The sequence below is a fragment of the Onychostoma macrolepis genome, chromosome 22 (genome assembly GCF_012432095.1).
Source record: "Onychostoma macrolepis isolate SWU-2019 chromosome 22, ASM1243209v1, whole genome shotgun sequence".
Lineage (NCBI taxonomy): Eukaryota > Metazoa > Chordata > Actinopteri > Cypriniformes > Cyprinidae > Onychostoma > Onychostoma macrolepis.
The window spans coordinates 25,873,435-26,005,203 of NC_081176.1; the positions used below are offsets into that span (position 1 = coordinate 25,873,435).

At 36.0% G+C, this 131,769-nt stretch overlaps 3 protein-coding genes across 7 annotated transcripts in view; 1 reads left to right on the plus strand and 2 right to left on the minus strand.

Annotated features, from left to right (window-relative positions):
* The window catches only part of LOC131529668 (leukotriene B4 receptor 1-like), a 10,183-nt gene extending 6,551 nt beyond the window's left edge, over positions 1–3,632 (minus strand). The window contains exons 1-6 of one of the 3 annotated variants that reach the window (XM_058759478.1): positions 3,503–3,616; positions 2,097–2,163; positions 1,663–1,989; positions 1,433–1,585; positions 1,265–1,359; positions 964–1,135 (exon numbers count right to left, since the gene is read on the minus strand). In XM_058759478.1, the coding sequence (XP_058615461.1) occupies positions 1,049–1,135; positions 1,265–1,359; positions 1,433–1,585; positions 1,663–1,989; positions 2,097–2,145 (711 nt within the window). In that variant the 5' untranslated portion in view covers positions 2,146–2,163; positions 3,503–3,616 and the 3' untranslated portion in view covers positions 964–1,048. Of the gene's footprint in view, positions 1–963; positions 1,136–1,264; positions 1,360–1,432; positions 1,586–1,662; positions 1,990–2,096; positions 2,232–3,502 lie in introns of those variants that run through there. The other 2 variants (XM_058759477.1, XM_058759480.1) reach the window with 2 other exon arrangements.
* Positions 3,633–10,781: 7,149 nt separating this feature from the next.
* Positions 10,782–15,770, minus strand: si:dkey-222p3.1 (uncharacterized protein LOC100007529 homolog). The gene is made up of 4 exons (XM_058760464.1): positions 15,579–15,770; positions 14,642–14,682; positions 14,223–14,543; positions 10,782–11,926 (listed from the first exon to the last, which is right to left on the minus strand). The coding sequence occupies exons 1-4, from the start codon at positions 15,587–15,589 to the stop codon at positions 11,799–11,801; spliced, it is 501 nt and encodes a 166-aa protein (XP_058616447.1). The 5' UTR covers positions 15,590–15,770; the 3' UTR covers positions 10,782–11,798.
* Positions 15,771–16,189: 419 nt separating this feature from the next.
* On the plus strand, positions 16,190–64,114 carry senp7b (SUMO specific peptidase 7b). 3 transcript variants are annotated; one of them, XM_058760461.1, is made up of 22 exons: positions 16,190–16,410; positions 17,992–18,096; positions 18,205–18,305; positions 19,585–19,848; positions 19,953–20,044; positions 23,669–23,850; positions 25,497–25,797; positions 28,429–28,526; positions 33,605–33,745; positions 36,753–36,786; positions 41,554–41,763; positions 44,227–44,459; positions 51,480–51,574; positions 54,614–54,730; positions 54,812–54,931; positions 55,325–55,417; positions 57,328–57,464; positions 60,599–60,663; positions 60,814–60,857; positions 61,027–61,095; positions 61,221–61,371; positions 63,805–64,114. In XM_058760461.1, exons 1-22 carry the CDS (start codon positions 16,369–16,371, stop codon positions 63,949–63,951), a joined length of 2,841 nt encoding a protein of 946 aa, XP_058616444.1. In that variant the 5' UTR covers positions 16,190–16,368; the 3' UTR covers positions 63,952–64,114. The 3 variants fall into 3 exon arrangements, with proteins under 3 accessions (XP_058616444.1, XP_058616446.1, XP_058616445.1); XM_058760463.1 differs by having other exon boundaries at positions 16,190–16,401; XM_058760462.1 differs by having other exon boundaries at positions 16,192–16,410; positions 51,483–51,574.
* Positions 64,115–131,769: the final 67,655 nt, after the last annotated feature.

Below are 131,769 nucleotides of genomic sequence, written 5' to 3' on the forward strand. Positions count from 1 at the left end.
GTATTGTGTTTTAGTAGAGGAATCAAAGTTTGAAAGAAGTTTAATAAAATGGCCAAAACATATATGTGTTCAAAATTATTTAGAGTGTACTACTGTAGCATTCTAGCTGGCTCTTGGCATTCAAAATGGCCAAAATGTGGTTCGTGTTCAGTCTGACTTCCTGTAAGTGGTGTGGTTTTGTTGTGTGAAGGACAGCAACATGAGGATGTTGTAGCTTCATTTCTGAAACTTTTTATGTCATCTCATACGCTTTGTAGAAAAATAATAAATATCTTCACATTCTATGTTGTGCAAAATTGTGTTGGACATTTCAGATTGTTGGATGTTTGATTGTTTGTGTTCACATGAAGCAGACGCTTATTGCATCTCCTAAATAAAAGAGCAGCATGGTTTAGCTCAAGTAAAGTGTTAAACTAGGCTCAATACTTAAACCATCAGTTCCACTGAGTTGGTCACCTGACAAAAAGAAATTACTCATAAGGTCTCTTCTTTGTCTAAACAGGTGGTTTACCCTTGAACAGAGTTCCCATCTGCTTTAGAGATATCGTCATCACATGATTTTTTTAACCTCAAATGGAAAAAGAATAGCAGTGCAGTCAGCAAGGCTTTAGAAGTTTGAAAGAATGATTGTTGTCATTTCTACATGATTGTTTACATTTCTACATATATAAACACACACACATACTGTATGTATGTACATATACTGTATATATATATATATATATATATATACACACACAAAACAAAAAAGCTTCATACTGTTAAAGGTTAAACCACCTGGCTTTGCAGTTCACTGGTGATCAGGTGACCATCTGTGGAAAAGTTTACTGAGCTTGTCTGGCCAAGGCCAACCACAATGCCTACATTTGATCTGCTCAGAAGCGTTTGGCTGGCCATCATCTAGTAGGTGGATGATTCCATTGTGTATTTAAAAAAGAGAGAGAAGCTCATTTTTGATGTCTATTTCTTAGTTATGTTTTATTCATTAAGTATATTTTATGAAAATTTATATTTACAACAAAGGTATAATAAACACACTGATACAAGGTCAGGAACAAGCTTTCCTGTTTACGATTTGGGCTGCAGCTGAAAAGCACTGGTTTTGTTCCATCTGGGAAAAGACCACCTCGGTATACTGAAAGAGCAACAAGGCGGCAGCCGGTATTAGCATTTAGAAATGTATGTAAAGTATCTGTTTCATGATCTAAACAGTGATAAATAATCTTAAAAGTAATAATTAAATAAATTGTTTTGCATAATTTACCATTGTGTTTGGCTTCTTAATTTGTTTGTGAAGAGTTTTCTCTAAATCTGCTTCTTGGTGTTTGAAGTTTTCTCTAGAGTAGCAACATACAAAACCTGCAAGAGAAGAGAATCATTGTCCTATTTTACAGATAGATTAAATGAGATTGCATTAATGAACAGAACTCACCAATCACCACAAAGACCAGAACACCATGCATCAAACCAGATACGATGATAACAATCACCCATGGTCTCTGGTCAGTATCATTCAGCATGGTATGATTCTGCTCAATATACTTCACCACAGTGTGATTCTGACACTCCGGTAATTTAGTTGGTTCTGTAAAAAATAGCTTTACATTCAAATAACCAAAGCACTGAACATCCATGTGGCCTGATTACTGAATGCTCACTCACCAGTGATGTGAAGTCTGGTGCCGCTGCTGAATTTTGGAGGTGCCTCTGTGGTCATGCAGTAATAAACGCCTAACTCATCCGTAGTGACATTTTTTATGAATAGATGATGTTTAGGTTGCACTGAATATTTGAGTCTGAATCTTACATCGTAGTAAAAAGGAGTTGGTGAAGTTGAAAATAACCGCAGTATCATAACTGGACGATTTGGTAGTTTTAGTAGCATCCAATAAATCTCTTTTTCGTCAAGATCACAGTTTATAGACACATTTTGTCCCAAATGTGTTAGTTCTGTTAACGTTTCTACAGCTTGACACCATACTAGTAGACCTGCAAGACAAAAATAAAATACACACAGTACGAAAAAAATAGGATTCTTACGAAACAGAATACTTGTTCAGCAATAAATTAATCAGGTTACTCCATAAAATGCTTACAGATAAGATGCTGGATGATCTTTGTGTCATTTCCGCCATTAAAATTCATTGAGATGATTAATTCTGGCTGCTTTCAAAAATGGAAATGTAATTCAGAGCTTTGAAACCAAGAAGAGGGCGATTCTCTACCAACCACTGAAAGGAAGTCACACTCACAAACTGTACCTGACAGTTTTTAAAGGAACAGTTCACCCGAAAATTAAAATAGCCATCCAAGATGTAGACGAGTTTGTGTCTTCATGGGAACAGATTTGGAGAAATGTATCATTAACTCGCTTGCTCACAATGGATCATCTGCAGTGAATGGGTGCCGTCAGAATCAGAGTCCAAACAGCTGATAAAAACATCACAATAATCCAGTAGACCTATTTTCATCTTCTGTAGTGAAAAACTGTGTGTTTGTAATAAACAAATTCATCATTAGGACATTTTAACTTTAAACCACCACTTCTGGCAAACTGATGGAATACAGAACTCGTGTTTTTGTCGGAAGCAATGGTTTGAAGTTAAAAAATGTCTTTATGAATTTGTTTCCTGTTTTTTGTTTCACAAGATGTTAATTGATGGACTGGAGTGGTGTGGATTACTTGTGGATGATGTTTTAATAAGCTGTTTGGACTCTTATTCTGATGGCACCCATTCACAGAGGATCCACTGGTGAGCAGATGAGTTAATGATACATTTTTCCTTTAACAGCTCATAGTAAGTTCATCATTATTATACAGTGTGTGATGTTGGCGTCATTGCTTTAGGGATTTTGTTACACTACATAAACAGCATGTCAAATATTGGCTGAAGCTTAAGGTTAATATTGGTCTGCCAATGCAAAGGCTGTAGATTTAAACAAAAGACCACTGACCCAAAACCCTTTAAGTTATTTTTTCTAAGCCACCTATCCAAATAACCAAATAAAATGAGGCAAATAAAATGGAGAGATTGTGATTCTGATCAGTCAAGATAACAATTATCTTGAAAATTAAAATACATAAAAATCACAAAAATCCATTATTGTAACTATATTATACACCACTGAATAGACTGGACATTACGTGGTACTGAAAGTATCACGTGCCATTTCCATTGTTTATTACCACAGGAACTAAGCCTTACACACTTCTCTCTCGCGGTCTCTCTTCATTAAAATCTAGCTTTGATGAAACTTGCCTTTCTACAAAGTAGCAGAAGTACGTAAAATACCTTTTTAGGATTTGGATTCGTATTGTAAACAACTGACTGCCAGTCAGGGTAAACAATCAATGACAGCGATTTACTGTGACAAAGCAACCGGAAATCGTTCATTGTGAACGAGACCTGTTTATTTTAACTCTGAGCTGAGCTGCAGTTCATTCAAATAGACAGCTACACGATACAGACAGACTTATAGGCTACATCGGATATTTATCCACCTGCAGTTTCCCGGGCTGAGTTTCACGTCCTGGCACAGCTGGATACGTAAATAATGTTTAAGTAAATCATCTCCTAGAAGCAGTCATGGTGGGTAGTACCTCGCTGTAGTGATGAGAAGGAAAAAAAAAAAACTTTGAAAAAAAATGATAAAAGTGTTTCTAAGCGCTCAAAACTCCGCTCGCTGAGAACATCTGCTGGCCAAAGCGGGTAACTGCAATTCATAGCTTTCAGTCACGTGAAATCTGTCAATAAATAGTGTTTGCGTTTTCTAATTAGAATCTTAATATTAAATTATACAGATTAACTGTATGATACAAAGTCTTTTATTAATTTTAGCACTAATTTTGTATCAACAATATAATAGCATAGGCCTATATAAGAACTTAATCTAAAGTTATGCATCACCGTAAACTATAAAACTGACTAGAGATCAGTTAAAGTCGTACATTTAATACTGCTTCATGGGTTCACTTGAGATTAACGCATCCAACCATTGATATTTAAAACGTTCCAAACAGCATGAGGTAACGTCGCCCTGTTTGATGAAATCACATGTCTTAGTCAGGTAGATATGCACTCTGATCTCACAGACATGAATTTCAAATCAATAGCTCCAAAATCCTGCTCCACATAAATACAACACATCAAATGATGTGAAATGATTTACTAGTGAAATTTTTACTTTCAATGCAGAAAGACAATGGAAACTTGTGACAAATAAATAAATAAATAAATGGTTTCCACAACAAAGACCATTACAAACAATCAACTTTTAACCATTAAAACCATTAAAAAATGGTTTTCTGTAGTGCGTTTTGGGACATATTCCATTAGGATTTATTGGTTTTAACAAGTCACCAATAGAAGGCGACCAATTACCAGTAGATACCCACAGGGTCCATTTCCATTAAAACCAATAGGCTACAAGTCCCATTATAACCAGTAAAACCATTACAAAATTTGTGATGGTGTCTATGGTTTTGTTTTTTTTTTCCCAGCAGGGCTGACAGGGACAAGTGACATGTTTTGCATTTCTGTCATTTACATTATACATCTTTAAATCTGAAATCGTATTTAAAGCAGTTTGTTTACTGAACTGCAGTTGGGTTTTCAGCTTTGACTTCTTGTTCAACACCATAATGAGTTTCCTCTATGGAAGTCTTAAACTTTTTGTGTTGTTTTGAAGGTTTTTAGGCCTATTTCAATTGATTTAAAGCATTTAAACTAAAAGTCAGGCGTTTCTCTTTAATATTCAGCCAGTTCTTACATTTGGATCATAATGCCAATGACAGATCACACAGCACCCCCTTTCAATAAACTGGTGTTTTAAATACAAGAATCTGTACTTGTATATAACTGCCAATGACTTGACTTTCCAGTAGTTTTCTTTAGCTGTCGTCAAGGCAATTCTGCTCCTCCCATCACAACAAAGCTCTGTGTTTACTCATCACCTGCACAGTCTCTCAGACCACCGGCAGAAGTAAACACTTCTTTAACACAGAAGACAAGAAAGAAAGAGGCAGGTCACTTTAAGACTAATCTTTTTAGACTTTGGCAAAAGGTAAGTTACCTTAAAGTAAGTTGTATCTCGCTGATGTTTTACTGAGGGCAGCAATTAATTTGGCATCTTCTGTTTGTATTTCTTTTGTCTTTATGCTTGTTACGTCCCAGATGTAAGGGTCTAGGGTAAGGGAGTAACAGATAAAAGTAAACATAAAGTCTGTTGTGCTTGGCAGGGGATTGGTACTCACCCACCCCAACCAATTTTAAGTGATTTTAAGTTCCAAAATCAAGTATTTTAAAATCAAGTACCGAGAGACATGTAGCAACAACAACGCTAATTACTTATTCGGAAGGCTACAATAAGCCGTAACTTGAGTAAGTTTTACTCAGTATCAGTATCTCTGACAAAACTACAAGAACACTACAAGGCAGGCGAGAGTACAGCACTCTGGAAGTCGAGTTCCCCTTATTGTTTAATTTTCTCATAATTATTTTAAATCTTCACAGGTCACTATGAGGAGCTTGAAGAACAACACTGGAGACTCCTAAACTGGACATTTTAAATTCCTACAATGCTTTTTTGAAAGGAAAGGGGACAAAAAAAAAGAAACAATGTTGTATTTTAAGGCAAGATTTCACCTTAGGAAAAGGACTACATGAAACTGCAAAGTCAACCTAAACTTACACTGAAACAAACAATATTTCCCTTTCAAAATCAACTCAAGTATCAAGAGGGATGTATTCAGTTTCCATTAATCAAGGACAAGACCTACAGCTTTTTCTCAAAGGTGTGTAATATTTTGTCAGATCAAACTGTATTCTATTTGCTCAATATAATTCACTAATACCAGTCACAAACCTATAGGCATGATAAAATAATAATAATAATTATAATAATAATATAAACCTAGAAATGCAATGCTAGACATTTGCTCATGCCATGTGCTGTCATTCACGTGTCGGATATGAGATGGTCACGTGCTGGACATGTCTACTTTGCCACGTTTACAACGTATGTAGTTAGTCGTTGCATGCATTTAAGAATTGGTTTTAACTTCTAGATAGTTACATTTTTACTAGTGCTGGGCAACGATTAATTGCGATTAATCACATCCAAAATAAATGTTTTTGTGTACATAATATATGTGTGTGTATTGTGTGTATTTATTATGTATATATTAATACACACCCATGTATGTATATATTTAAGAAAAATGTGTTATGATTATATATTAAATATATTTATATATCATATAAATTATATTAATAAATATATACATGTAAATACATGTAAATCTTTTCAAAATATATACTGTATGTGTGTGTCTTTATATACACATAATAAATATACACAGTACACACAGATATATTATATAAACAAAAACTTTTATTTTGGATGCGATTAATCGCGATTAATCGTTGCCCAGCACTAGTTTTTACATTTTAATTTGAGTTGTTACTAAAACCATAATACCATGGGACACAGGTATGTTTTAGTAAATTTTGAAGAATACATTTTCTATCGTCAAAGCCATGTGCTCTTGTGAAGAATGGAATCTAATTGCTGTAATGTTTGTAAAATATAAATTTGTTCCCCTAAAGTGGCATTAATTATGTTCATTACGGATATATATGTGATTATTATCGATTCCAAGTGGATCTGTATACCATAAAAATAAAAATGGTTAGGAGACTTGAATGGAGTTGAGGCATGTTGAGACAGGCCCAAGAGAGAACGATCTAGTAAGGTCTGGGTGGATCAAATAAATTTGCTCTTGATGTTTTCCACTAAAGAACATTTCACAAAGATATTTATTTCTAATTTCTCATTAATTCTGAAAATTGTACTTTTAAAGTAACAGGCCCCCCGCCAGAAGAAAAAAAAAAAAAACCCAAGTAAAATGTACTTGGTTGAGATTTTCTGTCAGGACATTATCCACACTGTAAAAAATTTAAAAAAAAATTGAGCCAACTTAAAATGAGCAAACAGCTTCAGCAAAAAATAAAATAAAAAATGAAAAAAAAAAAAAATAAAAAAATAAAATAATAATAATAAATAAATAGCTGGCTTTTACATATTATATTTTTAATTTCCATGTCATATTTAAGGCAATTTTGGGGACTGAACTACAAGTGGATTTCTAGCTTTGACTTATTTTGTCTCACTTTTCTTGTCCAGGACTTACAGAAGTCTTTTTTTTGTTTGTTTCTCTCTCTCTCTCTCTGCCTTACTCTTGGATTATAGTCTTTAAAAACAATGTTAATGACATATCAGAAAGTACCCAATAAACTGGTATTTAAAAATCAAGTAGTATATAATGTACTGTATGTAGAATGGTCACATGTAATGTCAGGTGGATTCTGCTCCTCCCAACAACAAGATCAATTATTTGTGTTTACTCATCAGCTGTACAGTCTGTCAAACCTCTGGCAGGAACACACGAGAGAGAAAGACGCAGGACACTAAAAAAGTCAATTACCTCAAGGTAAGCTACAGATCTCACAGTTTTTGCTTTATTTTTTGCTTAGTAGGAAGAGAGCAGCAAGTCTTTTAGCATATTCTTTTTGTATTTCTGTTGCTGTCATCTGTGTTTATGCTGGTAATAAACAGTTTGAAGGCAAATTTAAACTGTAAAATAAAATAAATAAACAAACAGTATCCTAAGTTCTGTCTAAGTCTTTATTTTATTTCATTTTCTCTTCATTATTTGCAGATCACTATGAGGAACTTGAAGAACAAGACTGAACGCTCCCTTAATGGAATCTTTAAATGGAATTCCTATGATGCTTTCTTCAAGAACAAAAAATGTGGTAATGCAAGCCAAGATTTTGCCTGAGGAAAATGACTATGTGAACCTGATTACATGAAACCTAAACTTACCATAAAACAAACAATATTTCCCCTTCAAAATCAAGTGAAGAATCAAGAAGGATGTGTTCCATCTTCACCAGTCGAGCACATGTATTCATCAAAGGTGTGTAAACATCGGCAAAGTTTCAGTTGTACTGTATTGCATTTGTTCAGTCTTTAAACTGGTGGGTGGCTTCTGTGAGCAGTGATATTGATAAGTTATTCTGCCTTGTTTGTAAAATTTGATTAGCCAATATTATAACAATATTGTATAATAATCAAATAAAATATCGGTAACACTTTAGAATAGGGAACACTTATTCACTATTAACTATGACTTTTCCCTCAATAAATTCCTAATTTTCTGCTTATTAATAGTCAGTAACGTAGTTGAAAAGTTTAGGTTTTGGGTAGGATTCGGGATGTAGAATAAGGTCATGTAGAATAAGACATTAATATGTGCTTAATTACTACTAATAAATGGCTAATATTCTAGTATTATATATATATATATATATATATATAAACAATAGGCAGATTAAATGAACTGATACTTCTGTCTTTAGTCACCTGTAAAACGTCACATCCGTACGCATGCGCATGAGCATCCGGCGTCATTCGTTCCGAAGCCACTTTGACTCAGCAACCATTTTTGTAAACTTAGTCATTGTTAGCTTCCATTAAGAAATTGTTTGCATTTTTTTAAATTGTTCAAGTGCCACATTTACACTAGCTTGCTTTGTCTGATAAACAAAACAAAACTAAATACCATGGAACAAAGGTATGTTTCTAAGAATTTAGAAAAAAAGACGTCAACGCCATGCATCGTTAAGAGTAGCATGAAAGCTAACAGCTACATTGTTTGTTAACATATCATTTATTGTCTATTAAGTAGCATGAATTCCATTCATTACAGATAAATGTATTAATATCATTGTCATTCATTGGTACACCGGTTCTTAGAAAACTGATTGGTTAGAAGGCTTGAATGTAGATCGGTTGTTTGGTCGAGCTTTACAGTAGCTGGTTAGGCAGGTCAAAGACAGAACGGTGTAAGGTGTGTGGATCAAATTAATTGTTACTTTTTGTTGTTATTCCTAGTGTATACTGTTATTAATAATAATACTTTTTGATTAGTTTTGGACATTTTTAGTAAAAAGCTCATTTTGGGTCCCCTGCTGGTCCACGTTTTATTCAAACTATAGTTCTATTAATCAACATTGGTGCTGTAACTTAATAGTAAATTTAAATCTTTTATGCATATTAATTAAAATACAAAGGTATGTACAGTATTACTATTTAGAATGACATAGACGTTATTGAATGGCAGGAAGAACATGATTCAGATCCAGTTAGATCCAGTTCTTTTGCAATAAGTGTGAATATTGGTGGGATATGGAGGCTAAAAGTAGGTTATCTCCTCTTTCTACAGTTGGTACGTCATCACCTCTTTGCTTCTGCTGTATATCACAGGTGAGAATTAAACATTTGAAATGAAACTTCATGTCACATGCAGAATAATAAACGGTTTGCTGTTTTTTAGGTTCTTTCTCTGATCCTGTGAAGGTTGAGGGTTTTGTTGGAGACTCAGCTGACTTTTCTTGTTCAATCCCTGAGAGTGAGATTCAAAGCAAAATAGAAGAATTCAGCGTACACTGGAGAGACAATGAAGAGAAGAGCGTGTGTGACTTCATTGGCGGCAACAGAACATGTAAAGATCAAGCTCCAGAGTACAAGGACAGAGTCGAAACGTTCCCTGAGGAGTATAAGAAGGGCAACTTCTCCATCAAACTCAACCATCTTCAAAAAACTGATGCAAGGAAGTATGTCTGTCATATCACAGGACCATCTCAGAATTACACCACCACAGAGCTTCAAGTCAAAGGTGTGTATAATCTGAAGACTTTCACTGAAAAACCGTGATTGTGGTTTCAAATTCTGAATGTTAGTCTGCAGTTGTTAGTGACTGATCAAACTAATGTTACAAAGTTTGCCATTGTCGTTTTGTCCCACAGATAAATCAGAAGGAAAAGGAAACCATGGAGAACTATCATTGACTGTGTTGTTCAGTTGTCTTTTGACCAGCATTCTGCTGTTTATCTGAACAATTATTTGTTTAGTTCTTTAAGTATTGCCATTTTGGCTAAATTTTACTCTACATTTCAGAAAATAACAAATTGATCCCTAGTTTTTCAAACATTACAGTGTTTATACTAAAGATATAACCATTTCAGTCATTGTCATTTCAAGTCATGTGTGCAATTAAAAATGAAAAATAAAATCTTTTACGTATCTGACTAAGCCTCGTTTTACTGGTGTTGCATGTAAGTTACGAAATTTAAGTTATGAACCATTTGCATTACAAATAAAATAAATGTTTACTGAAATAACATATCAAAAATGTTTTATTACAGCTAGTTGCCAGAGCAACATTTCTCATTTTAATTTGAACTTGTACATATATGAAAAAATTAAAACCATTATAAGTGACAAACACATAATACTAAAACTATGAAAACTGAACATTTAAAAAACTAAAAATATGTATAAATATTCAAAATATTAATACAACTAATTAATAATAGTATACCAGTGATACTTAAATGACACTGAATATTTGTCAAAAAAAATTGCTACATAGCACTTCATCAAATACTGATATATGTTGACCCATATAGAGAAGGTGCACCAAGAAAAGAGTAGTTCTGACAAATATTTTAAAACGTAAAATAATGTACGCTATTATAAGATGTAAGTGGCGTAGAAAAACTGCTTTACTACAAGAGAGGTTGCCCAATGGAGGCTGCCATGTTGAGATCACATGACCAGATGAACTTAGGTTTATCTCAGTAACCCCTCCTATGATTGGACAGTTTCAGTTGTAAGGTAGAAGGATAAAATGAAAGGAGGAGCAAGGACTACTCTTAACACAAGACATGAAAGATTTTATTTAAAAATGTATGCAGATACAGAGCTTCCATCTAGACATGAGAGTATTACTGCGGCACTATTCAATTATCCTCAGCAGCCCATAAGATACATATTTTAGGTTTAGATGTCGGTAAGACAACCTCTTCCTGAATAAGTAGTTGGTATTTAGCCAAAATATCACTCATAATTCCACTGATTTTTTTTGTTGTTGTTTTTTTGACATGCTTAGTGCAAAATGTACCTTTACGCATCTCATTTAATCAAAACATCAAGCAAATGTTTCCCAGAACAAATTTATTTGCACTATTCCAGGCAGCACAGCACTGAGTTAATACAACAGTTAAATCAATTCAACACACAAAACAAAATATATTAAATAAATAAAATTTTGTAACTCAAATATGACATTAAATTAAATACAATTATTTTAAATAAATAAATAAATAAATACATAAATAAAGCTAATGCATACATTTTAGTGCAACTGATTTTCTTGATGCAGGAGAGGTATTTATAACTAGTAAACAGATTAGTAAACATCAAACTTTCAAGATTACTGAAAAAAACTTAAGTTTTAGAACATGTCAGGGTATACGCAACTTTTTACTTGATGTGTTTAATGCAAATTCAAAAGAGGTTGTGTCTTAATTAATGCCATTTTACATTTACAGTTTTTGTCCATTGGAAATTATCTGGAAAGACGCATTTGCAATGTTTCGCAAGCTGAATAACTGAATCTAAAGTCTGAATCCAATTCAAATCCTCTACAGTAGAGTCCAGTGAACAGACTGTACTTATGGCATCTACCCTGAATATAACAGGCCTGATATGTAATGTGTGTGTGTGAGTGTGTCCAAATGTTTGTCATAAATTATATTTAGATGCAAGACACAATGCAGTGTAATTCTGTGGTTTCTACTGTGTAAGTAAGGAGTAGAAAATAATAATATTGCAAAGTCAAAGCTCACTGCAATTAAAGCACACGCTGCTGAACTATATGCAGTCAACACTCACACACAGAGCTGAAGAGTTACAGAGAAGAGAGGGATTAACAGAGATGTGATCCTCCCTGCTGTGGTTTCACCTCCACTGTTTGAGTCTGGCTTTTGGATTCCTCTTGGTTTCTCTAAAACTAAAACTAAAAAAAAAGAATGAAAGAAGAATGAAAAAGAGTAGCTTGTAGGCTAGTACACACTCACTGCATTTTACAGTGAAATGTAATTTCTGTGCCACAAATGATATCAAATGGAAGTGCAAGAATAATTATTTGTTTCCAAACAGGTTTCCCAAACACTCAATCCGCTCCACTCCTTCTGTCTTCCACCTACACAATTGCTTTTTGAGTTTTAGTTCAGACTTAGTTTTGATTGGTTACTGTTATGGCAATTATTTTGTTTGTGAAACATTTTACTTTGTTTGCCAGATTCATGTTTCTTCAGAATCTGTTATTTTGTTTTTCAGATCTGTTATTTTTAAAACTGTATTTAGTTAGACTTGCCATTTTGTTTTAAAAATTATTTTGTTTGTTAGACCTGTTATTTTGTTCATCAGAATTGTTTTAGAATTTATTTTGTTTGTTAGATCGTTATTTTTTATTTATTTATTTTTAATAATCTGTTATTTTTTTTTTTTATAATCTGTTATTTTGTTTGTCAGACTGCTTATTTTGTATTCAAATTAATTTAGCCAGATTTGTTATTTTGTTTGTCAGACTGCTTATTTTGTCTTAGAATTGATATTGTTTGTCAAACTGGTGTGTTTCCCAAAAGCAACTACAGTATGGTCTTAAGTTCTGTCGTTACCAACAGAGTTCAATGAAACTAACGGCCATATAGCTAATGATGCTTTTGGGAAACGCATCTCTGGTTATTTTGTTTTAATATTTATTTTTGTTTTATTAGAATTTGATATTTTGCTTGTGTGTTATTTTATTTGTCAGGCTGGTTATTTTGTTTTAAAATGTTCCCAGATTTGCTATTTGGTTTGTTCATTATTACCGGTAGTATTTTTTGTTTGTTTGTTTGTTTTTTTCCTACAACATGTTTATTATAGAGGTTTGTTGTGTTTTTGAGCTTAATTTAGTTTTAGCATTTTTATCTTTGGGTCTCGTTCAAAACTTGCTGTTTTGAATTTCTCCATCACAGTACACTTGTTCACTAAACGGCTTACTACAGGTAGCCCCGCCTCCAATCCACGCTATTGGTCGAGGCAGAAATGATATGCAGGACTACTTGAACAAACAACTGAAAGTGTCAGGCAGCACCAGTGTTTACATTCAGTACATCAACCTATGAAAAGCTTACTGTGCAGTTGCCTTTGAACATTAAACTGAGTTAAGAGAAAATATTTTAACTTTTGGGTGTTACGTCCCTTGGGACGTTTTGAGTATTTTTGGTTATTGCTTGTTTTCTGTGTGGGGTTTTTCTTTTCTCTTGCACTGTCCCTTTAACAGGCCGTGTGCTGGTTGGCTGCCTGACCTGTCAATCCTTCCTGAGGACGTGATTGGCTGATCTGCTGTGTGGGCGCGTTCTTCCAAACAGCCTGATGCTCTACACCTGGTGAACACGCTACTTAAGGGACATGGGGCTGCAAAGCGGGAGACTGACTGCCTGTTCTGAATCTGACCTGGTTTTGTATGCTTGTTTCTTTTTGTTTCTGAGTTTGTGTTTTTTAGCATTTTGTATTGTCATGTGTATCCTGCCTTTTTGGGGCTACCCTTGTAAACTTCTCAGTTGGGAGGTTGGAACTCTTTTGAGTAACTTTCAAAGTTGAGCTCACCTGGTTGGAGGCGAAGGGATTAGGTAGGATGTCACGTGACATACATAATGCACACTTAGGTTAATTTTGTTTTGTCTAGATACACTAGGTTAGGGGTTTGTGCCACATTTTGTATTTTTGGTTTTGATAGTGAGAGTAGGGAAGTTACGACGTCATGGACGTTGAAGACTTTTCCTTTAATCTTTTCTTTTTAGTCTAGGATTAGTTTGAAATGATTTAGTAAGACTCGTTTTGATTATATTACTTTCTTTTGTTTGGCACGATCCAGTTTTCCCTTCGTTCTCCCCCTCAGAACCTATTTGTGACTTGTGTTAATTTTTCCTTTGGTATATTTAGTGTGGGGTTGTTCATTTGTGGGTTAATATTTGATTCTGAATTATTAGTGTACATCTTACTTTATATTAATTAAATTATTGTTTTCACTTGACGTTTCGTGTTTTGTCTTATTCTCAATTGCTACACAGTGGTCACTAACGACAGGAAAAGGAACTGTTAAAATGTTCCCCTTCTCACTCCCTAGATGATCAACAGCCTGGAAGGGTCGTAACAGGGAAAAAAACTAAACAAAACAAAAAAAACACTTCCACCTTACTTCACCACACTTAATACTATTCATAGATTTTTAGGAGCAAATTATAGAAACTATTTCATCACACCTTTGACTTGAAGATTTACGCATTCATTGAGACCAAACTCAGTGATGAAGCAGCAGTACGACCCTTCATCACTTTTCTTAAGATTCGTAAGCCTAAGTGTGAAGTTTCCTTTCGAATACTCTTCAGGAAATGTTTCCGTTCTGCTCTCATACTCTGGGTCCTGCTCCTTAGTCGTCCCTTTGCCACCTAGTATGTCGTAAAGATTCTTCCTGTCCTCATATCTCCAGTGTACAGTGATGTCTGTAGGTTGCCTGTCCCCAGGATGGCACGGCAAAACTGCAGAATCTCCAATAAAACCCTGAACTACTTCCTGCACAGATGCTGAAACAAACGCAAAAACAGACCAGGGACATGTGAAAGACAGTCGATATTGACTTCACATTCGATTCAAATAAATATCTGCAATTTCATGTGCTTACCTTCATACAAAAGTAGTTTAAAGAAACAGATGAGCAACACACTGTAAAAAACAAACACAAAAATGGTCAGACAGACATAATAAACTGTGATAAACTTCTATTCCCAATATTAAAGATATGCCTCAGGAGTTACTGTTTATTAAAAACAGCTTTTCCTGAGGGGACTGACAGACTTCAACAACAGGTACTGCAGCGACACAGAGGTCAACAAAACGTCATTTATGATGACAAAAGTGGGTGATGAAACCTACAGTAGTGAAGTATATATGAAGAATAATGAACAAGAGGACTTTATAGAAGTGTGAAGATACAGAAGACTTTTGTTAAATTCTGGGTCGCTTTAAATGAGCTTGACATTTATTTACATTTACACCAATGGTAATGGACAATGGTGTATTTGGATTATTAAAAATGTCGTTTAAACCAAATTCTTGAATTATATAGTATGATTTTATATATATATATACATATATGATGAATTCGTGTAAAATTAACTGCAGCAGGTGCAGTTTGACATCAGATAATAATTATACAAACACATAAACTATATCAGTTCGTCGTATAATTCAGGTTATATCAAATAGGCATAAATATACGCAGTAACACTCAATTTACTTTATTTTCCATTAATTCGAATTTTGTTTACTTTTAACTAACGTTAGCCTGGCAGTTACGTTAGACGCAAAACGGGAACTAACTGCGCAACCAGACGGACAATTTTTAAACGGATGCATTAGAAATTACATTTCTCTGTTGCTGGTAATATTTAAGACACGTTATCACTGTAAATGTATCGATATTGATAGATATATAGTGACTGAAGCTTAGCTAGCACAAAGCCTCTAGCTAAGTTAACGTTACACTACAGATGCGTCTTTGTCCTCGAGGCCTGAGAATAAAAGATGTCTACTGCTATTCGACGACAGACACAACGTACCTTTTAACCATGATGTACCAATTTATAATAACGCAAACGGGTAGTTATTGGGAAAATTAAGCTGACAGCTCAGCTAAAATATAATAGTTACGCTGCCCCTCATAATTTGCTCTTCAACGCTGGACATGCGCAGGTTGCCTTACTCACGGGTCTTTGTTGTTATTTTCTTCATTTTAAATGGTTTTATGTATAAATACATATATATATCGTCGTGTAAAATACATAATACAAATTATATGAATAAAAATAAATAAACACCAGGTTTTTTATTAAACCGTTTGTGTTGCATGTTAATCATGTTTCATGCTGCAAGTTTCATTTCGAATAAGCTATAACGTTACCTACATATGCCTACCTTCATCTAAAATAATAATAAAATTGCATACATTCATTAAAATAAATAAATAAATAAAAAGAACACACGAACACAACAATTTAAAACGATTTTTAAAAAACGCCAATACTAACCTATTTCCTCTATTTAATTTAGTTTTGGTACTACTTAATTTTGTTATGAACTATGAGTGATATTATATACACTATTAATGACAGATAACATCTTTGTTTTTTTGCGTGAAGTGGTCAGAAGCTAAACCAGATGGCGCTGTAACGATTCCGATTATTTACCCGCCAACCGCCAAGCGCAGAAGAAGAAGAAGAAGAAGAAGAAGAAGAAGAATTGGGAAGAACGTCGCACATAAACAGAAAGAGGGATGCTCACTTCTTAGTGCACTTATTGCTATTCTGCTGACCAGAATGATTTAGCAGTGCCTTCACCCGTTCATAGCCCATGCCTGATATTTATAGAGCGAGTCTCAGACAGGTGTGTGCTGTAAGTATGCCGTTTATGAAGCTAATATCAGCTCAGATGTCTAATATTAATGGCCCAGGAGTGCAGCAGCCAATGCTACATGTTTAAACTGATTAACATTAATCTCATTCATCAGCTCTAGAGCTTCTTAGACACTCATATTGTAATTGTTATTTCTAATATATAAGATTATAGCTCGTGCATGGTGTTTTGTATGGAAATCTGTGTGTTTGATTATTGAGCAGTGAGATTGTAGCAGTTTTGATGGTCAGATGGGCATATAAACATTTTTAAATAGTCTTACAAAGATAACAGCCTTATGTGAATGAGGTATTTGAGGACGTTTAAGGTTACTGGATTATTCTGAAGTATTTCACAGCTGCTGTTCACTTACAATGAATTAAATTACTATTGCAAGAATAGTAATTGTGGAAGACAGATTTCCATGCTGAGTTGCTTGGAAATAATTAATTTCTGCATGTGAAATTGGTTTATAAAAATAAATTATGAATTAAAAATATTTGGGTTGCCAATATTGCAATGCAATTTTTCTTCTTATTAGTATTATTTTGTAATTAGAACACTCTGTGTCTTATTAAAGATCAAACCGCAAAGAAGTATGTGTAAATTGTAGCAGAAAATATCTGTATATTTCTATTGATTTATTTATGAAACCATAATCTTAATTTTATTTTCAATGCAATTATGTTTTATTTTGAAGGCGATTCATTAATTATCATTAATCATAATGTTTTGCTTGATATGTAACAATATCAAGTATAATTTGAGTTCAGTGAAAAAAAAGCAGGACTTATCAAGGACTAAAAAAAGTAAAAATGTCATAATTTGCACAAGTTAAGGCATTAAAAAGGTCTTAAATTTTAGCAGAAAGTCTTACATTCATAGTCATGGCACTAAATGTCGCATGCACTGCAAAAATGAATATCTTCTTCGGTGTTTTTGTCATGTTTTCCTGTACAAATATCTAAACATTCTTAAATCAAGATACGTTTTCTTGAAAATGGAGATAAGAAGTCTTGTTTCCTGAGAAACTGAACAAAATGAAGTGAGTTTCTCTTTAAAACAAGAACAAATATCTGTCATTGTTGTTTTGAATTGTATTGACATATTTGTTGTTTTAAGCATAAACTTGCTTCATTTTGATCAATTCCTCAGAAAACAAGACACTTCATATCTTTATTTTGCATTTCAAGTAAATGTATGCTTTGCAGGTACAGTAAAAGTTATTATTTCCATAGTTTAGTGGAATATTTATTTATTTACTTATTTAAAATTAATACAAAAAAAAAAAAAGTAATGTATATCTGTTGGAAATACGACCCTATACTGATGTATTAATGTTTGGTTTTCGTTATATCCTTCCATTTATTCCTTAATTGTTCTTTACTTGGTCTTATACATTTTTAAATTGACCTTCGTAAACCCTGAAGAAACCCTGTCTATACAAATTATAAGTCTTTAGATTTCCAAACAAAAACACACACTGTTTTCTATAGTGTATTAAGCTGATTTATCATGGTGTAAAAGTGAATCGATTAACAGATAAGTTGAATATCCTAACAATTATCATGTGTGGTGTAGATGGCAGTTCCGTTCAGGATCCCCAAAAAGAAGCAGTTGTCAGATTCATGCGGTCTTGACATGCAATCTCCACTGTCTCGACTGCAGGACAGCAACTCACACAAGGTAATAATACCATCATCTACTGTCCATATAATCAGCCAATACAAATGTTATCCGTCTCATTTCAGTCTTTTTATGTAAAGCAACTCTTTCTTGTTTCTTGTTCCACAGAGGCAGTGGGGTTCAGTCACTCTTAATGGAAGAATGCCTCATAAAAGCAGTTCTAATGGAAATATTCTGTCAAAAGAAGGTCAGAGGAGTGAATCGGTGAGGTAAGATTTCAGTATACGATGCTTTGAAAGTTTGGAAAGCGTCACTAGATGGAGCTGTTTATTCACTTTCTAAGCGGTGTGTGTTAAGAAGACCAGCTTCACTGTTAGACCACTGCTCAAAAGTTAGGAGTAATTATGATGCTCTCCAAGGCTGCATTTATTTGACTTGAAATACAGTAAAAATGCTAATATTGTGAAATGTTCTTAGAATTTAAAACAACTGTTTTCTATTTGAATATATTTTATTTCTGCGATGCAATGCTGAATTTTCAGCCTCATTACGCAAGTCTTCAGTGTCGCATGATCCTTCAGAAATTATTTTAATATGCTCAATTATTATTGACATGTAATTATTAATGTTTTTGCTGCTTGATATTTTTTTACATTTTTTTTTTGGAAAACTATAATACATTTTTTCAAGATTCTGTAATTAGTAGAAAATTCAAAAGAACAGCATTTATTTGAAATAAAAATATTTTTCATTATAAATATCTTTACTTTCACTTTTAATGAACTTAATATGTCCTTGCATTTTTCCCCCTTACTTTATACTTTTGAATTGCAATGTTTTCCCAAAACATAATTTAAAAATAACATAATTAATTATTAATGATAATAAGAAGATTTAATATTGTATATTTAAATATTTAATATTAATATGGGGTCTGTATTTTTATTTTAGTTTTAGTTTTTTGGAAGAAATTCATATTTTTATTCAAAATCCATGCATGAAATTGATCAATAGTGACCGAGAAGACATGCATAATGTTTTAACAAAATAAAATTCATTAAAGAATGCTAAAAAATTTACATAAAATAATTAAGCAGCACAACTGATTTTAACATTGATAGTACTAAGCAATATTTCTTGAGCATAAAATCAGCGTATTAGAATGATTTTTGAAGGATCATGTGACACTGAAGACTGAATGATTCTGAAAATTCAGCTTTGATCCAAGCTATCAATTACATATGAAAATATATTCAAAAAAAATATATATATACCGGTATATTTTAAATTGTAATACTATTTCACAATATTACTGTTTTTTTTACTGTATTTATGATCAAATAAATGCAGCCTTGGTGAGCAAAAGAGACTTCTTTCTAAAACATTAACAAATCTTAATTATTCCAAACAAATTCCTGACCCTAAGTATTAAAGTGTGCAAATTTTGGGCAAACAAATCTATATATTTACATTGTAACAAGTATCAGAGCCACATTTAGAGAGTAAACCATCATTAACAATTGCATAACAGCACATTTTCTATTGCAGACTCGTCAGGCCGTCTCTCAGCGGTGACCGACGGGATCTTTCACCGGACTCACGCACATCAGGCCGCGTCACACGCACCTGCTCGGATAACATTCCCAAAGGACCCACACGTGGCTCAGTTTTCAGTTTTAAAATGAACAAACAACCCATAAAAATCAGCCCTGTTCAGGTGAACAGGACACCCAATAAGGTGTCCGAGACGCCCGGTTTCAGAGCACAGTGTCAAACTCCAACCACTGGGAGAGACTTCACAGGAAATAACAGGTGAGAAGCTGAACCATGGTATGGCGGTTAGTGCACGTGGTTCAGAGCAGGAGATTTCAGTATGATCTAGTGGGTTTTATATCATATATGTTTATTTGTTTCAGATGGAGACCCAAAAGAGCATCAGATACTCTTCTCTGCCATGATGAGAACCATACGGGGGCGTCTCAAAGCTCTTCGTTCAAGATTCATCGAGGTACATCCCTGTCTTATTTATATATAAGTATCATTACTGTAGTATTTTATAAAGAAACTTAATCATATTTAATTAGCTTTATTTATTTTGTTTTCCGATTACATTTTAATTTTAGTTTAATTTTAAGATTTATTTATATATTTACTTATTTATTTATTAGTTTTAGTGATTTTAGTACTTAAAAGAAAGTTAGAAATGTAGCTTCAGAAATGTTTACTGAAATTTTAACAGAAACGTTTATTTCAATATATTAAAAGTTAACTGAAATAAAATAATTAACTTTTTATACTAATTATTATTATTATTATTTACATTTTTTTCAGTAATTTTAGTACTTCAACTAAAAGGAAGTTAGAAATGTAGCTTCGGAAGTGTTTACTGACAGTATATATTTATTTTAATATTTTATTTTGTTTCAGTTAACATTTATTTCAGTTAACGTAAATGTTTTTAATAGTTTTAGTTAACACCTGTCAGGTTAATTCGTTTTCACTCTTCTCTTGTGTGTGTGTGTGTGTGTGTGTGTGATGCCAAACAGGAAATAATTATATAAAATCTGATTATATAAATGTAAATTGTGTGTGTGTGTAAGTAAATCTGACTGTACAGGTGCTGGTCATATAATTAGAATATCATCAAAAAGTTGATTTATTTAATTTAAAGGCCTTTGCAGGTGTTTTGAGTTAATTAGCTGATTAGAGTGTGGCACCAGGTGTCTTCAATATTGAACCTTTTCACAATATTCTAATTTTCTAATAAATCTGAATACATGGTTAAGTCTAAATATATAAATTAAATTGTGAATATGTAGTTATAATTCTGAATATAGAAACATAAATCATGAATATACGTATAGAAGTAAATATCAATATATAATTAAAAGTCTGAATAAATAGAATCAAATCCGAAAATATATTTGTAAAGTTTGAATATATAAATGTAAATTATATATTCAGATTTACATCTGTATATTCAAATTTACTTCTACATATTCAGACATGTAACGAAATATTCAGATTTACTTCTATATATTCAGACATAACTATATGTTCACACAATTTACATTTATATATTCAGATTTACTTCTATATATTCACAGTTCACATTTATATATTCACATTTTTGTATAATTATTTTCTGTTTGGCACCTTATATACAGTGAGGAAAATAAGTATTTGAACACCCTGCTATTTTGCAAGTTCTCCCACTTAGAAATCATGGAGGGGTCTGAAATTGTCATCGAGGTGCATGTCCACTGTGAGAGACATAATCTAAAAAAAAATCCAGAAATCACAATGTATGATTTTTAACTATTTATTTGTATGATACAGCTGCAAATAAGTATTTGAACACCTGAGAAAATCAATGTTAATATTTGGTACAGTAGCCTTTGTTTGCAATTACAGAGGTCAAACGTTTCCTGTAGTTTTTCACCAGGTTTGCACACACTGCAGGAGGGATTTTGGCCCACTCCTCCACACAGATCTTCTCTAGATCAGTCAGGTTTCTGGCCTGTCGCTGAGAAACACGGAGTTTGAGCTCCCTCAAAGATTCTCTATTGGGTTTAGGTCTGGAGACTGGCTAGGCCACGCCAGAACCTTGATATGCTTCTTACAGAGCCACTCCTTGGTTATCCTGGCTGTGTGCTTGGTCATTGTCATGTTGGAAGACCCAGCCTCGACCCATCTTCAATGCTCTAACTGAGGGAAGGAGGTTGTTCCCCAAAATCTTGCAATACATGGCCCCGGTCATCCTCTCCTTAATACAGTGCAGTCGCCCTGTCCCATGTGCAGAAAAACACCCCAAAGCATGATGCTACCACCCCATGCTTCACAGTAGGGATGGTGTTCTTGGGATGGTACTCATCATTCTTCTTCCTCCAAACACGTTTAGTGGAATTATGACCAAAAGTTATATTTTGGTCTCATCTGACCACATGACTTTCTCCCATGACTCCTCTGGATCATCCAAATGGTCATTGGCAAACTTAAGTCGGGCCTGGACATGTGCTGGTTTAAGCAGGGGAACCTTCCGTGCCATGCATGATTTCAAACCATGACGTCTTAGTGTATTACCAACAGTAACCTTGGAAGCGGTGGTCCCAGCTCTTTTCAGGTCATTGACCAGCTCCTCCCGTGTAGTTCTGGGCTGATTTCTCACCTTTCTTAGGATCATTGAGACCCCACGGTGAGATCTTGCATGGAGCCCCAGTCCGAGGGAGATTGACAGTCATGTTTAGCTTCTTCCATTTTCTAATGATTGCTCCAACAGTGGACCTTTTTCACCAAGCTGCTTGGAAATTTCCCGTAGCCCTTTCCAGCCTTGTGGAGGTGTACAATTTTGTCTCTAGTGTCTTTGGACAGCTCTTTGGTCTTGGCCATGTTAGTAGTTGGATTCTTACTGATTGTATGGGGTGGACAGGTGTCTTTATGCAGCTAACGACCTCAAACAGGTGCATCTAATTTAGGATAATAAATGGAGTGGAGGTGGACATTTTAAAGGCAGACTAACAGGTCTTTGAGGGTCAGAATTCTAGCTGATAGACAGGTGTTCAAATACTTATTTGCAGCTGTATCATACAAATAAATAGTTAAAAAATCATACATTGTGATTTCTGGATTTTTTTTTTTTAGATTATGTCTCTCACAGTGGACATGCACCTACGATGACAATTTCAGACCCCTCCATGATTTCTAAGTGGGAGAACTTGCAAAATAGCAGGGTGTTCAAATACTTATTTTCCTCACTGTATAATTTTATTCATTTTTAAAAATATTCTATTACATTTTTTTTTTTTTTTTACTTGGCAACCATTTTAGAACTGTGGAGTATTGCATACACACACCACTCACATTTTCTTCAGAAAACATAAAACTATAGAATAAAATCAACCATAAATCTAAAATAAAATTGACTTCATACTGGTTCTTGCCAAAAACGCAAACACAGTATAGCATGACTATTCCCGCATAATTCAGAAAGTGACTTGGTTTTTCCCTAATGAGTTGGATCATTAAACAAAATAAGCAGTTAAAGCAAACTGTAAACTTTGGCTGATATATCTGCTGTAGATTATCAAGAAGCTAATGAGGGAAAATGCCCTTATTTTGGGGCTTTACTAAGTCTCTGCATCTCTAAGTACCTTAATGATCAGCTTTGTCTCTCTGCTCTTTCCCTCCATTGTGCTTCAGGCAGTATGTTTAACATCTCGCAGCTGTCTCCTTTCCTTTGACTCTCCTTCACTCCCTGCTCTACATAATATTGGACGGCATCAGAGTTTTCCTGGCTTGGGATCGCTGATAAATAAACAAATGCTTAACTTTATGGATCTGTTAAAATGGTCCTGCTGCTCTCCTTCTCGCTGGCTTTCTCTCTTATATTCTGTCTAGTTCCACGTCTCTGGGGAATTGGGCGATTTAGCCCCGTTTCATGGCTGATGTGACCTCCACCAAGGTGGAGGAATGATATTTGGTCAATAAGTCCGTTTTATATGTACTGGGGACTGCATAAAGAGAAAAAACAGTTGTTAGGAGAAGGTTATGTGCTGCTTGTAAAATCCTGGAGTTTTCTTCTCTTTTTTTTTTTTTTTATTTCACTAAGTTCTCCATCATTCCATCTTGTTAGGCCTGGATCCGGGGGAACTGGAGGCATGTGGGCTTTTCCATGAGGAAGAAGAAACTGAAGGGACACAAGGCCACTCTCAGGTGAAAGAGACACAGAGGTCGTCCACTTCAGAGGACACGGCACACGTTTCACAGGAAGACCACAAATTAAAGTCCCGAGGTTCTGTTTGTGACGTCTCTAAGGTGAGATGGTGTTGAGGTCTGTCATTAAAAGACATTCAAGAATATGTAGTGCCCACTCAGTTTTTCAAAATTATGAATCTTTCTACTTTAAAGCTCTAGATCATCAATATTAATTACATTCTTGCATTGTTATCTGGAAAGTCTAAGTTCATGAATTCACAATAGTAGGGCTTGTATCGAGGAAGGATTTGATGCAATGTCACTTTGACGTAATTTATATTTATGCCAAAGCTTAGTATAATGTTGAAATATGGCAAAGTTTTAGCTCATGAATATTAATTAGGGCTTTCTTATTATGTCATGTTCAATCATTTCGACTTGTATCGATAATGTCCTAAATAGAAATTATCACACTTATGTTGCTTCATAACCTTTGCAAACAATGCAGTTGTGTTATCTAATTAATATTCATTAATCAAACCTTCACCATAGTAGGACTGATAAATGTTAATTTGTTCATAGCAATGCTGTTCCAAAGGCATGGCTCATAAATATAAATTAGGTTATTCTGATGTTGGCTCATAACCTTTCACAAGTCATGTTCATTAATATTCATGATCTGAGCCTTCATAGTAGAGCTCATAAACATTTATTTGATCATAATGTCAAAGCAAGTTTTTATGATTCCTACTATGGCAAAGTCTTGGATAATAAATATTAATTGAATCTGACATTGGTTTATAACGGTCCTAGAGTGAATCAAATAATGTCTTGGCTCATAAATATAAATAAGGTCACACTTGCCAACTAGTCATGCTACCTAATTAATATTCATGAGGCAAACCTTTCTCATCATTGGTACACTAGTGGTGATATTACAAATCTTAGTATGGCGAAGTGTTTGATCATAAATGCTTATTAAGTCTGATTTTGCTTTATTATCACTCTGGGACGTCCATCTAATTAATATTCTCAAGTAGAAGTTTCACCAGGATTCATACTCATAAATCTGGTCATACTGATGTTGGTAAAGAGGTTGTGAAATTCAATTCCTTCCTACATGGCAAATGTGTAGATCATAACTATTATGTATTTATGGTTATGTTGGATCATACCACCTTGAATGATGTCTTGGCTCATAAATATAAATGAGGTCACACTGACCAACCAGTCATGCTACCTAATTAATATTCATAAAGCAAAGTTTCACCATAGGACGACTTGTAGTCTTGGCTCATAAATATAAAATAAGTTATACTGACATCGCCTCAAAACCCTTCAGGAGCTTTCATTCATGTTACTTAATATTCATGAATTGAGCCTTCACCATAGTAGGACTCATAAATATTAATTAGATCATACTGTCATTGGTAGACTTGTGGTGATCTTACAAATCCTACTATGATAAAGTGTTGCTATTATGCCTAGAGCATGCATAGTCACCGTAATATGAGTTGTACCTATTAATTCAGTCATACTGATGTTGATACTTAGTAGAAAATGTAAGATTCTAACTATGTCTAAGTGTTAGGTCATGAATATTAAGTACTTCATGCTAAGGTTGCTTTGTAGCTAAGTGTTCGGTATTGTTACGTAATTAATATTAAAGAGCTGAACCTTTGCCAGTTTTGGACAGGGTATTGTCTCACTCAGCTAGAGTTATCTGTAACCTATTTGTTCTTTGTTCTTGTCCCTTCTGACTCCAGAGCACAGTAAGCAAAAACAAGAATGGAACTGTGTTGAATAAAGAATCTGTTTCCAAACCGTCCAATCATGAACCCAGCCTCTGCTCAGGCCGCTCTCTTCAGGAGGCTCCAGATAGGTATCTGAGGACCTCTGGAGAAAGAGCTGCCACCTCTGTGCCTGTTAGAAAAGATCCGCTGACTTTCCTTCCAGAGGCCAAGAGCAAAGACCCTTTTGGGTCGTCTTACTGCAACAGATTGAGGAGGAAGCCCCAGGTTTTCTGCAAGACCTACAAGAGATCCAAGCCTAGCTCCACAGAGCCAAGTTCGTGTGACTGTCTTTTTTTCTTTCTTTCATATTATTATTTCCATCACTTTTCAAACATTGGTTTAAGTGCAAACTTGCCTTATTTAAACTTTCTTACCCTTCAGGGAGGTGGGTATTGCGTTTAACAGCTTTTGCAGGCTGTGTATGCCAGCTTACCCCATAAATGCTTGGAAAAAAGTGAACGTGCTGCCTTTGTCTTTAATGGAAGACGTATTTCTTAAAAGCACTGATTGGCAGAGGCACCAGACCTTGTTCTTCGAAATGGTCAGAAGGTCAAGATAACTCCAACCTATTAGAGGTTTGTTAAAATCAATAAATAAATAAATAAATAAAGATGCATCAATATTACAATACAATAAGTTGATAATTATTTGTGTTTTGGCTGATAAAAATAAAATATTTTAAATTATAAAAATGAATTTATGCATCACAGCATTATAACAAACATTTATGTACATTATGAAAAACATATTCATTTTGAGATTTGCTAAAGATTACGTTTAACAGTGTTAAATTATTAGTGTTTCTAAAGATTAACTTGAAGTGATTGTTAGATGATGGCGAAGGTAATTAAAATGTACAAATAGGGAAGATGAGCATTTACAAATATATTTCCAATATCATTGTATATCGCTAAATGAAAAAAAAAAAAAAAAAACTGGATTGAGAAATTGAGTGTGAACATAAAAAGAGAGTGAAACCAAATTAACCCAAGAGGTAAAAAAATATATATAAATAAATAAATAATTTTGTATTTTTTGTCTTTTTTTCTGATAACTGCTATGGTACAGATCCCTAAAAGAAATAGTACACTTTCACCAATGAACAAGGAATCTAGAGAATCTCAATCTAGGTATCTAGATTGAGAAATGCAGATTGAGTGTGAACATAAAAAGAGAGTAAACCTGAATTAACTTAACGGGTAAAAAAATGTACTTTTTCCAATAACTGTTATACACTTTGCATGCCTAAATAAAATAATAAACTTCCACCAATGGACGAAGTGGAATCTGGATTTAAAAATGCAAACTGAATGTGAATGAAAAAAAAAGAGAGAGAAACCTAATTAACCTAACAGGTAAAAAGAAAAAAAAGAAAGAAACCTTTTCCAATAACTCTTATGGTACAGACATACATCCTTAAATAAAATAGTAAACTTTCACCAGTAGACAAAGTGGAATCTGAATTGACAAATGCAAACTGAGTGTGAACATAAAAAGAGAATGAAACCAAATTAATCCATCTGACAAAAAGCAACCTTTTCCATGACTACATGACGGTCCTATTGTTATGGAGGCGGCATTTGTTCTGAGCTGTCATTGGATGAAGGATGTCCTCATAAAGATTAATGTCTTTAAGTGTGTGGTGTGCAGAATAGCAACATTCACTCTCACAATCTAGATTACTGCAATCCTGACCTCAAGGTCTGGGTAAAGCCCATTACACCTCTGTCTGCTAGAGAGGAACGCAGATGTACATCCTCCTCCTCATGATCAGCTGGGACTACTTCATCCTAAACACCTTATCTCCCATTATGGTTGCCGTTAAAGGAATCCTTGGGTCATTGGTCACCCAAAAATTGATTACGCACATTCACATTGTCTTCAGAAGTCATATGATAATGTGAAAAACAAACTAAAACTTTGTTCATCACTGATTATCTTCTGTCCCAGTCTGGATCATTACGTCAGTGAGTTCATTCAGGCTGGTTTTGTGAATCAGATGAATTGAAAATGATTCATTTTGCTCTTTTTCTGATAAAAAGCTATCTTGTGGTGTTTTTCAAATGTTTTCCGTCTTTAAAAGCTTCAGTTCCCTTTTGTTATCAATTTTTCCTTTAGTTACAATCTAAAAAAGAAGATTTAAACAGATTGTTTCGAACAAACGTCTGCTTAGTTTGCAAATCTGTCCAATTCAAACCACTTTTAATGTAGCAAAAACAGATGGGCAGTATTGAATTTGTTATTGTTTTCTGATGGATTGGTGGACAGGAAGAGGAAGGGAAGGATGTGAAGGATGAAAAAAAAGAGAGAGGATTACCCATGTCCCTGTTTCTCTCTCAAAGCCCATTATAGGACCCAGCCAAAGAGAAGCTTCTGCTGCAGAGAAGAAGGGAAAAAGATAAATACGTGGTCAGAAATGAACACTCATCAATCGCCAAATGCAAGAAAAGTCGGCTGATAGTTTTATTAGAAACATAATATTCAACTGTAAGAACACAATGTTGGAATGACCATCTGACCCTCGATGGTGTTAATCATGTGAACTTTTCAAATACACACACAAACTGTTTACTGAAGCAAACATCTGTCAAGACTCGCGTTTACCTCATTGGAAAATGTAGCATCAGAAGTTTATCTAGGAGGCCTCAAGTTTGTTTTTCCTCCAGAACGTTTAGACACGTGCGGTGTGGTCCAGAAGTCTGAGACCACTGGTGAAAAGGCTTCTATTCTTCATTTGTTCCTAATTTAATATAAAAAAAATTCAGCGCAAATTATATTATAATGCACAACCTGATGATTTTTGCCCCAAAGAACATCCTGTGTGCTTCCATGGAAGAAAGAACATCTGACCTTTTGCACGAAGGCATTTCTGATTGGTTAATACACATCTGTCTCTCTCCTTCAGTCGTGCTGTCCAGCGATGATGAAGGAGCCGATGAGATGAATGACGTGTCTGGGAGTTTGCAAGAGCAGCGGATCTCTGAGGGGATCAGGGACGCTCAGGTAACGGGTAACGAATGGGTGTAGATTTAGAATATATGCCCCTACTGACTGCATGTCATAAACATTTACATTTATTCATTTAACACTTGCTTTTATCCAACGCAAATTACGAATGATAAATGTTTAATGCTGTTTGTGGTTATGCACTCGCAGAAGTCACTTAATAATTTATTCATAAGTCAAACTCAGATGGGATGCTAAACTAAAATCATTTATATTGACATTTATTAATTATTAAAAGATCACCTACATGTCAAAAACTGGTGAAATACTGATTTTCAGGCTAGTGGAAAAAACGTGTGAAATCAAGTCCGCAAAGTGTGGGTGAAGTTGTTTTATTATTGAATTATTGAGTTTTTACTTTTCCTGCGCTTTGGCGTAAATGTAGAATATATAATTTGTGTTCTGAATTAAATGTCACATTTTAGTTTTCTCAAAATGGAACTGAATACATTTACATTAGAATATAAAAATTAAGTAAAAATAAAAAATAAAATAAAAAAGATAAACCATGATTATTAAAATATTTTAATTAGTGCTGTCAAACGATTAATTGCGATTAATCACATCCAAAATAAAAGTTTTTATTTTGAAAATATTTACATGTAATTTATATTATATATAAATATATTTAATATATAAATGTAACATATTTTTCTTAAATATATACATGCATGGTTGTGTGAACAGACTTTTATTTTGGATGTGATTAATCGTTTGACAGCACTAATTTTAATCATGTGGTAGTCCAAGTGATACGTGTTGTTTGTTTGTTTTTTATTATTAAAATAAAATCATTATACTAACATGCAGATATGTTTATATTTCAACACCTTAACACATTAAAATTGCAAATAAATAAATTAAATAAAAAAATAAGAGTTTTTGCACTGTATGAAATAAACAAGGGCTATATACAAATCAGATTTTTTTTTTTTTTTTTTAGATGTTTTTATTATGTGTCCCAAAGGTAGACAAGAACAAGGACTCACCAAGGCTGCATTTATTTGATCATAAATACAGTAATATTGTGAAATATTGTTACAATTTAAAATAACTGCTTTCTATCTTAAAATATTTTCAAATATAATTTATTCCTGTTATGCAAAGCATCATTACTCCAGTTTCCATGTCACATGATCCTTCAGAAATTATTCTAATATGCTGATTTGCTGCTCAAGAAACATTTATTATTATTATCAATGTTGAAAACAGTTGTGCGGCTTATTTTTTTGGTGGAAACCATGATACTTTTAAGATTCAAATAGAAAGAAAAGATAATTTATTTGAAACGGAAATCTTTTTTTAACATTATAAATGTCTTTACTGTCACTGTTTATTAATTTAATGCATCCTTTCTGAATAAAATAATTAAGTTCTTATTGACCTCAAATGTTTTTTTTTTGTGATCAACTTTTTTTTTTTTTTTTTTTCAAATCAACAAAACAACATCCACTCAAACAAACAACAGGGAGGGGGGAACAACAGACACACTATCAACAATTTCAATTTCAATCTGTAGTAAAAAGGACAAAACAGAATTCCATTGACAACAATTGGACATTCCCAAAACATGTGGAGAAAAGTACCTGCTGATACAGTGTTACAGATATGACAGTTATAGGTTGATTGCAGTTTCATTTTAAACTTCTTGTAAGGAGTTATGTATGCTCAATGGATGACTTTGAAATGGATAAGATGATGAGCCAAGTTTTTAGAAGTTAAGATTAGATTAGATCACACCCTCTCCCAGTCGACCGATAAATCAAAATCTGTTAATTCACGATTTCAGAAAGATTTAATAGAAAGAGACTTTGCAGTGTGATCATTAAGCTTACTATATATTAAAGAAATGGATGGCTGACCAGAGGGTGGTGCGATCCAATCCTATATAGGATGAGAGGAAATTGGGGATGCCCAGGGAACTCCATAGGCTTTGAGAGCAGAACGTAACTGAAAAAAGACAAAACATGATGATGCTGGTAAACAAAACTTAGTTCTTAGTTCTTGAAGTGAGCAGAGTCCCCTGGTTATCATGTAAGTCACTGCATGTGTTTCTGCCCAATGGGCTGGACAAATGGCAGATTTCAACATAAAAAATTTGTTAAAAAACATTTAAAAAAGTTGTGCCATAAGGGTGTGTTGTTACAAAATTTGAAAGGTGCTCCAATCAGACGTTCCACCCTTTTTAGAAAAAAAAAAGTGAAGTCCTTAGATGTAGTATTCTGGATTCTCCAAAGATCGGTTACATTAAGTTCAGTGATAAATTTATTCAATAACTTAGAGGATGGATTAGCTGTAGTATCAGGGTGAGATTTATCCAACCCCAAATTTTTGAAAGGTAGTGTATAAATATTTTTTCTCCTAATCAATGTGGAATGGAAAACTGTTACATCTTTGACTGATCTTCAAATGTCCTTATCATTATTAAAATCCAACTCGCGCCATTTGGATAAAGCTTTTGTGTCCTCGAGAATCAGTCTCGTTTGAAGAAGCTTTGAAACTTTGCCGAAGGACTATGCTAAACAAATGTTGACTCATTTCAACTTATCTTCATGCACAGCTGTCTTTTGAAGCCTAGATTTGATCAGTATGTCTGTGGAGTTTTGGGTTCGCCCTTGTTTACAACTATTCATCAAATCCTTTCAACGAATTTACTTTGTCAGAATCGTTAGTTTTGTTTGTCCAAGCTGGACACATCTTCAATTTGCGTTATTTTTTTGTGACCGTAGAACAAATTCAATATGGCACCCTGGTATGAGAGGCTTCTAGCTTTGGTATGCAGCGTTTTGGATTTGCTCTCTATTCTGAAGTAGAAACGTCTTTGAGAGAAGCGTTCGGGCTCTTGATCACAGGGTTGGGATGTTTGAGGATGATAATAGCAATGCGACTCAGGTGTTTCTTAATATCAGTTGGTGTGTGTTCACTTTCAGCCTGGCATGCAAACGAAATGAGAAACATGTTTATAAAAAGTGTATTCTGTTGGTTTTCATTACGTCCAAGAAAAACGAAGACCAAAAATTCAATATTGTATATTAAAAGCATTGATTATTATTACATAATTGTGTCGATGCATGAACGTGATCAAAAGTGACACATGTATAATGTTAAAAAATTAAATAAATGTTTTTCTTTTGAGCCTTCTGTTCATTAAAGAAAGCTGAAAAAAATTGCATATTAAGCAGCACAACTGATTTTAACTTTGATAATAAGCAATGATTCTTGAGCATAAAATCAGAATATTAGAATGACTTCTAAAGGATCATGTATATTACTGTTTTTACTGTAGTTTTGATCAAATAGGCTGTGTATTTAAGAAAAAAAATGTTAGAAATTCATGTTTTTATAATAATTTGACCAAATTATAGTTATTTACTTATTAAAATTAAATTATTAATGTTTGAGTAAATTGTGGTAATTTACAAACAAACACAAATAAAAAAAAACTAATGTTACTATATATTGAGGAACATGTTTTGTCCCTAGAATGAGTCAAATAATAATAAAATAATAATTATACAATTTTCCCAAACCATTATGTTGTCACCTCTATTTACTCATGTTCTATGTATTTTTCTTTAAAGTTTTTAAAATCCTGAGGCATATTTCTGCTCAAATATTTGTATATATACTGTTGCTGTCAAAATTAGCGCGCTAATGCAGGCAATTAATTTTTCCAGTTTAAAAATATTTAACGCAGTTAACGCAGGTGCAGAGCTAGTGTTGGCCACCGCACGCACAAATACAGTGGCGTGCTGTAGCCTGTATCATTTCATATTTAAGTGCCCCTATTATGGGTAATGAAATGTTCATATTTTGGTTTTGGGAGTCCCCAACAACAGGTTGACATGCATGCAAGGTCAAAAAACAATTTCATTGTCTTATAATATGCATTTATTTTTACGTTACTTGCTCAACGACTCCCAAACGATTCGCTCAACGACTAATTTTTCCAAACCCCTCCTTTGTGTGACGCTAATCTGCTGTGGTTGGTCCGATTGGTCTCATTTTCGTTTCATCATGCCTGTAATGCCTGATAAAGCAGCGTTTGTGAGCGCAGTGCTGCTTTGTGTACAGCTTTACCGGGGAAACAGCTATTTTACCGCTTTAAAAGCGGCACCTAGTGGTAAAGAATGAATTTGCATTTTCATTCAGACCAAGGTGAAAAGACCAACAAGTGGGCGGGCAATATGAAACGGCTTGGGATTCGCTTTAAAAATGACTCATTTCTATGATTCCGAGTCGACTCTTTCTTTTGAGAGACAATAACTTTATACACGGTGCATTTTCAGATTTAAAACTTTGCAGGATGTTTTCATTCACTTAGAGCTGTGTTGCATACTGCATGAAAGGTAATTTTAAAAAATCCATAATAGGGGCACTTTAGAGCGTAAGTGAAACTACGAGCATGCATGTCCGATCCGCATCACATTCAGCAGCGGCAGCTCTTAAAGTAATAGCAGCCAAATAACCTAATAACACAGCAACAACAAAGAACAAATGAAAAGAGGAAATCAATAACTTTTGTAGCTTTAAGGGTTCATCTATATTTAATTTAGAATTTAGTGTTTGATAACTTGATTCAATATCTGTATATTTCCTACTTGCTGAAGGGTACAGCTAAATATGACATGTATTATAATGGGTTTATATGAAGATTGTTTTAAGTTCACCTAAATTAGAAGTTGTTATTCTTAAAGTCTAATAAATGATAAAATTGATGGCTCTCAATTATACTGTAATGTTAGTATAGTCAGTAGTTAAATATTAGGGGGGAGGGGGAACAATTTTATAGAGAAATCAGTAGTATTGGTATCAGTGAGATAAAAAAATTGCCTTCATTCATAAAGATATTATTAAACAAATATTAAAAATACTGTCTTATATTGTTTCTACATTAATTTGAAGACTGAATATAAGATTATTGCAATATAAAAGTATATTTAACAACTTTAATGTTAGGTGGGATTAATCCTGATTATTTCAGAAAAAAATGTGTGATTTAATAAGTACATTTTTTTTAAATGTAAAATTTTTCAAGTTAATTGACAGCACAACTTCTCTTCTTCATGCTTCAGTCAGGGAACCAAAAGAGCCCAAAGACAAACGCAGGAGGTGAAAGATCAGCGACCAAAGTAGAAGTGCCTTCCATCATAGAACTGGACTTCAGCAGGCTCCATTACGACACAATTGAGGTGCAGGCCAACGGGACAATTGTGGTAAGAGAAGCTTATGCTGAAAATATTATTTATAGTTGTATTAAATTATAAAAGTGGTTCAGCAGTGGCCTCAAACCCACTAGATTTTACATCAGTCTGAAGATCTCTTATCTGGTCACATTGAATTAGGCCTCTCGGTTCCATCTTCCAGATCTGGCCGGATGAGTTTCCAACACATGGTTCCAGCTCTTTCATTCAGCCAATCACGCAGTTTGATTTTTGTTGTTGTTTGTATAATGAAGGACATCTGTTATTCCAGTATTTTAATTGGCCGTTCCTGCTACAAACCACAATGCAACAGCTAGCCGACATTGGGCTGCAGATGTGATTAAGAGACCAACGAAAGTTTGTTTGCCAGAAAATTCCGAAAGTTAAAGCCGAAACACTGCGGAGCAGCTGAAAGCCGTGTTTATTAGAACAACAACGATGGCTATAACCTAAACTGGCCCTGACACGGAGTACAGCACAGCTTATCACTGTTTGTCCAGCAATGCTTCAAAAGCACATAACAGGGGCTTTTCTGCTCTCTTTTTACGAGCCGTTAAGCAAGAGTTCTGCTCTCCTGGAGGGGGCTGCTCATTTAGGATGTGTTTAATGAGCGTAGCTGGGGGGGGGCACGTGTGTAACGTGTGGATGTGATTAAAAGGTCAGTATCTCCTGTTCCAAAACCTCTTTTAAAGGGATAGTTGACCCAAAAATGAAAATTTGATGTTTATCTGCTTACCCCCAGGGCATCCAAGATGTAGGTGACTTTGTTTCTTCAGTAGAATACAAACGAAGATTTTTAACTCAAATCGTTGCAGTCTGTTAGTCCTATAATGCCCATAAATGGGCACACAATCTTTGAGAGAAAAAAAAAAAACATACACACACACACATCCAAATTAAACCTTGCAGCTCGTGACGATACATTGATGTCCTAAGACACGAAACGATCGGTTTGTGCGAGAAACTGAGCAGTATTTATATAATTTTTTTACCTCGGATACACCACAATGTCCAACCATTCTAAGCTCATCCACAACATCGGGCGTGCGACGCGTCAACGGCTCTGGAACATAGATATATATACATGGATATATACGTAGATCCTTACGTATCACGGCCCATAGAAACTGTCACTAATGAGGCATGTATATATATCTATGTGCCAGAGCAGGTTGACGAGTCACATGCTGAATGTTGTGACAGTCGGACATTGAGGTTTATCAGAGGTAAAAAATGATATAAATACTGTTCAGTTTCTTGCACAAACCGATCGTTTCGTGTCTTAGGACATCAATGTATCGTCACGAGCTGCAAGGTTTCATTTGAATTTGTCTGTGCATGTTTTTTTTTTTTCTCTCAGAGATTCTGTGCCCATTGAGTGGCATTATATGACTGACAGACTGCAACGGTTTGAGTTAAAAACCTTCGTTTGTGTTCTACTGAAGAAACAAAGTCACCTACATCTTGAATGCCCTGGGGGTAAGCAGATAAACATCAAATATTCATTTTTGGGTGAACTATCCCTTTAACCTTGTAAAGCAAATGATCTCTAAAGAACCTTGTTTTCTATTTTCTCTTTTTATATATATGAAATTATTTTTTTTTTTTCATAAATATAATTGTATACATGAATATTAATAAATACTGTAGTATATTAAAAAAAGTATGTACATTATTGTGAAAAACAATCTTTTCAGTTTTTTTAATGCCAAAATAAAAATAGTTTTAATGCAAAAACAGTTTCAGTGCGAAAACAGAGTGAAACAATGTTGTAAATAAATAATATAAATATAATTGTGTGCATGTATATTAAATATGTATAATAAATATTCTAATATATGAAAATAAAGATTTACTTTGTTAAAGGAACAATTATTTATTTATTTTTCAAGTTTTAATGCCAAAATAAAAATAGTTTTAATGCAAAAATAGTTTCAGTGCGAACAGGGTGCAACAATGTTGGAAATATATACATACAATTGAATGCATGTTTATTAAATATGTATTATAAATAATCTAATTATATATATTTTTAAAATAAAGAAAATAACAAATACACTACTGTGAATAATAATAATAATAATAATAATATTATTATACATAAAAATCATGAAGAAAAATATGGTGGACAAAATGATAATTATTTTATTTACAGAATTTTATTTTTTTTAATTTTTTTTTAGTGTAAAATATAATACAAGCATTCAATATTTATATGTGTGATTATTTTGCTTGATGGCTGGTCAATTGATTCATGATTCAATGGTTTTCAATGCACAAGCGATTTGTTTTTTTTTTTTTTTTTTTTTTTTTGCAAATTTAAAATGATTCAGTACAATACACAATTCTTTGTTCTCATCAGTTTGCACATTGATTTTCATCTAAATTATATCATCACTTGAATTTTGTACACTAACAATTCAATTCTTTTGCATTTTAACTTCATTAATGGCAGACACAAACTTTCAAGATTTAAAAGTCATATTTCAAGATTGATACATAAGGCTGGTAGGATTTTTAATCAAGAAAATGAGCACTATTTTGCAAGTCTCTATTATAAATTGTATGCTATACAATAATATTCATATTGCATAGATATTTATCACGCTTACTGTGGTATGTTTTGTGTATTTCCTGTCTATGTAGACCGTTCCAAATCAGTCTCTTATGGGGTTGGTTTCAGTAAGTATGCTGCCTTTGAAAAAACTGCCAATGTAGACAGCAAGAACGCTGATTTTTGGAACAGAGAGGAAGTGTCAAGCGTTTGTTGTCTTTATCAGAACGAATCCCAGCAGGAACATCCTCTGTTCTGGTTTGGGTTCATTGACCACTGTGACTGTGTTCTTTTCTGCTTTTCCATCTGTGGCAGAAAGACTCTTTTATATCTTCAATCTGTTAAATATCTGGTGGTGAACAGACTTTGTCGTCAGCAGTTTAAGAGACTGCCAACCCTTTGTTATCCCATCCATGTTTGGCTTTTGTCTTAATGTGATGTTTTCTTTCTCTTTTTCTTTTATAGATCACAGATGAAGGCATCTCTGTACCACTGAAAGGTATTTACAACTAATAATCTATTTTTCTCCTTTTTTCTTTTAAACAATAAATATTGGGGTTTGAGAAATAAGGAAAGAGAATGAACCTAGAAAGTCATCTGACCAATAAAGTGGACCATAAATCTTTCTTTTTTTTTTTTTTTTTTGTTCTCCCCATCTGAGTTCTGTTATATCAGGGCTCAACAATAAGAACTAGCTTTATATTTAATTATTTGAAAACATATTTACATCTTATTACATATATATGTTTGTGTATATATATATATATGTATATATCAGTGGCGGGCCGTACATTTCACACCTTGGCCTTCAGTGGCATCCTACATGAATTAATACACCTCTTAATACCATCATAATGATGCCACGGCTATAGAAACCATAAATATTACACACAAATGCAGGTATCTTATGTAGCGAGAATGAATGCTATTACTAAAGCAAGAAACACAATTAACACAATTCAACTAATGTTAGTTGTCGCAACTGCGCAATGCATCATCTCTAGCTGAGGCATTAATCTGACAAAATGAAACAAATATAGTCCACCCGATGCTCTTACAGACATGTATTAACTCAAACGTATTTATACCTTACAGATAACATTGGTATAAAACAAATAAGGCAATTACATGTGTTTTAAAGTTGACCTAACAATTTAACGTCGCTCTGCCTGTGGGCTGCGGGAGGAAAATACTAGTTTGCACAGCTTTACTGGGAAAGCGAGCAAGTAACATTAAAAAAATTCATACAAGACGATGAAGAAAAGCGTATACATGTGTTTTAACGTACCCCTGTGACTCTCATCTTCACGCCGAGTCTCCCCGTCGGTCTGCCGGAGGAAGAGACCAGTTAATGCAGCTCGACATGGGAAACTGAGATATTCTTACGGAAACTTAAACCTCGCTTTATATCTCGCAAATAACATCAGAATACAACTCATAAAGCAATAAAAAGTCAAAAATGAAATATAACCTACCATATTCTAGTAGTTTTTCATCTTCACAAGTCTTCACAGCGCCGGTGCTGAGGAGGTGTGTGGTTGTTTTTCGCGGTCAGTTAGTACTTTAATATTTAGATTTACAGAAGGCGAATATTTTTCAGAATGCACTGAAAATATACAATAACGCACTGTACACAGCATATACGGTAATAAACCTGAGAAACAGTAATAATATTGTCAAAACAAAAATGGTTTCAGTGATGCTGTTTGCTAGCTTTGACTAGTACACTCTCTGAGCATCCAATCAAAGGACGAGAAAATGCTGACGCTATCGTAAGCCTGCTAGATGGCCCTGGTGCTGCCAACTTAAAATCTGATTGGTTAAAACAACAGTTTCATTGCCATTGATTTTAAGATGCAGACGCCTGCACTGTTGATTCTGAAGGCCTTAGGCAGATTTCTTTGACCCTGGCAACACGATTGCTGAAATATGATTGAATAAAAGCTCTAATATAAACATACACTATTGGAAGCAGCACAACCAAGAGAAAAGCTATGAAATGAAGAGAATAGACTATTGGAAATAATTTAATACACATACATGGAAAAAAAAATATTAAAACTAAGTCAGTGATTCTGATAATGTTTAGGCCAGCAGAGAAGGCTTTGCTGGCCCTGACGGCCCACCACGGTAGGTGTGTGTGTGTGTGTGTGTATATATATATATATATATATATATATATATATATATATATATATATATATATATATATATATATATTTATTTGTGTGCATACTATAATTGTATACATACATTAAAATAATTGTAAAAATATATTTTTCAATTTTGTGTGTCTGTGCATTTAATTATACAAGATTTTAAAACTTATATTTTTAGAATTAAAGAAAAACGACAAGTTTAATTATAAATGTCCATAAAAGGATTTAATAGTATGAAATATTATATTTAATAATTAACTAATAAATAATATTTCTATCTAAATATGTAAATAATAACAATTTTAAAATAAATATAAAACATACATCTAATAAAGTAAACTGTAAATATTATAAATGTGCCAAATTGAATAATATATTACATCTAATTATACAGAATTAAAAATAAAATTGTTATAATAATAATAATAAAACATTAGTTTAAAAATTACAAATGTAGATAAACATCTATAATAACTTATTTTATACTAGATTTAATAATTATCTAATTATACATAAATAAATAAAATAATATTTTGTTTTACATATTTTTTAAATAAAATGAAATTTTAGTTAAAAATTGTGTAAATATAAAATAATTTCATACAATATTTTAGTAATATATTTAATAATATATTTACATTTGATTATATTAGTTTATAAAGCCAGAATAATATGCGGGCATTAAATGTGAAATGTGGTCAATTTGGTTTACTACTTTTGAGAAAGTTTGTGTGTGAGACCATTAAAGGATTAATTTATTCAGTCTGGTGCTCATGCTGGGAAGAGCAGTGAAAAACTAGACTCGTTTAAACAGGTGTTGTGTGTTATATTAAAATCCGGACACCCAGTGAGCAAATCTGATCGCTAATACAAAGTTTATGTATAAAAACACCAATGTCTTGCTGCCCTGTGTGGTGAAGAAGTATAATTACACCGATTGGCTCATTGGATGGGCGTCCAGCAGAGTCCTTTGACCCTTCACCCTGTTTTGTCTCTCTTCAACTGTCTGTGACCCTCTGTCTCTCCCTCCTCGCTCTTAGTTTCACCGCTAAGACGGCTCAGATTAAGACTCTATTTATGTGTGTGAGACAGAGGAAGAGCAGAGAACTTGTTTGCGTGACTTCAGTCATCCCCGTATTACTGAATGCATTCAATAGAGCACCTGTGTGTGTATAAGATGCTTATGAGGGTTTCAGACAAGTGCGTCTCTATTCTTAGCTTTCTAGGGTCTTTGTGCGTAAGCTACCCACTCGAGAGACATTAAAACAAATCATTTTAACAAGGCCATCCTGTTTCGGAAGCCAAAGAGAGCATTTTATCAAGCCTTTGTGATGAATTTGTGACAGTTAGCTACTAGTGTTGACGTATATGCTAGTGTGTGCCTAAAAGTTAATCGATGTCAGTTGCTGTTTGAAATCCCTTTTACTTGCATAATGTGACATATTTCTGAGTGAAAGAAGATATTTGTCAAGAAGAAAAATGTGGTGGGACATTGTGTGATGGGATCGTGATAAATGGGGGCTAAATATCAGAACGTACCAATGCTAGTTCACATTGTATTCATTTAAACGAGTCTGTCCTGTTTCAAGAGCCAAAGAGAGCATTTTATCAAGTTTGTGACACAGTTAGCTACTAGCATTGACGTACGTACGCAAGTGTGCACCTAAAAGTTAGTCAACCTAATGTCAGCTGCTGTTTGAAACCCATTTTATATGAATAATGTGGAAAAAAAAAATTCTGAGTGAAAGAGGATATTTGGCAAGGAAAAAAATGTGGTTGGACTTTTCTAGTGGTTGTTAGCTATTGTGCACCTAAAAGACAAGTCAGTGTCAGTTGTTGTTTGAAACCCATTTTACTTGCAGAATGTGACGTATCTCTGAGGGAAAGAGGTTATTTGACAAGAAAAATTATTTGGCGGGACAGTACATCGTGACAAATAGGCACTAAAGAGCAGAATGTACCAATGCTAGTTGGTAATTATTTGAATGAGACCATCCTGTTTCAAGAGCCAAAGACAGCATTTTATCAAGCCTTTGATGAGTTCAGATTGTGCCATGGCTAGTTCATTAAAACAGTGGCTACTTAGCTACTTGGCTATTAGTTAGCATTAACCATTAGCATGCACATTATGAAGACCGAGGACAATAGCTACAGTATAACAAAGATAAAGTTTAAAAAATTGGTCTAATTCAGTAAGAATAAGGAAGTCCACACTACAACTATAACGATAACGACAAAGGAACGATATTGTTGGAATCGCTTTCAGAACTTTTTTCCAGCTGATAAATGATAAAAACCTTGACAGCCAATCAGAATCCACCTGACTTTAAAGAATTTGAGAATTTGAAGCAGCAGATGAAAAAACAGCAGCTTGTGATTCTAATTGCAATTTGTCCATTGGTTAAATTTAACGATACTATAGCTATCATTAAATTTAACGTAACCCTGCATCTGAAAATGTCTGCTTTATATAGTAGGTGAAAAACAGTATGTGAAAAGAGTAGAACATCCAAATTTGTAGTATTTATAATGTCATTGACAAAAAGTTCTCAAATGACCTACTGCTTCTGACAAAATTTCGAAGTGCGCAACTGATGGACACTTTACTATGCCATGAAGCCTTAGGAGAGGAGTTGTGAATGTGCAAGTCACATGACGATGACAACATTTTTAAGTATGCCAATTTTGATTTTATGTCAAATTTTAGCTACATATTTCAAATCAAGAAAACAGACCACAAATGAATTGAGAGATTTGTTCAATACAATGCTGTCTAAAATGAAAACGTTATTCTCTGTTTGTCACTAGACTAGTAATGGTGGTGATTTTGATTCATCTCATCAATTTAAATCTTTTTGAGCAAAGATTTGTTCAGTGACTCTGGTTTTGCCAGTAGTTTTGGTATCTTTTTGCCTGTTTTGAGTAAATCATTAAATCATGTACTCAACAGTTTTGTTTTTACTAGGGATGTCAGTTTGGTTTGTTTGTTTGAACGACTCTTTGAAAAGAAGAACATTAAGATTGTACTTCGCCAAAGCTTCATCATGCTGTATTTAAAATATATGTGACTAAAGTCGAATAATCCTGCTTGTTTCTTGTATTTGTAGGTGCTGATGGGGAGGGTGAGGTAGCCGTTAGCGTGTCGTGCTCTCAGCTGCTCTTGTATGGCGTGTGGGACGGCGGACTGGCCCGTGACGGCAGTTTGTTATCAAGCACAGAGGAGCCCGCACCTTCACTCCTCTTCCTCATGGTGTCAGATGCTCAAGCCAGGCTGTTCCAGAAAGAGCTGCCTGTGCTGCACACCGTACACACTTCAGGTGAGGCCTGCACTGGAGCATTATGGGTAGGGATCCATTTGAGCTGAAAGTTATGCTTTTCTGTATGGAAATCAAAGTTATTTTTGTCGTCTTGTGTAATGAAGAAACACGTTTCACAAATGACAATTAATACAGACCATAATACAGACAATCAGAAATGTAGCTGTAGTTATTGCGCTTTTGTAGATCACAAGGCACTGTTATAAATTATAAAGCTGCTCTAAATTCTGACTGGATGAAGCATATATGTACAGTAAATACAAACAAATAAAATATCTGTAATTTTTAAACATAAAAAAAAAATAATAATAATTGTAAACACACACCATACACATCAGTTGAATATTTCAAAATATTAAAAAATTTATCTTATATCAATGTGCCAAGTTGCAACATTACTTGGGAACTTTAAACTAGAACTGCATGATATTTTATCTTTTTCTTAAATGCTTTTATTTATTTATTTTTCATTTTATTGTGAAATATTCCAAAAAAAAATAAAAAACATTCTTTAATGTAAAAGTAACAATAAAAATAATAATAATAATTATTATTATTATTGCAATGCATTTTGAATTGTATGGAGCCCTTTAAGGGACATGGTGGTGGAAAAAATTTGGGTGGGAGGAAAAAATGTTTTTCAAGATATTTGCGTTCTCTCGCAAAACCATTTGAATTCAGACAAACTCTTCCTGTTTACTTTACAGATTGCAGTGGTTACAGCTGGTATGTTCACAATGAAGCGGTTCATAGTGTTTTATTTTGAACTTGGACTCAAATAAATTAATACATCAATGCTTAGTTCAAGGCACGGTTTTGGGACATAATAAAAAGCTTAATGTTTTTTAAAAAATCTGATATTATTATCGAAAGGACCAAATTTGATGATAATAAAAGTTGATAAAAATATTAGGCTAATATTAATAACCTTATTAATAATATTACTATTACTACCAGCTGTAACCACTGCAAGCTGTAAAGTAAACAGGAAGAGTTTGTCCGGACTCAAATGGTTTTGCGAGAGAACGCAAAACATTTGAAAAATATTTTGGTAACACTTTATTTTGATAGTCCACTTTAGACATTCTACTAACAGTAAGTAACTTTGCAACTACATGTCAACTAGCAGTCGTTAGAGTATTAGTAGACTGTATGCTTAATATCTTCTAACACTTTATTTTGATGGGTCCACAACATACTGACTATGAGAAACTTTGCAAGTATATGTCAACTTATTCTACTAACCCTAAACCTACCCTACTGAGAGTTAGTAGACATATAGTTGCTAATTAATGAGAATTAGTTGACATGTAGTTGACACGTAGTTACAAAGTTACTTATGGTTAGTAGAATGTCTAATCTGGACTATCGAAATAAAGTGTAACCAATATTTTTTCCTCCCACCCTGAATTATTTCCACTCACCCCGAATTTTTCCCACCACCATGTCCCTTAAAGGGCGCCGTAGAATTGCAATTTTATCAAAAATATTTGATTAGATTTTCCCCAAATTAATATTATTGTTAATAATAATAATAATAATAATAATAATAATAATAATAATAAATGTATTATTATTATTTAAAAGTGCAATAATATTACTACTAATAATAATTGTATTTTATATTATTTTATTATTAAAAATGTAAATGTTTATTATTAATAATTTTAAAGCAAGAAACAATTGATTGTTAAATTTTATTTAAATTTTATTTGATTTTATTATAATAATATTATTTTATTATTTAAAAAAAATCAAATGAAAATCACAATATTTATCAGAAAAATTGTGGCTTATTATCAATAACAATTTTAATAAATAACATTTATTAAAATTAAAAAAAAAACTTAATACATTTAATAATGATAATAATAACATAGAACAACGGTCCAAAATCCTGCTTCTCATAACTTTATAGTAAACATTTAACCATATTTGCTCATTGGCTGTGATTATCACCTAACATTCAGTTTGTACAGACAAATTTATCAAGCTCTGCTTAGTACACACACACACACACACACACACACACACACACACACCCTTGATCTATGTAATGAGAATGCTGCTGGCATGGTGAACCAGTCTTAATGGCACCATGCGGTTATCGCAGCAGTCGGTGCTCATGTGACGAGCCGTCAACCATTGAGTATTAAGGCATTCCCTGCAGTATGTGTGTGAACCGCAAACAGGTGTGTGTGTGTGTGTGTGTGATTGAAGCGGCCGCCATTAAAAGATTAATTAATTCAGTCTGGTGCTCATGTGCTTGGCATTCTAGCAAGAAAGAAAGCTATTTTTATTTTTTTAATTCCTTTTTATTAATTTTGGCCAACCAGTGAGAATTTCTGGATGGATCTTCAAGCATCTGAGCCGAGTTATGTACTGCAGATAAACAAATAAAACAAAGTAAATTAATAAAAAGAAATTAAGAATGTGGTTTCTATTTTTCTATTCTGTTTCCAGGACAGGCCTGTCCGTTCGTCCTGCTGGTGTTGACTGGCCAGTTGGAGGATCTTCAGGCGGCTCTGTTGGCATCTCTCATGGATGTGATTGGCCTGCGACACGGTCAGAGCGATTTGAGTAACTCTCTGTCCTGGTCGGACGGACTGAATCGGCTTCATTGCCACGCACGGGGCGAACATCTCCTGTCCCTGCTGGGACAAAACGTGAAGGACGCTGGACAGGACACGGCAAAGGTCAGTTCATCTGTCTATCCATCTATTGATTCATGCATTCCTTTGTCGGTCGTCCATCTAATCTGCTCCATCCACCCATTGATTTCATTGTTCGTCCATCTATCTATTCTTTTGTACAACCCGAATTCCGGAAATGTTGGGACGTTTTTTTAGATTTGAATAAAATGAAAACTAAAAGACTTTCAAATCACATGAGCCAATATTTTATTCACAATAGAACATAGATAGCATAACAAATGTTTAAACTGAGAAATTTTACGATTTTATGCACAAAATAAGCTCATTTCAAATTTGATGCCTGCTACAGGTCACAAAATAGTTGGGATGGGCGCATGTTTACCATGGTGTAGTATCTCCATTTCTTTTCAAAACAGTTTGAAGACGTCTGCACTGTTTCCCACAGGATTTTGTGACACTTGTGGCGGCAGGTGACGTCACATATTCATTTGCATATTTATGATGTCATTGCGTCAAGTTTGCGTTTTGGCACTTCAGATTTTCTACTCCACGAACTATCACATACTGTAATACAACTGAATGCCCAATAAAGCTGTTCACATTTACATATTTTCTGTTGTCATACATAAAACAGATATAAATAGTGACTAATCACGACCCATTAATACTACATGTTAACCAGAAATCACTCTCACTATACTCCTTAAATCCTGATTTATAATCGCGACATCGCCTGATTAAAATCAACATACATCTACACTAAAAAGCGACTATATGCGGTGGTTTTGGCAATATTACCATTTTGTCTTATTCAGCGCACTGCCTACGTCCAGAGATGGACAAAGTACACAACTCCATTACTTGAGTGAAAGTACAGATACTGCTGGTCAAATATTACTCCATTCCAAGTAAAAGTTGTAAAGACAGATTTTTACTTAAGTAAAAGTACAGAAGTACTTGCTTTTAAAAGTACTTAAGTACCAAAAATAAATTTCCTTTTTTATGTCAATGCACTGTTTTATTATTGTTGTACGTAATACTTGCAATACCTCTGAAGCAACTTACAACACATTACACCTACTGAATACACTGACTAGCTTGTAGTATCTTTGGAATAGAGAGCTTTTAGAATTTTAAAACAAAACAAACAAAAAAACAAAATTATTATTTAACACCCCTTCCCACCCCCACAAAAGCAGGATGGTAGTGATCTCACACAGCTCTTACAGTGTGTGCACACATCTATGTGTAGCCATTCATCCACATTTGAACAGAGTGGACAGTGAAATCCTGTAAATACAGAGTGATAAGGAAGAAGAAGAAAAAAATCACACCTGCTTTAAAACCCAGCAACACAACTGTAGCTGTATAACTTTACAACAGCAACACTGCTTTAACAAAAAAGCAAAACAGCAAGACTTATTTGACATCAAAACAAAAAAATAATCTCTCTCACGGTACTTTGATGTCACACACAGAACGGTCTGCAGTGCTGCTTCAAGTCCAACACCTGTGTTTTATTAGGAGACACACAACAGTTCTTCTGTGGCTTTATAGGTAATATTTACACGTACACAATTTAGCAAAATCAGACAATATTGTGTCTAAAATATACCACATTATTAACTTTTTTATTATTGAATTGTTGTAAATGAATATCACATTTGCATCTGGTCAGTGTTCAAAAAAATGCTGGGAAATCACTTCATGTAGCCCTACAAGAGTGATTGCTGATAAAAAGAAAGTCAAGTTTTGGAGAAGAAAAAAAACACCCACTGACTTTCAGAGCTGCTACTTAGTAATGATTTTCTACTTCGAGGACCTTGATAGAAATGTAGTGGAGTGAAAAATACAATATTTGTCTTTCAAATGTAGTGAAGTTAAAGTCATAAGTTTCCAGAAAAAATAATACTCAAGTAAAGTACAGGTACTCAAAAAGTGTACTTAAGTACAATACTCAAGTAAATGTACTTAGTTACTGTCCGCCTCTGCCTACGTCTGAGTAACAAACTGAGTATTTTAACAGACGAATTACGTTCAAATTTAACAGTCCAAACAGTCAGTAAGCGACAGGTGCTTGGAAATGCTGTTTTGTACTCATTTACTGACAAGTCTGCTGCGGTACAGCCAACTGAATGCGCTGCTCCTCTGCCGCTCGCTGCACAGAACAGACGCCAAGAGAAGCGACACTGCGCCGGGAGAGTCAGACCTCGCACTCGCGGGGCAGTACTGGCAACATCTTCCAACTGAATGAAAGCTACATTTTTTTTTCAAAAAAGTCGCTAGGTTTGTCAGTGTGTACCTTTTATGGAAAAAAGCCGCTAAAAGGGTCTGAAAGTTGCTAAATATTGTGCAAATGGCGCTCGTGTGTGTGAGACGCGGGAGCTGATGGCAGGGGGCGGTAGGTATTTGTGGCGGTTGATGTGGATATTGTGGTGGCCCACCACAAATAAATCAACATATGGTAAACCCTGCGTCTGGGCATTGAGGTTATGAGTTTCTGGAGTTTTGGTGTTGGAATTTGGTCCCATTCTTGCTCTCTAGCTGCTGAAGAGTTCGTGGTCGTCTTTGACGTATTTTTCGTTTGATGATGCACCAAGTGTTCTCTATAGCTGAAAGATCTGGACTGCAGGAAGGCCAATTCAGCACCCGGACTCTTCTACTACGAAGTCTTGCTGTTGTAATAGCTGCAATATGTGGTTTTGCATTGTCCTGCTGAAATGCATGTCCTCTGGAGGGGAGCATATGTTGCTCTAAAACCTTTATATACCTTTCTGCATTCATAGTGCCTTCCAAAACATGCAAGCTGCCCATACTGTATGCACTTATGCACCCCCATACCATCAGAGATGCTAGCTTTTGAACTGAATGCTGATAACACGCTGGAAGGTCTCACTCCTCTTTAGCCCGGAGGACACGGTGTCCGTGATTTCCAACAAGAATGTCAAATTTGGACTCGTCTGACCATAGAACATTTTTCCACTTTGAAACAGTCCATTTTAAATGAGCCTTGGCCCACAGGACACGACGGCACTTCTGGACCATGTTCACATATGGCTTCCTTTTTGCATGATAGAGCTTTAGTAGGCATCTGCAGATGGCACAGCGGATTGTGTTTACCGACAGTGGTTTCTGGAAGTATTCCCGGGCCCATTTAGTAATGTCAATGACAGAATCATGCCGATGAGTGATGCAGTGTCGGCTGAGGGCCCGAAGACCACGGACATCCAACAAAGGTCTTCGGCCTTGTCCCTTACGCACAGAGATTTCTCCAGTTTCTCTGAATCTTTTGATGATGTTATGCACTGTAGATGATGAGATTTGCAAAGCCTTTGCAATTTGACGTTGAGGAACGTTGTTTTTGCAGTATTCCACAATCTTTTTATGCACACTTTCACAGATTGGAGAGCCTCTGCCCATCTTTACTTCTGAGAGACTCTGCCTCTCTAAGACATCCCTTTTATAGCTAGACCTGATGTCAATTAACTTAATTAGTTGCTAGATGTTCTCCCAGCTGAATCTTTTCAAAATTGCTTGCTTTTGCAGCCCTTTGTTGCCCCTGTGCCAACTTTTTGAAGACCTGTAAAATTTTAAATGAGCTCATTTAGTGGCAAAAAAGTGTACAATTTCTCAGTTTAAACATTTATGTTCTCTATGTTCTATTGTGAATAAAATATTGGTTTATGTGATTTGAAAGTGTTTTTGTTTTCATTTTATTCAAATTTAAAAACCGTCCCAACATTTCCGGAATTCGGGTTGTACATCCATCCATCTATGCATTTCTCTGCCTGTCCTTCCATCTATTTATTTTACTGTCCATCCATCCTTCAGGTTCTTTCATTATTTAATCTATTCATATGGTGTGTTCACACAAAAGGCAAATGTAATTATTTGCGCGAGTGGATTACATTCAAGGTCAATGCAAAGATGTGAATAGAGTAGAGGCGAATTCGCGCTGGGCAACGCAAATTATACACTATATTCGCCTCAATCACGTCTTCCGCACAAGTTGAAAAATTTCAACTCGAGCAGAAAATTTGCATGAAAATTCGCAGGCGGCTGTCATCCAAGCGCAGTTCCTGGAGAATGACGGTGAAATTCACAGAGTTGTGTGCGCCTCTTTTTATTTGCACGAGTAACATCCCACGGGTAATCTAGAGCAAGTGACGTGATGCAAATATTTGCTTTGTGTTTAGTAGGAACACACCATTAAAGGGTTAGTTCACCCAAAAATGAAAATTATGTCATTAATTACTCACCCTAATGTAATTTCAAACCCATATGTTTCAAACCCATAAGACCTTCATTCATCTTTGGAACACAAATTAAGATATTTTTGATGGAATCTGAGAGCTGTCTGACTCTCCCATAGACAGCAATACAACTGAAATGTTCCCAAGTCCAGAAACGTAGCAAGGAGATCGGTAAAATAATCTATGTGACATCACTGGTTCAACCGTAATTTTACGAAGCTACGAGAATACTTTTTGTGCGCAAAAGAAAAAAAAAAAAAGATTTTATTCAAGAATTCGTCTCCTCCGTGTCACCCTGGTGCCATTTTGGAGAGTATCCACTGAACGTAAACAATGTATGCTGTTCTGTCAGCTGCATCACACGGATATGTTGTTTTCGTTCCGATCAAATCACAACAACGTAGGAAACATATCTGGCGTGACGCAGCTGACACAGAACAGTATACACTGTTTACATCCAGTGGATACTCTCCAAAATGGCGCTAGGGTGACACGGAGGAGACGAATTGTTGAATAAAGTCGTTATTTATTTATTTTTTACTTTTGCGCACAAAAAGTCTTCTCGTAGCTTCGTAAAATTACAGTTGAACCCCTGATGTCACATGGATTATTTTACCGATCTCTTTGCTATGTTGCTGGACTTGGGAACATTTCAGTTGTATTGATGTCTATGGGAGGGTCCGAGAGCTCTCAGATTCCATCAAAAATATCTTAATTTGTGTTCCGAAGATGAACGAAGGTCTTACGGATTTGAAACGACATGAGGGTGAGTAATTAATGACAAAATTTTCATTTTTGGGTGAACTTAACCCTTCTTTCATCTACTTTCATTCTTTTGTCCATCATCTGTTCTTTTGTCCATCCATCCAGGCATTCATTCATTCATCCTTCCTTCCTTCCATCCATCAATTTTTGTCCGTCTGTCCATTGATTGCATTGTCTACCTACCTATTCATTTATCTGTCCTTCCATCTTTCCATCTATTTCCATCAATTTCTCTTACTCCATCTATTTGTCTGTCCATCCATTCATTCTTTTGTCCATAAATCCACCTCATCTGTTTGTTCTTCCATCCATTCCTTGGTATGGCCATTCAGTCCTGTCCTTCAGTACATCCTTCATTCCTTTCATCCTTTCATTCATTCGTCAGTTTCATCCTATCATTCTTTCATTAATTCTTCCATCTATCCAATTTATTTGTCTATCTTTTTGTTTATCCATCAGTCCATCCATCTACTCCTTTTTTCTGTCCATCCTTCAGTTTCTTTAATCCTATCATATTTTTTTTAGTTTCTTTAATCTTTAATTCATTATTTTGTCCTTTGATTCGTTCAGTCATTCATCCATACATCGATCATTCCTTTGTCCATCCATCCAGTTTTTTTTCCATCCATTCTTTGTCCATTCGTACATTGATTTCATTGTCCATCTACCTATTCCTTTGTCCGTTATTCCATCTTTCCATCTCTTTGTCTGTCCATCCACCTATTCTTTTCTCTTTGTCAGTCCTTCCATCCATTCCTTTGTCTCTCCATTCATCTGTCCTTCAGTACATCCTTCATTTTTTCATCCTTTCATTCATTCTTCAGTCTCTCTTATCATCCATCTACCCATCCATCCATCCATCCATCATTAATTCTTCCATCCATCCAATTTCTGTCTTTTTGTTTATCCATCATTCCATCCATCTGTTCCTTTTTTCTGTCCATCCTTCACTTTCTTTCATCTATTTTTTTTCTTAAATCTTTAATCTATTTTGTCCATTAAATCATTCATTCATTCATTCAGTCATTCATCCATATATTGTTTATTCCTTTGTCCGTCCATCCATCCATCCTTAATTTCTTTATCCATCCATCTTTCCTTCATTCCTTTGTCTATCTGTCCATTCATCTGTCCAACCGTCATTCCTTTGTCTATCTGGACATTCATTTGTCCTTCTATACATCCAGCCATTCATTTGCCCCTCTCCATCGCTTCCTCTTTCAGTGTTCAATGGGTTGGCCAGATATTGGCAGGAATTTGAGTGCAGGCGTGATAGAGGCACCAGTGGAATTATACGGCCCAATATAAGAGCAGGAGTGAGGTTAGCCATGGTCCATGGAGGCTGTGCTGGTGTGTAGATATGGGACAGAGAAGGAAACTTGGCTGCCTTTACGGATAGTAGCTGAGCGGTTCCCTCTCTCTCGGGTTCTGTGGAAGTGGCCGTTGTGTCACTCTCTCCAGAGGCTTTATGACGTGGGCGGGGGTTCATAGCTGCTGCATTTTGGGGGTCCTACAACTTTAGTACGTTTGTGGGTCTTTTTTGGGGCAACATCTGCGTGTGGGCGTCAGGACTCTTGGGGCGTGACACGTTTCTTTCTTTTTCGGTTTCAATGGTGCCAGCTGGCAGCAATGGAAGTAGGCCACCTCAGACGCGTTCTCCTTTCTTTCTTTTCTTGCGTTTTACGAGCTGGCTCAGCGCTCAACAGCGATGGAGCCCGGTTAGTCGCCCTAAACAGGCAGCACATGGCGTCGCTCTTCTCACTTTTCATTTTCCTTCTGAACCCATATCGCCCTCAAGTCTACTGGCACTTTGAGTCCATCATGTTTGCTCTCTTTACATTTTTCCCAACCTATATTTACAATCCTATTTTGAACAAAATCAAATGTAATTTGTACGCTTGAATGAAAACCATCCGAGTATCCAAAGCTGTTGACCTTCTCCTAGCCAATGAGAAGGTCAATATGTTCGGATAGTCCAACCACAGGGAGTTGGAGTATCTCCAGCTGTTTCGATTCCGATCTGACCTGATTCACTTTTCCCCAGCAGGAGAACACAAGTGGGACCAGCAGCTGGCTGAGAGAGCCAACAGTCAGAAGACCCCTCCGGAGCCACAGCCGGCAACAGAGCTCACCACGCAGGTACTGGATTTGATGTTTCATGCCAAGTGGCCCCAAATATGATGACACCTGAAATATGGTAAATAGGGAGCTATATATTTTCATGCATTCAGGTTCATTGAAAATGTTTAAAAATTATAAAAATGTGAGAGAGAGTGCTGCAGTGATGACTTATTTTTGTAGTCCAACCCAGTAGTTGACATCACGCTGCTTCCTTCAACAAAAACCCAGTTGGATTTTTCCATTGGCCTTTGTATTATTGCAGAAAATAAGCAGTGTGACTGACAAAAGTTTATGATTCTTACATGTTGCGTTCATCATGATAATCTTCACAAAATAACACAACTTTTATGAATTTTTGAAGCCTAAATACAAGCGAGTAAATCACTTCAGCATGACCTGTTCAAGGTTTAGTTCTCTGGCATTTCTTTCTGCAATTTCTTTGGCAATTGTTTATTTTTATTTTTATTTTTTAAATTTATTAATGCTAAATTTTACTTTGAACAATGATGGAGCTATGCTTGACCCATCGTCTTAGCAGCATATAAAATAGAAATAGCTCTGGTTTGAAGTATTCCAGCTGATGTAGCCTATTAATCTTTTCCAATAAGTTTAAATTGATTTTTACCTTTTTATGGGCATATTTTACCTTTTATAAAGCCATTATTTATTTATTTTCTTCTAAAAATCACCTTTTGAGTCTTTAATAAGTCAGTAAGACATTTGGGCTGTTACCAAGCAAATTAAGTCAGTATTGAGACAATTCATCTTTCCAGTGCAGAGGAAACACAGAAGCTGCATCGGAATGGCATTTAGATGCTTTCACACACTGTTTATTGCAGCTCAGAGAGACATGTGATGCTTTAAAGGTGCTGTATGTAGGATTGACACCGAGTGGTTGAAATAGGTATTGCAGTTCAAATTCAAAATATTGGAGACGTTTTTTTCACCCGGCCCCTCCTCCTCAGACTTGACGCACACGCAGGTTGCCAGATTAACGACACCAACAGGAACGAGCGCACATGAGGCTGAATACAATTAAATACGCTGTGTTTTCCACCAACTGGCAACCCGCGGTGCCGAAATTCAATTGGGTAAACTGGCAGTGGGCAGGTTTCACAAACCATAACAAACACAGACATTCCGGGCCGGAATGCACATTTTCAAAGAAGAATAACTGACTGTAGCATTGTTTTTCAGATAAACAAGTATGTTAATTTAGCATGTTTCTTAAATATCTGCAAACATATTATGGTATTTTTATGCTTTAGTAGAGTCAAAATCCTACATACAGCACCTTTAACCTGCAGTTACAAATGCATAAATAACGTTTTCATATTTTAAACCTTAAACGTTGACAACTGATGTTTGAAATTAATAAAAATAAAAATAATAATAATTAAAACATACTTTAAATGTGAAATTAAATAAAATGCCTCATTCATTCATTCATTCAAATTAAAACCGCCAGCAGGTGGCAGCAAGTCACTGTTAATAAGTGAGTCATTGCAATTGAACAAATCATTTAAATCGGGAACGAAACCGTCATGTTGCTCAGAGATGCAAAATAGTGTTTGGAATTATTTTTATAGTCGAAATTGAGCAAAAACAGGCAATATACTGTCTAAAACTAGGGATGCATCGATCTGATACTCAGGATCGGTATCGGCTCCGATACGGTAAAAAAAATACGGTAAAATCATCCTCCATTCAGCATTCAAACTGCGTGTCACGTTCTGTTACTACAGTCAAAACGATGAAACTCTCTTCAAGAGTGCACAGAAACTGAGGTTTAAAACTGTTAAAAGAAAAGGCTCAAGAAAGTATCGCACAGATTTAATACACTACGCATCAATATCTCTTCCCTTTGTTCTTTGAACTTTTCTATGTGGAATCAGAGGGCTGCGCAGCCTGCGCGCCATCTCAGTGTTGTTTCAAGTGCATCATTCTGCGCACGGGATGTGCGTAAGCGCTTTGTGCTGCTCTGTATTGGAGCCTTTCATATTATAATACTTTTCTGCGCAATGAAAGATTATTAATAGTCTTTCTTGTTCTGTCCTATCTATCATATGTTGCTGCCTTCATTAACTGTGCTATACATTTAAAAGAAATGTATTTTAATTTTATAGTATATATTTATATATAAACACATTTGCTTGTTTTTTCATTAATGCATTTTAGAACACTACAAAGAGCAATGTGTAACATTTTACCAGATTTAGTCCTACACTTATTCACGTATATTTATATATCACGTATATAATAAAAATGTTTCACCAGTAGAATGTGTATGCATGTGTATATATATGTGTGTTCTGAAGATGAACAAAGGTCTTACCCATTCAGAAAAACATTAATTTCAGGATGATGGAATCAGAAGTGCTAAAATGCTCTACAAAAATGTCATCCCACCATCACTCTATTCTTTTCTTTACAGAACTAAAAAGTGCACTAAAGTCAAAAGAAATATTATAGATATAACAAATAAAACAACAAAACCAGTCTTTAGAAGGTGGAATGCAACCGTAATTATGTAAAATTCTAAAAATATTACCTTTTTTCTGACATTTTTGTGGACCACTTAATGCCCTTATATAATAAACTTAAGGATTTAAATCAGTCAAATAACAGATAATACAGTTCAAATAACTTTTTTGTGTTTCAAAGACATTTTTTTATACGTATTCATATATATGCTATGTCTTTTGCACCATTGAAGACAGAAAACTTGTTTTTATACTTGCCATTATTTTTGCAATTCAGTTTGGTGCCACTAGAGGTGCAGAAATGACACACTTCACCTTTAATTTCTTCTTTGAAGGCAATGATTAAGCCATAAGCTCAGTAGTTGGAACCCAAACGTTGACGTTCCCTGGCCCTTCTGAGAGGTTTCCATACCACTAACTTTCCATCAAGTTGTTGAAGTTTCCATAAAGGCAGTGAAATTTAGATTTAATTTGTAAGTCAATATTGATATGTCATGATTAGCGCAGAGGATTGTATTTTTGGAAGCTGAAGTTACATTTTCTATGAGGAGCTTGTTTGAACTTTTTCCACCAGGCTGATCCAGTACCCACCTCCCCCCTCCAAGGGCGGCATTACCGTGACAACCGAGGACCTGGAGTGCCTCAAGGATGGCGAGTTTCTCAACGACGTCATCATCGACTTCTACCTCAAGTGAGTCTGACGGTACTTATGAGGGTTTCAGCTTGTAAAATTAGATCTGATATTTTCCCTAATATTAAATACTCCCTTCAGGTACCTTCTGTTGGAAAGAGCCGACAAAGATGTGGCCGAAAGATCTCACATCTTCAGCAGCTTCTTCTACAAGCAACTAACTCGGAAAAACACTAGCTGCCCTGAAGACAGTGGCACCACGTAAGAAATCACCTTTTATAGTGTGTTTATACAGTATTTAAAGAGACAGTACACCCAAAAATGCAAGTTAAAGGAATAGTTCACCCAAAACTGAAAAATTCCCCATAATTTATTCACCCTTAAGCTATCCTAGATGTATATGACTTTCTTCTTTCAGACAAATACAATTGGAGTTATATAAAAAAATATCCTGGCTCTTCCAAGCTTTATAATGGCAGTGAATGGGGGTCAATATTTTGAAGCCCACAAAAGTGCATCCATCCATCATAAAAACTCATGTTCACGAGAGAGTGGGTGATTTTTGGGTGAATTATTCCTTTAATGTAACTCTAAGTGTTTGCTAATTTGTATGTTTCTTGCTGATGTGAATGAGTGTGTGGTGTTTTTCTTCAGAGCCCCATACAGACGACATCAAAGAGTGAGAACGTGGACCCGTCACGTGGACATCTTTAGCAAAGACTACCTTTTTATACCTGTAAATCAGGAGTAAGTGGGGAATTTAAATTTAAAACAAACACATGCATAATTCAGATAGACACTAATGATTGGATAAAATATGATTTTTAATTATTATTAACTTTTAATTATTTTATTACTATTTATAATTTAATTATTATTATATATATTTTTTTATAATATGGAATGAAGTACACACTTGGTAAGATTGTTTAAAGTCTCACCAAGGCTGCATCTATTGAATTAAAAATACAGTAAAAACAGAAATATTGTGATATAATATTACAATTTAAAATACCTGTTTTCTGTCTGAATATATTTTAAAACGTCATTTATTTCTGTGATGCAAAGGTGAATTTTCAGCATCATTACTCCAGTCTTCAGTGTCACATGATCCTTCAGAAATCATTCTAATATGCTGATTTCTCAGTATTATCAATATCAAAAACAGTTCTGTTCTGCTTAATATTTCTGTTGAGACATTTAGGATTCCTTCATATATTCAAAGCATTAAACAGCATTTATATGGAACAAATATGTGACCCTGGACCACAAAACCTTAAGTGTCAATTTTTTCGAAATTCAGATTTATACATCATCTGAAAGCTGAATAAATAGGCTTTCCATTGATGTATGGTTTGAAAATTATTTGAAAATCTGGAATCTGAGGGTGCAAAAAAAATCAAAATATTGAGAAAATCGCCTTTAAAGGTTGTCCAAATGAAGTTCTTAGCAACGCATATTACTAATCAAAAATGAAGTTTTTATACATTTACAGTAAGAAATTTACAAAATATCTTCATGGAACATGATCTTTACTTAATATCCTAATGATTTTTGGCATAAAAGAAAAATTGATAATTTTGACCCATACAATGTATTTTTGGCTATTGCTACAAAAATACCCCAGTGACTTAAGACTGGTTTTGTGGTCCAGGATCACATATTGTGTAACATTGATCAATTTAATGCATCCTTGCTGAATCAAAGTATTAATTTCTTTCAAAAAAATTGTTTGAATGCTAGTTTGTTTATTTATAATCAGTATTTCAGGAGCATCACCATTTGGAACAGATCAAGCTTTCAACAATGAAAATGAGACCAAATGTGCACTTTTGACGTCAGAGGGCTTCGAAAAGCCTCGTTACAACATCTCAAACACACTTTACAGGATGTTCTTTTGTTAAAAAGCCAGGATGCATGTTGAAGGCCTGTGAAGATGTTTGATATATGAGGACAACAGAGCATGTTGGATTGAGCTTTATGAACAAGAGGATAAATCACAGCAACAAGTCTGTATTGCCAAACTGCGAGAGAACAGGCAATTCCGGTGTGGTACTCCATGTTCCCATAAAAGCAAATTGCCACGCAGGACACACACTGTACTTGGACATGCACACTCTTGCGCACAGTACGACATAGCACAGATGAGTCACAAACTTGGGAATGTCCATCGTCCCAGTTCAGGGATTAGCAGATCTTGTGCTAGGATTTGGTGATAAAGTATTTTTACGATGATGTTGCTGGTGATTATGATTTTAAGCAACATTTGTATTAGTGCACTTTTATTTGGCCAGTGTAAGTGTATTATTAAATTAGATCCGCAGTCTTTAGTTAAGTTGGTAAGTTTCCATGAATCAGTTACATTCTAATGAATTTGTTTGGCTATTTTGTATCATCACTTGGAAATGTTTGTGGAAGAGTCTGAAGAAAACATCCTTATTTAATCTTTGAAATAAATTAGATTTAAATAAATATCATTCTTTAGCCTTTTCGGAGAAAAAGCATATTTATTATGTTCAGAAAGTTGCTATTTAGCAGTATCATCCTGTCCTGCTGCTACAGGGTGTTTTCTGCAATGGAAACAAGGCTTTATCACAGATCACTGACTTCCACTTCCTCTCCTGCTTTGTTTCCTGATCTGTTTGCTCTCGGTCCAGGGCTCACTGGTACCTCGTGGTGATCTGTTTTCCCGGTCTGGAACGGCCTGAGTGTGTCCCATGGAGGAACAAAGGCCCTGTGTCCCAGGATAAGAGTCAGACAGCTAAAGCGAGCTCTGCAGGGGATTGTCAAAGAGGTAGCATACGCACATCAACAGAGTTATTATAGTAAACTAAAACCATAACAAAACATTTGTGTTACTTGAAATGAAATAAACATGAATTATAATTAAATATATATAAACATTTCAGCTAGTTGTCAAAGCAAAATTTCTGATTTGTTTAGTTTAACTTGAAATAGACATATTGAAAAAATAAATTGGGTAAAAATTACTAAAACTTTAAAATTAAAGTGTAAACAGAAAATAAAAATAAAAAATATTTACAAAAACTATAATAGTATATCAGTGATTCTAAAATAACACTGCATATAAATACACAAATTTTATTTTATTTTTAAAGTGTTTTAGTTTATAAATCTCACAATTTTTATTTTATTTATAAAGTGTTATTTTATTTTTAATAATTCATTTATATATATATATATATATATATATATATATATATATATATATATTAGTGCTGGGCAACGATTAATCTAGATTAATCTCATCCAAAATAAAAGTTTTTGTTTATATAATATATCTGTGTGTACTTTGAATATTTATTATGTGTATATAAAGACACACACATACAGTATATATTTTGAAAATATTTACATGTATATATTTATATTAATATAATTTATATGATATATAAATGTTTAATATATAAACATAACACATTTTTCTTAAATATGTACATACATGGGTGTGTATTCATATATACATAATAAATATACACAATACACACACATATATTATGTACAGAAAAACTTTTATTTTGGATGAGATTAATCTAGATTAATCGTTGCCCAGCACTAATATATATGTGTGTATGTATGCATATATGTGTGTATATGTATACAGTATATGTGTATATGTGTGTGTGTATTTTATATACTGTGAAAATTAATCTGCATTGTTAATCCTTTTTATCTTTTATTTAAAAAGTTCACAAAAATCTAACCTTTCATTGGATAATAAGAATTTAAAATGGGGGAGAAATATCATTATGAAATAAATGTTTTTCTCTAATACACATTGGCCGCAATTAACGGCACCCTTTTATTCAATACTTTTTGAAACCTCCATTTGCCAGTTTAACAGCTCTAAATTTTCTCCTATAATGCCTGATGAGGTTAGAGAACACCTGACAAGAGATCAGAGACCATTCCTTCATCCAGAATCACTCCAGACCCTTTAGATTCACAGCTCCATGTTGGTGCTTCTTCTCTTCAGTTCACTCATTTTCTACAGGGTTCAGGTCAGAGGACTGGAATGGCCAGCAGAAGCTTGGTTTTGTGCTCAGTGACCCATTTTTGTGTTGTTTTTGAGGTTTGTGTTTGGATTATTGTACTGTTGGAAGATCCAAACATGACCCATTGTAAGATTTCTAACAGAGTCAGTCACTTATTGATTTTTTTTATCTGTTGGTATTTGATAGAATCCATGATGCCGTGTGTCTAAACAAGATGTCCAGGACCTCCAGCAGAAATATAGGCCCACGACAGTTCATTGCAATCCCATTTGACGTTCCAGTCGTGTCTGATAACTGAATATGCTGGAGTTTGTTTTTGGATGAGCGATGAGAATTTTTCTTGAAATCCTCCCAAACAGCATGTGGTGATGTAGGTGCTGTTTGACAATTTTTTTTTTAAGGTTTTCTGGCCCCGAGACTCAACTATTTTCTGCAGTTCTCCAGCTGTGGTCCTTGGAGAGTCTTTAGCCACTCAAACTCTCCTTCTCACCGTGCATTGGGACGATATAGACACACATCCTCTTCCAGGCAGTTTCATAACATTTTATGTTGATTGGAAATTCTTAATTATTGCCCTGATGGTGGAAATGGGAATTTTCACTGATCTAGCTCTTTCCTTAAAGCCACTTCACTACTTTGTGAAGCTCAATTATCTTTTGCTGCACATCAGAAATATAGGTAACACTTTACAATAAGGTTCATTAGTTAACAACATTAGTAAACATGAACTAAGAAGGAACAAAACTTCTACAGCATTTATTAATCTTAGTTAATGTTCATTTCAGCATTTACTAATGCATTATTAAAATCACAAGTTGTGTTTGTTAACATTAGTTAATGCACTGTGAACTAACATGAATAAACAATGAACAACTGTATTTTCATTAACTAACATTAACAAAGATTAATAAATAGAGTAATAAATGCATTGTTCATTGTTTGTTCATGTTAGTTAATACATTAACTAATGTTAACAAATGACACCTTATTGTAAAGTGTTACCGAAATATATGCTTTGGTTTTTCTCATTGTGATGGATGATTAAGGGAATTTGGGCTTTGTTTTCCCTCCTATTTATTTAGGTGAAACAGGAAGCCATGGCTGGATAATTTCACGTTCATAATCACCCTGGGGTGCTCAAAATTGTGAATATGAATGGGAATATATTTCAGAAATATTTTATTCATAAGAATTTCTAGGGGTGCCAATAATTGTGTCCAACGTGTATTTGAGAAAAGCATTTATTTCATAATGATCCCCCCCCCCATTTTGAATTCTTATTATCCAGTGAAAGGTTAGATTTTTGTGATTTTTATTTTTTATTTTATTTATTTATTTATTATTTTTTTTTTTTTTAAATAAAAGTTCAAAAGGATTAACAATGCAGATAAATTTTCACAGCCGCCTTTGATCATATTTACCAAGGGTGCCGATATTTTTGGCCATGACTGTATGTGTGTATATATATAATACATAATATATATGTGTGTGTATTATATTATATTATATTACATTATATATATTTATTTATTTATGGGTTTTTTTCAGATGTTCTTAGGTCACAATTTTAAGGAAAACCGTGCAGGGGTTCCATGTAAAATATGGAGAATGTTTTAATGTTTACAAAAATCGTTTACATTGAATTCTATAAAAATTACACAATATTAGACTGCCATTTTTTCTAATTAATTGTTATTGGAAATTATTATATTTTTTTATGCCAAATTTAATTTGTTATATAATATTTTTGAATCGCATCTAATAGTTGTCTCTCCAAAGAACAGTTGTTTCGTCTTTATTGTAAAGGAACGCCAATTTTTAAAAAGAAAACCAAAAAGGATAAATAATGTAAAAAAAAATAAATAATAAAATAAAAAAGTTATTTGAGAATGTTTCTTTTCTGTATTTCTAGACAGTTCACAGCAACCAAAAGGAAACAGATTGAAACCCAGTGAGCCAAGACCTCACAACCTACCGGTAATCTCCCTACACACACAGTTTAAATACTAATATCAGTGATTATCATCAGGTATCGTTAGTATTCATTTTAAACGTCCGTGCATGTTTTGAGTTTTTATGTACAATAATATGTCATGAAGGAGTCTGATGGCTCTTGTGTGTTTTTAGGATTGCACAGTACACAGCTGCACAAGAGAGACCGTCTGCAGGAGGTACCAATATTCAATCTCTTCATCTTCATCTTAAAACCAACAACATCAGTATTACAAATGTGCAACCTCCATAGAGAATATCATGGGGGCAAATACTTTTTCACAGCTCTGTATATGAGTGATTGGTTTCTGATCCAGTAATCAGTCTCTTTCCCTGGTTCGCCCTCAGGCCCTGTATTCTGGTCATGAACTCTCTGAAGCTGTCATACTACCAGCGGATCTACACGCTGTTACGCGAGTGAGTCATTCACGCAATCCTGTTATTTGGATTGATGTTTTATTGCGTTCGATCATATCAGAGAACTAAATGTGGCTTCATGCTGAACTCTGAGAACATTCCTGAAATGTCACCTCATCCCGCAGGTATCTGCAGGTGGAATGGGAGGTTCGGAAAGGAAGCGCTCGAGCTTTTACCCGTGAAAGCATAAGCGGGAGTCTGTGCAGGGTCCCGCTGCAGGACAACAGTAGCGACTGTGGCCTGTACCTGCTGCAGTATGTCGAGAGCTTTCTGCAGGTACTACAGACTGGGTTTAGAGCAGAATTCTGGCTTTGTCCTGATACCTCTTAATGGTGCATTTTGTTCCAGGTCAGAGATTTTTGGTTTCCTCAGTGGTAAATGTCAGAAACGTTAGTCATCCAAGTTAGCTGACATTTCGTGGTCTGCCGTTCAGTGGGATTTTCAGTAATTTCAGTAATAGATTGGGATCTCAGGAACTCGAGTTACACCTGTTTGTATTGCAGCGAATCCTGGTTTGTATTAAAGTACAACTAGAAATGGTCAACTACATACTTTCAAGTATGAAGTCAGCTGGTATGGAGGTTTTGGGACAAACAAAAGAATATAATTGAAATTGTTTTATATTTTTTTATATATATTAAATAAATATTCAAATATATTATATATTTAATATTTTACACATATATATTAAATATTTATATGAATTTATTGAATGTTGGATTATATTAACAGTATTATATATAATGATATTTTATACAACATTAACTGAAAAATAACCCCAAAAAAAGATTTTTGATAACAGGCTAGAGAAAACCAATCCTATATATATATTAAAATATATTATTTAAAAAAATTAAAATTAAAAATGTAAAGAATTTATTATATTCATCAATTTCTTTAATGTATATCATAAATTAATTTAAACAATTATATTTTGTTTAATTTCTCTCTCTCCATATCTGTGTGTACTGTATGAAATATATATTACATTTATATTTAATATATGTGACCCTGGACCACAAAACCAGTCATTAGTGTCAATTTTTCGAAATTGAATAATCTTTCCATTGATGTATGGTTTGTTAGGATCGGACAATATTTGGCCGAGATGCAACTATTTGAAAATCTGGAATCTGAGGGTGCAAAAAATCTAAATACTGAGAAAATCGCCTTTAAAGTTGTCCAAATGAAGTTCTTAGCAATGCATATTACTAATCAAAAATGTAAAAGTTTTGATATGTTTACGGTAGGAAATATATAAAATATCTTCATGGAACATGATCTTTACTTAATATCCTAGTGATTTTTGGCATGAAAGAAAAATCTATAATTTTTACCCATACAGTGTATTTTTGGCTATTGCTATAAATATATCCCAGCGACTTAAGACTGGTTTTGTGGTCCAGGGTCACATATTTGATAGCATATCAATATATATATATTAGGGCTGTCAGTCGATTTAAGATTTTTAATCTAATTAATTACATGATGTGTCAATTAATTAATCCAATTAATCGCAAAATCAATTTGACTGTGAAAATACCCACAAAAGATTATTTAAAGCTATTTTTGTGTTAAATGAGAAAGTATCAAGTAGACATTACAAATAGTAGCTTTAGAAAGAAAAAATGTATTTGATTCAACATAAAATTTATTATACATTAGCATTTAAGCTACAACGGCCTAACATAAACTATGGAATATAAAAGAAGATCATAAGAATTTGAAGATTAAAGAATTTGAGAAACATCTCAGTATTTTTTGTTCATACAATGAAAGTAATTGGTAACCAAAACAGCTTTGTTACTAGTCTTCAAAATACCTTCCTTTATGTTCCACAAAAGAAAGGTTTGAAATGACATGAGGGTGAGTAAAAGATGACAGAATTTTATGTTTTGGGGCCTATCCCTTTCATTTATATATATTTTTTTTTTTCATGAAATAATACTCTAAATTAGAAACTAAATCTGTCAGCATGTGGCGGTAAATGTCTTCATTCGATTCGTTCAAACGGCTGATTCATTCAGGAATTAAGTAAATGGCTCTCTTTATGAATGGGACTTTGAATCATTTGTTCACATGATTCGTTCAAAATGCGGATTCATTCAGAAACTAAACACCGGAACTCACAAATGCATCCAAAGCATATAACAAACATTTATCTGAAATGTGCACATCCTCTACCCCATCTGGGACATTCACAACAAAAAATATACTTTTTAAAATAATAAAGAAAAATAACTGAGGAAGAATCAAGTCTCACATGAGAACAGTAGTCCTATAAAATGACAACAGTCAAGAAAGTCTTTCAGACGGTGTTAAAAAGTGCAATATTATTTAAAAAGAAAAAAAGAAATAGAAAAATAAAGCTCTTTAAACTTCATTTGTTTAGTGAACGTAATTTAACTTAATTTGCTTTTTTATTTTTCTGCTACTATTTATCGCAGTCTGGGTCTCATGCAGACATGCAGGACTAAGTGCATTTCATTTTTTTTTACTTTTTTTTTACTTCGACTTTCAACAGTCAACAGTGCTTTTCATTTTTTTTCACATATGCATATATGCAAATGAAATAGTATGCAATCTTTGTAATGTTGTGTAATTATAGTGTTGGTATTTTCAGTCTAAACGGTAGTTTTACGTAGTTGTAGATTTGTCCTTGATTCGTTAAACTTCCACTCAGCGCTTCTTTGTGGTTTCTCCGCTCAGAATCCAGTGGTGCACTTTGATCTCCCGCTGCGACTGGAGCATTGGTTTCCGAGGAATCAGGTGCGCAGGAAGAGGGAGGAGCTACGGGAGCTGGTGCTGCTGCTGTACCGGAGACAGGGGGGCGGGGCTGAGCAGAGCGCCAAATAAAAACAGACGGAACATGTCCTGTTACTAAACTAATAATTAGGGCCTTTTGTTTTGTTTTTCTTGTCCTGTTTTATTTTATTTTTTTTGTACTGATTAACAGATAAAGGATATATTTATAATTTAACTTTGTATTTATTTGTATTAAAATGCCTTTTAAATGTGACTTCAATTTCATCTGTTTTATTAATTTCCACACAAACATGTAGGTTATTTAAATAAAAAAAAAAAGAGCTGAATATTTTAAATTGACTTGGAATTTTGATATATTCAGGCTTTTTGTTTCGCAATTGCTGACCATAAAAGATAAAGTTTTTATCTCTTAGTTCAGTGCTATGTTTTCAAGTTTTTATCTCAATTCAGAATTTTTATAAAATTGGGAATTTGTATATCTCACTTTACTGAGTTAACATCTCATAAATCTGCCTTTTTTCTCACATTTGCGAGTTTTTATCTCATGATTCTGACATTTCTTCAGAATTGGGAATTTATGTATCTTGAAATACTGAGTTTGTATCTCAAAATCAGATTTTTCTCGCAATTGCAAGTTTTTATTGCACAGTTCAGACTTATCTCGCAATTGCGAGTTTTTATCTCATAATTCGGACATTTCTTCTCAGAATTGAGAATTTATGTATCTTAAATACTGAGTTCATATCTCACAAATCTGCCTTTTTTTCTCACAATTGCAAGTTTTTTTCTCACAATTCAGACTTTTCACAGAATTGCAGAAGTTGGAATTTTCTTGTGGAAATTGGAAATGTATTGTGTCTTGCAGTATTATTTCACAATTCTGATTTTTTTTTTTTTTTTTTAATCTCTCAATTGTGGGGAAAAAATCCAAATTGTGAGAGTGTAATGCCCTTCTTTTTTTTCTCTTTTTTTAATTCTGTGGTGGAAACAAGCTTCTGGGTAGTAAATGATTAGATGTGATCTAGATTACATCATCAAATTCCAAAAATTAAGTATTTGTAATTATCATTTTTTATAATGTTCATAATCAGAATACAGTTACTTTTTTATGGATTACATGATTACATTTTATTCACACAATGGTAGTAAATTATTAAAAATGTATTGGTTCATATATTTTGTTTTATATATAAAATCAATTACATTTTTAACAGCACATTTTTAATGATCTTAAATAAAAAGGGCTCCTCAAATCTGGACCTCGAGATCCACTTTCCTGCAGAGTTTAGCTGTAACCCTAATCAAACACACCTGAGCATGCTAATCAATGTCTTCAGGATCATTAGAAAATCACAGACAGGTGAGTTTGATCAGCGTTGGAGCTAAACTCTGCAGTGGATTGGACCTCCAGGGTAAGATTTGAGGAACCCTGTTATAGGGAGTGAGTGACTGAATATCATTCATGTAAATATATCACTGACAGCCACAGCTGGAAGCAATAGTGCCATCACTACAAACAAGCATTGTGTTCCTGAGAGTTCAAGCAGTACTGGAATCCCCATAATGCACTTATTTGCTGCATTAAAGAAAAAAAAAAAAAAAACATAAAAGCAGCCCTTTTTCCAGAGGCACACAAAAACAGGAGCGTTTGTGATGAAACTGAAACAAAGCATCAGCCCGCTTTCACTTGTGTTTGTATGAGTTGGCCGGAGCTCAGCTGGACCCCTCACTACCTACTAAAATAATAATAAACTTCATAAACTTTATTTAACCAATACCTGGCATATATTTAAAATGCTTTTCATTAATGGAAAACTTTAAAAATGGAGAGGGATGAAAAGAAATGAAAGTTTTTAAAGAAATTAAAGTTCACTTTGACTGTACAGGCATTATCAGCCCCTGCTGGGCTACTTTAAGTATTTTGTTGGAAAAGAAGGTTTGATGGCCAGTGCTGATTAGTTTTTCGTGTGCATTTTTCTTCCAAGGAAAATAATTATACATCTAGATGTGTATTAATTGGATGCATGACAGTGAAGAATTAAGTATTTAGCGGTAAATGGAAATGCTTTTCTAACTGTGCAATTTGTGGGTCTTTCAGAGGACTAAAGAAATATATATATATATATACACACAGTGGGTACGGAAAGTATTCAGACCCCCTTAAATTCTTCACTCTTTGTTATATTGCAGCCATTTGCTAAAATCATTTAAGTTCATTTTTTTTCCTAATTAATGTACACACAGCACCCCATATTGACAGAAAAACGCAGAATTGTTGACATTTTTGCAGATTTATTAAAAAAAAAAAAAAAAAACTGAAATATCACATGGTCCTAAGTATTCAGACCCTTTGCTGTGACACTCATATATTTAACTCAGGTGCTGTCCATTTCTTCTGATCATCCTTGAGATGGTTCTACACCTTCATTTGAGTCCAGCTGTGTTTGATTATACTGATTGGACTTGATTAGGAAAGCCACACACCTGTCTATATAAGACCTTACAGCTCACAGTGCATGTCAGAGCAAATGAGAATCATGAGGTCAAAGGAACTGCCTGAAGAGCTCAGAGACAGAATTGTGGCAAGGCACAGATCTGGCCAAGGTTACAAAAAACGTAAAAAAAAAATTTCTGCTGCACTTAAGGTTCCTAAGAACACAGTGGCCTCCATAATCCTTAAATGGACGATGTTTGGGACGACCAGAACCCTTCCTAGAGCTGGCCGTCCGGCCAAACTGAGCTATCGGGGGAGAAGAGCCTTGGTGAGAGAGGTAAAGAAGAACCCAAAGATCACTGTGGCTGAGCTCCAGAGATGCAGTCGGGAGATGGGAGAAAGTTGTAGAAAGTCAACCATCACTGCAGCCCTCCACCAGTCGGGGCTTTATGGCAGAGTGGCCCGACAGAAACCTCTCCTCAGTGCAAGACACATGAAAGCCCGCATGGAGTTTGCTAAAAAAAACACCTGAATAAGATTCTCTGGTCTGATGAGACCAAGATGGAATTAAGGCCAAAAAGTTCTAAGCGGTACGTGTGGAGAAAACCAGGCACTGCTCATCACCTGTCCAATACAGTCCCAACAGTGAAGCATGGTGGTGGCAGCATCATGCTGTGGGGGTGTTTTTCAGCTGCAGGGACAGGACGACTGGTTGCAATCGAGGGAAAGATGAATGCGGCCAAGCACAGGGATATCCTGGACGAAAACCTTCTCCAGAGTGCTCAGGACCTCAGACTGGGCCGAAGGCTTACCTTCCAACAAGACAATGATCCTAAGCACACAGCTAAAATAATGGAGTGGCTTCACAACAACTCCGTGACTGTTCTTGAATGGCCCAGCCAGAGCCCTGACTTAAACCCAATTGAGCATCTCTGGAGAGACCTAAAATGGCTGTCCTGCGTTTACCATCCAACCTGACAGAACTGGAGAGGATCTGCAAGGAGGAATGGCAGAGGATCCCCAAATCCAGGTGTGAAAAACTTTCCCAAAAAGACTCATGGCTGTATTCGATCAAAAGGGTGCTTCTACTAAATACTGAGCAAAGGGTCTGAATACTTAGGACCATGTGATATCTTAGTTTTTCTTTTTTAATAAATCTGCAAAACTGTCAACAATTCTGTGTTTTTCTGTCAATATGGGGTGCTGTGTGTACATTAATTAGGAAAAAAAAAATGAACTTAAATGATTTTAGCAAATGGCTGCAATATAACAAAGAGTGAAAAATTTAAGAGGGTCTGAATACTTTCCGTACCCACTATATATGTATATAAGCATATTTGACCGAAAATGTGCTTGATCGTCAAGATTTTCTTCAAAATATCTCTTTAGAATATCATTTTTTTCATGTTGATTTTATGGTGAAATTTGACCATCTATTTCATAAATTTATCACAGAATAATTTTTACTAAAAATATCATTGCTATATATGAAGCTGGTCGTTCATTGAGGAGTAATGTTCTTCATGAACGGACTGGGATTTGGAGGAGAGCAGGCGTGTGTTGTTCCCGGAGCAGATGGGTGTTGTTTGTATGGGAATGGGATTTAAGCAGCCGCTGCTGGTTGTCCACTCTTTCTCTCACTAATTCAAGTGGAAGATTATTCTTGAGGATAGTGAAGGATTCCTCAAGGAAAATTAAGAGATTGCTGTACTTGTACAAGAATGGCCACTTGCCATATCTTTTTTTGCTTGTCTTAAAATGTCCATTGTTTTTCCATTATTTTCTTTTTTTAATCACAGAGCGAATTATTATTATTATTATTTCTTTTAATGCACTTTTCATTCAAATTGGTTTGAAATTTCTCATTTCAAAAAATAAAAGTTTCATTAGACACCTGCTCTATCCAGTATATGATTTGTGTTTATTAATCGAAGTACTGAGCCTCCCATGTTAGAGTTGGCCTTAAACTCCTGGCCTGACTGGGGTGCTGCGGTGGGATTTAGGATCAGTGTTGGGTTTTCCTCTAATCACATCTGACAATGGAAGTAGCCTGATTGAGCCGATGTCAGGCCCACTGCTCCAACTTTACACTATACGGCCCTAGATTAGTCAATCTGGACTAGACTCTGAGATTAAACCTGAATTAGCCTCTGAAAAGAGGAGATCTTGCGCACACACCCCTCAACCCTGCTTTTGACCCCATTTCTGGTTCTGTCCTAGGAACTCACCACAGGACTATAATATTTTTTATATATATATATATATATATATATATACACTTATGGGTTCGAGTCTCAGTACCAGCAGGGATTGTAGTTGGGGGAGTGAATGACCAGCGCCCTCAATACCACTGAGGTGCCCTTGAGCAAGACACCGAACCCCAAACTGCTCCAGTTGGTGCTGCGGCAAATGGCTGCCCACTGCTCTGGGTGTGTTCACGGTTTGTGTGTGAGTTGTGTTCACTGCTGCATGTGTGCACTTTAATGGGTTAAAATGCATATATATATTGTGGGTGAACTCTTTCTTTAAGAAGTGCATATGAACTTTAAGTGGCTTTCTGCTAAATCATATCAACCAAGTACAGTAAATGTGAATGGAAGTGACTGAAGATTAAATGCTTATCTGACTGTCTGGATAGTCGCCCAGATCTCTGCCAGGCGAGCATCCAACGACTTACCATTTTTATCCAATAACTAAAGTCTAACCATTAAACCTTCTTGAAATATCACTGTCACTGTCTGGCGCTAACTTTGTCCTTTGTACTCGACATAGTGTTGCAGACAAAGAAAGTCCAAGGTTCGTTTGTTTTATAAATAGGTCTGTCTGAATTCAATAGGTCAAGGTGTTGGAGTGCTGCCATGATGACCTGCTCCAACCCTTCCTTTGTCTTTCTCCAAGCTATTTTAATTCAGGACACCAACTGATACACAGGTGAAGCCAAAGTTACCTAAACGCTTACACAACTTCCTGCTGAAGTCAGGAGTTGTGATAAGTGGACTGGTGACTATTGTCATAATGTCTATTACCAGAATTACTGTTCGGCTTAATCATCATCATCATCATCATCATCATCATCATTTTTTAAAAAATCGTAAATGTCACATGAAACCATTTTAGAAACAGTTTATTTTATTTTTATTTTTTTATCATGCATTTAAAAATGTATCATATAATATTGTTTTTAACAGTGTTATGGTATCACCAAAACTATCATATTGGTGAAGAATTTAGAAATGCATTTTGGGCATTGTTAGTAGGACGAGTGAAATAATGAAAGGTGGAAGAAGTAAAAAAGATCCTGTCACACAGGATTTGATTTATCACACCCACCGCCTGCTTCCCGTCAAACACCCTTTACCATCAAACTCAACGGATTTACACCAGAGTCCGTCAGCTCAGTGTCTGAACCATCTGGCGCTTTTAACATTCACACTTCCAAAAAGAAATCTTGTCTTGTCTGTCTATCTGTCTCTCAGAACACCCTAGCAACTCGGAACATCTTGGTCAGAACATGCAGAGCTGTTGAGCAACACCTTACCAACTATGGCATATATTACTATTTTCAATGTGCTAAACTGCAAACTGGTGTGCTGTATGGTATTTTTGTGTTTCCGTGAAGTGAAAAGATGGCATGAAGAGCTCGCGCTTTTAATCGCTTCCTCTTTTATAAGCCATGCTTTATACGACAAAACGTGTAATGTAAACCATAGTAATGCGCTTATTTGAAGTTAACATGGGCGTGTTGAATGGGTTCTTGCGTATGTAAACTTTTGCAATTTTCCAGTGAAGTTAAAAGACGACATTAAACGTGACTAACAATCAGCTGAAATCTTGCGTTTTCAAAAGGGGCTAATTCCAAAAGGCTTTTCTGTTCTCGTGAATGAAGGGGAATTCGTCGTTCCAAATGAGAATAAAAAACTGAATCCTTTCACAAGCCGTTATCAAAGCAGGGTATGTCTCAGTCAGTTCCCTAGGTAGTGAATCACTAGATCGTGCACAGGAGTCCCTGCACTGGTAAAAAGACCATGGCTTAGTAAACATTGGGACAATTGATCAATCAATTTGTAACATGTCACCACTGGTATTTATCAACAACAGGCAGGACCATTATATTTTGATATTTTTATGTTGTTTAAGGTAGACTTATAATATGAAATCACTGGCACGTGACAAACAGACCACTCCACTGCAACTACATAGTGTGTGTACTTTCAACACTAAGACTTAAGGTAATATGTGTAAAAGTTTAGAGTGTGTTTAACAGTTAAAATGTGGTTTATTGTTCTCAGTGCCATCAATGTTAATATTAGACTGTCTCATTCTTATTCCAAGGTCACCATAGCCACCAGATGCAGACTGTATCCAGATCATATGGTCACTGCAGTCCCCCGGATCCAGTCCGTATGCAGTCCAGATAGTGGATCAGCACCTAGAGACGACCTCGACAGCCCTGAATGTCAGCGGAGACCAGGACAACTAGATGAGCCCCAGAGACAAATCCCCTCCGAAGACCTCGTCACCTAAATGGCCAAGACCACAGGAACCAGACCAGTCCTCTGCACAATCTGACTTTGCAGCAGCCTGCAATTAAACTACTGGTTTCGTCTGGCCAGAGGAGAACGATGGAGTTTTGATTCCTTCAACACATGATTTTTCTGTTTAATACTGTAAAGCTGCTTTGACACAATCTGTTTTGTAAAAAGCCCTATATAAATACAGTGACTGGGCTTTACTTGACTCAGTTCAGTTGAATTGTAACACCTGGTTCATTTATTTTTTTTTCTGACTTCTGCCTCATTTTAAATTTTTTTTTACTTTTTAATTGTGAACAGTAGTAATATTTATGCATGCTTGTATGCAAACATTTTGTTTAACTTGTTTAGTCTTTAAGTTCACTAAACAAATGTTTAAAATAAATGTTGCAGTTGTATTACAAATGTAATGTTTGACAACTGGAGCACTTTAAAGGGATAGTTCACGCAAAAATGTACATTTGCTTTTATTGTACTGACCCTCAGGTCATCCAAGATGTCAGTGACCTTTTTTTTTCTTCTTCAGTAGAACAGTAAGGATTTTTATCTGAAATTCATACACTGCATGATTCATACAAATGCAAATTGTTATTAAAAAAGGCTATTATGTATTATAATGTGTGTGTTTTAGTAATAGACACCAGATAATAATTTCCTTAAACTCAGTATAAAATATAATAACTAGTTACACAGCAATTTCTTATGATGCCCAAATAATAAATCTTAGTTGAGGTAACATATTAAACACATGGAGTAAATGGTAAAATTTTAATTGACATAACTTGCTGTAGTTGTCTAAATGTTTGACCAATTAAAACAGGTTGAGCCAACTAAGAAATAACAATTCAGGCAACACTTTGAAGACTAGTTACTAAATACTAAACTAAATTCTGTGGAACTAGTTCCTAAATAATTAGTTGAAACCGCTTGAAATTTTTACAGTGCATGCTTGTGCCATCTGTTCATACGATCCCTGCCATGATGGAACACATCCAAAACCCAATAAAGATGAAGTTCCTGTAAGCTGTACGGTCACAGCACGTGGCAAACTTGTAGACAAAGGGCTAACCCTACAGGATGTCACATCTAGTCAAACACTTAGCAAGAGATCCTTCACAGTAGATTGCACAATTAATCAATGATCTCATTGCAACTTGAAATCCCATTGCAGACAATGGCAGCAAGGAAGCCAATCATAATTGAACTCCTCAACAGATCAGTCCGCAAATTACGAGACTGAAATTGGACGTCTCGGCAATCCAGACGGATCCCACAGGTGGGCAATAAAGGAGTATCATTGACTTCTCGACAAGCTTCCTCAGAAGAATTAACTAATAGGATTAGCGGGCAAGAAAAATCTCCCAAAGAGCCATCTGCTAAGCTGCATGTGGAGACGTCAGCTCAAAGCTACGTGATCGCATCTCTCCGTGACAAGGAAAGGATCCAGTGACAATGCAGACTAATTAATTCAACTATGTACAAGTTTTTGGGACTGTAAGGAGGGATGCTCAAATTACATCCATCAGTAAACTAAAAATTGACGACTTTTTCTTTAAAGTGTGCCGGAATAAGGAATCATTATGCCTGATTTATCTTTTAAATTCATTTGGTGGGTTTTGGTATTGTTGTTGACCGGATATTTTTCCATAGATGCAGGTATGTATCTACTCTAGATGAAGGCCTTGAGGAGTTTTGTGATGCATGCAGTCTTGTGACCATGTGTTCTTTGTTCTTCATCAGATTCTGAGGATTATTTACCAAATGGATTTACAACATTTTTGGACACCAATGAAGTTTTGAATCACTCGTTGGTGCCATTAGAAGATAAAACCTGGTCCGGTGAGGGGAAAACGACTCTTTCTAGACGGAAAAGAGACCTTCTGTTTCCCAGTGGAGTTAAACTTTGCTCACATGAGACGGTGCAACAGGCAATACAGAATCACCTGAACTACTTTCACCTGCGAGGTAAGAACCAGGCATTTCGGTTGCTTTTGAGAGATTCTGGGATAGTCGCCAAGAATGGTAATTGTAAGGTACAGTACATTGCAGATGACTTCTATAGTGTAAATGGATGCTCTTTGAGATCATTATGTGAGAAAAATGAGCTCATGCTTCTCTACTTTTCATCAATAATAATAAACTAAGTCAACCTGACCAATTCCATTAACATCCAAGTAACCGCAAATTTGAACCACGGTCTCGAAACGTCAGAAACACACTGTCTCTTTGTCTCTGTCTTACATATAATCATGCACAAATATTCAGACGCACTCAACACACTTTTCCACATCATGATCTTTCTAAAGTTCACATATTACCCTGTGAAGTTAGATGCAATCAAAGTATTAAACTCTATTAGAGACCACCGCTGAGAATAATGTTTCTCGCTGTTGCATTAATAGGACCCAGATGACCCTAGTGAATCTAATTACGAAAATCCGAGAACCAAGTGTTGCTGTTTTACATAAAGGTTATTCTCGCAGTGTGTCAGTGGAAAGTTAATTACGTTTAGTCACAGAACCCTATTATAGGGTACTCTGGTGCTTTATTACATGTGCAGCGGGGTCCAAAAGTCAGAGACGACTTGTGAATGTGTCTGTTTTGAATTTTTATAATTGAATATAAATACAATTTGTGTGAAACACTGATTTAAGTATTGTGTTCCCCCACTTTTTATGCTAAAGAAATTAATTAATCCAAAAATGAAAACAAAATATTACTGTACACTCTTAAAAATAAAGTTCCAAAAAGGGGTTTTCGCAGTAATGCCATAGAATAAATATGTGGATCAAAAAAAAAAAAGAAAAAAAATATAAAGAACTTTTTTGTGCAATGGAAAGGTTCAATGGATTGTTAAAAGTTCTTCATGGAACCATACATGCCAATAAAGAACCTTTATTTTTAAGAGTGTATATAGGCGCACAAGTCATATATAGAGTGTATATAGGCGCACAAGGCTTTGTGATTTGTTTTCACTTTGCTTGTATGCAAAACAGTAGCCTAGACATTCAACTCAATAATTTCTCTTGAGTTCCATGGAAAAATATAAATGAGGTTGAGTAAATATTGACGTAATTTTTATTTTCGGGTAAGCTGTCCCTTTAAGGCTGATAATGAAGATGTGGCTGTCAGCATGAGGCTTGAGATGTCTGACAAAGCTTTTGAAGTCAAATGCTGTCAACATGTATTGTTCCAGTAGGAAAGGCCAGGATTCTCTGTTTCTCTCTCATTGCTCCTCATTCACTCCTCACTGCTACTGAATCACTGTAGACGGTGATCAGATCCTTCGCTCTGCCAGGAAAACTTGTGATCTTTGCCCTCCTATGCACTTGAGTTCTGGTAGTCGTCATGCACAGTTGGTATGGCAGGCAGACGTAGATGGAACGTTTTGACTGGAGCAGCAAAATGTTTAGCAAGGGTTAACATCCCCCATCTGTGCATTTAATTTTCCACTTGCAGGGTACGTTGAGAAAGTATGCGACACGTACCAAAATAGTAATTTTGGTTCACAAATTGATAAATAAAATAAACTATGTTTGTCTGGAACAATTGCCGTGTGTATATAAGGATAAGATATGTTTCCATTATGTTAGTTATTACTTTTTCTTTATTCAATTTAGAAATAAAGAAATAATTCTGTTATTTCTGTATTTCTGTCTTCTAAATGAAAGGGGTATCCATTTAAAGTGATGTGAATTTCCACTACAGCAGAGTTCATAGCTGGTGTTTTGGCAGATTTTGTCTTCTATGCTGTTTATAGTTCACTAGTTCTTTTCCAAAACCTAGAGAGCTGCATTACTGTCTGCTGTCTTTACTGGCAGCATCATCATAAATGAAACTGAACCTCTTAAGTGACTGATCTGGAGCGCACTCATAGACAGCAACTCTACAAAGTGCATAGTTCAAAGGACAAAGTGCTCTAAGTTTGAGGTTAGCATGTTGCTAAAGCTAATGCAGTGATTCACTAATAAAGAAAAACTGGCTGTTTTTCTGTTCCTGTTTTTGTGTGTGTGTGTGTGTGTGTGTTTACATTGTATGGGTTGGCATGCTTATGGGTATCTGTAGATCTGTCTGCATTTGTTTGTGTGCCTCAGTGTGCCAGGAAACAGTTTGGGAGGCTTTCAAAATCTTCTGGGATCGCTTACCTGAGAAAGAAGAGTACCAGATTTGGATGAGGAAATGTCAAAATAGTAGCGTTAGCGTGTTTGACATTGGCCGGAGCTTTAGCCAGTCAGCTGAGCACCTTGCTCTGATTTCAAGTGTAAGTATCCTTGCTTATGTCATGATATGAAACAAATAACTCCCAAATCAGCACTTTACTGAAGATACTGAAAATTCTTACAAATTAAAAACAGTAAACTTATTTTTATGGTATTTTGCAGAGGGTAGGAGCGGCTTCAATGACATCAACAAGGTGAGAACTGCTTATAAGCATCTACCATCATAATACCATGGTATTCTTTGAAGCACCTTGGAGTACTATGTTAATGTCATGGTACATGAATATGATAATATTGCGAGGGGAAATACTTTTAAACTTTCAAGCTTTACACTTTGTTGCATCTCACACAAGTTGCCACCAAACGTGGTTGACACAGCACATTTATCCATATTTCACATAATAATGTACTATATAGACAAAAACAAGTACCCACGTCACATTCCGCTGTTTCTAAAATAACAGTATAATCAAATAATTCCTATATTTGTCTTATGATAGTGCGCCCACCAGTCCATGGCAACCTGAATGCAGGTAGGACTTCAAGCTCCCAGGTTACTCATGGGTATAAAAGAACATAATTTGCATACAGTAGTATTGCTCAGCAGCCTAAATATTAAATAAATCTGCAAATGTCCAGTGTGGAGCTCAGATTATAATGTATGCAACATAACACTAACACTAAATGAATAATCTGAAACAGCAGTTCCTTAGCAAGGCAGCTAAGGCAGCTAATTCAGAGCACACACTGATGCTTTGCAGACAAAACCACCCATTAACAGTAAAAGCTGGATACAGACCCCTGGCTTCAGACTGCAAAAATTTCAGTCATACCTTTAGTCCCTGCTAAAGCTAGTTCACTTTCCACTAGCTTTAGAGACATAGTTCTACTTATGGTTTAATTCATATCCTGAATGGGGGAAACTAAATTTGGATGCCAATGAGAAGTTTAGATTTTGGGTATGTTCCTGGCCTTCAAAAGCATTTATAATTGTCTTCTCTTTTGCAGACATCAGACAACGACTACTGCGCCAACACAAGCAAGCGTGGCCACAACCCAAGAAGGTCAGTCTAGTTTACTACATTGTTTTAAAAAAACAATGGTTCTGTGTTCCTATTCCCTGTGTTTATAAATACTTCAAAATAAGTCTGGAAAGCCTTATGTCTATTTACTACATTTTGCAGTCAGTTTTAAGTTATGCTCTGATTAATCTGATTAATCTTTATTGTTAATGTCTCTATGAGACCCTGCAGTCATATCAATAGAGACCTAGTGCTCTCTGGCTCAGGCTATGCACTGCTCTCAGAATAGACTTTAATCCTTTTTAGGTACTCATTAGCTTGTAATGCAGTAGAGGTGTCAGGATCCTTAGACATAGTTCTTCCATTTAGTCAAATGTAAGTAATTATTTGTGCATGGACTTAGCCTCAACGATAGGCTATATGTTTGGCCCTGATGTCCTGAAGACAAATAAGAGCATGCGATTAATGGATGTAACTTCATCTTATGACATAAATTTTATTTTATTTCTGTCACTTCCTCACTTTCCTTCTTTCTTTTTCCTCACCCAGTCAGTGTTCTGGTTCCTGAGGCAGTAACAGATTCACAGGACATCACACCACAGACCACTGCAGACCAAATCTTAATTACCACTATGGCTGCAGAGCTTCAGATGACACTTGGAATCACTCCAGAGCCTGACACAGCCTTTGTGGCCTTAACGGGGATAAGCACTAGTTCACCTATAGAACACACAAGTGTAGCCACTGGGAAACCTATTTTAGAAACTGAACTGGGGGTTGAACTGGATGCTACTGAGGGTCCTGTCAAAACATTAAATATTACCGTTCAACTTGAAGAGTTTGAAATGGTCTCAGAGTCTGAAAGAACTCCAGAGGAGTTTACTTCAAGAACATATGATTATGAGATTCCTACAACGTTTGAGGACTTGCTAGGAATAAGCACTTTTCCAACAGTAGTCACCAATGATTTTACCGAAGAGCTTTATTTAGAAACAGAGTTTGGACAGGATGTTACTGATGGTCCTGTTGTTACCATTCAACATGAAGCTGATGTTGTCTCAAAGTCTACATTATTGACCACTGATAGAACTCCAAAAGATTATACTTCAAAAAAACACGAGCATGATATTCCCACAACCTTGGAGGACTCACCAAGGATAAGCACTAATACTCCTACGGTAATCATCAGTCAAATCACTGAAGAGCTTCATTCAGAATCGGAACCAGATATGGGAGAGGATGCTAACCAGGGTCTGGTTAAGACAGCAGGTGTTACCATTCAACATGAAGAGGTGGAAATTGTTTCTGAGTCTACATTAATGACCACTGATAGAACTCCAGAAGTTTCAGCTTCAGGAAAATATGAGTATGTTATTCCCACATCCTTTGAGGACTCAATAGAGATAGTCACTAGTTCACCTACTGAACTCACGAATGAGGCCACTGTGAAACAGGATGATACTGAGGGTCATGTTAAGACATTTTATGTTACCATTCCAAGTGAAAAGGCTGACATTGTCTCCGAGTCTACATTAATGACCACTGATAGTACTACAGAAGATTCTACTTCAGGAAAATATGAGTATGTTATTCCAACATCCTTTGAGGACTCACTAGAGATAATCACTAGTTCACTTACTGAACTCACAAAGGAGGCCACTGCGAAGACTACAGTGAAACAAGATGCTACTGAAGGTCCTGTTAAGACAGAAGATGTTACCATTCCACATGAAGAGTTTGACATTGTCTCAGAGTCTACATTAATGACCACTGATAGAAATCCAGAATATACTACTTTAGAAAACTATGAGTACATTCTTCCCACATCCTCTGAAGACTCTCTGGAGATAATCACTAGTTCACTTACTGAACTCACAAATGAGGCCACTGTGAAACAGGATGTTACTGAGGGTCTTGTTAAGACAGCAGAAGTTACCATTCCACATGAAAAGTTTGACATTGTCTCAGAGTCTACATTGATGACAAATGCTAGAAATCCAGAAGATTCCACTTCAGGAAAATATGATTATGGCATTCCCACAAGTTATGAGGACTTAGTTGGGATAAATACCTATACTCCTAAAGAAATCACCAGTGAATCTACTGAAGATATTATTTCTGTAACTAAACTGTACATAGGGCAGGGTGTTAATGAAGGTCCTCTTAAATCAGCTGATGCAACAATTCAATATGTAGAAGCTGATGTTGTGTCAGAGGCTACACTGATGCCCACTGGTAGAACTCCAGTAGGTTCCACCTCGAGAAAGTATGAGACAGATCCACCCACAACTCTTGGGGACTTGCTAGGAATAAGTACTAATACTCATGTGGTAGTCACTAGAGAATCCATTGAAAATTTTATTTCCGAAACTGAGGTTGAAGATGGATGGGGTGTTACTGAAACTCCTGTTAAATTATCACTTGTTACCATTCAGCATGTAGATGTTTCAGAAGCTACAATGATGTCTACTGATAGACCTGTGGTAGACTCTCTTACAGAATTACCTCCTGTTCAGAGTGTCTTACCAGAGAAACCAGCACAGACAACTCCTACAGAACTGAAAGAGGTTTTGCCTAATCCCCCCACAGAAGGGTTGCCAAAAGCTCTGACAGATAAAGATGTTGTTGAAATCACACATGTGACCACAAAGCCAGAAATTCTGTCACCCACTACACCTGTAAATACATCACCTGAGGTAGTATCAACAGACGGTGGACCTGAAGACATTGCAATTGTTACATTACTTGACAAAGATGAGGAGGAAAAGGCACTCTACACTAAACCTACACCAGAGGTGACAACAGATGAAGAACTACCAGGTACCGTGACAGAGAGTACTCATGAATTGTCAAAGGAAACAGATGAGCCTATAGATGACTCATCTGATGCTGAAGAGGATCATTTAGGTAAAGAAGAGGACATTATAACTGAGACACCAGAAGTTGTTGAGGTGACAGCTGGTGAGACACCTAGATTGACACAGGAAACTACAGAATCTACCGAAGCTACTGTGTTTACCAAGAAAGACAAACATGTTGATAAGGACATAACTGCCATTACAAAACCTGGTGAGATGACAACAGAGCCAACAGAAGTTGCTGAGATTGAATTTGACATTACCACAGATGATGTTCTTGAAAACATGCTTGAAGATTTTGTTGGAGGTACAAGTGAAGCTACTTCTGAATTGGGTGATGTAACGGAAGCTGTCATCTTAGAAGAATCATCTGAGAAAAGTACTAAAGAAACTTCTACTAAGACCACAAGTCAGGCCACAACTGGAATCACATCCAAGGCCACACCTGATAATTATTTTGACATTGGTACCCCTGAAACTGACATTGTAGAGTTTGTAACTGAAGGCATGGATGATAAGGTAGAAGACAAAACTAAAAAGGATGAAGGTGGTGAAGAAGCACTTTTCGAAGTTTTTGAAGGCACAATGCCAGATATTACTGTTACTAAGTTGGAAAAAGATATACAGACAACTACCATAAATGGGGACATACGTGAAGTTACAGAGCCATCAAAAATTCAACAGGACACACCTAAAGTTGCAGTGGAAATCACACATGAAGTCACAGATATGCATGAGACCAGAGGAGACTCCCTATCTGAGACACCTGGAGTTGCAACGGAGACACCTAAAGTCATTATAGAAGCTGATGTCATAACTGAAACAACTCATGTCATATCTCAAGCACCCAAAGCTATATCTCAAGCACCTGAAGTGGAGACAAGTGGATCTATCTCGAAGACACCTGAGGTCATATCTCAGACACCTTTGTCAATATCTGAACTTTCAGAGGTGCCTGAGACAGTACCTAAAACACCTGACATACATGCGGTCCAACCGGAACCTGCAGAAGACGATATCCCAACTCCTATTTTGAAAGTTGAGGATATGACGGTTATACTAAATGACTTGACAACAACTATTCAAAAGACTTTCTCTACCACACTACAAAACTTGCCACAAGACTTTTCTAATGATATTTTAGATGAAAACAGCATGGTGAGCACATTAAATTTATAATAGAGATTTTAAGAGATTTTAGTTAACTTTAAAAATATACTTGTGTATACTGTATTTTTATATATTTTTTTATTTTAACTCAGTAATTGTGAGTTCCTCTTAAAAAAATCTTTTTTTTTTTCTTTTTTTTTTTTGTATATATAGATTGGAAATGAAATTGATGACATTATGGTCCGACCAGTACGTCCTGTCGGCGACCATATTGTGGAGCTGAGTATTAAGATAAGAGGTGAAAGTTATGATGATGCTCTGAGAGATCCATCAAGTTACTACTATCAACATCTATCTGAACTGTTCATCGATAAGGTAAGCAGCATCTATACATTAATGTATTTGGTGACAAGTGACAACAGTGTGTGGGGAATGAATATACTATATATATATATATATATATATATATATATATACACATTATCTCACAGAAGTGAGTACACCCCTCACATTTTTGTAAATATTTTATTATATCTTTTCATGTGACAACACTGAAGAAATGACACTTTGCTACAATGTAAAGTAGTGCGTGTACAGCTTGTATAACAGTGTAAATTTGCTGTCCCCTCAAAATAACTCCTAAAATAACCCCACCCCTAAATGAAAATGTCCAAATTGGGCCCAAAGTGTCAATATTTTGTGTGGCCACCATTATTTTCCAGCACTGCCTTAACCCTCTTGGGCATGGAGTTCACCAGAGCTTCACAGTTTGCCATTGGAGTCATCTTCCACTCCTCCATGACGACATCACGGAGCTGGTGGATGTTAGAGACCTTGTGCTCCTCCACCTTCCGTTTAAGGATGCCCCACAGATGCTCAATAGGGTTTAGGTCTGGAGACATGCTTGGCCAGTCCATCACCTTTACACCTTTACCCTCAGCTACTTTCATTAGGCAGTGGTCGTCTTGGAGGTGTGTTTGGGGTCATTATCATGTTGGAATACTGCCCTGCGGCCCAGTCTCCGAAGGGAGGGGATCATGCTCTGCTTCAGTATGTCACAGTACATGTTGGCATTCATGGTTCCCTCAATGAACTGTAGCTCCCCAGTGCCGGCAGCACTCATGCAGCCCCAGACTATGACACTCCCACCACCATGCTTGACTGTAGGCAAGGCACACTTGTCTTTGTACTCCTCACCTGGTTGCTGCCACACAAGCTTGACACCATCTGAACCAAATAAGTTTATCATGGCCTCTTCAGACCACAGGACATGGTTCCAGTAATCCATGTCCTTAGTCTGCTTGTCTTCAGCAAACTGTTTGCGGGCTTTCTTGTGCATCATCTTTAGAAGAGGCTTCCTTCTGGGAAGACAGCCATGCAGACCAATTTGATGCAGTGTGCCGCGTATGGTCTGAGCACTGACATGCTGACCCCCCCACCCCTTCAACCTCTGCAGCAATGCTGGCAGCACTCATACGTCTATTTCCCAAACACAACCTCTGGATATGACGCTGAGTACGTGCACTCAACTTCTTTGGTCGACCATGGCGAGGCCTGTTCTAAGTGGAACCTGTCCTGTTAAACCGCTGTATGGTCCTGGCCACCATGCTGCAGCTCAGTTTCAGGGTCTTGGCAATCTTCTTATAGCCTACGCCATCTTTATGTAGAGCAATTTTTTTTTCAGATACTCAGAGAGTTCTTTGCCATGAGGTGCCATGTTGAACTTCCAGTGACCAGTATGAGAGAGTGACAGCGATAACACCAAATTTAACACACCTGCTCCCCATTCACACCTGAGACCTTGTAACACTAACGAGTCACATGACACCGGTGAGAGAAAAGAGACATTTTCACTTAGGGGTGTACTCACTTTTGTGGCCAGCGGTTTAGACATTAATGGCTGTGTGTTGAGTTATTTTGAGGGGACAGCAAATTTACACTGTTATACAAGCTGTACACTCACTATTTTACATTGTAGCAAAGTGTCATTTCTTCAGTGTTGTCACATGAAAAGATATAATAAAATATTTACAAAACTGTGAGGGTGTACTCACTTCTGTGAGATACTGTATGTGTATATATATATATATTATTGCACATTTATAGCATCTTCTTTCTTTTTTTTTTTTTTGGAAGATTGAAGAAGTTTTTAAAAGGCTCCCAGGTTTCAAGAAAATATTCGTCCTTGAGTTCAGGTATGATTTATATGGTAATATATATGATTATGCATACAGATCAAAATAATAACAAAAGAATATATGTTGATTTCTAATATCATTCTTTTTTCTTAATAAAATATCCCAGGCCGCAGAAGGACATTGAAGGGTAAGCATTCTACCTCTTATTTAGCTCAAACTCGGAATCTAAATGCATTGCTTTTATAAATCACAGTTAAACACATCTCAAAATGAAGAAAACAGATATTAATGCAATTTGGGCTATCACTACTAATATTTCTGCAATGTTTCACTCAGGCCTGATAAATCCATCTCCCCACCCTGCCATATCACACAGCTGCGTGACCCATATCTCCTCCAAAACATCTAATGAGAAATTCATGTGCCTGAATTTTCCACCCACCATATGTAGTGTTTTATAGAGCGTTGCTCTGAAATCGCTTTCACACTGTTTTCTTGGTAAGGTCATGTGCTTGCTGCCTCATTAGCCTTGCAAAATCAATTGACTGAAAGGATGGTCATTTAGGTGTGACATCTTATGTGTGTGTATCAGTGGGCTACTTTGTCTGGCCAATCGCCACCTTAAATGTGATAAGTCGCTGTGCTAAAAGCATGCCCAGTTGTCAAGCATGATGGGATTGAATGCTTAATGTTCTCTGCTCTCAAGGCAATGTATCATGGCAATGTTTCCCGTGGTTTATCAGCAAGGCCTCAGATAACCCACACAATGGATAACTGCATATTGTGAGCTTTATGAGGCCTCTTAAACCACCTGAGAACAGAGATGTTCTCACTTAAAGCCATTTAAAACTAATTATCATTTCTGGTGTGCCAAAGAAATTAAATCCTCGTGGAGGTTTTATCTGTCATAGGAGAGAAAATTGATCTGGTCGTAAACGCACTAGGTTTTCTAACCCTCATAGAAAAATATGTGGCAAAAAAATCTAGGTCAGCTTTCTTTTTATTTCCCCTAGTAACCAACAGCTGGTTGCTGAATATTCTGTGACATATTTGGTTGCTAGCTACTAAAAAAACGAAAACAGCTTAAACCAGTGTCTCTTAGCCTGTCCGTGTTTGTTAAGCTGGTCTGTTTCAATAGTTTTAGAGAGGTTTTAGAGAGTTAACCATCACTTTTCAGCTGGTTAGACTGGGACACCAGGTGGCTGATGAGTTAAACCAGCTTAACCAGGCTAGAAGACCAACCAGACCAGCTTGGTGGTGCTAGTAGAACAACTAGACCTTAATCCATATAAAACCACCAAGCCACCTTAGGCCATTTAGTGTAAGCTGTCCTTCTCTGAATGTATTTCACTTTAATTTACCACTGGGCATAGGAATTATGTAAACAAAGTTGTAGAATATGATCAAATATGACAAACCGACAAAAACAGATAGCAGGCTCCAACATGGAAACATCCTGCTGTACTGTAGGTGAGTCATTTCATACATAACAGCTCCAGTCTTGATGCCAGTTTACAGCCAATGAGGCCTTTGACGAAGCATAGTATGTTTTGGTTTGTTTTTTTTTTTTACCTCAAACAGTCACTGTTTTCTTTGCATTCCTCAGAGGCCTGGCTGTGGTGGTACACTACGCTGTGGTTCTTGAGGGCGATGGTTCAGGAATAAGTAATGAGACCATGGATTACATAAACCTACATTCCAACATGGTTGAGAACTCCTTCACAGATCCTGATGAGCTACCTACTGTGGTCTACACCATCACCGACTTCCGAAACTACATCACCGAAGCCCTCCACAAGGAGAATTTCATCAGAAACACAACTCTGGAAGTGGACCCTGATTCTTTGCAGCTGGAAAATGGTAAGACATTCTCTAAGAAGTAGAGACACATTGTGGATCCATTATAGGAACCCAAGACATTGGGGTGTTGAGTTGAGTGCTTCTTACTGATGTTTCTTATAAACATTCAGTTTCAAGTTTGTGTTCTGTCACTGTGGTAAATTGCAAACTGTAGCTGAATGAACCCGAAATGCCGTATGTTAACAATGGTGGCATATCATCTTACACTGCTTGGCTGTACGCAGTTTTAACAGAAGCAAGAGCCTTCATGGTTCTTATCTCTGGTTTTGGCAGATTAATCTTGCAGCCCTCAGAGCCAATCTCTTGAAGAGACGCCAGTATGGGTATGAACTGTGCTTGAGCAATTTTAAATATAATTTGATATGATTTGTCTCTGTTTTGGCTTCACAGTGGAGACACTGGAGTCTTCCAAACCAACCAGCAGACCGCTTGACTCCAGTGACATGATGGTGAGTCAATGGTCATTGGCAGGACCACCCAGTAAACGGGTAACCACGACTGTCCAGTCCAGAATCCCTATCCAGAGCTGCAGTTTAGGATTCAGGGTTTTTTCACCTCATTGCAGTGCAATTACTCTCAAGTGTGAATGTGAATTCTTCCAAAGCTGTTAAATGAAAAATGAGTCACACTAATGACAATCACATGTAGGTTTTTGTTGTTACATGATAAGAAAGATTATCTTGCACATAAAATGGGTTTTCATGGCATGTCATTAAAACAGATTATAGCATAGCTATGGGATAATACAGCAGGTCTGTAAAACTATTCAAGTCAATTTTCCAGCTCAAGTATTCTCTAGACACAAGTAAGCATGCTATTTTATTAAAATTGTTTAGCTCAGGCACTATGAAATATTGAAAAGAATCTGTTTTTAATCTCAGTATGACATATATTTATTGCAGAGGCCGAGCAGCTTTCTTCACAGTCTGTAGTTTAATTAGAAAGACACATTGGTTACCAAACATGGCAATAATCTTATAATTTACTCACGGTTTTTCCTCTTACATTTGACAAAACTGGCACTTCTTTCAATACCCTTATTAAGTAGATTTACTGTCTAGTTTTGGCTGGTGCGCTATGTCCATGTCTGTATCTGGAAACGTGTGTTCTCTCTCTCAGGTAATAGTATGCTTGCCTCCAAAGACACATGTTAGTTACTTAAAGTTAATGTTGATGCTTTATCTGATCTGTCCTGTTTAAGATGGATATTTGTTTGTATGATCAGCTAGCTGTTGATGCAAATTATAAACCTAACTAGTAGGGTGCATAAAACTAGTTCTATTAGAAAGTCAGCCTAGCCATTTGTTCTGCATTAAATGGTCAATGGACCTAATTCAAGAAATACGAGCACAACTAATTTCTGTGAAAAATTATTTGTGAAACCATTCTTATGTAAATTGTTGCACTGAATTAAAACTGACAGTTTACGTAAGAATGGTTTTACGAATGAGTTACACAGAAATTTGTGCTGCTCGTGTTTCATGAATGAGGCCAGTGTGTGCAACTGATGGTGATCTAGTTCCAGTAGCACCTCACTCATTACTTGCATAAAAATAAAATGGTGTGAATAACTCATGAATGTATATACAGACAGTTGTTATATATACAACATGACATATTCCAAATCTGCATGAAGGTTAAATGTTAAATTCTGGTGTATGGAACAGTTAAAGACTGTCTTCTGGTCAAACATGCATTAGTCAATAACCCAACTAGGACCAGATCCTCAGTATGGTGTGAAGATCATGTGCATGTGTGCTTTTTTTAGTATGTCTATGCAATTTTTCCACTGACATTTCTCTGGAAAAAAAGAAGATGTATTTCCAGTGTAATTCACTGAGAAGTTTGAGGAAAATTTCTTCCACTAACACCATAAGTGTACTTTTTTTTTCACTCTGTCCACTTTTTTTCTGTTTTTTTGATGGTCAAATGATGGACATAATTTTAACCGCTGAAACATTAGGACATTCAGTGGACATAGGCCTCAGTATGAAAAGTTATAGGGTCTTTTGTCTCATCTTTTTGTCAGCAACCTTTATGTAGACCTACCTCAAATATATTTGCATTATGACTTAAAATAATTTAAGTCAATAGTAACTAACCATGACTGTTCAATCATTAAATCCTAGGATAATGTTCTTGCCTCTGAGAAGCCACCAGATGTTCCATGGCAGGAATTATCCAACAATGATATCTTCATTACAAATAATGACTTCCTTGACCACATTCACACAATAGATCCCTGGATGGATGATCGGAATAAGGACACAAATGATGTAATCATCTTTGAGGAAAGTCCCACTCTGTCTCCCACAGATGTGTCTTTGAAGAACTTTGATTTTGAGCTTACCTCTAAATTTGAGACCTCAAGCAGTGCACCTGCTCCTGCTACAGAGAGTGAGTCTTACATCTCATTAATTATTTCCCACCTAAAGGCAGTAATATGGTTCTAAAATGTTGTGTTCTTGTTTCAGATGATGGTATTCTTGAAGAGGAGGGATTCTTACAGACTGCAACTACAGTCAGTCCTACCACAGGCACGATAACTGAAGTTGCCTTACCTTCGGAATCACCTCACAAGTTGGAAGAGAACTCAGTTTCTCCTGTAGAACCTCCTGATGTTGAGTTGACTACTCAGAGTGACTTGATAGACCTTGGTTCAGGCTCAGGTTTCTCTGGGGATCATCTAGGTCCTGACATTTGGCCTTGGGAGTCAGGAACACCAGAAGAAGTCTTGAAGGAAGATGAGGTACACCAACCTCAGGAAGATCAGAAATCTATAGAGGAACAGCTTGAGCCTCCCCACCAAGATCTGACACCCGATGAGCCATTCTTGGACAGGGTTCTTGTGACACAAGACATTCGTACCAATCCTCACTACACAACAACTGACCAAGCTCCAGTTTTTTGGACAATGGAGACTTTGACTGTCGAGCTTTCTATGCAGACCCAAGTAGCCCCTGAACAATATGATGACTATTTTCCAGATGAATCTACCACTATGGTTACACATGTGACCAGTCGACCCTTGCTACATGTGTACACTTCAGCAGAAACCCAAGATGTGGATGCATCACAAAGTCCTGATACAGTCATTTCACCTGCTGATAAGGACTATTCAGAACGACCTGTTACACCCACTGTGATCCCACCAAGCACAGCAGTAGCTATGGATGAACATACTACTTCAACAGAAAACAACCTGATTCAGGAAACACTGACCTCCACAACAAAGTCAAATGAAATGCCTTCAACCATGCAAATACCTGTAATCCTAGAAATTGATACGGTTTCTGTGGAAGGTCCTACTACTTATTCAGAAGCTGTTGAGCATCCTGTAACCAAAGGTGTCACAGAGTTACCTGCATTCTTATGGTCAGAGGTAGAAGGTTCAGATGAAGAAATCAAGATTCTAGATGAGGAGATGGAAGGCATCAAGCTTATGCCTACAGAAAGCCCAGCGACTAAACTTTCAGAGGAGGATTTAGCTGAGGATGAAATTTTGGTCGCAACAACATCTCCAACAACAATAGCTACTGAAGAGCCAAGTGTAGATCATTCAGCTTCCCTGTCTCCTGAAAAGGACTCTCCGTTCACTCGGATATCACATTCATCAATAGATGAGGATGAACCTTTATCAGAATCAACCACAGAACCTCTACCTACCCAACCATCTACTCATTCATTTCTTCAAGAGACAACTCCAGAGACTTTAACCGATGTAATACACACTTATAATGCAACTGTTGCAAAGGAGCCTGATTTATCAGAGAATATTGAAGATGGAGACTCAACTACAATATTTCAGTCCACGATGTCTGTCATTCCAGATGTTTCAGAACATTTGGAGACCCTCAGTTCCACCACTGTACCATCATATTATCAGCCAACATTCAAACCTACCAAACAAATAACTTCAGATGACTCAGTACAGGAGCACACAGTAGGGTCAAGACCTGACATCACAGGCCCCATTCTGCCTGCCAAACCAGTGAACTCTGATGCTGCTACCATGAAAGTTCCTGCTACAGTAAACCCCAACATAACAGAATTTAAGGTTTCATTTGACATATTCCCATTTGATGGGCCAAGCCATGACGAAGACGACGGTAGTGGATTTGCTCATGGCACTGACTTGGCAAGTATTGCATTGCCAGCCAGTCCTGGAAGGGCATTAATAGTGTTTTTCAGCCTCAGGGTCACCAACATGATGTTTTCTGAAGATCTGTTCAACAAGAGCTCTACTGAATACAAGGCTCTTGAGCAACAATTTCTGGAACTGGTAAGATATATTTGTTAGGTACTTACATTCTTTGGTACATACTTTGCTCTTCTTTATGGAAAGCAAAACATCAGTAAGAAGGCCATGAATTATTAATCACAACCTTTTCTGAACATGTCCTTAGGCAGTAATAACCTTAAAGGGTTACTCCACCCCAAAATGAAAATTGTCATTAATCACTTACCCCCATGTCGTTCCAAACCCATAAAAGCTTCATTTGTCTTCGGAACACAATTTAAAATATTTTGGATGAAAATCGGGAGGCTTGTGACTGTCCCATTGACTGGCAAGTAATTAACACTGTCAAGGCACAGATGAAAAGCATCGTCAGGATAGTCCATCTGCCATCAGTGGTTCAATCTGAATTTTATGAAGAATACTTTTTGTACGCAAAGAAAATAAAAATAACGACTTTTTTTCAAAAATTTGTCTCATCTCTGTCTCTCCGCATCACCGTAGTGCCATTTTGGAGATTATCCACTAAACGTAAACTGCGTACACTCTTCTGTGTCAGCCGCAACACAAGGATACGTTTTCTACATGTATTTAAGCTTTGATTTGAATGAAAATAGCGCGTTCAAATTACGTTCAGTGGATAATCTTCAAAATGGTGCTACGGTGACTCAGAGAGACAGAGAGGAGATGAATTGTTGAAAAAAAGTTGTTATTTTTATTTTCTTTGCATACAAAAAGTTTTGGCAGATGGACTATCCTGACAATGCTTTTCATACTTTTCTGGGCCTTGACAGTGTTAATTACTTGGCAGTCAATGGGACAGTCACAAGCCTCCCGGTTTTCATCTAAAATATCTTAAATTTAAGCTTTTACGGGTTTGGAACGACGGGGGTAAGTGATTAATGACAATTTTTTTTTTTTTTTGGGGTGCAGTATCCCTTTAAGGAACCCAAAGGGATGTTAGAGATAATTGCATTTCAGTATTTTGTGTTCCAAGAAAGTCTTCAATGATGACAAAGTTTTTATTTTTGGGTAAACAATTCCGTAAAGCACATTGTAAGGTTACACACAGGACAACGTCATTTTAAATTTGTTGATGTTTGTTGTTGTAGGAGAGTTTGTTATGGGCTTTGCAAACTATCCGTTAACTCCATTAGCATAGCTGTCTTTATGAACACTAACTAACGAGATAATTGACGGAATTAGAATCTTCAGTCACCTTCTTGACTTCTATTAACGTAAATAGATATGCGTGGTTCTGTATTGCTGCTCACTGGAATATGCTTTAATTATTTTTTCTAGCTTGTACCATATCTACAGTCCAACCTCAGCAATTTCCAGAATTTAGAGATCTTGAACTTCAGGAATGGCAGCATTGTGGTAAACAGCAGAATGAAGTTTGGCAAGCCAGTTCCCCATGGTGTGACAACAGCAGTTTACCTTATCCTGGAGGACTTCTGCAATACTGCTTACCAAACTATGAATCTTGCAATAGACAAGTATTCATTGGATGTTGAGTCAGGTAACTCAAAGAACTTCCATATACACACAAATCACAGAAAACTAATTGGAGTTAACTAATATGAAGACACAAGTGAATTTTTGGCGCCGCCTATGGCCAACAATATTCACTAAAAATTATTTGATTCTTTAAATGGCAGAATGCCTGCCATATTATGCATTTCCTGCCAATTCAAAGTCATTTTAAATCCTAAAATTACTAGCACCAATCACGACTGGGATTTAGGACTATTTGTTATATACTTTCACAGTTTGTGCAACACTTATGTTTCATTTGTCATATTTTAAGACAAAATGGAGGAGTAACAATTGTTTTGTTCTGCTGTTTAGTGCATTTTTGTGTGCTACCCAGGGAGGCTTTGTGACTCATTATGTTACAGGAGCCAGACTATGATTGGCAAAATACACATTTCTTCAATTGATACCAGTACTAAAAGGCTACTGAACAATTGTAATTGAACAGGCATTAAAATGGGTGAAAAATATCTTAGATATAATTTGGGGACAAGAATATCAGAAGGGTTGTGCATTTTGTTGGCACACCTCCAAAATGGTAGATCTCTGGCATTTTAAGCAATACTGTATTGAGCAGGCTTCTTCTGTGCTAGAGGACACAAGGTTAGGCTTATTCCAGTCTGGCTTTGGAAAACATTAGGACTTGTTAGGATGAGTGATAAGAGATTGATTCTGTACTGCAGACAGATTAGAGGTGATTTATTCAAGTGAGACATGCAGAGCTCAATGCGTCAGGCAAGTGAGTCATATTTGTTTGTGTCCATTTGTAAATTCTCTCTGAGCTCCTTTGTCAACACACATCTCTAATGACCAACTGCTGATGCCTTTGAAATCAGAAAATTATCATTGTTTTGACGCCACATTTGTAATGAATTGTTATAATGCTTATATAGCAATTGCAGCAAATGCAAAAATTGTCACATTTATCAACTGACATCCAAACTTTTAACGTCATTGTATTCCATCTTAATTTTATATCAGAAAAATAGATGAAATGATGTTTTTGTTTGGATATTTGTTTGGATTATTATTTCAAAAACATAAAATATAGCAAATTGAATACAGCTCTCTGTCACAATGATACAGTTGTTCATGGTATCATATTGATAATGAAAAAAAATATCTCATTAAAAATGAAAATCTGGGGAAAGAAAGAATATAACAATGACATACAAAAATAAATAAATATAATAAAATAATAAAAACAGAAGGGTACATTTCTGAAAACTTGACACAAGATTCCATTTTTATTTTTATCTTTGTTAAAACATTTATATACTATTATTAATATTATTAGCTTTTATTTTTATATTTTATGTTTGCTGTGAGAGTATATATATTTATGATAGGTCTTTTTCTTTCTGGTAGGTGACCAGGCTGATCCATGTAAGTTCCAAGCGTGTAATGAGTTCTCAAAATGTTTAGTCAACCGCTGGTCCGGCGAGGCAGAGTGTGTTTGTAACGCTGGCTATTTTAGCGTCGACGGTCTGCCATGTCAGAGTATCTGCGACATACAGGAAGACTTCTGCCAGAATGATGGGAAATGTGACATCATACCTGGCAAGGGCGCTATTTGCAGGTGTGTACTATACGTAATCTCCTAAAGCAACAACACGGCTGAAAATGAAATTCACTCACCTTTGTTTTTAGGTGTCGAGTCGGTGAAAACTGGTGGTATCGAGGCGAACACTGTGAGGAGTATGTGTCAGAACCATTGGTGGTTGGCATCGCCATCGCCTCAGTCGCTGGGTTCCTCCTCGTGGCTTCAGGTGTGATCTTTTTCCTCGCCAGAACTCTGCGAGACCAGTATGACACGGATGATTCAGAAGACCCTTTACGGTACAAACTGTGCTTACAGCATAACAAACACACTCTTAATCCAAATCATAAGATCATCTTTTTTGGAAGAAATTAAGCAGCTCATGTCTTTCTTTAAACTTCAGAACAAGCAGAACTCTTTAGTGGACTACAAAGTGGATTATTTATATCGGTTCAATTCATTTGAATGACCTCTATGGTGCACATGTGAAGCCTAAATTGCCTTTTCAAAGCATTCTGTCAAAGTTTTGAATAAATGCTGTAAATACAAGTACTCTGAAATGTGATTTGAGTTTCCTCTGAGGCCCCAAAAGAAAAATAATGTTGCATATTCCAACTTGTTAAATGACATTTGGTTTCCTCACCTGGTTGAAAAGGAACCAAATATTCTCAGCTGTGATTTTGTTTGAAAGCACTGCGTTCTGGAACATACATATGGAGCGCACTGCAATATTTTATGGCCCAAACGTGCGTATTTTGTTTTTATGACCTTGTACAAATAAGCCGGAACACACAATATGTTCTCTTTGGTCGTTATGAAACAAATGCTCTTAGGCATATGCAGGTTGAATCAATTATCATTTTTGAACAAGTTGTTCCTGTCTTAAGTTTTATTTTGAACAAATTTTTGATGCATCATACACATCATAGTACATCATCTGATAGATCATAGTGATAGCACAGATGACAATTTTTTATATCCATCAGCTCTAGATAACATACAGTGTCCCCAAGGAGTACTTGGACACTTATGGTGCATTGAAGTCATGATGGATACATCGTATTTACGAGTTGAATGCACATGAACACCACCACAAAGTCATTATTACGAGTGGGAAACACAATATTTTCTTTAAGCCCAGAGTTTCCGAGTTAGGGGCATGTCAGTGAAAAAAGTGTCGGATGCAATCGATGCAGCCAAAGACTATAGATATGCAGCGTCTGTATTGACGGTAAATTTGTTGAAATTAATAAAATGACTATGTTTCCTTTTTTTTTTTTTGTAATGTACAATAAAACTATATAAGTTACATATACAAAATATTACTGTATAATTACCATATTATATACAGTATGGGTGAGATTTCACCAACTTTACAGGAGAGCCAAAACACAAATTCTACCATCTGACTTTGTGTACTGATTTCAATTGTTTATAATACAAATTTGTACAATCATGGATGACAGTACTTTTGCCAGTAGAAAGAGCTCATTAAGAGCTTTCATTTGATGTATATATCTCCATTTCACCAAAAATGTCACTAACTGGTTCTCACCCCTCGATATAATGATTCAGTTTACATCATCTAAAAAGCAAAACCACAATGATGCACATTCTTTAGTCATCATTTTGTAGATGTAGAGTTAAAAAAAAAAAATCATTGAATTTTATTGTAGAAATGTTAAATTGCCATTTTGTTCTGACCAAAGTGATTTGAAAGCACCTGACGTCGTAATTACAACTTGTCAGCTCATAAGTACGAACGTCCCAGGAGGACTTGAACGCAGCATTAATCCGCAATGTATTAGACAACTGTGACTGAATTAGTACAATATCCAAACAAATTTCAATTTATTTTAAAGACGAAACATATTGTGATGGTTAAATATTAATGGATCATGTAAATATTAGGTCTGACTTCATACATGCACTAAAAATGGGACCATTCAGTTTAAAGCAGCAAAAACTCAGACAAGTCAAGTTAGCTCTAATACTTGAAATGTTACTTTAAATTACATTTAAATAAATGCAAAAATACTTAAATAATTAATTTATTTTGCATCTAACCTTTGTCTGTAAACATAAACATAAAGACTTAAACCTGTTTGCTTCACTAGCACCAGGGCAAACAGGGAAATCCTGGCAGACATAAGATGACGTAACGTCTCTGCAGGGGATCTATCAGTGATCCTGATCAACAGGTTATAGAGGAATGAATGCCGGGATGGCAGAACATTGAGCCGCTCTCACTCGGCCAGAGATAATCCACTCACTTTTTCCGTGGCTCCACTATCTGACCCTTGGGCAGATATAAATAGGCGGGACGAGCTGCTACTTTTACGAACTCATGCCAAGGGCATGTTTGATCCCAGATACAACCCATCTTTTGGTTTGATATTCTTTTTTTGGATGAGATTCGAACCTGTGTTTCCCAAATAAGCACCAAGGCTCATTTTTTTCTGATGTGTTGATGTTGCTGTCCATAATCTGACTTTTATTTCCTATTTTTCTACAGATTTTCAGAGAACGTGCCATCTCTAGAAAGAGCCACCAAGTACAACCCCATGTTTGAAAGTGAAGCAACTACAGGTTATAATCGGTACTACCGCCGTTACCCAGATGCCCCTGCGTTTAGCACTGGCAGTGCTGAGACCTCCACGGACTTCAGCAGCGAAGAAATACGACACATTTATGAGAACAGTGAACTTACGAAAGAGGTAATGATGTGTTTGTGTGCATTTCAATAGACCTAAAAATGCATCATATTTATTTCGACATGAAAAAAAGTTTTGTGGGATGGAAGAAAGCTAACTTCATGTGGTATATTGTACCTAGTTGTTGATAGTTCAGTTGACAAATTATTGAAAATACAATTATTGAAATTTCTTATATAAAAAGTTAACTTTCGAGTCACAGCAATGCGGCAAATGTTATGTCAAAACAAAGCTAATAAAAGTGCAATAAATTAAATTGATTATGAACTGAATTGATAATAAACTGTTACTAATTTTGCATGAATTCATACAATGTTACGATGTAATTTTTAGAAAAAGTAAGATCAGGGTCCACCCTTAAACCTAACTGCCAACTGGGGCAAAAGTAGATCGTACAAAGATGTATGAATGAGATTAACGTAAAAAAGAGTAAAACTATGCCAAAAAAGTGCAGTAAACTAAATTGATTGTAAATAGAATTAATTGGAAAACATAACAATTTACAAAATGGCGGTTTTAGTATTTAGTATTTATACGCAAACATATGATTTTTAGAAAAAAAAAAAATTATTAAGGTTCACCCCTAAACCTTACCATCAAATGAGGCATAAGTAGATTGTATGAAAAAGTATGAATAAAATTAACATAATAATTAACATAAAAATCTTAAAATAGTTACGAAATGCCATGAGGGTGTGCTGATAATTGCACAAATAACCAGGGGCCCATGGTACACATTGTCTGTAGAGATATACAGCTGTGTGTGTTTATGCAAGTGGTCTGCAGCATTACTTAGTGTTTTAATAGCGTTCACTGCGCCACATGTTTGCATAGAATATTCCTCAAAAACTTTCCTAAAAACACTCCATGTCCTTCAACTAAAGCACTGTTCCCTGTAGCAATGAAACTGTCATAGTCTGCTTGACTGATATATGCTCACAATGGAGAATATTCTGGCAACTCTGAACAATGGAGAATTGTCAAGCATGTCCTCTTTGGAAAACAATACTTGATGGTTAGATAAATCATATTTCTTATGTAACAGAACTGAATGCACTAAAGAGTTTAAGAGGATAAGGCCCCATTTACACTAGTGCGGTTTCGTTTTAAAACGCATAACTTTTGCTACGGTTACGCCTATCGTTTACACTACTCCGGTGTTTTTGAGGTCGAAAACGGAGACTTTTTATCCTTGACGACCGTGTAAGCAATTACATCATGCTCATTGTTGTACCCATAGATATGTATGGGTAGATTCCCCTTTCGACCGCTCCAAGCACGCAGACGTGTCTGCCATATAAATAATTGGAATCTACCTATACATTTATATGGTTGTACCTGCATGAATGGTCACGTGACATGCGTTTTCGGGTTGTGTAGTATAGACGGAGATCGTTTCTGAAACGCAGCAGAAACACCAGTGTAAACAGAGATCATTTTCATTCTAAAACGCCGTTTTAAAACGAAAACGCACTAGTGTAAACGGGGCCTAAATGTCTTTTATTCACTTATTTCTTCAATCCATTAAACATGTAGTGCAAAGTTAATAGGTGAGGAACTAATATTTACTTACCTACAAACTAAATAAATAATAGTATTTATTTAATATAAAATAATTGTGTAAAAATATATAAATTGCAACAATATTTTATTTATGCATTATTATATTTTATAACTATAGCATTTTAAATTGAAAAATTATACATTAAAAGGTTTTAAACTATTCATTCATCTATCTATTTATCTGACTATTTGTCTTTCTATCTATGTTTGAATAAATCTTTTACTTTAAATAAAAATCAACTCATCTGACATAAAACTGTCAGAAATCCTTCATAAAATTCTGTCTCATCTTTGCTCTTGGTTTAAAGTGCTAGAGTTGGTCTAGACGTCTAGAAGTAAAATGAGGGCTAAGGCAAAGAGGTCACTTTCTTTTGTTATATAACTGTCTTCTTCTCCCTCTTTCACCTTCCTGCTCTCACGACAGGAAATCCAGGACCGTATTCGAATTATCGAGCTGTATGCCAAGGACCGCCAGTTTGCAGATTTTGTCCGACAACACCAAGTGTAAGTGTTTGTACTAACACAAACTGATGATAATAGATCTGACACACACCACCAGAATGTTCTGGTTTGCATATAACCTAAACTCAATGGACAGCATCTGTGAAAATTGTCAATGACCATGGAAAATAATTTTGGCTCATCCTTCAGTTGTAAAAATAAGCGAAACATGCATTTACAGTCGTGCACGTATATAGTCTATAGAGCAAGACATTTGCACTGGATAAACAATTGGATAAACAAAGTTTTAACAACAATACGAGCCCCAAGTCCCTCTGTAATGTTTTGCCCTATAGACTCATTGTAAGTGCGGTACTATAAACACCATTTTTGTTTATTTTTAAAAACTGTCGGACGAGTCAGAATTACTTTACGTGGTAATCGACTGCATATCACAGATGCTGCGGACAAAGCTTAACTTGTTTTGAACCCAGCACTTTTCTTTAACATGCACTGTGGCAGCCAGTAAGAGGCCTGAGCCAAATAACAGACTGCAAAACCACTAAATGCATCACTTACTGGAAAGCGAACTTCCCTTGTCTTTCTGTAAAGCATGACCTCAGCTGCACATAAACGTAAATCAATAAATTCTATAGAACAGGGGTCAGCAACCTTAGGCACACATGCCAGTGCTGGAGGGGAAACCACTGGCAAGCAAGCAAAAATAGCAACAAAGATTAATTTTATATGCATTTATTTTATGTCATTGTTTATTTTAGAAATAGGTAATTTGCTTCTGCATGCCAGACAACCTATTGCAGTAATACTTCAGCCTGGTGTATTCAGTTATGAGGCTTAGGAGGCCAAACACAAGTATGATGAAAGAAAAGCACTTTTTATTTCTTGATGCATCTATCTATCTGTCTGTCTGTCTGTGTCTGTCTGTCTGTCTGTCTGTCTGTCTGTCTGTCTGTCTGTCCGTCCGTCCGTCCGTCTGTCTGTCTGTCTGTCCGTCCGTCCATCCATCCATCCATCCATCCATCCATCCATCTATCTTCATCTGTCCATCCGTCCATCTATCTATCTATCTATCTATCTATCTATCTATCTATCTATCTATCTATCTATCTATCTATCTATCTATCTATCTATCTATCTATCTATCTTCCTCTGTCCATCTGTCTGTCCATCCATCTTCATCTGTCCATCTATCTATCTATCTATCTATCTATCTATCTATCTATCTATCTATCTATCTATCTATCTATCTATCTATCTATCTATCTATCTATCTATCTATCTATCTATCTATCTATCTATCTATCTATATTCGTCTGTCCATCTGTCTGTCCATCCATCTTCATCTGTCCATATATCTATCTATCTATCTATCTATCTATCTATCTATCTATCTATCTATCTATCTATCTATCTATCTATCTATCTATCTATCTATCTATATTAGTCTGTCCATCTGTCCATCCATCCATCCATCCATCCATCCATCCATCCATCCATCCATCTTCATCTATCTATCTATCTATCTACCTATCTATCTATCTATCTATCTATCTATCTATCTATCTATCTATATTCGTCTGTCCATCTGTCTGTCCATCCATCCATCCATCTTCATCTATCTATCTATCTATCTATCTATCTATCTATCTATCTATCTATCTATCTATCTATCTATCTATCTATCTATCTATCTATCTTCACCTGTCCATCCATCTATCTCTGTCTGTCCGTCCATCCATCCATCTATCCATCCCTGATCAAACACACCTAAAAGATTGCTTGAAAATTACAGGCATTTGTTTTGTTGCCATTTTGAAACTAAACTGTGAAACTGTGATTAAAGGAACATTTATAGATGCCACATCACGTCAAAAAGATTGCCAAGATTTTAAATTGCAGCACAGGCAAAATATGTGACACAAAGCGCTGTAAAGTGACAGAAATGATCACTGACTGTTAAAATGCATTAAGGCCGTTTTAAACACTTAAAACTGGTGCCACTGCTTACATCCAAAAGCAATATTTAATACTAAATTGAAAAATTACTTTCATGCAGTTGAAGAGCACAGATTTGTTTCTTTTGTATCATGAAGAATGTCTTTTCGAGACAGTCCATTTCTGGATATGAATTGAACTCTTTGTGCAGTGGTAGTTAATACGTCTTCAAAAGAGCTCAATGTTCTGCGCTACAATAGCATGGCAAGACAAATCCAGACAGCAGGCCCGTTCGTGGGTGTTCTACCTGTGCCAGGTGCCGTATAGAGTTCCAGACAGGTGGAGAGTACCAGACTGAAAAATGAACACTGGGGCTGAGTAATGGTTAACTGTCATACCAGCTGCGAGCACAGGGCAGATCGTTCACTAGAGTTTGGAGCCAGGCCACACACACTCAGGATGTGTTCCAAAACCTAGTGAGCTGCCTACGTAGAAGGCATTTTAAGACTTTGTAGGCAACCTCCTGATGTGAGGGCTACTCCAGTTGGTACGCAACCTAAATCTGCTGAGGACCTTTTGACAAATTATATGGCAGTAACAAGCTCAAGAAAATAAATAAAAATAAAAATCCATCCAAGATGGCAGATGAAGGAAGATAAATTCACTATCAGAAAGCATCAATAAAAATAGTTCAATAAAATAAAAAAGTACTATTTTACTATTTTAGTGTATTTCTAAGCTAGTATCATTTTGTTAGCTTAGCAACATGTTAACACCTGACTTTAAGAACATTAAAATTTGCCCTTAGAAGGTTCCATTTACTTAGTATGCCTTTTATTTAGGCCGTAGACAGCAAGGCAGCTTACTAGGTTTTGGATCAGAGCTTGATCGAGACTAACACATGGAAACACAAGTATACGCATATATAAATGTAAAATAGATCACGTAATACATGTCTGAAAGCAAACCAAGAACATTCTTTGGTTCTTAGACTCAAGCCTGGCAGAAAAGTTTCAGTTTAGAGCTCAATTCAAGCCGTCAGTCAAGACAGAAATAGCTGACGTCCTTATTTGATTCAGTGTCACATTAAAACAGACTGCTTTCCTCAAGCAGGAAAGGCTGTCATTGTAATGAGTGAAGTTTTGTTGGTTTGTGTTCATCTGTATACTTTTTATGTTGTATGTCTTTATTATAGGGCACTTGACGCTAGACGAGAGAGCTCTTCCAATTAGAGTTGCAAACCACTAAACCCAAGGTACTTCTTTTTTTTAAATTTCACAGCCTAAACATTTGTGATATAATAAATGTAGTCTGCACCAATAGATTACCTAGACATGCTAAATTAAATTCTGGTCATCTTTTGCTCAACAGACACTTGCCTTTTTTCTTGAATGCAAGAAGAGGTCCTCTTCTGCCATGGTGGACTTTGCAGGGAAATAGTTTGTGAAGATGTAAATGGACTTTTGATTTTAATCACTTATGGATGAGTGTGCAACCATCACAATGATGGATTGACAGATTGTGATCTAATGTAGAAAAAAGATGTATTTGTGATTATGTTTACTGTTTTTACTGATGGGCTGATTTATTGCTGCATTGTCAAGGCCATATGCATAAACACTTATTATTGACACATATCTGTATCATCTGACCACACAAGATAACGCAACTATATGTCTGGGCTTCATGTTGGTTACTCTCTTTTTTAATGGAAAGCCTGTGTTTCTTTCTTATGGTTTTTCATTTGTCAGTGCCTTCACTTTGATTGTTACTCTTCTTTTTATTTGCGACATGGGACATCATTTATTGTGTCCTAAAACACGGACTGACCGAAGAGAGAATGGTTTGCAATAGTTATACTATTTTAATTAATACAGAGAAAAGTAGTTCCATATTTATATTTGCAACTTTAACAATTGGCCCTCATGGCTTTTTTTGTTTGTTTGTTTTTGCGAAAACAGCTTATTGACTAAGAATTTTCATTATACAAAACGTTTAACTTTTTAAATTTTATCTTTCCAATGTTTCTTTTAGTTATGTGTTTTGTGTTTAGTGACTATCCTGCTGTTCATTTTTCTACTTTTGTAAAACACTTGCCACACACACAAGTGTATTAAAGTTATATAATCTAAACGTTAATGTCCATTATTACAACAGATTGTTCTATTTATGTATATTTTTAATATTATCGATTTCCACAATGATTTTCATGGTCACGGCACAAGTTCTATTTTACGAATAAACAATAGTGCACAATGTTTTGATTTATTGTTTAATTTATAATTTGTCGACAAATTAATAATCAATAAATAACTTTGTACACACCAGAGATTACTTGTATAAGTAACTTCCGCTGTGCGCAAATTGCTTCACAAGTTGGACTAGAACTAATTTTATTTTGCAGTGAAGGTTTCAAGTTTTAATTAGCTTTTGTAAAGTAATTTGTTTATTTTCAGTTTCTATGAAAAGCTCTTTTAGATACTGTGATTCTTTGTCAGATTAACCTCAGCACTATGTTCAGGTACTTAAGATAACGTTTGCGTATTTGGCTAAACTCTCACCACTACTAGGCATCTGCCAAAAGCTTACTCAGTGACAAGTTGCCTTATATACACTTGGTCACGCTGAAGGAGGCGGTTAAACTATTAACTAATTTGTCATTTAGCTGATGCTTTTATCCAATGGGATAAATCCAAAGTCCTATTCTGAAGCAGTCTTAACCTCAGGTGGCATATCCACAGACTCCCCACAGGTTAGGAAATTGCATTTTTGAAAGCTACTAGCAGTTGACTATTAACTACACCACCTCCCGCTAGGCTATTTACTAATTACTAATTTGTAATTAGGCAAATCTTTTTAGCCAATACAAAATATCTATAGTCCCCTCAGATCCAGACAGCATACCCACCTACAGCCTTTTCACTGACGTCTGATGCATACTGAACACAAAAGTACTATGGGAATTGTAGGTCTATTCAGATTGTCAGACCTTACATGTTAATTCTACAAACATGTTTTAGGAAGAACCAGATTTGCCAAAGTTTGCTGGTTAATGGAATCAAATATATGAATAATAGTATTAGACTTCTTCTAAGGCACTTAGAAGCAAGAAACTAGATACCCACAACCCATATACTTATATATAAATATCCGCTTTGTTTTTAACATTTTTACATTCATTTTTTTTTGGTTGTTCTCTGTAAAACCATTTTCTGAAGACACTAGGTGCCAATGTTTGAACTGTCTACAGTGGCCAATTCTTGGCCATAATTTCCTGCCAACTGGACCAGACTTTTTGTAAATTGTCTCTGCAAAACTACCTAAAATTTGGGTGTTTGTACTAGGAAATAATGTCGATAGTTCCTGGATGGCCCCTTGCAAGTTTAAGGGCCCTGGATGTGTAAAGTGAATGAGTGTAAACTATAGCCTATATGAATGAAATGAGCGCAAATCAATAGCCGCGTTGGGGTCTATGCGAGTCTCTCAGAAATCAGAGCTTTGTCTGGAGTTATATCAACTCGACAAAAATATCCTAAAAACGGTCCTAACTTCAAACCTTTTCGAAATCCAACTGTAAAAACGCATTACATTAGCCCTTTTCGTGAATGGCATTACATTTAATTATACAAGACGAAGAAAAGTGATGTTTGATCAAGGCTTTTGGAGGGTCCAAATGATTTGTTGCGCTCTGTTGATAAAAAAAATTCATAAATGATCACAGACTCCCCCGGCAGACACCAGACGTCTATGTAACGTCAGGTTGACATTGGACATGACGTCGGACAGACATTGCATTTTGGTTGAAAATGAAAATCGGGTTGACATCAATATTTGACGTCAATTTGACGTTGACTTAACGTTGGATTTTGGTTGCACAACCTAAAAACAACAAAACCTCAACGTCAGCTGACGTCGGTATTGGACATCAATTTAACATTGACATTAGATGTTGAATTTACATTGAATTTTGGTCACCCGTCGTCGCAACCGAAATTTAACCAAATATCAACGTCTTATGACGTTGTGTGCCTGTTTTGTGCCTGCTGGGCCGCAACACATGATCTAAGTTACTTAAAGTTCAAGCGAGCTTTATTGTCATTCTGCTATGAGTACTGAACACTTTCTTTCCATTTCTTTTTTTCTACTAGTGCTCTTGTGGATTGCCAGATTGTGGATGCTTGTCTCTTGTCAAATTTGTACACAAAGTTTCACTGGAAAATAAGAAGAATAAAGTTATTTTTTCTTTTTTGATAAAGTTTTAAATAGAAGATATTTACAAAGTTATAATTTTAATAAAAAAAGAATACTTTATTTAATTATACAAGGCATATTTGTTAAATGAAAACTACGAATCAAACAGATTTGCATTTAAAATGGTATATTCATGTAATTTGACGAACTTCCGGTTTAAGCCACGCCCACTTCCGGATCTGTCCGAATACAGATACAGATATAAATAATTTTGAGATTGTCACAGATACAAATAATGGCTCTGCTGCACACCCCTATTTGGCATGCTTGTGCCCTGTGTGTAATAAGCAGAGTGTACAGTACGTGCATTGTGGACCCACCTATAAGCGCATATTACTAACGCACTCTTTAAATAACAAAAAAATACTGCGCGGTCTATTTCAGTTGCCTTAAAATATCAACGCGCCAACAATGTGCCTCAACACACCTCGTTTTCAGACCAGCACGCCCATGGGCACACAAATGGGCGCAAATGCATTTGCTATTTAAACAACGTGGCACAGGACGTGAAAATGATAACTGCATCGAGTTGAAGCTAGCAAAAAACACTTGCGTCGCACCTGGTGCCGCATTGTGCAGGGTGTATGTATTGGCCCTAAACCTACAATTTTCCCAGATATTATAAAAAGCAAATAGCCTATTCAGCTTTTGTCTTAAGCAGAGGTTTACTTGCAGCCTGTTCCAATACAACTTATGCCAAGTTCACACTACAGGATTTTAAGCAAGATTTAGGCCCGATTTGCATGTTAACGAGCTCGCCGACAGGTCGGGCTGTGATCGGGGGCAAATCAACGGGTAATCAGCGCTCTGCAATCTTTATGTGTTAACTACTCAACGACGCAGCAAAGAGGCTCGCCGATGCCAAACAAATATCTAGCATGCTATATTATCTGGACTGTCATGACGAGCTACAGCCAATGAGAGAGCAAGGCATGGGTTGAGGTCACCAGAAGAAAAACAGCAGCAGCAACATGGCTTTAAGAAAAGTGTGGACACAAGAAATTTTTCAGAACAGAACAGAATCATTACACAAACAGCTTGCACCGCTAATTTCTTCCCGATGTCCATTTTCAAATAAACAACTCCAGTTTCATGTGTTGTTTCACATCATTCCTGTTCCACTTCTCACATGTGTTTTGTGAGAAGTCTGAACTAAGCTTTTCTGTAATTATCAAGTAATCCTGATGACTTGATTAGCAGATTCAGGTGTTTGTACAGATTTGGAACTGAATTGATTTGGCACACAATTTGGCCCTCCAGGAGCAGGGTTTTACACCCCCATCTAAAGCAACTTTGACTACACTTATTGCGGGGCAGTTTGACTGAAGCAACTTGGGTGCCTTGTTCAAGGGCACAATGGTAAAGGAATCCCCCAAAAGTACACAGATTTCCTCTGTCAGGAAGGTCCCCTTGATTACTCACATTTTGGGCAATGCGATGCACGATGACACATCCTAAAAACAACCTGGTTCACAGTGTCATCTCACCAAGCCAAGGTTATGCAATAGTGGTTTGACCGTGACTGTGGAAAAAGTAATTTCAGAACTTCCCTCGGATGCTCCAATTACTCCCGTTCCTGAGACGAACTGGAAAGTCAAGGTCAAGGAGTGGATAAGGTTTCCTCAGACACCTTTTTATCTCCCAATTCTGTTCTTTTGTGCTGTCTAACCTTCTCTTCTTTCCTCACTCTGCCAACTCTTTTCAAACGTAGTCCAGAAGGCGCTCAACAAGTGGCATCAATAAAACAAATCCCTGTGCCAGTAACGGGCGTATAAGGTAACTCCGCCATGGAACAAGTGATTTAACCTTTGGATGTACAATGCCTGTGATGTGTCTCCTTGAGCTCAGCCCTTACAGATGGAGAAAAAGAGAAAGAGGGAATCTCCCGCTCCTCAAGAGGAGAGCCACTGTTATGTGGAAATGGTGAGGCAGCTTCCTTGGGATATCTTATGAGCCAACTCTCTGTCCTCATCCTTCATGAAAACCTTAAGTAACTCAGCTGTTGCGTGATTCTGGAAAAATGGCAGGCCTTATGTTGCTGATCTGAGCCCTCACTCAGTGCTGGCCCCGCAGGCAATTGCCTCCAGTGGATGAAATGCAAGAAATGTTGCCTGGACCTCCAAAACCACAACACGTTTACAGTTAGCCCCCATCCAAGAACCGACTCCCCCTGTGAACCATTACAGCAGAGCCATGGAAACGCATGCACAACACAAGCCGGGAGTGTCTGAGAAGTGGCTGCGTTTCAAATCACGCACCGCTAAAAGTGGATAGTGACATCAAATCGGTGTGTGGGAAAGGGGAATATTTACCACAGCAACTGGACGGGTGAATCATTCATTTATGTGGCGTGAAAATGTCGTGGGGTGTAAGGCGAAGCTGACTCATCACACCCTTAGCGCTAGGATTAGTAACCACATTCCCTCGGCTGTTTATTTGTAAAACTTGGAGATGTTTTGGCTTCTCGTTTGTTGATTGATGTGCATTGTGCACATGTCTGAATCTTGACTTGCAGAAGTTAAGGTCGTGAATGCTGAGTTTGCACAGCTGAGGACACAGTGAAATCCTCGAGGCAAGGCTTGCTTTTTGGGCCAGCAATCAAAACCTGGCTGCATGTGTGATTGATCCATAGTCACTTTGCACAAGTGTGGACAGATGTGTTTGCAGTGTGCATCCCATGCGTTGATTAACCCCGACAGACACGCTTCAGCATTCTTCATGTATGTGGAGATGGATGTGTGACGGATTGAGCTCGGTGGGAGTCTCTGGAAAGTTTGGGAAAGCCTGTTTGGAACGGTGACAGGATGTGGTGCTGAAAGATGATTTTTAATGCACAGGTGAATGATGTATTTCTCTCGCATCCTCTCCATCCTGCTTTCCTCTGCTCTCGTGCTCTGCTGAGACTGCAACCCATCCGTTAAGTTGATTTAGCCATCACTGCAAACCATAAGTGGAGCGGAGCTTTTTCCACAACTTTCTGGAATTTTCTAAACAGCCTGGTTTTTAAAGGTGGATTTGTGCAAGTGTTTTCACTGAAGCAAAGTATATAAACAAAAATAAAACAGTGGTCGGAAAAGTGTTTAACCAATGGACCTTTAGATTACAGTGTGCTTACCTAACTGTCAATACTTATGCAATATATTTTATTAATTATTCATATATTTTATGTTCATCGCTTATTGAAATACATTCATTGAAGTTGAAGTTAATTTCCAGCAGATTCATTTGTAATATGCAAACCATTCCTGCCACTAGAGGGCTCTGTATTTACACAGTTCAGTGTGTGAGTGACATCCAGCCACATGCAGCCAAACTGAGTAATTAGTTGCTGTGCACTAATTTTCACATGCTGGGCACTCAACACACTTTAAACACAAAACAAAAGCACAAAAGTCCACATTTACCCGTAAGATAATGACTGGGTACCTGATTGTTTGTTTATCTGTGTTTAAGAGCAGTTACTGAGAGACACGTCTCCACTCGGTCTGTTTTGGGGAGCGTTCACTTCATCCAGGTGTTTTCATTGCATGGAAGCAATTACCTCCGAGTACAGTTGCTTAGTAATTTGGCACGCAAGCATATATACAGACAGACAGATAGATAGAGTTCATTTAGAGAGAAGTACAGCGTAGTTTTCATCACTTTATAATTGCTATCTCAAATGTAGCATTAGCAAGACCGATTTGTTTTAGAGATTCGGTTTGTTCACCAATGACGATTCACCGATTAAAGATTAAAAACCATTTTAATGCAGCTGTTTGTCGCTGTTTTCGAATCAGTGAAACATGATTTATTTCAATTTAATGCTGTCATGCTAATTTCCTACTATAATGAACAAAATCATATTTTTGTCAGATAATCTAATTACAGAATATTTCTGATATTTATACATTTGTGAAGATACTGTCGCCAGGCTAGAAGACAGACGAACTGACAAAATGACCATATGGAGGGAGCGTCCGTCGAGACGTCTAGCCAAAAAAGGAAGAAAAAGAAAGAAACAAGGAAACACATGAAAAAATGTACATATTTTCAGTGTGTGATATTAAGCAGAGTTACAGTGCCGGAGCAGAGAGTGAGACACAGAGCCAGACAGCAGCACGTGGCTGGGCTATTTCTCTCGTTCCCCTCTCACGTGCCCGTGAAGAATCAAAGCTACGAGCCAGTTTATTGGCCGAACTGATCCAGCAAGCAAATGACATACAGACTTCCCTCCTCAGGCTTTGGACGGGCCCAAGTATTGTGTGTGCGAGATATAAAGCTCTTTGATTTGAAGAGGGACTAAACAGCAGTGTGTCCGTATCCATCATTCAGTGCCGACGTGTTTGTGGTCTCATGCAAATATGTGTTTGTGTGTTTGGCGCCGCCACACGTAGGTCTGTTTGTGTGAGCGTGTAAACCTGCTGTTGACATGTTGCGCTTCATCTGTCAAGGAACCGTGGAGTGCTGTGAATGATCAAGTGTTGATGAAAGACTGCAAAAACATCTCTTTGTCTCTCAAACCTGCTGAAGGATGCTGTTTTGACGCCAGTCACCTTCGCATCAGCCCCTGACCCAACACCACATCACAACCAATTTACCAAGAAGCGAGCGAATGATGGAATACATTCGTCAACAAGGAAAAACTTACACAATCGCTGAGCCGAAAAACACCCGGTGGGATTTCTTGTGTTACCGCCACACAATACAGTACCGGGGTGAGCTGAGAAGGGGTTTGTATGCATCACTCAAAAAGAAGGATGTTTTGAAGACCCGTCGGGACGTTTCCTGTCAGTGCAGATTGTTCCAAAAGGCCTGCAGTACCTCCTCGGAGAAGTTTAAAAAACAACACATCAGGATAGAATGTCTGTATAATTGTAACATTGTTGAATGAAGATAAGTGACACAGATTTACCCGTTTTTTTATTGTCGGAAAATAGGTTTAGTCACAGTAGAATGTTGACATAAATATAGCAGAGCCTGGGCTAATGAGAAAATAATGTGTGTGCAACTACAGTAAGCGAGAGCAGATCTTCCAAGAGGCCTTGAAGTTGTTTAACGGACAAATCGCACGAAGTCACACCAGCGATCAGTCTGCGGTAGCGACGGCGGCCGGGGTCCAAGCGGGAACTCTTTTTCCACCCTGGTACTCATTAGATCCCAGAACGATTTGCGTTGAGACAATTTGGAAGGAATCCACTGTGACGGATTTGCACACGTTGTTAAGCACCAAGTTGATAAGCACCAAATGTACAAATGTTATACTACCTGAAATCAAGCAAGTGTGTCATGACATGATTTACTTTTCTTTTTTATTTGATTAAAAATGCATTAAATTGAAATGCAGTACATATTGAATAACTGAATACACCACTTCCATTATACATATATATATATATATATATATATATATATATATATGACCCTGGAGCACAAAACCAGTCATAAGTAGAACAGGTATATTTGTAGCAATAGTAAAGATCATGTTCCATGAAGATATTTTGTAAATGTCCTACCATAAATATATCAAAACTTAATTTTTGATTAGCAATATACATTGTTAAGAACTTCATTTGGACAACTTGCAAATTTCTTTGGACCCTCAGATTTCAGATTTTCAAATAGTTGTATCTCAGTCAAATATTGTCCTATCCTAACAAAACATACATCAGTGGAAGGCTTATTTATTCAGCTTTATTTACACTTATGCCTGCCTTTGTGGTCCTGGGTCACAAATATATATATATACACACACACACACACACACACACAGTATATATAGTTCTTTGGATTTTAAAATAAATTACAATAAATAAAATAAATAATCAAAAATAAAAATAATAAATTAAAAATTATATTTAAAATAATAAATAAAATAAAATTGAATAAAAAAACAATTATTTTGGCATAATCTTTTATTATTATTATTATTATTATTATTATTATTAAATTATTATTATATAATAATACATTTTAATTGAAAAACAAACAAACAAAAACTCCTAGAACAAAGTCATGTGGTGGAACCAACCAACATGCAGAAACATTTGGCGTTGTTAGGTTGTAAAATGTCATGTGGTGCGACCCCCCCCCCCAAAAAAAAATAATGAAACTTTATAATTAGATTTTTTTTTTTCAAATCATATCAATGGCAAAAAGTGCTCATTTTTAAATTCATTTATTTATTTTTTCTAAATTTACCCTAAATAACTTAATATTTGCAATATTTGCAAAAAGAAACAGTAAAAACAACCTTGAAAGATATATAAAAAAAATGTTTTGGCTTCATTCATGTTCGCAGCCACGTGCGGGATGAGTTACGAGTTAAATTTTAATACTTACGGTCTCTTGTTCAAATCCCCAACTCTAAGTATGAGCAAAAGCAAAAGAATAAATTTTTTGAAGTTATTAATAAAAACTACCAGTAATTGCTTTTCCAGATATATTTCTGGAAGCTTTTAGAATCGAAATGCCAGGATGTCCAACTTTGGAATGGCTGAACCCCATCATCTCATTTAATACTGTATGTCGGGTCTCTTTTCTTACTGTGAGAAATATTTAGCATTTAAGCATCTCCCTCAGAGGGACTGGTGCTGAGGTGTAAAGCTGCCAAATTCAGTAACATAATGATACCGCCGAATGGCTCCAATTGCAACCATAAGCTCACAAGTGTATAAGAGCTCTGCTTGGGAAAACACACACAATCACACACCTCTGGACTGAAGCTGCTCATCAGTCTGCCAAAGCAGGTGAATGTGTTTGAAACCGATTAAACGTGAAGTCTGGAATTTCCCTCCGCAGGGGCAGAGGGAAATTATGGGATGGGGAAGCCAGTAAATGGATGGACCAAAACAACACACAAGAAAAACAAGAGAAACTGCGAGGGGAAGGAGACATTGATTCATTCAGTGGCTTTTAATTTGTGACATCTCTTTCAATTCCTCACATTTAAATGTCACGTTGACCTTTTTTTTTTTTTTTATGGAGCCACATGACTAGAATGACTTGAACTATAGTGTGCAAGTCGGTTTAGTGATATACATGTGTATTTTGGATGTTAACAATCACCTTCATCTCATCCTGCAAAGAAATATCTGTATACATTTATCAAATCTATTTTGTATAATATATTCTTAATACTATACTATTCTTAATTATCATATATATACAGAGGCGGACAGTAGTGAAGTATTTTTACTCTGTAGTAAAAGTACTTTTCAGGTGTCAGTACTTTATCATAGTGTTTTTCTTTAGAAAACTTTACTTCACAACATTCCAATGCATAATATTGTACTTTTTACTGCACTATGTTTCATATTAAATATCATTTTATACTTAATTACATTAGAAATCTATTACTTTCTTACTTTTACTCAAGTAAAAGAAATTCAAAGATTTACTTGAGTACAAGATAGTACTACATTTTTAATATTCTTAAGTATTAAAGGTAACACAAACAACAACTTTTATTTATGAAATATAGTGCAGTAAAAAGTATGATATTATGATTTGAAATGTAGTGAAGTAAAAGTTTTCCAAAGAAATACAGATACTTTTTAAATTTACTTGAGTAAAGTAAAAATACTTCACTACTGTCTATATATATATATATATATATATATATATATATATATAGTTTTTCATTGTTATTTTATTTTTTAAATGTACCTTTTCAACATGCGTATAAAGAAATTATAAGAACAATGTAGGCCTTACAAAATGTGGATTAACATAATTTAATAATATTTAATATACAATATCAGTAATATAATATATTAAAATACACTCTTGAAAAATCTGTAAAATTGTGTCCAGTGTAATGTGTTAATATGAAGGAATTTTCCAAATTGATTTTTCAAAGGTGTTTTAACTGTATTTTGAAATATGCATTGCATTGTAATGTGTTTTAGGGTTACAGGAAATGTCCATAAACTAAAAGCATTTTCTGGCAGAAATTGCCAGTACTTACATATTTGTTTTCTTATAGTATAATATAATTATATTTCTAAAAATATGATAAAAACACTTTTATTTCAAATATTATATATATATATATATATATATATATATATATATAAAATAGGCCTACATTCTTATTTTATATTATTAATTCTACTTTTATTGTGAAATTTTTCAACACAGAAAGTACACATGAAATTACAATGTAGGCCTAAACTGCCAACTAGTCCCCCCCCCAATGTAGACTTTAATTATTCAAAATAAAAGAATAAATAAAACAAATTCCAATAAAGCTCACTTCATGCCTAACATTGCTGGTTTCTTGATGTCAACTTAAGAAGCTTTTCCGTTTATTTTTCAGTCATGTAGTAGTTTCATGACCAGAAAATGGAGAATGGAGACTATTTTGGATGATTATCAGCAAAGCGAGAAAATTAACAGCGTGTCGAAGACTCTCGGTGACGTGCGAGAGCTGCATATTCCACTACAGAGAATGAACAGACTACACAGTCCAACAGCGACACAATTTCAACATAAGGGAGCATAATAAATCATGGTCAGCCTGACCCAAGACGTGCGCTGAAGTGTCGCTTCTCTCACATTTTTTTCCTAGCGTCTTTCGCGACAGGCACTTTGATTCGCTCTTTCTGAACCTCTTCTGCTTTATCTCAGTGTGAGGTTTAGCTGGCGACACATACGTTATTCAGTTAGTCTTTGTGTGTCACAGTTTCGCATTTCAGTCGTTGAGTCTCCAGGCCCCACTGCCCTCCAAAACCAGAGTTCAAAGCACAACATCAGCCCGAGCTCTGCGATATCTCGATAAGAGCGTGACTAATAGAAACCACATTGAAGTGGGGCGATTATATGGTACGGCGGCTCAAAGAGCAGCGATGTTTGCGGCAGCTGGCAGCATCGCGTTTGTACTACAACCCTCTACCCAGATAAGGTAACAGAACAGCCTCTAAAACTGCCTCCCAGAGCAAATGTTTATTTCCATAGTGATTACATACACAGATGGAAAGTTTGTTTCAATGTATTTAACCAACCCTCAGCTGGGTTGTATCAAATGTGTGAAAAACCTGATCCCGTCAGTCAAAGAGCCGAGAGCGGAGACGCGATTTCAGCTTTCCAGCACTATTTCCTGACTGATTCTGGATGAGAGTCAGATTAAATCATTTTTCATCATTAATTTTATTTTATTTTTTTTCTTTGGTCTAAGCAGTGGACAGCATGTTGTATTTGTGCGGAAAAGGGATGGAAAATATCTCCAGGTCTCCACTTTGCTTCCTCTCAGACTTCCATGTTTGGCCATCTGCTCTAATCCATTAACAATTGTTCTTTCATATGAATGAGCAGTGAATATTACTACTTAAGTCTTTCTAAACAATCCGAGGTGCTTTAACGACAGTATGACAGAGTTTAATGTACTGATGGTGGCTGTAAAGGCAAGAGAGCTGTTTGGAAAGTGCACTAAAACTCTTTTGCATTTCCAGTGATGTCAGTGCTAAGTTTGTACTGCGCTTTAAAGCTTGGGCTTAGCTTCAAGGTGAATATAGGGTTGGAAATGGGGAACAGTTTTTATTCAGAACTGATTCCATTTTGTAAAAAATACTGGAACCGGATCGTTTTCATGACGTTTGGTTCTGTTACTGGTTCTGCAGATGTGGACAAAACAGAACTAAAATAGTCTTAAGTATTTCCTGCATCACTATCCAGTAGCAAAGCTGTGGCCAATTTATAGTGACAGACAAATCTTTGATTTATTTGTAATCAACATACAATGCAACCATCTAGTTTAACTCGCAATCAAAGAGATGTACATTTATTTTGAACTGGTCTAATGATTCATTCTGAATTATTTGGAATGGTTCTTGACACAGTCGTTCATTTGAGTCATGTTGATTCGTGTTGATTGTTATGTTACTGTAAGACTTGTGAGACTTACTGTCTTAGAAATACTGCCTTAATCAGTCTTTTGAGTAGGATTGAATGAATCAGTTTCTCCAAAATGCTGTAGTAAAATGGATTTTCCAACAAGACAGAATTTAATTTTTTTTTTTTTTTTCTTCTTCTTCATTTAAATGTTAAAATAAACAGTATTTGTGACCTATGCTGGCAAAATGACAATGAGAAAAAAAAAAAAAAAAATTATTTTTATTAAGTTGGAACGAATTTCTCAGAAAACATACAATAATTTTAGATGTTTAACCACTATTTGGAGCATTGGAATCACTAGGTGAGGGCTTAATGAACTAATTTTTGTGAAAACCTCAAAACTGACCAAAATTGACTCAAAATTAGCCCATGTGCATTCCGACTCATTTTGCGAGCACGTGTCACGTTTTTTATTTAAAATCAAGAATTATATTTGATATCAAAAATAGTATTGTCTATAGTATTTGTAGTATATTATCAGGTCAATTACTTTCTCTAAAGCACTAAAAGAATTGTTTAGGAACTGGAATCGTTAAGTGGAATCAAAACCAGAGGCAAAATAAACAAAAACCCACATCTGCTACATTCATAAGTAATAATCAACTATAGCAGAATTCAGTATGGTCACTTTTACCATCAAAACTCTTCTACAACTTGTTTGGATCTGTTCCGTCCTGTCTTTCCACTCCACTGGTTCTCTATTTGGCCTGTGACAAACTTTGGCTCTGGTTGGTCTCCATTGCAACATCCAAAACATCCTATTTTGATTTTTTCTTTTGAAGGACGCACGTGGGCCACACCTAAATGAACTCTGCTTCCTGTGGAAAGAAGCACTTGCGAGGTCTCAACTTTTCCCCCTTCTCTCACACTCTCGTTTTCCTACCCTTCAGTGCTGAAGGATCCCACCTCTGTCCACGTGAGGAGACTGTTTACGAACTGTTGACACCCACAACTTTTTTGAAGGACAGCACAGAACTCCCTGTTGGAAAAGCAAGAGTGTATAGTGAGGCCAAAGCAACAGGAAGAACAACAAACTTAAGTTTTAGACATCAAGGGCCTGTTGAATCCAGCCGAAGCCCCTCAGAGTTCAAATATTTCTGAACTGCTTCCTTAACTGCTCTGAACTGCTTTTTAATGGTTAATATTTGAAGAAAATTCCTTATGAGACTTCGATCATACTGACTGATGTGCGCTGTGACTTTGTGCAGATAACATTTCCACTGGACGTATGCCTGTGGAAAAGACGGTGCAGCGTGGCAATGGGGGCCTGCAAAAGCAATGTTCGCTCTACATGCTGCGCGCATTTGTTCTATGTTCCTTGGCTTCCAGTATCCCAGATTGGAGGGCAGCCGAAAAGTCCAGCGTCCAACCAAACATTTTAAGAAGATCTAAAGCATGCCATCGCTCTGGCAGCTTTATGAAATCTATTTATCTGTATCTGCCGCATATGTACGAAGACATGTGCTGTAAACTTCGTAACTAAAATAACAGCTTCGTTCAGAGGAAACAGGATGACGATAATGTTAATGACAGCTGTTAAGCAGACGTATACTCAATGTTTTGTTAAATTATGTAATATGTTACTCTTATGAGGTCATGGTTTCTGAATTACATAAGATGACAGTATCAGGGTCAAAGAGAAATAAGAGTGTTCATGATCAAGAAAAGATAAATATTTTTAAAATCACGTGCCATATTCTTAGAAAAGTACTTAATGTTGTTTTTTCTTGCGGTTTTAAAAAAACGCTTTACATTTTTAGCAAAAGCTTATAATCAATGATTCTAAATATGTCATGTGGTGTAACCAAATAAATCGTAGTAAAATATTTTCCCTAAACATTTCAATACAAGTACACATCTTAATCATCATTTTCTAAAATGTTTTAAATGTATTTTTCATGATTTGTACTGCTTTATTGATTCTTGAAGTTTTATTCACTTTTTTTGGGAAGTTGCACCACATGACATAAAAATGCTTCTTCATAACGGTTGCACCATATGACTGACTTGTTGACTGTCAATTTTTTTAATATGCTGAAGCAGTTTCATTTCACCCCCTTATAAATAATCATAAAAGATTATGCCAATTAATTCAATTCATGAGGGTTTTTTTATTCATTGTGATATCAGGACAGTTGCATCACCATGACATTTTTTTTTTTTACTTCATGCCTCAAGAAACACCACAATAAATTTAAATTCAGAAATTCAAGAGGTTTATTCAAATAATTATATGCACGAATTGCATTTGTAATGTTATGTGATTTTCCCTCCACTGATTCAGGAAAAAACAAACAAAACAAAAAAACACACATTGATCATCATTTTCCTCACACAAGATAATCATGTGTTTCTTGTTGCTTTGTGTCTTAAACAAAAGGCTCTTATTTAAGGAGGTGTTTTTATCAGTCGCTCCGGGAGAGCAGTGTCTTATGTAACGTCAGATTATACCATGACTCAATGTAAACCTCATGGCGGGGTAAAGAATGGGGCACATCCAGCGATCACTGTTGTTCGTTACTAGTCCCTCTGTGGGTGATATCTGTGGTATCCCAGCATGCTTTAGCTATGATCTCACTCCATACAATTCATTGCTGGAGTTTGATGCTCAGTTACTGCATTTTCGAAACTTCGGCGCACAACTGGCCAACCTGGTCCACATCTACAGCCCAAATGCAAGATAATATTTCATACACATTTGTCCAAGAGACAAAACACCATGGTAAGTCGCAAAAGAAACCCAAATATTGTCAGGAACTTAAATACATCATTGCGTAACGGCCTTTGATCCGCTGTGCATTGCTGTTGGGGCCTGGCCAGTCAGGGGCGGCCATAATGGCTCCTGCAGACTCCATTATAAACTGCAAGTCGGAGCGCGCCAAACTTCTGGAGCTCTAGCTGACCGTAAAACCCACCGAACTGGCAGCACATTGGCCTGTCAAAGAAGCATAAATGACGAAGAAAGAGAGAAAGAGAGATGGAAATGATGGTAATGTAAAGATATGAAAGGCAACCAAGAGTTTCAACTGATTTTTAACGTAAGACGCCAAACAAAATCAAACATTATACAGGTCAAAGTCCACAGCCATACGTTTTCTCTCAAGACTGATGTATGTTGATCTCATTACTTCAGAAAGCACTGATGCCTGGTCTATACTACCCGATACCCCCATAAATCAAGTGTGAACTCATCCCTGGAGAGACATTTCAACTTTGCATTGATCTGCTAGCTTCTCTTACACAAATCGTGACCCTAAAGAAACACTTCATCCAAACATTCTGTCATCATTTACTCAACTTTATGTCGTTCCAAACCTATATGATTTTTTTTTCTTCTGTGGAACATAAAAGAAGATATTGTACAGAACTGTTTTGTCCATATAATTATCCATATAATTTTATAAAAATGCATGTATCTCTGCTGCGATTAAGGCTTGGCACAAAACTAATGGAAAAAAATATACAAAGCATAAGACAAATTCGTGTACACTATCTTCTATCTGGCAAAACCTAACCCTCTTAATTCAAAACAAACGTTTCTTTAGATCCGAAAGGAGTCGCACATCTTAGATACATTATGTATGATCGTAACAGCTCCAAGAACAGTCTTGACCATGATCTCTAAAAACCTTTTGTTTCTATTCACTATCAAGTCCAGACACGAATGAATTCATTACAAAACATCACACCATTACACTGAGAGACTGCATGTGGTGGTTAATTTGAATGTTAAACTAAGCTAATCATCGTCTTATTGGAAATACGTGTCTTTGCTGCCGTTTTTGCAGAATGATATTACATTGCTTTTTGCACGTTCGCAACTAATTTAAAGTGAAACATCCATAGGTGCTTAAAACGTTCAGTTTTATTTGAAACAGATAAACGTGAATCTGGTAACATTTAAATATTACATTGGTTGCTATTGTGAAACATCCGATGAATGGTGCTAAAAGGTTAATGCTCTCGCATTTAAAAAATAAATGTGAGAGACACTTAACCCAACCCACCTAACCAACAGTGTTGACAAAAGCAAACGTGAGATGAGCTGAAGCAAACATTAATTTCTGAGCTTTCAGCTTGCTTCCACAAGTCTTTTAGCTCTTTTATCATGTTTCATGTTTTAAGAGACTCTAACTGAGCACTATACATTGCACATGCAATGCTCTACCAGGTGAGCTATGGAGCATGTTTACTATGCCAGAAAAGGTGATGCAAATGTCAAAATGTATTCGTTTACAAAGCATGCACTATGGTAAAAGCTTTTTAGGTCATAAATTAGTATTGTGCAAGGATCTGCGCAAAAATAAGTCTTCGTTAATCCATAATGTGCCCCTATAATCACATTTTTTGTGAATAGTTTGGTGGTATTTTACTGCTATAGTGGTAATGTCAGCTGGAAACTGCATTGAATTATTGTGTTATGTATAGGTAAGTTTTCTCAATTAGCATATTGCTGTCTTAAAAGCTGCTCTTTTGGATTAGTTAAATAGACTACAAAGGTAAATGGTATATTTAAAAAATATTATACTATCAGATCATATATTTTTAATGTTTTTTTTTGTTTGTTTTTTTTTGGCATATGGCAGTGCAGAGTGTTTCTTTTGAACAAGCTCTATTACCATTAACTGAATGATCCCATTAACCTGGACTTTCCAAGGGAGGACAGTTTAGGAAAGCATGTTTAATTGTTGCCTCCTTTCTCTTGGCTTTTAAGCTGATGTTTGATGTTAGTATTAGAGGCTGGGCCTCCACACTGCTGCTTACAGCGTCTTTTCTTCAAAAAGCAATAAATTATGAGCAGCTTGGCAAGCTACATTTCAAATTAGCTTCCCCAACACTAATAGCTGTCCTCGTTTAACTTAGATTGAGTATTACATGTACCCCATCCTGAGAAACACAATTTTTCAAGCTAGTTTGACTATCTTTAGAAGAAAACCTGGCAATAACAATGAAAAACCTTATTGCGCAGCAGCAGGAAAATCTAAATCTCATGAGCTGAGAAAACATCAGCTGTGTAAATACATACAGGACATTTCTGTGGAACGGAGGCATTACTAAAACTTGGCTCTAGAGGAAATGTTCTTCTTTTGGAGACCACCATTTTCCCCAGGATCAAGTTGTTTTTATTGGCATTTGGGGTTTATAACATTAACATTTTGTGGTTTCCCATATTGTCATATAAGGTTGTATGGTTTTGTTAGATTACTTTGCAATACATGTACAGGCCTCTCTTATAGGATATTACTGTCACAATATAATAATCTTACCATCTGGATATATAACATTACTGATGAGACTGTTACATGGTATGAAGTATGTCAAAGGACATAAGCACTTAAAAAGTTAGATGGGGGTTGGTAATCAAAGGGAAGTCTCCTATGCTTATCAAGGCTTTATTTAGGTGTCCACTTGTTCTGTAGCAAAAGACATGCAGGTTTTATGACATGAGTGAAATATTCCTGTGGCATTGTTAACAGCTTTACAGGTTATTAAATATGAAATGTTACACGACAGTGATTAAAGCAAAAAGCTCCATGACATTTACATAACAACATTCCCTCACTCCTCCTGGTCTGTTTCCAATTCTTCGACCTTTCTGCTCCTCAAAGAAAACATTTTATAAATATCCTGTTGCATGTAAAGACTGTTTACCTTTGTTTACCTCCAGTTAATGCATATGTCAAAATCTGCAAACCCTCATTGTATTCTGGTCCAATAAATACATCTATGTCCAAATGTCTGGTACCTGTAAAGTGTGATAAGTCTTGTATTGACTGTTTTCCATTTGGCAGGGTTTATGCCTGAGATCACTGTAAGCATATGGTCTCCAGACCGACTTCATTTATCTTACACAATGCAAAATGGTGAAAAAATCTTGAATTGATTCCAAAGATCACATACGAGAGAACACCTTTCATGAACCCAAACATGAGGCCTTCAAGATGTTTGCCAACCAGCCACATCCATCCATGTGAAACCGACAGTGGCTACCGTGCTGGTGTGACAGCCGGTTGAAACAGGATTGAGAAATTGTTGAAGTAAAAAGACCAAATTCACTGGCTGGAGCAGGTGCTGCACTTGGCCGTTTCGTATCGATCTTACGGTGGTTGGAAACTATCTACGACTGGCAGGTTGTGCTGTTTGGAACAGCAATAATGAAACTGCAAAAACAACATCTACTGTACATCCTCAGCTTGGGGCGAAAAAAAAAAAACTGGATTTGCATCAAAACTCTGTCATCGAGCTTCAACAGCATCGTCACTTGGTGCCATAACTGAATCATGTCTTCCGTCCAAATTCACGGGTCTTTTCCTACCAGGTTTTCTGTTGTTGAAAAAACAGTCACATAACTGCTGGTGCCTCTACGATACATCAGGGTTATGTTGGATAAGTGATTAACACCATCTGTGCAGGAGATCCTTTTGCTTATGTCCGTAATGCATGTGAACTGCAGCCACAAAGGGCACAACCAAACCTTTGCCAAAAGAATGTTGAAAACAAGCAACATGAACTAAAATGAACCAAAACAAACATTTACAAAAATGCAACATTTCAGAGAACTAAAAATTGCAAATGCCTATTCGAATAAGCATGTTTCCCTTCAGATTTGTAAACCAAGTGGATTTTGAATGCAACTTTACATTGAATTAAGATGTACCTACAATATTGTAGATAAAACATGTTTTTCTAAAATGCTGTGCTCGAAATGTACACATGCTGTTTTTGTTTGGTTCAGTAAAATACGTTTGTATACCTAAAAAATGAGTTTTTAAAAAAGTACTTTTTCTTTAGTTAAGTATGATGTTGAGAGTGATCCAGGACTGTGATGTATAAAATAAAATAATGAAATAAAATGTTTTATAATATATATTTACGTTTATAATATTTTTCATTTCATTTAAAATTAAAATGTCTCTCTGAAGGCTGGCACAGTTCTACTGGTCTTTGCTCATCTGCCAAAACATACACCCACATTTGTCCAAAAAGCAGGCAAACCTGACTAGAAATAGCAACATTACAAAAACTGGACTAATAAATTTGTCAAGAATTTCAACTTCATCACAGCAGGCATTTAATAAGCAACTTACGGCTCACTCATTGACGTCCACTTACATAACTTTCTGGACGCACTGTAGGGAAATCTATGATAGCTAATCGTAATCCAAACCTTGATCTACAGCTGCAAGTCTCTCTACAGCTGCTGAGGGGTTAGTCATGGCTATAGATAAAAAAAATATATAAATAATAACAAATAAAAAAACACACATGATGGCTTGAACCGTCGTTACTTCAAAAACACATCAAGATATTGCGTATCCATTTTTCTAAAAGGAATATATTAAAAGAAACCAAAAATGGCAATTCTGCCATCATTTTCTCATCCTTGTGTCATTTCAAACCTGTATGAAGAAGAAATTTTAAAGAACGTTCACGCTGCTCTTTTCCACACGATGAAAGCATAACAATATGAGAGTGATTAAATGATCACAGAATTTCACACACTCGAAACAGCCACATTACTATAAAAATTGGGCAGAGATGCAACTAATAAATGTGTAGCTGCTGTTTTACAAGCAGTACACACAGAAGCGCAGCTTCATCACAGCAGGCATTTAACAAGCTTCTGACGAACAGAACCCATTCACTGACGTGAACCTGCATCACTTTCTGGATGCACCGCAAGGAAATCTATGATAGCTAATCGTAATCCAAGCACTGAACTACATCTGCAATTCAGACTACAGCTGCTGAAGGGTTAGTCATGCCTGCAAAAACACACACGATAGCAATGAACCATCGTTTCCTCAAAAACACTCCAAGATAAAACAGTTTTTAAAGTAGTGCCTGGATTTAGAGAGATTAAAAATACTTCCTGCTTCTGTTTTTCACTTAGATTTAAATGGATAATCAAGCTAGCTTTGTGGTGCTTTCTGTCGGCATGAAATGGAAATTCCCCCTAAAATGAATCTCATTGATCTTATTGTGAACTCTTCATCTATGTAAAACATGCCATTTTTTACCTCATAATTTTGAATCAAAATGTAACTCAATCTTCCAGTTAAACAACTTGATGTATGACATACTTTTCCTATTATTTATTCTGTTTAAATGCCCATATTCAGATCTGCTTCCATTGATTCAACAAGCCAACGGTTAGTTCTCGCTCTACATTTTGTCTTTTTCAATCATCTGTTTCACTCAGATGTACATCAAAATACAGAAGAAAAGATCTGTTGCTACTTCCATTACACCACATCTTTAAAATGTCTTCTTTCCTGTACTATGGTGGAAAAAAGTCATATGGGTTTGGAATGGGAGGAAAAAGTTCAAGTCGTGTCGTAATAGTTGTTTTCACATGCCGCATGCAAACAGATGCCACCATACACTCATCAAAATGACCATTAAAAACTCTTTCTTTGAGCTTCAACTATGATAAAGCAAATACATTTTGTGTATCGTTAATGAAGAACAGTAATAAAATTAGCCAGAAAACACTGGTTTATGAGGAAGCAACATTATGCAAACAGATCATTCTCTGCTGCAACACTGAACTCATAGAATAGTTTCACCAAATGTGCAACTATTTAAACTGCATTAGCATTATAAAGCTTCTAGCCTTTTTGGAAGGTCAAAATGAGAGAGAAAAGTATAAAATTGTCCAGCTTTAAAGTCAAAGCCAAAAGTCCACTTTAGTCAGACCAAAAAACTTGAACATCATGTTGTAATTTCCGAACTTGTAAGTAGGAAGTTCCTCGGAAAACTTAATTAAATGACTAATTACTTAATTCCTTCAAAGTGTTTTAATCTATCTGCTGTCATAAACTAGGTGAAGTATACTGGATAAGTAAAAGGCTTTTTTTTTTTTTTTTTTTTAAATGTATACATCAGCATTATTTCTTTGTCATTAATAGACTTTGCATATCACAACTGATCAGAATTAATCTTAATTTCAAACAAGCAGTACTGACAGTACCGCACATACTCAGATACTCATCCTGTTGAACGTACATCACAATAACAAGTGGAAATGTGAACTGTGAGTGAGAGCATTCTGTCCTTGGCTGTTTCTCAATTCATGGAGCATCAAAAAATAATTTACTACAGTAGCTGTGCTTTACAACATTTAGCGTTTGCTGCCATAAAGCTCCACAAAACATTTGAGAATTCTTGGGTTACAACCAATAATAAATGATACTCCACAAATTTAACTGTAAACTGATGTCCCTCGTCATTTTAATTGATAGAGATCTATTCTGGTGCAACAAGACGTACCCAAATAATTCCTAGAAGTTGTTTCAGACAAGAAGTTGCAGTGCTTTCAGTACTTCGAGATCCTGGTGAGGAAACCCAAACCTTTGGTGTTTCTTAATTGTTGCGTGCAAACATGGAAGAAACTTTTCAGCAGTCCATTGGAAACAAGAATGGTTAGTGGAATATTATATAGCGACAGCTGGTTTTACTGAAATCAAAACTATGTTTAAAAGGTTTTAAATTAAAAGGATGTTTATCCTATGTTTTAAAGGTGTGTATTATATCCTGAATCAACAGAAGATTAAAATAACATGCCTGAAATTCCTCAGCATTCAGTGCTTGTGTATCGTTAGTAACATTTTTAGATGCATTCAATATGTGGACCTTAGAGTAGGGATTGGGAACTTTTGTAACTCTGGGTTCAGGCTAGAAATATTTGGAATTGGGAATTATGTTTTATATTTCTGCGGTCATTATGTAACATTAATATGTTTTAATAACTATTTTTGTCTTGTTATGCAGTAAAAATATAAAAAAGAAAAAAAAGAAAGAAAGAAAAGGTAAATTTATTTGACAGAAAATAAATTAAGTTGGCTACACACTACCATTCAAAGGTTTAAGATGTTTTATTTATTTCCTTTTACATAGATTTCTATTTCAAATTTCAAACTTCAGGTTTGCCATCACAGGAATAAATTACATTTTAAATATATTATAATAGAAAATTATTTTGAATGGTAATATTTCACTATATAATATTTCACCCCCATTTTTGGAACAGTGGTGTATTTATGCTGTATATATTTTAACTTTGCAATATTCCAATATTTTTTAAACTGGAAGCCAAGACAAAAATACTGCTGAAGAAAACGTTTAATGAGCTTTTAAAAACATTCCCACTTAATAGTCTCTTCTTTTCACTGCTAGGCCATTTCCTGTAGCTCTTTTTCTGGTCCATCTAATAGAAATACAACCTCAGGTCTAAAACGCTCTTGTGGATGGTCACGGGTGATGGCCAAGGTCATCGTGAATGAAGCCTTGGAACATTTAACGAGGAAAGGTAGAAATCTGAGTTTAGAGAAACTTTCCATTAAACCATGAAATAGCTGCAGTGGCTTTGTTAAGGGTGTCATCAGACAATGCGATTTATGACTCTCAGAAACCACTGCTGCTTCCACCGAATTAAGATGTTTTGGCAGCAGATCATAGATAAAGAATTTGCCTGCGTTACATGGGAAATGTGGGAGAAGTACATATTTGAGGCTAGATTCTGTGTCAGTGCTTCCATGGAGCTTCTGTATGTGAAGTGGGTCTATTCAAACTCATGTTTTAGTAACACTGAAATCAGGATCTGATAATTACATAGCACTAAATGGCTCAAAAGTATCATGGGATGGCTGTGGCTTAGTGGGAGTTGGTAATTGTAAGGTTGTAGGTTTAATCCCAAAGTGCGATGCATGAGATACCATCATTGTAGCCAGAACTTCGATGAATGTCAAAAGGTTTGGTCCAAAATGTATCTTATTCTGGACTATAATAGGAAGAGACTTCAGTGCCTCAAACAAAACTCTTCAACAAAAATCATTCTTAATTGTACAATATCACTTACAGCAAGGTTGCTTAAAGCTACTTCCATTTCCGCAGTAAGCCACTGTGTTGAGGGATGAATCATCTAAATGAAAGGATAACAAGTCCAGATGGTCCTCAATAAACTGTCCAAAATATTACATGCAAATGGAGTTGTTGACAGGACCTACTTTGGGAGCATCTAGATGTGGTGTGATGGAGATTCTAGGTCACCACTTAAATTAAAAAAGGAGAATTTTAAGCAAACAAATGCTTCAGTGCTCCAGTTTTGGCTAGAACCAACTTCAGCCTTCCATCAATGGTCTACCAACAAAGCACCACAAGAAAAGTCAATATGTGACAATCATAAATGAGTTGGCTGAAGCAGATTCTGCCAAATTGTTCAAGACCAACCAAAATGGGTTACATCTGCAACCAAACTGCATAACCAGCAAACCAAAAAGAGCATCTCATGAAATTTGTATATTTATATTGCCTGTTTACTTGATCAAGTTTTGTCAAATGCAACAATTTTTCACTCAAGACGTATTTTATCTGATTATAGTTGATAAATATCTCTTCCTAAGCTCTTTTACGGAACTTCTTTTTTTGATTATGTGGGTTTGATCACAGAATAAAGCAGAAATATATTGTTACTTTGTATGATATGTTAAAGGCTACAACTGCTTCAGCACTCCCCTTATAAACACACATTATACTTACGTGTAGTTATTGGCAATAGGCTAATGTTTTGTGTGTCAAAATGTTCGTCTCTTATCTCCTTCTGTCCAGATATTGCACTTAGAGGATGGATATCCTCATCATCATAAGACGATCAATAGCGACCTCTAGTTTTGTGTACACTGTAAAAAGTTAAAAAAGTTAAAAAGTTAACTTAACTTAAAAAATGAGGAAACCTGATGCCTTAAATTTTTTAAGTAAATGATAATTAAAAGAATAAGTTAAGTGAATTTGTTAAGTTCACTTAACTTTTTAAAAAAATTATTATTTACTTAATAATTTTAAGGCAACGGGTTTCCTCAATTTTTTTAAGTTAAGTCAACTTATCACTTTTTACAGTGTATGAATGAAACGCACATTAAACGTGCATATCAGAGCGGCATAAGTTGAAAATAGTCAAGAATGAAGACGATATCTGAAGTATAAATGATAATCCATCAGTATTTGTATGCCCACCATTGGACTAAATCTCCATTAAACGCCTCGCATGAACAGGTGTGTGCTGCTCTATTAAATCTATTATTTTTATGAAGACAATATTCAACAGAAGTGTGCCAATTACAAGTAAGGGAAGTCATGTGCAAAATATATAATATAATATAATAATAAATATGTATTTCTATAAGTATATAGAAAGTGTACATGTTTTATAGACAGTAACTGGTCAATGATTATATTTTTACCATCATATGTTTGTAGCTGATATAAAATAAGCTGTTTAAAAGTGTAACAATTTTAGATGTCACCCTTCCATGAAATGTGTCTTGTCAGCTGCCCACATGTGGGTTTTTAGTGAGCACACTCCTGTCTATAGTGCTAAGTGTGCTAAGAGTCTCGGTGTGATCCAGGCCCCTCAAGCGAGAGAAATTAAAGTCTGACGCACTGCAGCCTCTTTCACCATGAACATGTGGAACATGTAACGTCCGCACATTTATGCACAAGATGTCCAGGGCATTAATAGGTATTAAAACCCAGAGGGTTTGGGTCTCATCTGGATCGCAAAAGTGGAGAGAAAATACACTCTGACCTACATTCACCCAATGATCTTCTTTTCCCCCAATGATCTTCTTTTCCCCTTAGACATGCAAATAAATTGGTGGAAAATACCCAGCATGCTGTTCCTGCAAAGGGGCTCGGGACGTTTCTCTTCAGCCAGTTCCAGATGTACAGCTGGTCCTCACAGTGTTCAGGTTGAGAGGGGCTCCCTGACCCCCTTAAGAGTTAAGGGACCTGAACGAATAAAAAAGTATGAGTTGCATTTTTATATGTTTTGGAATTAACTGATAGACACACACACATACACACACACAACAGAATGTCATTAACTCACATGCAAAATTTGATTAGGAAACCCCGTGAGATATTCAAGCACTGGCTGGTCCCCACAAAGATCAGGCTGTCCCCTCATTCTCACTGACCAAAACAAAACATAAACCCCTATCATGGCCACCATCCACTCACACACAATTATTTATGTCCAACAACATCCAGCTGAAAAAAATGTAACAAACTGTTCTGTTCTAATCCTCACTCAAATCTCAGCCGCCCAGGGTGATCTCTAAGGTAACAGATGGGTTACATGCTGGAGAACATGTTCTGTGATTCACTCCAGCAGATAGAATACAATGATTGATGGTTTAAGAATAGAGGTTAATGTCCATGAGCACATGCTGGAGTTCTTTGAGATCAATGTGCTTCTTTTGGGTCAGAGAGGAAAACATGGCGCTGGAGGGTAGGAACAGACAGATGAGGGATGGATGTCACAAAACAGGTGAGTGTTTTTTTTCTTGGAAAATGAGGATGACAGGTAAGAAATTATGGTTCATGTGACTCAGCAGGGAATTTCAGTGGGGTTTCAGTTTTAAAAAGTCATAGCAAAACATTTCCTGTTTTGACATCAGTGGTTGAACTTACTGGATATTTGCACCAGTATACAGTAAAATTTTCCCTGTCAAATCAAAAGTGTAACCAGAAAAAGAAACTTTGTAGTATTTAGCATTTAAAAGTCAGTTCTGCAACTTCTAATTTCTCTAGTTGAACACATCTAATGGTAAATCAAGTGTCTGGAGTTTGTTGAAAGTCAAAAGAGAGTGTTGTTCAGAGCCACTTTGAGCTGGGCTTCATTTTAGCATGAAATGTTTCACAGATGGGACTAACAATGTTTCTATGTACACATATCAAACAGACTTTGAAATCCAAGGAACTGCTTGATGTGTGCAAACCGAATGTCAGAATAAAGTTTAGAATCAGAAATGTGCCATTAACGTGATGTGACATTTTCATTGGCCATTTTTGCTGTAATATAAGCCATGCAGTTCAGACATTTAGAGCAAATCCAGCTTTAACTTCTCGTCCCTGTGGAATACAATGGAACAAGCCCAAACCTGAGAAGCATTAATACGGCCTGTGTCAGTGATACCTGTGAGGAAGGCAATTCAACCTGACAGGTAAGTCATGGAACATCTCATTTATATAATCTGTTATATATGTATAGCAGGGGGAGCTGGAGGGGAGGCTTTAAATGTTTGTTTCCTTAATAGACAAATTTCATAGGTCCTCGTTACACTCCTCCAACTGATGCCATTTGCTCAAGGCTAAAAGACAATGGCTGCATTGTAAGGTTAAGAATGATTTTCCCTTCTAAAAGGCTCGATTTGCAGGCCAGACATGGTAAAGTTGTTATATAAGCTGTGATTTCTATGACATACACACTGCATGGAGCCTGTCATGTCTTTCCTTTAGTTTCAACACTAATCATTTTGATATGTAGCAGGAGAAGCCATGAGTAGATTGTGTGTCATATGTGTGTTCTTCTGTTAGTATGGACACATACCAAAATTTCAGTAGCTGATACAAATTTCACAGTTCTCCATATCACAGCAAAGTCAACACATCAAATGTGCTGTAAAATTCATTTTTATATTATTTTATTAATTTATTTCATTAATTAATTCCATTTAAAATTGAAAATAATTGTTTAAATTATTAATCTGAAGGGGCTAGTATTATTTTAGAACATGTCCATTTTCCTTATTTATTTGTTTGTTTATTTGTTTATTTATTTATGGAGCATGTGCGCAAATACATTTGAGGATTCAAAAGGTAAAAGATTGTTATTTGCATTGTTATTAGTTATGTTGGCTATGCTGGTCCACCAATGAATTCTGATCTAGTTTAAGTTTTCCAGTAGGAGGTATTCTTAAAAATGAACTGTATAAACTGGATCAGTGAACAAATTGTTCTTTTTGAGACCATTCTTTGGATGAATGAGGTGTTGGCATACCATGATTCAAGCTGAAACATTGAAAAATCCATTGCTCAGTTGAAAGGTGAGCTGCTTGACCTCAGGGTGATGGTTAGGCAGTTAAATGGCAGCATAACAATTTAAGGCATGTTCCTAGGGAGGGTTACAGGTCAACATGTTTTCAGGTATGAAAAACAAAGTAGTAATGACCTGATACTGGTCTACAAGTCTTTTCTAATTTGTCCAAGACTCAGTGCTATCCAGCTCTGTCTTTTGAAGTGACTCATTAAGAGTTTACAAGGCAATCACAGAGACTCAGAGTGGTACCAGCTGTAGAAACCATATTTATATATACGTATGTAGGGTTAAAGCTCTAGCCAAAGGCATCACATGGCCTGTTGAGATGATTCTGGCAACTCACTTGGTTGTAAACTGTTGTGTTGGTACAGCAAGCAGCTGTAGACATGATCACAGCTTCAAACGAGTGACGTTTTGTTTGAGTCATGATAGGGAGTGGTTTTCCAAATTGTTCTTTTTTTCTTTTGGGTTTGTTTTGCTTGTTATGCTCATTAAATAACTCTTCTCGGAGCACGGGACGTTCTGGAGTAGAGCTCTTGTTTTATTGTGCTCTGTGCTGATGATTTAGTCGGAGACACATGCTAGACTGTAGTTGCAAAATTTTTGGGCGGCTTGATTCATGAATATGTCTTTGTTCACATCCTGTGGGTAAGACGAGGCTCACTGGAGCGAGTGCTTCCCTTTGCATGTCGCATGCAGTGGCACGTGCTGGAAGCACTTTATAATCACTTTCCACCTACCTACCACCCCCCCACCTCCCTAATTTTCGCCTATGTCCCTAGAGGAGAGGTTACTTGGCAGAGAATGTGTGGCTGGACGCCCTTCTAGACAAGACGTAATATACAGTGGTTAGCAATGGGCACAGATATACAAGTGCTTCTGTCCGTGATGATGAAATAGAGGGATACTATATTTGCACCAGGTCATATTACTGAAGAAAGGGAAGTCCATCTAATGTCCTGCTCGTGTACTTTATAATTTATTGTCCTCCTGGAACTCAGACTCCCTTTGGGCTGTTTGCCATTGTAGGGGTGCCCCAAGTCCGTGTACTAGGTCCAATCAAATTTTAGAGAGAACAGTCTGACACAAGCACAGACTTGCACACCCACAAACACACAAGCTGCAGGGAAAAAATCCTTGATGGAAGAAAAAGTGAGAGAGCGTGTGGCTGAGTGAGACCAGTAAATGAAAGCCATGCTCACCCCCCACAAATGTGTGTGTGTGTGTGTGTGTGTGGGGATCGGTGAGGGTGGGTGTGATCGAGGCACGCATCACCAATCTCCTCCCTCCCTGGTCACTATACATCCTGGAGGACTCCTCGCATTGTCTATCACTCAGCAGAGGCACACAGTGAGCTCAAGAAGTCCTGACCTGACACCAGCACCAGCAGAAGAACCAGAAGCAGCAGTCTTAGAGAAATCGGGCAGCATCCCTTCTCAATTGGAGCAGAGCACCATGGCAGGCAGCACTGTCCTTCACTTGGGCTTCCTTCTGACACTCGCAGGAATTCTCCTCCTTGCATGCAGCTCAGCACAAAGAGTCAGAGGCAAGTTCAGCACCACGGTGCCACATATTCACAGTGTCATCCCCTGCAGCATGGGGCACTCATGTCTTTTGGTGATCACTGTGTTTTTTATGATGCACCTGTTTGTGTTTCAGAATATCATGCATTTCTGCAGTAGTTCTTGTAAAATTAAGATTGTAATTTGATGCTAAAAAGATTTTTTTGTGGAGTTGCAGGTGTTGAGCTTTAACCAGCAGAAGGTTTATTATGATTGACCTGTTGCATTTGCATTGCAAGATGCCCTGAACCAGTCATTGGTTTTATTTTTTATTCATTTTTACAAACATGCAATGTATTTTGCACTTGCAGGTGCATTTGGGTGTGCATTTAGCAGATTATTAGGGGAATTATATGCAGCATGATTACAGTTGGGGGTGAAGCCAAACTCTGCAAAGGGGGAAAAAATTATCTTGGAGCCTGAAGGGTGCTGAAAATTGAGGCACGTGCAATTTGTTCGCAATTGTCCAGAATCCAACTTCAGAAACCAGCCAGGCACTTTGATTTTTGTCTTTGCCAGTTGCAAAATGACATTTAATTTTGATAGGCTAAAATTTGAAACAGTAGAGCGATAATGGTTACCTCATGGTGTGTGCAGCTGGCCAAAATCAATGTTTTTTTTGTGTGTGTATATATTCCATGATAGCGCTTGATTGTGTGTTCTAGGGCTTGTTGAATGAATATATTGCACCTTAGCATCTTATTCATAGTGTATTTTGTGTGTGTCGACATATGTTCCAGCACCAGCCTCCTCAGTGCCATAGGTGTATGTGCATATGTAGTGTATATCGTTGCAAGATCTCTTACTCCCAGCGTTCCTGGGTGCTCAGATTAGCTACAGCATTAGTAATACAAGCTTTCGGTTCACTATCAGCACTCGTTTATCAGCTATTAAAAACCACCTCCTCCATCTCCAGGGGGAGGAATGTCTGCGCTGGCTCAGTGCCCTGTCTCTTGTACCGAGCGTCATTCAGCACAGCTAGTCAATCAGCCCAGCAGCGTTCTGTGTTTATATTTCGTTGGCCAACTTTGTTTCCTTATGGATGTTGACTTGACAAAAAGACAGAATTTAAATTACCGGGTGGGGCTGAGTTCAACAAGTGTGAAGACACATTGAAAATGAACCATCTCATCCCTGCTGAAAAGAAACACACTTATCTTGTCAGTTTGCTGGTTTTAGAGTGGTTATGCGCACTTTTCAGCTAGTTCCACTTCCGCAAAAGAGCTTAACAGTTTGGCCAGGCTGAGAGACCAGCTATACTAGGTAAGACAAGCATGACCAGGCTGGGAGACCTTCTAGACCATCTAAAACCAGTTAAAACCAGCAAACCCAGTTAGGCTGTTTTTTTTGTTTTTTTTTCAGCATGGATGAACTTGATTGATAATTGACACCTTAAAAGGAAACAGCAGTCTGAGATGTCTGCATGTTCGCCCAGCTCAGACGTAGCTTCTATTTGTTACTGTACTTCAACTTGCTGCGGGCAAAGACGGCTTAACAAGTCATGTGCAGGCAGCTGTACTGTAAAAGCAAGCGCTGGAGGTTTACAATGCACCCTGAGAACCGAAGCCAAACACTATCAGGGAAGAAAACAAAAACAAAAAAACATTGAATTTTGAATGAGCATGTGCTTGGGAGTGGTGTAAGCAATCAAGGGTCGTCTATAATCTACTAATACTGGTTGTGGTGATATCAAAACGTGTCTAAGTGAGCACCTCAGAAAAGTCAAGACAAAGAGGATGAAAGGACTTGGGGGGTGAAGGGGAGAGGAGAGCAGCTGTTGAGTGCAGAGATCAGAACCGTTGTAAATGTGCCTGAAAGAGGAATGATTTGCTGAAGTCTGGGAAAACAGTAGATTTACACTCCCTTCACGCCCTCAGGTGATTTTGCTTCTTCTGAAGTTTAGTGCCATTGTTTAAATCATCTCCTTGGATATTTGGGTCATGTTTGTCCTGTAATATGGTGCGCAAGAGCCTGGAGTTCTACGTAAGGACCAGATTTCTGGATTTTCCATGAAAAGTGCTGACTTGAAGAGTTCACCCAAAAACAAAATCTGTCATCATTTACTCAACCTCATGGTGTTTCATTACTGCGTGGCTTTCTTTCTTCTGCAAATTAAGATATTTTGAAGAATAAGAATACAAATTAAAATTGTATGCAGACAAAAAATGTTTACAAAAATGTTTGGACCCAATTGACATTCATTGTATAGACTAAAAACACTTTTTTTTTTTTATCTGTAATTCATATAGATTTGGAGTACATGAACATTTTAACTCTTTGAGGTGAACTTATTGCTTATTTAAAGTTATGAACATGATGAAAAAACAAATGAAATAAGTTGATTTGATAAAGTGAACTGACTTTAAATGCAGACTTGGCAAGTGCCTTGTGTAGCATGGCTTCAGTCCAGGAGGAATGCTGTGAATCAAACCGACCCTTCTGAAAATCAGTGTGTTTGTAAATTATGTTTCAAGTGGAACAAGTGCCAGACGTCCGATAAAAACTGGACTGTATTCATGCACAAGCTAAAAACGAACCGTATCTGACAGAACACAGCTTGGGGCAGGGCTTTGGATGGGGGCTGATCAGTCTGAGTCTGGAAATCATTCAACATGAGCGCCAGGAAAGAGCATGCATGATTACGCTTGTCAGTGGTGTCAAATGAGATATACCTTCCCCCTTTACTTCCCCTCCATATCTTTGCTATTTGCCCACCCTCTGCGTTTCTGGATTTTTAAGGTACAACATCAAATCTTTGGATTCAAAAAAGCATTGTTGATTCTATGGATTCATTTTCTTTTTCATCCATGTGCAATCTGATAATTTAGTGATCATTTTATTTACTTTGCAAAGTGAATTGCACAACGTGACTTGGCTAAAAACCTATTATTATTCGAGTTTTTGAATCCTTTAGGGATAGGACATGTTTTTCTTTCTAAGTTGAAATGTAATATAAGACTTTGGCTTGTTGGCTTTTGTTTTCCCTTAAGACAAAAAACATTTTTTTTGTACACTATTGATGAACTTTGGAAGTATTTTTTTTTTTTTTTTTGACATTGCATTAATTCACTTAGTGCTAATGGGCCTTTAATGAAAAATTAGAACATGCATAATCTAATTTAGTTACTTAAAACTGGACACTTAAATAGGAATGTATAACAAATAAAATAAGTAATTATT

Coding starts and splice junctions, on each gene's coding strand:
- si:dkey-222p3.1 (XM_058760464.1), bottom strand. Junction 14,544..14,641: donor TAAACTACTTTTGTATGAAG/GTAAGCACATGA, acceptor CGTTTGTTTCAG/CATCTGTGCAGGAAGTAGTT. Junction 11,927..14,222: donor CGTAAATCTTCAAGTCAAAG/GTGTGATGAAAT, acceptor CTTTTTTTTTAG/TTTTAGTTTTAGAGAAACCA.
- senp7b (XM_058760461.1), top strand. CDS start 16,369: ATGCCTGATATTTATAGAGCGAGTCTCAGACAGGTGTGTGCT. Junction 28,527..33,604: donor AGGGGATCAGGGACGCTCAG/GTAACGGGTAAC, acceptor TTCATGCTTCAG/TCAGGGAACCAAAAGAGCCC. Junction 60,858..61,026: donor AGAGAGACCGTCTGCAGGAG/GTACCAATATTC, acceptor GTTCGCCCTCAG/GCCCTGTATTCTGGTCATGA.